This window comes from Camelus bactrianus, chromosome 13 (assembly GCF_048773025.1).
Source record: "Camelus bactrianus isolate YW-2024 breed Bactrian camel chromosome 13, ASM4877302v1, whole genome shotgun sequence".
Lineage (NCBI taxonomy): Eukaryota > Metazoa > Chordata > Mammalia > Artiodactyla > Camelidae > Camelus > Camelus bactrianus.
The window spans coordinates 28,384,334-28,528,512 of record NC_133551.1 but is presented as its reverse complement, the minus strand read 5'-3'; the positions used below and the strand labels follow the sequence as shown (position 1 = coordinate 28,528,512).

Here is a 144,179-nt window from a genome sequence, read left to right as displayed (position 1 = left end):
AAGTTTTTGCCACATGTGGTGCCCTCTGAAGGAGTCATTTTCATTCTGTCTGTTATGACCTGTATCACCATGTGTACATTATCTAGCAGGTCTGTGGTTGACTGAACTACTCTGCTACCTCATCTCACCACAGGTATATTTTTGCATTGGGCCACTGAGACTCACTGTGTTATATTTCCCAGTCCTTTAAACTATCACTATGCCCAAATGCTACATACAGCACATTGTCCCTCAATTATCATAACAGTGTGAGTTTAAAAATGAGTGATCATTAAAATATTATTATAGAACTGTTCCATTTATTGAATGCTGCCAGTATTTGTATTTCTTGATAAGTAATCTTTTACATCAGGGGTTAACAAACTAGAGCCGGCCACCTGCTTTTGTAAGGAAAGTTTTATTGGTACGCAGCCATGCTTGTTTGTTTATGCAGTGTCTGTGGCTGCTTTTGTACTATAGTGGCAGAGTTTAGCAGTCATGATGCCACAAAATGGCCCTCAAGTCTCAAATATTTCCTTTCCAGTTCTTTACAGAAAAAGCTTGTCCACTTCTGTTCTTCAGTGTGATTACTTCTGTATAAGAATATCCAGGCTGAGGGTACACCAGGTGACTTCTCAGACCTTCTCTTAGGGACAGATCTTTGACTAATTTTGAAGAGGAGGGAGGGGAGATTAATTATTTTCCAGATTACTCTCATTGTGTTATACAAGCAGAGAGAATGACTGACAATCAATGGATAATCTACTATCCCCTGTCCCGTGGTCCCATTATAAGTTCATTCTTAGGCATGTGGCCCTTAAGACCCAGCTCCTTCCTGCTTCTGGGATTATATTAATGTGTCACTATCAATTTGAATGGGAAGGGAGAGAGGGTGGTCAGATTTTCCCTTTCATCTATCTATATTTTGCCCCAAGTTTGCAGTCTTTCCTCTTAGCTTTGGGACTCAGAAATTATCCATGCTCTTTTAATATTAATAATCCACATAGCAGGGGGCAACTTTTGAAGTCTACCAGAATTTTGCAGTTGCTGCTGCTCATATCCTCTTCAGAGTTTCGTTACCAGTTGATTGAGTAGGGTAGACTTTCTCACCGTCTCCTTCATGTGTTTTATTCCCTACTTCATATTTTCCTTTTGTCTCTCTTGGGTGGTCTTTTGTAAAAACAATTTTTTTAATCTTTATTTTCCAGTTTATTAAATCTCTCCACTGCTGAGTCTAATCTGTGGCTTTTTACTCTTAATTTTTTTCCATTTCTAGAATTTTTATATGGTCCTGTTTTATATCTGGTTGGCCAATTCTAGTAGTCTCTTGTGCCTTTTTGATACTTGCAATACTTAAAAAAATCTTGACAGACAAAACATACTTATTTAATATTTGGGGTCTGATTATTTCAATATTTGTTCTTTATTGTCTTAATCTGCTGTTTGTTTTGTCTGCCGGCTTTCACTCATCATGGTTTGCTTCCTTCTCAGTTTGGTAAGTTTTGATGGTGAACTTGCATATCTTAGAACATCTCTGAGAATTTTCTGAGTCTGTGCCCAAAATTAATTTCTCTAGAGCAGAGCTGATTTTTCTGCTGGGTTTCTGGGAACACTGTCAGCTAAGGTTCACTCAAATATATCTTTGTTGAAGGTTTTAAATACATGGGCAGTGTGGCTTTTGGCCCTCAAACCATGAGAATGCAGATTTGTTGTGAGGAATTTCATTGGAAACATTTATTTTCTGTTTTTTCTTTATATTTTTTCTTTTCACACAAAGTTAAGGCTGAGAAAGGTGGTATCTCCCTTAGGAAGAGGCTGTTTCTAGTTTACTCATTGACAGTATCGCCCTTGGTGGTCTTGACTTAATGAAAGAGGTCTTGAGTCAGCCTCCCACTTTGCTTAGGCTTCTTGCTGTGTCTCCTGTTCACTGCCAGGGGTCCATTAAAATTCAGATTTTAGGCTATCAGAAATCAGTGTGTGCCTCCAAGGAAAAGTTGGGCTGTGGCATTAACTTAATTTTTTGCGCATCATTCGACTCTAAATAATTCTGTTCCTTCCCACCAGCTCAGTTATACATTCAAAATTTTATTTCATGAAGAAAAATCTTTCCTAGCATTTTCTGGTGTGCTATATTCTAGAAGGACTTTCACTTAACGTTTAGATGGCCATATTTTCAGAAATGTCCATTCACTTAGAAAGATTTTTGGATAAAGAAGATTTATATATATATATATATATATATATATATATATATATATATATATATATATATGATAAAGAAGATATGGTATATATGTATATATATAATGGAACATTACTCAGCCATAAAAAGAATGAAATAATGCCATTTGTAGCAACATAGATGGACTTAGAGATTATGATACTAAGTGAAGTAAGTCAAACTGAGAAAGACAAATATATGATATCTGTTATATGTGGAATCTAAAAAATGATATAAATGAACTTATTTACAAAACAGAAACAGACTCACAGACATAGAAAACAAGCCTATGTTTACCAAAGGGGAAAGGAGCAGGGGAAGGGTAAGTTAGGAGTTTGAGATTAGCAGATACAAACTACCATATATAATATATAAAATAGACCACAAGATCCTACTGTATCAAACAGGGAACTATATTCAATCTCATAATAAACTATAATGAAAACGAATCTGAAAAAGAATATATATATAAAACTTAACCACTTTGTTGTACACCAGAAACTAATGCAACATTGTAAGTCAACTATACTTCAACAAAAAATACTTTTTTTTTATCTACTGTCATATGTTTACATCTCTCACCCTTCTTTCTTCACAACATCTCTTGCATTTTACCTTTAATCTTCATGTTGTCCATTCTCAGCCTCTACACCTTACACTTGGACTACTGCAGGGATGTCCAATATGGACCTCCCCTGCCCCACTCCCCATCTCACTTTACAGTTTATCCAGCATGTGCTAGCCAGAAATCTACTTAGACAAATGAAATACAAAACGGTCAGTGACAGCATTTTGTATCAGCATCTTGGAGAGAGCTCAGAAAAAAATATGAGCAATCCAAAGACAGAAGGTTATATTGTAGGAAACCCGTAAGTAAATAAATAATCAGATAAGCACTGTTACAAAGCAGGTCCAAGAGGCTGTCTCTGGGAGCAGAGAGAAAAAATACATCAAAGCTGACTGGATAGAGGCATGGGATGCTGAATGGCTTTACAGAAAAGATGGAGTCTCACTCAAGTCTTGAAGTAATTGTTTTTCAGGTGAAAAGAGGCTGAGTGAAGGTATTTTGGGAGTAGAAACAGTATGTGCTTTTGCTTTATTTGGAGACTAGAAAGTTGAGTAAGGTATAAAATGAAAGACATCCCAATGGTAGAACATGTAGTTACAATTTAGATTTCTGTTCTGCAGAAATATATAATAAAAACAATACTTCTCCTCTTCTTTCCTACATTTCATTGTAGTTCACCAACCCAACAGTTTGTCAGAGAGGTAGTATTATGTTCTAGAGATTTGAAATTGCTTTATTAGTCACCTAGCTCATGCTATTGCTAAGATTTAAATTTTCTCCACCACATCATTCCTAATGGGTTTTGAGTCCCTTCTTGAATGCCTTTATATGCAACATAGTGTGGGGCAGGTGTTAAGACCAAACTCAGGAGTCAGACTGCCTGGGTTCAAATCCTAGCTCACAACTATAGCAGGCCATGACCAGACCTACAACATTGAAGAATCAACAATACATTGGCCAAGCAAGAGCAAATACATGGAGATAATTAGATTACATGACAATGGCTCAATCAGAAACTATGAATCCGGAGACTCAGCACTAGGGGCTAAATGATGTGGTTCTCTCCTGGGCTAAAAACAAGTAAAGGGCAAGTACAGTGTTGCAGATTCTTCCAACCTGGAGGATCTCCACACCACATGAGCTACTGAAAGTACTCTACTTTAGGTATGCTTCCTTAAAAATAAAGTTGTCACCTTCCCATCTTGCTCTTAAGTGGATATTTTGCATTGCTTACTAGTTGAAGCAATAGTAAAATAGCAGGAAGTTTAACTTAGCTCACACAGAGTTATCAGTTTTGTCAATGTGGACCTAGAGCAGCCTCTGCATAGCTTAATCACTTACAAACTATGATTTGCTCATCTCTAAAATAGGACTGATTTGAGGATTAAATGAGATAATGATTGCAAAGCCCGTGACAAGTGTCTGGTTCATACGGAGTATGAGCTAAGGTTGGTATTATTGTCACTATTTCACATGGCTACTCACTTCATTTGTGCCAGTTCTTTCTTATCCAGAATCAGATGTAAACTCTGTATGTTGGTTTTTGTTCAAAAAATTGTGACGTTTTGTAGCAGTATAAAAATTTTAATTTGCTTTGACTTTTCCTAAGTACGTATTTACCAATGTCTTAAATGTTCCTTCTGCTTCTTTATTCTTCCTTCCATTCCTACTTTTTGTCCCATCAAAATAACAGAAATGGTTGGTGTAATTCACTTGTGTACATAAATTATTGTTCTAAGGGCAATTAATCATAATCATTTCTTGCTCTTAAGGAATTTTATAGTCATTTTTATATGAAATGTTTTCCAAGTCATTAGTTAATAATAATAATTATCAAATTTGAAAAAAAAATTGTAGAATGAGCCAAATTTTCCCTTCACAGCTATTCTCGTTTCATGTTACATATTATTCAACTTGCCTATCTAAAATCTGCTCCTTTGGCCTTTCCCATCTTAGTTCATGGTCCTTCACCTTTCCATTTCATTAGACCAAAAGGCTTAAAGGTGGTATTCAACTCTCTCTTTTTCCAATATCCCAAATCTAATCTGTTACACCTTCCTGCTACACCTCTCGAAGCCACTGCAATGTCTCTCCTGTCTCACCGCAGTAGCCTCCTAATTGGTCTCTCCGTTTCGTTTCTGTCCTTATCCCCATTTAATTTATACTCAATGCAGCAGCAAAGTAATCTGATAAAGTAAAAATTTGATCCAATCTGTTATTCCTTTGTTCAAATCCCCAAATGACTTTCCATCTCACTCAAAGTAAATGACAAAGTGCTCTTAGTATGAGATACGAGGTCCTATATAATTTGAGCTCTTCTGTGTCTTATCTCATCTTCTACAACCCTCCTTCTTGCTCACCTGCATACACACTGACTTCCCCAATCTGGTATTTGTGGTGTGGTGTGAATTTCTGGATCCAAATGCATGACTTTACATTATCTGTAAGCAAATATCTTTTGCTTAGATGTAGCTTTTCAATATCATCTTCAGTTCTGGTGCTCTCATCCAGCTAATGACCATTCAAAGTGCACGTTGTGTTTACATTTAATCAACATGTCAATTATGTCCTCATTCATGTAAGCCATTAATAAAAATGTTGAACAGATCAGATGGGAGAACAAGGAACTTGTATTCATCCAGTTGCAAATACATATATATTTCTTCACCCTACATTTCTCAAACTTGTTCCTTAGCAAGATGAGGAAACTCAGAAAGGATAAATGAATTGCTCAAGGACATACGGCTAGTAATCCAGCAGATGTGGATCTAGACTGCTGGTCCAAGGACTTTCCCAGTATTACATAATACTTAAGCATTTTTGTGTTTTCTATAACACTAAGCACAGTGTTTTTCAAGTCCTCAATGAACACATGTTTATTACTAATATACCTTGCTTTGACTTTCCTGCAAGGTAAGTCCTTCATTTAGACCTGTGGTTCTCCACCCAGGGCAACTTTGCCTGCAGGGGACATTTGCAAATGCCTGGAGATATTTTTGATTGTCACAAATGGGAGATGATACTAACTTCTAGTGGGGAGAGACCAGGGATACTGCTAAGCATCTTACTATACACAAAATAGCCTCCTACAATGAAGAATTATCTGGTCCAAAATGTGCTGAGATTGAGAAACTCTGATTTAGAATTCAGCTTATTGATTTATAAGCAGTTAAGAGAAGGTCTAAGAGGGCACCAAAGCAAGCTGATTGTTTTTTTCTCTCTGATTTCCTTGTTAATGGACCCAGCTTTTAAATAAAACAAAAGAACACTTGAGCTGGGAAAAAAAAAAAAATCAGACGTGCAAATAAAACCTTGCAGCCCAGCTCCTTTTAGTACCTGAGGTCCTTGTACTTGTACCGAGAGGTGATAGCCAAGTAACAGCCACCCTCCTCAGCTGGGATAAAGAAAGTTGCACTCACTGCATATTCATGTTTTCAATGGCATTCTTCACTTAAGAGATTCAGGGCATATCATTAATTAAAGCAATGAATTCCCCAGAAACAACACTAATTAAACCTCAAAATCAAAACAGCATAAAAAAAGCAGACCTCATTTTCCCATCCTATCTGAAGCACTGAGAAAAATCATACAGCTTCATCAGGCCAAGTGGGGGATGGAATTTATCAAGAAGGCAGACCAGCCACCTTCCCTTACATTTTCTTCCTCTTGTTCCTTGCTGCTAGTTCCAAACATGAGCCATAGGAAAAGCCGCCAAGAGGCAAATCTCTAGTTGATAGTGTCAGTGTCATCATTTTATACGGTATGTGTTTTATCTTCCATGAAGAAGCAATGGAATTCTGGAACAGTGGGAGGGTTAGAAATCCACCCTCTTAACCAAGGAACCCTGGCCCTCTGCTTTTCCATTCCATACTTGATACTTGGGCAACCTCATCGTTTAACATCGTTGAACATGGTTTAATATTTGCTGATTACTGCCACGTCTGTATTTTTCATTCCAGGTACTGTGCTGGATGCTTTGCATGCCTTATCTTTTAAAAATCTTCCAACCACCCTATGTACTCTTATTCACATTTTCTAGTTTATGAAATTAAGATTTAGAGAAATAAGTGATTTGTCCAAGATCACATGTAGAGTAAGTGAGAATGTTGGGACTCAAACCCAAGTCTTGTATCCCCTGCTTCATCCTTATCACATTGTTGGGTTCAAGTTCCCACTGTTTCTCATCTGGATTATTGTCCCAGTTTCCTAACTAGACTTTTTTTTTAACACCATCCTACACTCTGCAATCAGGATAATCTTCATTATATTATATTTATTACTCCCCTACTTAGCTTAAGTAAATGATTTATAGTTCCTGGAATTCATCAGGTTCCATGTCCTCACCATATTGTTTCCCTAACTGACATCTGTTCTCCTTAAAAATTTTAGCCATATGGAGGAGAAAGGTATGCCTTTTAAAAAACATAGACTATGTTACTTGCTTTATTAATATGTTAAAAAAAGAGAGAAAAGAAGGAAACCTTTTTGAGTAATCCTCCCACATTTGTCAAATAACTTTTCATCCACAGAATTGGAATAGTGTCTTTACTTTAGTTGATTATGTCACTTAAATGGATTTCATTAGGCCTGACTGGCTTATCATCAGACAATAATGAAGTTCACCATGTTCTCCTTTCCTTCATCTCTAAAATGTCAAAAGTTTAATTTTTTTTGAGTATTCTGAAGGCCCCTCAAATCATATTTCACTCATCTCCTTTAGCCTGAGAATTAAAACCATATTCAGAGTACATGTAGTTGTGGGTGTATTAGTTGGTACCTCTCTCTGTCTTCTCATGGACTGATATAAATCCACTGACCCTTCACCCATTTCGTCCAATCCTTCAGGAGGTGCTACTTTCAGGGAAGCATAGTCCTTCTGACTCTGTTTTACTTGTTTTTCTTGAAGGACATAGACAAGAATGGGGATTCTATTTTATGGAAACTCATGAAAATCCTCCACTACCTCCCACGGTGCCCAGTACCTCTCATCTATGCCATTCCATCCTTGTACCCTCTCCCAGCCTCCTCCTTCAACTCGTCTTTCTCCCTCACCCTTCCTCTCCACCCACCTGTTCTGGAAGTTTGCAGCTCTCTCTGCTCTCCTCCAGATCACCACCCAGTTAGCTTTTGTTTTTTCCTCTGCCTTCCACATTCTGGAGATTCCACTACATGAAATCTACCTATTAGTCTGGCAGTACCGTGAGACAGGGACAGGAGAGGGGACAAAATGGGCAAACTCAGGTCACTTACACTTTAATAGTTTAGTCCCATCACAGTTACAACTTTTTTATAGGGTAGGGGCCATGCTTCCATTTGTAATTATGCTTTTGGTAAAGTAAGGAACCTTAGAGATCAGATCGTCCACTTTTCTAATCATGTAGATGAGGAAGTACCAGATCCCAGTATAAGTATGACTTGCCCTTGATCACAATGCTGATAAATGCCATGGTGAAGCCAGACCTTCTATTTGGAGGTCAGGATATCTCCACTATTCTATGTTGTTTAAATTCCTCACTCAGTGCTAAGTGCAGTGCCTCTCGAAAGGTCTGTATTGGGTGAATGTGGGAGCAAACAAAAAAGAATGTGATTTAATGATTACAATGAAAGTAGGGGATCCTTCTCCCCAGCACACCATGACAGAGGAACTGAACAGAGTAGCAAAATAAAATCGCTTTGCCAGTCTGCTTACGCTATTTCAGTCATGATGTCTCATTATGGATTACCTGGGGGTCTTGTATTCCATTTTAATGATATAATGAATTTTTAAAATGGAGGTAAATACACTCCACTCTACCCCAAATGGCCTTTTAAGTTTTTATTGGCTGTGCTTTAATAATAATAAAAATAGTAACAAGAATACTAACAGCTACCATTACTGACTGCATACTATGTGCCAGGCCTCCCATTAAACACTTAATTTCTCTAATTTAATCTTCAAAATAACTCCGCAAAAAAACAAATGAATGTACACACCTACTTTACAGATTAGGAAACTGAGGCTCAGAGGAATAAGTTAATTGATTACCACTCAGTAAGTAGCAGAGTCAAAGTGTAAATCCAAGCCTCTGGTCTCCAAGAACCTATGCTTTTACTCACTGCCATATAAGGCAGAAGGTGATCCCCTACCTCATTCTGCCTTATCCTATGTGTAGCTCCTTCTTTCACTCAAGGGGCTTTTATTGCTATGGAGCAGGACAGGTGAAAAGAACACAAAATCCAAGGAAACATTTTTCTGCTTTCAAGGAGACTGTATTCTAGTGGGGAAACAGGCAAGCAAATCAACAACTGTTGTGCAGGGTAAGAAAGCGTTTTCCGTGAGGTGTAAATGTGACACTCAGAGTGCCATGGGGGACATCAAAACCAGTGGGAGTGTGGATGGTCAGGGGACGCGTGCAGGTCTGGAGGGCCTTTGAGCTGAATGTTTAAGGAAGAGTAGATGTCAGCTAGGGAAACAATGTACCTGAGGACGTGGAACAGATGAACTCAAAAAGCGGTGATTAATTCATTTAGACTGGAGGGAGGGGACGCTGTGAGGCTCTAAGGAAGGAGCTGGAGAGGCGGTCTGGGGCCAGGTCTTGCAGGATGTCATGTTGAGCGGTTTGGAACTGATCCTGAGCCCATGAGAAACCACTGCAGAATTTTTATAAGAGAAATGACTTAGTCAGAGATCGTTGAAGGAGGATACTTGTACATGGGTGGGATTGTGGAGGATAGAAATGCAGGGAGGGGCATTGGGTAAGTGGATGGGGGATTGCGGACAGGGGCCCTGGAGGGGAAGCTGCTGTAACCCAGCTACAAAGGGAGGAGAGTGGTCAGAGGCACCGGGAAGGGAAGATGGAAAGGAGTAAATAGGTTCCCCAGATTTGAAGCAGGTAGGTCCTTTAACTGCCACGTGGACCAACTAGATGGCAGGCTTGTTTGCTCCACTGACATCTGAGCTTCCCCTTAAGCCTTGCATCCTTCTTCTCTCTCCAGTCTTTCTCATGCCTTCTCACTTATTCTTCCTGTGCCTCCTGACTTCAGCACACAGTGCAGTGTGGCTAAAGGCCTCAGGAGAGCCCAGAGCTAAACATTAAACATTGCTGAAACTACAGCATAGTTTAACTCTAGAATGTGGTCAGAGTTAAGCTGGAGCTTTTGGAAAAGAACTGCTTCTTGATTCAAATACACTGCATGGGGAGGGGTGGATTCAGGGGAGTTCAGCTTTTGCTTCCACAGTGTTGCCTGAAAAAGCCTAAGTTACTGCTTATGAACACTATTTATGTTTTTCCATTGATATGTCGCTATTAGTTTGAACCCAGGCCGATGAAGTTGCTGTGATGCTAACGACCTTTTGTTTATAAAAGATCTCAAGATTCTCAAATCATGCAATCTCCATTGCCAAAAAGCTTTCAGGTGGCCTTTTGAGCAAAATGAAGAAAAATGGCAAATATATTCACATCCATTTTCTAACGTAAATCATCATTTTATTAAAAATGGGGTCTATAACAGGACAATCATAATTTAAATTAATGTGTTCTCAAATAATACTTGTTATTGCCAATTTTTTTCATATAATGTACAATCTCTGGGTTCATAAATAACATTCTTTCCCTATTCAGGAAAAGCCATGCTCAGCAATGTGTTATTCATGACTTAATTATTCTATAGATGCTTCATTCATATGCATGCAGATATATCTGGCAGCACTGCATTTTAATGAAGATGCTGAAAGGCAGCAGGCTATAATTTCTAACAGAGAATTCTGTCAGGATTGAACAATAGCAGCTCCTGGAGAAGACTAGGAAATAGCATAGCCCAGAAAGAAAATTAAAAACCCATTTAAATATTTTAATTATAATCTTCATTAGTGAAATCTTGAAATCCTTTGGAACATCCAGTACTTCTATAGTTTAGGAGCTATTTTTGCTGGAGGAGAATAATTTTGAGGAAAGGGAATATTTTCAAGATTCCACAAGTTGAGATACAACCAGTCCCTAGGGAGGACAGGTCTGGGCCTCTGCCCTTGTCCCCTGCACCCTGTTACCCCGATATTTTTAATTCAATGAGGGGGGTCAAAATGACCAATTCAAGTCAACCTTCCTTGCAAAGGACATTGAGAAGAAGAGGGAGAGATTAATTTCAGAATTTATATGTGTATGTATATATATATATACACGGTGAAAAATTTAGCACTGCAAAATGCACCTCAAACTTCCATCCCTTGATCCTCCAGAAAGTCTGACTTGACTAGAAACAACTAAGACCTATTTTGACTGTAGGAATTGCTACAATTTTGTTATGGTTTCTCTTTTTCTCATTTCCTAGACAGGGAGAAATGTCAGAAAAACGATAGAATTGTCAAAAGCCCATGAAATCAACTAAGTAAATTGTGAAACAGGTCATAATTCTACTTGTTGTGTTACGGAATAAAAGCCAAACAGAAACCGGTCATTGCCATGTTCAGTTATTTTAGGAGAGCTGTAAATATGCAAGTAATAAGGCATTTTAGGCATCTGGGAAGGTGCAGCATTTTCTGAAAGGGTGATGAACAAGAGACACAGCTGTCTGTGTCCTACGCTGGGTTTCCTCCTACTCCATTGAGACCTCTCTTGTTCTGGTCATCAGTGTTCTTTATGTCTTCAAATCCAGTGCACACTTTTCTGTCTTCCTCAAAATCCCCCTCTCAGAATTCAACACAGATGGCAACTTCCTTTCTTCACACGTTTCTCTTGGGATGCTTTAAGACTCCATACACTCCTGCTTTTCAGATTTTTTATCCTTTCCTTCCATTTTCTTTGTTTAACGTTGATATTCGATAAATAGAATTTAAATTTTTTGACATACTTGAATTTTCAATCCTTTTCTGTATTTTACATCTTTCACTAAGGGATTTCTTACCTCAGGTTTATGATGTTCTTCAAAAATTTCTTGCAAAACATTGAAAAGTTTCTACTAGCTTGTCATAATTTGAGGTAGAGATCCAACCCTTTTTTATTCTATGTGTCTGTCCCAGCATTACTCATTGAATAGACCCTCCTTTCACCAAGGGTCTACAAAGCTAGCTGTCATATATCAAATACTTACATAAATTTAGGACTGGGTATTAGTTGTCTATTGTCGCGTAACAAATTATTACAAGATTTTCAGGATAAAACAACACCCATTTATTATCTCACAGTTCTGTAGATCAGAAATCTAGGCAGGCTCAGCTGGGTTCTCATAAGTGTCAAAGCTGAAATCAAGGTGTTGGCTGGGCCGGGCTCTTATCTGGAGCTTTTGGAGAATAATGTGCTTTCAGACTCATTCAGGTTGTTGGCAGAATTCAGTTTTTGGAGGCGTGTACGAGTGACATCCCATCTCCTCAGCTGTCAGCCCAGGGCCACTTTCAGCAACTCAGCACCTTCCTTGGCGTGTGCCCTTCCATCTTCAAAGCCAGCAGGCAATGCCACGTCAAATTCTCCTCAGGCTTCCAATCTCTAAGTTTCTCCTCTTCCCCAAAACCAGAGAAAATTCTTTACTTTTAAAGGGATCATTTGATTAGACCAGGCCTGCCTAGATAATCTTCATGTTTTTCATAAAATGTAACATAATCATGGGAAGGACATTTCACCATATATACCTCAATCAAAGGGGAGGTTATTACAGAGGGGCAAAGGTCATTGGGAGCCTTTCTTAGAATTCTGCCTACATAATTCATTTGTGGCCTCTCTAACATCTATCATTAGCTTATTCCTATGTCAATCTCTACACTATCTAAACACGTCCCATCAAGAACCCCACTGATATTTTAATTAGAATTTCATTGGATCTATAGTTTAATGTTTTTAACATTGAAGTTTTTTGTTAAAAAATATGGTGTATCTCTTCATTCACAAATTTGTTTATAAGTCTTGCATATCTTTTCTTTTTTTCACATATCATAATGAAACATTACATGACCTCTGGCCCAAAGCAAAAATTTTGACTGTGAGGTGGGACTTCTGGAAAGGTTGAGTGAGGAGGTAGGCAAATCCTTTCCCTATAAAGCAGATGTAAAACCAGACAAAGCTGTTAAAAACAGCCACTTCAGGGTTTTGGAAACTGACCAAAGGCATCCATGAGAAGCATTTATTTAAGAAAAACTAAGCATCAGTAAGAATAGTGGGAATCTGTGGCATTTTATCCTGGGGCTTCTGCCATTCCCTACCCCAGCTCTGCAGTTCAGTAACTTTACTAGGGCAGGGAAATCTGTGAGGACTGGCAGCCTCCTTACTAGAGGGGGCTGATTTGCTTCAGAGTGAAGCACAGATCTCAAGGGCATTGTTGAAATGATAGCAGGAAAATCCAGGAAACAATCCAGGATAGCAAACAATTTAAGAAGGCTGCCTGAGGTCACAATACTGCTTGGGCAAGCAAGAGACTGACAGGTAAGTTAGAAAAGTATGAGGGAAATCCAGGGATCTAGATTGATCGTGGGCTTCACAGGCGTCCACTTAGCCCTGGTGATGTGGAAGCAGGTGTAAGCACGCTCAAGGATGTGCACGTGCAGAGGAAAGATGAGATAGGACTCTGGCTGTCTACTTGTCCCCAGTGAATCTGAAGCCTCAAGCAAGCAGAAAGAATAAGCTAGAACAGACTGTAAACTACCCAAAATTTGATTACACTCCTTAAACACACACAGCTCTGTTGGCAAAAGATGGAAACCTTACTGGTTCAAGATGTTTATGTACAACTCCTAATCAATCGTTGGCTGACCATTAAGGTATGCTGACCCCAAAGGAGTCAGGCTTTAAAATAAAACACAAATACATTAAGAGAAAAAAAAACCCAACAAAAACCTGAGCAGAGACATCAGTGTCTACACTCTGCCAGGAAGACAGACTCTACAGAGTTAATCCAGGCAAGTCATTAAAGAAACAAAAAAATCAGCAACAACAACAATTCTTACCCCTGGAGGGATAAGAATTCAGAGTTGCTACAATATATTATCTAAAATTTTCCAATTAAAAAAATTACATGCAAAAGAGAGAGAGAGAAAAAAAAAAGGATGCTTAGGAAAGTATGACTGCACTTACACAGGAAGAAAAATGAAGGGATTTCAGGACATACCACCTTGGCATATTGATTATTTTCAGTTAAAGGCACTTTAAAAAACGGCAGGTGGAAGAAAAGTACTTGATTCCTCTTTTTATTCCTGAAAGCAGAAGTTTAAACTCCCATGTGAGCACTGCCCTCCCTGTGACAAGAGAGAAAAGTTCTTATCACCAGAAATAAGAGTCAAGGTCAGGAGACTTCTACACTAACAGACCTTGTTAAAAAAACTCATCTTCTCTTGGTCTCTTCATCTGAATTATGTTTCCACAATTAGCATTCTTTGTTCAACCCAGTATATAAGCATTTAGATTTTGCCACTTCTTTGGATCTTCATTCTTTTTCTTATGAAAGCTCCCATGTCATGTAAAACTAATATTAAACACATTTGTATACTTTTCTCCTGTTAACATGTCTTATGTCAATTTAATTCTCAGGCCCAGCCAGAGACCCTGAGAGTGGAGTTAAAGCTTCTGCCTCCCCTTCAATTTCTGGTGATGAGGATGAGTTAATACTACCTGGGACACTGCTTACTCTGAGGGCTACAGGTTTTTGCTACCTCTGGGAGTGGACTTTTTGGATCATGGTGGCTGCATCTTCTAAATCTATTTTGGGGATGCCTCTTGTGTCATACTTGGAAAGTTACCTCTGGGTCTTTCCATAAAAAGTCTTTCCATAAAAAGACCCACAGGTTTATTGGATTGAGTTCCTATTGAAATAAATATACCCTTGAAGATCCTACTTTTCAATAACAAGATCATGGATCCTTTGAATTGGAAACACTTCTTTATTTGAAAAAAATTTAGAGAGCTCTCATCCTAAATAAATGCTCACTGGTACCTATGAGAAGATCAAATTAAAAAGAAGACAAAGGATTGTAATGGCTAGACTTACAGACTCCCTTAAAAAGGCTAAAAAACAGAAATCACCCTTAAAAGTTAAAATCTACACCCACTATAAATCTTCCTTCTCTACATTCCCTTTATCCCCGTCTTCCTATCCCTGACCCTTCAGAAGATCTATACGATCTGTGGACCCCTGCCTAAAACACCCCTCCTCAAAATTTGGCCCTGTATCCTTAGCAAATTTCTTCAACTCCCAAAACTCCTCCAACTTCTCCCCAAATCCCGTAAATATCCAGCTGTCTGCTTTAACTTGCTTTTCCCTGCAAGATTTACAGAGAGCACTCTGGCCTGATCTACAGGCCTGGAATATACAGGTTACTTTTATAAATGCTGACAGCCAGGAAATAAATCTGGCACAGGCTCTGGGAACTCAGAGCCAGGATCACTTTGCTGTCCTTTACAACGACTGCTTCCTTGGGCTCTGTAAGCAAACGCGGTCAGCTCTAGGCCTTCCTACACAGCATCCCCGGCAGATGCATGCTGGACCCCCAGAGCAAGAATTAATGTTCTCTGGACAGCAGCAGATCTTTAAGATTCCAAAGCCTTTTTGCCACCACTTTCAGAAGATTCTACCACATTTAGAGAGCAGTTGGAAAGATTTAGTGGTCTTTCACAACCCCACTTGTAGGGACCTGGACTTGCTATTAAAGGATATTCTTCCCACCCATGATTTGACTGTAGTCGTCAGTATAATGGTCTCGGTGGGGGAAAAATACCACTTCCCAAGCCCCTCACTGGATCAGAGGAAACAGGTGGCCAGAATCTCCCAGACCCTCCTGCAAACAACCAGAAATGGATGACCCAGGCCTGATGTGGGGATAACAGAGGTCTTTCCCCCTAAGGTAGATTGGTCTAAGGTTGAATTATGTGCTTAGCAGGAAGGGGAACATCCTAAGACCCTTATGGAATGCTTTATATAGACTTTGCAAAGGCACACAGAAGTAAACCCTGAAGCCTAGAACATAGAAATCTTTTCATTTCTGTCTTGGTTGGAAATCTTCTTTATGATATAAAGAGAGAAATCCAAAATAGTACCATTGGCATGGAAACAACCTAAATGTCCATTGACAGATGAATGGATAAAGAACATGTGGTATATATATATATATATATATATATATATATATATATATATATTTATTTATACATATGTATGTAATAGAATATTACTCAGCTATAAAAGAATAAAATAATGCCATGGATGGACCTAGAGATTATCTTATTAAGTGATGTAAGTCAGACAGAGAAAGACAAATATCATATGATATCACTTATATGTGGAATCTAAAAGAAGATATATTTTTTATTTGCAAACCAGAAATAGACTCATGGACACAGAAAGCAAACTATGATTACCAAAGGGGAAAGGGGTAGAAGGGATAAATTAGGAATTTGGGATCAACAGACACACGCTGCTATATATAAAATAGATAAACAACAAGGACCTACTGTATAGCACAAGGAACTATATTCAATTTCTTGTAATAAGCTATAATGGAAAAGAATCTGAAAAAGATATGTGTGTGTACATGTATAACTGAATCACTCTGCTGTACACCTGAAACTAACATTGCACATCAGCTACACATCAACAAAAATTTTTAAAAAATAGTGTCATTGTCTGGGCAGGTCAGTCTCTTAGCATTATTATAGAAGCAACTACACAGTTCTTTGAAAATAGCTTGCAGGAAAACAAGAATAAAAGAAATTAAAATCAACAGACCTTGATGTGCATACTGAATCTTTAAAAAAACAAAAATGATGACTCTAAGAGTAGCTCAAAGTCCATTAATTTTTCTTACCAACCACATAGCTTTCCCTGTTTGCCTCCAGACATTTGCAGATATTGTGAAAAACTAGGACATTGGAATAATGATTATCCTGAACGTAGCAGGAAAAAAAGCTCAAATAACCCCATCACCCTCAGAAGGTTCATTTCCCCCATCCTCTGGAACAATACGCCATCAACTGACAAGGTCAGCCAATCCTCAGTTGCAGTCCAGACTCCACTATCAAATTTAAAATAGAGGATTGGAAACCGGACTTAACTGACACTGGTGTGAGTCTCTCTACCACCTGCTCAGAGGATTTAATACTACCTGTCACCTCTGATTCTATTCCACTTGTCGTAGTTTCTGGACAGTCTATCCAACTACCCACATTTCAGGCCAAGCCAGTATCCTCTGGCTCTCAACTCCCATCATGCTTTTCTAATTTCTGACTCTTCATTAGTGAATCTTTTAGATAGAGATTTGTTATGCAAATTTAATGCCATCATACAATGTAATAAGAAAAGCATGTTTTTTACACCCTGCCCTCAGACTAAACCTCAAATCTACTTTCCCTAGTGAAATTCCATGTCAATTTAAAATCCCCTGAAGATGATGCAACCTTAATAGTTGTCCCAACCAGTCTCTGAGGTTGGATTGCTAGTAAGTGCACAGCCTGCACACAGCTAGGAAAAGGGCCAAACCTCTTCCATCAGTAGCCCAGTCGCCCCTCCCAGGGGGTGCGGAGTGAGAAATTGAACCTGTAATAGGCTCTTTTTTATAGGAAGGTGTTCTAATCTTTACTCCCTTATCCTGTAACACCTCAATCTTGCCAGGAAAGAAAGAAGGGAAATTTGATTCAGACAGAAATTAAATCTATCGATTTGTATCCAAGATCTTAAGAGCCACAGAGTCCTTTTTAATTCCTTGCTACCCTGTACTTCCTGATTCAGCTACCATTCTCACCTCAGCCTGGTGTACAGTACCTGATGTCTGCTCAGCTTTCTTTTTAGTTCCATTGCCTTCTGACCCATGATTTCTTTTTGCATTTGCATTTAGAGGAAGACAACTGACACGGACTCCCATACCGCAGGGATGGTGTGAGTCAGCCTCAATATTTTCCCAAGTCCTTAAAGCCAACTTAGATTCTATAGCGTTTACCCAACACTCCACTCATGATCAGTATGTTGATGACTTTTCACTCTGTAACCCAACTGACCAGGGTGCTCTTATAAACCCCCTCATTCTCCTAAAAGCACTCACTGAATGAGGCCATAAAGCTTCCCAGTCTGAACTTCAGTAGGTGCAAACAACTGTTACCTACTTAGGACATGAGATATTTCAGGGCACTCAAAAACTCACTCCAAAATGCTTTGAGTCAATTTTGTCCACTCCTCTCCCCAAAACAAAAAACGCAGTTGCATAAATTTCTAGGGGCAGCTGGCTATTGCCGCCAATGGCTTTATCACCTTGCTGCTCTTGCCAAATCTCTATATGCCCTCCTCCAGATACTACCCCAGAGCCCATTTCCTGGCCCCCAGAGGCATTAACTTCTCTTGAAGCCTTAAAGTTAACATTGTTCACACCCCCAGCTCTTGGCTTACCCAATTTTGACAAACCTTCTCACCCACGTTGCCATGGAAAAATAAGGAGATTGCTGTAGGACAAATTTTTACCTCTCATACGTCCTGTGGCATGTTTCTCATGTCAGTTGGACCCTGTGGCAGCGGGCACGCCCCACACCTGTGTGCTGTAGCCTCAGCTGCTGCCCTACGTGCCTCATGTAAGAATAAGTATTCCCTGTGCTCTCTTACAAGTTCGTAAGACAAAGCATCTCTCTTGAGGCAGCAGACTACCCATGAACAATTTCTCTGTCATCTGACATCATGGTAACACTTTAAATCTGGCTATTTTATCACCCTTCCCAGCTGACGGAGAGCCTCAGTCCATTCCACGCGATTGCCTTGCAACTACAAACAGAAATGGTCTCAAAGCCATGAAAAGACCTCTTGGATCCCACCCCCTCCAGACAACCCAGACTTAACTTCTATTTTGTGATGGCTCTTGTAGATGACATGTCTGGGGAAACATAACTGTTACTCCACATGAAATGCTTGGGGCATACTTTTTGCCCAGTGTAACATCAGCCTGGGCTGCTTACCAATTTTATCAGAGCCTGAACACTAACAAAAGGGAAAAACGCTCCAATTTACTCTGGCTCCAGATAGGCTTTTCAAGTCTGCCATGCTGTAGGCACAATCTAGAAATCCCATGGATTCTCACCCTCTGCTGGTACTCTTACTGCCAGTGGGCCTATGATGACTGTCCTACTAGACGCTATACACTTCTGCTGTCTGGCCTGTATTAAGGAAACTGATACTATATCTTCAGGGAATGACAGGGCCAACAAAGCTGCTAAATACACAGCCAGAACAGATCCCCATCCTTTTTCCACTGAGTTTATAAATTTGCCTTTATCCCTGACGGATATTATTGATTATCAGACAAGTGCTCCTCAGTCTGAAAAAAGACCAATGAATACAAAAGGGTGCCAAACAATTATCAGACAATTTTTACACTGGGCTAAACAGATTTCATGCGGCCCCCTTTCTGCTGACCTTTTGGGTTGCAGGGATCTCCCATCAGATGGGACACACTTGCAGATGGGGATCATCAAGGAACTAAAAGATAACTGCTTCTGCTCTGGCATTCACAGTTTCAGACCAAATTATTTCCCAGTGCACTGCTTGCAATGTCACCAAATTTTTCGAAGAAGCCAACACACGTTAAGAGGTCTTCCAAGGCCCATATACCCTCTGCATTACTCCAAATGGATTTTGAAGATTTGTCCCCAGCTTTAGGCTGTTCCCACTGTGTGGTAATTGTCTGATGTTTAGTGCGTGGACTGAATGCTATCCACTAGATGTGTTGATGCCACGTTTCCACTTTACAATAGCAATAAAGAAATTAATTACAGATTATTTCTCATTTTGGCATTCCTTTAGAGATTGAATCACATTAAGGAACTCATTTTACAGCAGAAATAAACCACTTGCAAAAACTTTGGGGTACTCATTAGAATGTCACATCTGTACCACCCTCATTCATCAAAGCAAACGGAACATGAAGACATAAAAAGGACTCTAGGAAAAGTCTGTCAAGAAACTGTATTTAACATTACCCACTGTCCTTATTAAAATCTGGAATACTCTAAACAGGAAACATGGATTAACCCTTTTTGAAATAATGTTTGATTGCCCGTTGCCTCCTGGCATCTCTAACCTTCCATTCCCAGATTAAGTGAACGTTTTGGGGACTTAAGAGAACAATTTGACGTTAAGACTAGCTACATATAAGAATTACCTGGTGTACTTGGAACACATCATCAACAGATGAAAAAGCATGATCTCCACCAACTGACAAGACTTGCAATCATTCCTCCATGAGATCGGGGGTGTATCAAGGCTTCTAGGAGAAAGTACACACTGTTAACCTTGTTGGGAAGGACTTCTGAAGTATTGCTAACCATCTACACTGCTATCAGAATAAAAGAAAAATACTCTTGAATTCACATGAGCCACACCAAATTCGATGTAGATCTGCACTCCCAGAACAAGTGGAGATGATTCTTACAAATGATCTTAAAGCAAGGATTTCTAGCATCAATTCCAAGCCCTGGAAGCAGATGACATCATAAATAAGAAGCTTTTCCCAAGAATATGGATTAAGAAACTTCATTTCCATCTATTTTCTTCTCCTACCAAGCTTCCTACTCCACAAAAACCAAAAACAAACAAAAACAATGCTCTTCCTTTTAATGAAGCGTCCTCTTTCTTTGGCCATTTATATTAAAGCTGACCGAGATTACCTGTCTCAATCTGTCTTATTCTCTTTCATATTGAGGGTCAGAGCTTCAACATATGAACTCTGAGGGGAGACAAACATTCAGTTCATAAAAGCATCCTACAGATGCATTTAAATGGTGCACTAGAAAATATTTAATGCAATAAAGGCAGTAAAGGAAGAACAGGAAAAACAAACCAAAAAGTACATGAGATATGTATATAAGTAAATCCAAAAAAACCTTCATGCTTTAAGTTGAAAGCAAAAGCATGGAAAAGACATACATTAGAATCCAAAATCCAAAAACTGAGAATAACAGCTGTGGATAAGGATGCAACAGGAACTCTCATTCATTACTGGGGGGAATGTAAAATGATGCAGATACTATGGAAGACAGTTGGGCAGCTTCCTACAAAACTAAACATAGTCTTACCATATGATCCAGATATTGTGCTCCTAGATATTTACCCAACTGATTTGAAGATTATGTCTACATAAAATCTGCATATGAATGTTTATGATAGCTTTATGTATAATAACAGAAATCTGGAGCAATCAAAGTGTCCTTCAGTAAGTGAAGAGATAAACTATGGTACACCCATAGGACAGAATGTTATATTCAATGATAAGAAGATATAAAGTCATAAAAAGGCATGATGAATTTCATATGCATATTGGTAAGTGAAATAAGCCAGTTAGGAAGGCTACATACTCTGTGTTTCTAAGTGTATTGCAATCTAGGAAAGGCAAAACTACAGAGACAGTAAAAATATCAGTAATTTCTAGGGTTTGGCAGGAGGTTGTGGTGGGGTGGGAAGAAGGTTCAATAGGTGAAGCACAGGCATTTAAGGACGTTAAAAGGATTCTGTATGATAATATAAATGTGATTACATGATATGCATTTGTCAGAACTTTAGAGCAGAAAGAGTGAATTTTAACTACGTAATGCAAAAAAATCATTTTAGGAGGCTGGAGGAATCTCAGGATGGAATCTAGTATTTGAAAAAACAGCCAAACTGTATTTATTACAAATATATGAAACAACCTTACTGGAGGGAGTTGGGGTAAGAGGCACTAACCTAAGTAACTCTGGAAATGAGTGGAGTTTGTAAAACTAATGATAAAAGAAACTGTCCATAAGCACTGTCATTAGTTGATAAAGTTATTACTCATGGACTTAACAATTCTGATACTGCTATTCTGGAATTGAAGTTAATTAGATAAATTGATGTCAGATTACAGAAGTAAGATGTTAGATGATGTCAGATGATGTCTCATTGTTGCACTGAAAATGTATAGATATGCAAAGGGAGGGGGCTAGAATTATTCAAGTGGTAATGCATTAGAGTCTGAGATGTCAGTATGAACTCATTTTTAGCTTAAATCAATACAGATGTTTATCAGAAACAGACTCACAGACAAAGAAAACAAACATGGTTACCAGGGGGGAAGGGGATAGGAAGGGATAAATTGGAAGTTCGCGATTTGTAGATACTAACTAATATATATAAAACAGACAAACAACAAGTTTATACTGTACAGCACAGGGAACCATGTTCAATATCTCACAGTAATCTATGGTGAAGAAGAATATGAGAATGAATGTATGTATGTTCCTATGTGACTGAAGTACTGTGCTATACATCAGAAATTGACACATTGTAAACTGACTGTACTTCAATAAAAACATATTTTTAAAAAAGCAGATTAGTGGTTGCCTGTAGATTGGTAGAGGGAAAGGAGGGTTATGGAGAGGCAGGAGTCAGGCATTGCTAAGGGGCATAAGGAAACTTGGTGGGGATGATGGCCATGTTCATTATCTTGATTATGGTAATGATTTCACGGTACATATCTATGTCAAATTTATCAGATTTATACTTAAAATATGTGCAGCTCATTATATATCAATTATACTTCAAAAAAGCTTTTTAAAAAATATTTTAAAAACAGATGTTTACATATAGAGATGTGTATACACACAGTTTAGTATAGACACATATATTTCCTTGCTCTGTCAGCTGAGCGGGCTCAGAAGCAGTAACACTCCAGTAGCACCGAGCACACCTAGAGCCCAGATTTTGGTTTCTAATACTATTCTTCAAAGGAACCAGGGTTTGGCTGATTCTAGGACTGGGACCGGAAATATACAAAAGGAGCCTGGAGCATCTTGCAGTGCCAAAAGTAAGAAAGTGTTCAAAAAAACCAACCAGCCAACACCCACAATGTTGGAGATCTGTCTGGGTCACAGGAAGCAAACGAAAGACCTCCCAGTGGCTAAACTTGGAACAATTTGAGGAACAAAATGATTAAATTACTATTGGATTATCACCCAAATTAGAAAATAAGTATCCATGAGTCCATAATGATATAAATAAATGAATGAATAATTAATAAATGGTGGAGAAGAGACAAATACCCCACGTAGAAAAATTTCAAATAATTTATGGAAAGACTCCTCCTTCAAAAGGTGGAGCAGAATTCCTCACTCCTTAGGTTTGGGCTGTGTATAGTGACTTCTTTCCAAAGAATGCAGTATGGAGAGGAGGGGAAACAAAGACTACCTTCACAGTGGAAAAACCTGACAAACATTCCCTCAGTCAGCTGATCAAGGTCAACATCAACCGTGACAAGTCGTGTTGATAGTATAGGTATCCTTGACAAAATGTGGTGAAAATGGCACTTTACCTTTGTGGTCTTCCTCCTTGAAACCCATCACCCCAGTCTAATCATGAGAAAAACATAAGTCAAACCCCAATTAGAAGGATATTACACAAAATACCTGACCAGCATTCTTCAAATATTGTCAAGCTCATCACAAACAAGGCAAGTCTGAGAAACTGTCATAGTCAAGAGAAGCCTAAGTGACGCGATGAGTAAACATAATGCGGCGTCCTAGGTGGGATCCTGCATCAGGAAAAGGGCACTGGAGAGAGACTGAGGAATCCTGATTAGAGAATGGACTTTAATTAATAATAGTGTATCCGTGTTGGTTCGTTAATTTTAACAAATGTATCATACATGTATAATGTATGATGTTAATCATCGGGGAAAATGGATGTAAGCTACATGGAAATTCTGTACTATCTTGGTAATTTTTCTGTAAATCTAAAACTTTAAAAAATAGTTTATTTTAAAAATGTATGTATATATTTCTATGTATCTGTGTGTGTGTGTTATGCCAATAGCAAACTTAAAAAAGACATGGTGGCTATAATAATATCAGGTAAAATATTATTCAAAGCAAGAATATTTGTAATACACAAATAAAATGTGGTATATCCAGAAAGTCCATATGATAGAATATTATTCAACAATAAAAAGGTATGAACTACTGATGCCTACTACAATGTGGATGAGTCCCCAAAACATTATGCTAAGTGAAAAAAGCAAGATGCAAAAGAACTCTTGTTATATGATTCTATTTATAGGAAACATCCAGAAAAGGCAAATCTGTAGAGACAGCAAATAGATTAGTGGTTGCCTAGGACTGGAAATAAGAAAGTGGTTTGGCTGCAAATAGGCATGAAGGATCTATTGGGAGTGATGGGAATGTTCTAAAATAGGAGTGGGGTGATGGCTCTGTGCGTTTAAATTTACGGAAAATCATTGAATTGTGCATTTAATATGGGCAAATTTTAGGAGAAGTGAATTTTCTGATGTGTGAATTGTATGTCAATAAAGCTGTTTAATTCATTAAAACATTATTTTTACTCCCTAGAAAAGTTAATGATTAATAACATATCCAGTAAACAAATTTCCTAGTTAATGATTTTTAAAAATATATCTCTCCAATGACCAAACAGCCTAATATGAACATTTCATAGAAAAGGTAACTATTTCCAGAAAAAAATTGAAAAGGGTGCTCAACTTAAGTAAAAAAAATATCATTTTATTTCCTGACCTCCCATTCAGATTGTCTGTTCTTAAAGGACAAGACTATTCCTCTCAGAGAATAAGCTTATGTATACAATAGCCCTTCAATTAATTACTGTTTTTTTGATTTCAAAGATTTATCCAAGACTTGACTAAGGCCAAATGCTGTAATTTATTGGGACTAAATCACTGTAGATGAGGCACAGTTTCAGATGCCCTCTAAAAGGAAGTGTTGCAAATTTTATTACTGTTCAAAATATTTACTCCCTTTCCATAACCTCATGGGAGGAGTGCTCTTCCCCGACTCAGCTGATGTTGGGCTTGACATTCTATGACTTGCTTTGGCCTCAGCTGGGCAGAATGTACTTCTAAACTCCTACCCTTGGGCTTGACTATGTGATTTGCTGTGGCCAATGGGAAATAACAGATGTGGTAAAAGCGGAGGCTTAAAGCGTGATTACAAGGTTGAACTTGTCATCTTGTGCTTCTGCTATTGCCATAAGAATTTCTCCAGGCAAGGCCCAGGTTCTAGGTTCTTCCTTACCAGCCACAGGGAGCCCCCTGATCTTTGCTGGGAATCTGGGAGGGGGACACAGTAGCTAGACAACCTCCAGGATACCTGGAACTCTGTCCCTTTTAGCTTTCCAAAGGGCAACCTCAGGGTCAGTGGGTCCTTCCCAGTGTTGGATCTATCAACCAGCTTACACAGCCATCATAGATGCAAATCTCAAGTACAGAGAAGCCTGTATAATTTCACACATGAGGTGATTCTATGGTGGCTGGCAGATCTCCCAGTGGGACCTGTGAGTTCACACCAGCCTGAATTGAGTTTTGAGAAAGTTAAAATCATCACCATCATCATTAGTGATGTGAGGATGGTGGGAAAGAAGAGAATGATTCCAAGTTATTCTTTTTTCCCAGTGCTTTGTGAGGTGTCCTGTCTCCAGACCTTTGCATACACTTTTCCTTTCCATACTGTCTCTCTTTCACCTGGGGAAGTCCTTTAGCACCTTTAAGATTCAATTCAGATGTCCCCTCTTCTGAGAAGCCTTCCTTGACCCCCTTAGCCTTAATGTAACACTTCGCTTTCTACTCTGTGGAGCCTGGCACCCATCTTGGTCTCTGTCTTCTTCATGCTGTATTATGATTATATACCTCACTGTCTTCAGTCTTAGATGAGGAATATCTTGAGCAGCTATGCTGAATTGTTGATTCATCTCTACACCCCTAGAACCATGTACAGTGGCTGGCATGGACAAAGCTCTTAATGAATATTTCATTAATGAACAAGGAATGACTGAAAGAAGAAGAAGAGAGGCCACCCTCCAAAGGAACCTGAAGTTTCCTCTTACCCTATCTCTGCATCCCCCAGTCGGCTGGGTTGCCAAACCCTTTGTGGGATATGTGCTGTTTCCAGCCCACTTTTTAGAAATGTTTTTTATTATAGGTTGAAACTTGCAAAGTTGAAAGTGATCTTTCAAGCTCATGGCCTTCAAGCCTAGAATTAAGTTGCAAATATGTGTCTTTGGTTGTTAGTAATGAAAAAAGATTGAATAGGGAGATCTTTCCATGGAAAGAACATATGATATTGTTAAAAAGGGTAGTCTTTACAACACTGCAAGGGAAAATCAGGTTTTTTCAGATGTTTTACAAGGAGATTGGGGATGGCAGTGAGTGACCTTTAAGTCTTGCCAATTCTGTCTCTATGGTTCTACTTATTGATTTGCAAAGAGGCCACAGTACATTGTTCTTAGCCAAAACAAGCGCTTAAAAAAAATGCCTTGATGTGTATTTTTGAACTTAAGTTCATTTCATACTTCCTTTTCTCAACAAAAAATTTACCAAGATAAACACTTATATAGGGTATCCTGAATCCTCCTGCAATGCTCCTCTTTTACAAATTTGACCTCCCTATCTCCTGGCATACAAACCTTTGTCTAGAAATATCCTTATTTCACCTATGACTATTCCCTGGAAAGTAATTCTGTCCCAAATTCAATCCAGTACCCATGTATCCTTGGAAAATTCTTAATGTCTTGCACCTGATTGAGTTTGACTGGTTTGTTTGTTTGTTTGTCTTAGTGTATAGGATTTTACTGGGGAAAGGGGTGTTACAATTCAGCTCCCCTTAGTGCACCAATTTAAGATGAGGCCACTCTTCCTCCATGTTCTTGCATAAAAACTTAATGCCATGTATTATAGACCCTTGTGTGCATGACTGTCCCCTCCATCTCCTTGAAGGTGGAGACCAGGTCTAGTTCCCCTCCTTATTCCTAGCATCTAGCCCTGGGCCTGACACCTAGAAGGCACTTGGAAAATGTCTTTTGTATGAATGGATGAACAGATAAATAGCAAGCTAATTAAAGGCTGTGATTTTTAACTTTTACCCTTGGAAGCACAGCACAGCTATTTTGAACATCTGTAGGACCACTGTTAGTAGAAGGATGAGAAGCTGGGGATGTTTGGGTAGTGTTTGAGAATTAGTGTGTCAGGGAAGATCTCTCAGATGAAGAAAAGGAAGGAAGACAGTGGAAGACAATTAAATGGAGCAGAATAGAAAAGAGGAATAGAGAAAGAACTCCTATCTGTCAGACTGGGTTCTTTCTTCTTCCCTCTCCTCGGCTCCAGGACCCACTGAACTCTTTTGGGTTTCTCTTTGTAGTCCTCTCTACCTGCTTCAATTCTGGTCAGAAGAATTACAGATCAGGATGAGGAATTGTAAGAACAGCAACTGAATATAATGGTTAGGAATTCATTTAGCCAAGTAGTTTGAAGTTCTGTTAAAATGCCAGGCTGTATTAAAATGTTTCTCTCCTGAAGGGGTAGACCTTCTAAATGACTAATAATTTTTTACCTATAAAATGTAGTATGCTCTAGTGGAAACAGGCCATAAAAAGCCTAGTGTTCCATTTTTTCAAGGTCTGCCAGGGTTGCTGCTGGGTTGATTTGGAGCTTTGGCTGTGTTAGGTTAAAGTTAAGCCGAGAAGATCTTTTCAAAGAAAGTGGAATTTGGGGCCAACTACTATATATTTCCAAAGAACAAACAATGTTGACAAAGAGATGTGACCTTAAAGGTACAAGACCTCAAAGGCACTTGATCAAAGATAGGTGACCTCAGCCTTTTGCCTCATTCTTCTTTGTCAATATAGTCAAGGTCTGAACAAGGGTCATGTCTGAAGAAAAATTAGACTCGGCCAAATTCTTTTTTTTTTAACATTATTTTTTAAGAAGCAAGGAATAAACATTAATTGGAATGCAGATGTATTTTTGTTTAATTATGGAAACACTTTTAGGATCTCTCAAATGCCCTCCAAAATTTGGCAACTAATATTTAAGGTATACATGTTTAAGTGAAATAACTGAAAACTTGCCTGCTGAGAAAAATGAGAGATTTTGAGCTCTTCACTTGGGCTCATGGTGATACCATCTGTATCTCTGTACCCAAGTTCTTGGCATATAGTGGGAGGGAGTTCATAAACATTTGGTGCATGAGTAGAGAAGCTGAAAGCCAATTGCATTATGCAAACCTACTCTGCTGCTTCCAGCTAGTTGAAAGCAGCTGGTTGGTTATAGCTAATGGGACCTCAGTATTTTTATTTCATTTACTATAAAAGTAGGTAAAGTAAGAAATTAGGCACACCTTTATTTTAAACTACTTATTCTCAAAGTTTGTCATTAACAATTAATCCACAGAAATTTGCAGAAAAACCTTGCGGTATTAACAAAACTGTTTTTTTAAAAAATTGACCATTCCATCTCTTTAAATCAGTGATTCATGCAGTTGTAGTCATTCCAAATGAGCATGAGCAAGCAATTAGCTCCAAGATTCTGTAAGGTCACAGTGATTTGAACTAACTTAATAATGGTATCATTCTGTATTTTACCTTATTGCAAAGTCATACTTTTTTTATTACACAAAGTGAAAAAGCAGAAAGAAATGAAAACTCAGAGTTGCCACTACGAATATGTTTCTAGGTTATTTTCAGCGTAAGGATGTGTAAAAGGCAGGATTCTAAGATGACCCCTACAATCTCCACCCTCTGGGGTTATGCCTATGATTGTTATGTTACATGGCAAAAGAGATTTTACAGAGGTAATTAAGTTACTAATCAGCTGACCTTAAAATAAGGAGATTATTCAGGTAGGTCTAACCTAATCATCTGAATCCTTTAAAAGCAAAGTTTTCTCTGGCTAGTTGGAAAAGCAGAAGCCAGAGATTCAAAGTAGGAGAAGAATTCGACATAGCACTGCTGGCTTAAAGATGGAGGGAAACACAAGTTGAAGACTGTGAGTGACATCTAGGAGTTGAGAGTGATTCTCAGCCAACAGCCAGGAAGTGAATGGAGACTTCAGTCTTACAGCCAGAAAGAACTGGATTCTCCCAGTAACACGAATGAACTTGAAAGCAAACTCCTATACAGAACCTCCAACTTGGCCACTGCCTTGATTTCAGCCTTTGGGTCCCAAACAGAGGATCTAGTTGGCTAAAATATGCCAGACTCCTGACCCACAGAAACTATCAGATACAGACATACTTTGGAGATATTACAGGTTTAGCTCCAGACCACTGCAATAAAATGAATATTGCAATAAAGTAAGTCACACATTTTTTTTGGTTTCCCAATGCCTATAAAAGTTATGTTTATACTACATTGTAGTCCATTAAGAGTCCAATAACATGTGTCTAAAAGCAATGTGTACACTTTAATTTTAAAATAATGCTGTTAGAAAAATGGTGCCAATAGATTCTCTCAATGCATGATTGTCACAAATCTTCAATTTGTAAAAAACACACTATCCATGAACTGCAGTAAAGCAAAGCACAATAAAACAAGATATGTCTATAATAATTCTGGCTAAACAGCTGCTAAGTTTGTGGTAATTCGTTGTGCAGCAATAGAAGACTGACACGAATTTTGGTACTTAGTAGTAGGGTACAGCCCCACAGTAATAAATACCTAAAGTTTGGAAGTGGTTTTGAAATCAGGCAGTGACTGAAGTCTAGAAGAATTCTGAGGAACATGATAAAAGAAACCCAAATTGCCTTGAATAGACTATTTGCAGAAATATGGACATTAAAGATTTAGCTGGCGAAAGCTCAGAAAGATGGGAACATTAGAGAGGAAACTTAAATTATCATAGAGAAAGCCTAAATCACCATGAACAAACTGTTATTAGAAATGTGGGCTTTAAGAACAATGCTGGTGAGGTACTCAGAAGGAATTGCAAAACATGTTATTGGAACTGGAGGAAGTAGAATCTTTGTTGTGTGTTGGCAGAAACCTTAGAAAAGCTGTGACCTGCAGTTACATCAAAAGCATAATTTGTAAATGAAAAACTTAGATATGCATCTCAGGAGTTTTCCAAGAAAGTGTTAAAGCTGCTGGTTTATTTCTCTTTGCTGCTTATACTAAAACATGAGAAATAAGAAATAATTTTAGGGAAAAACTGGTAAACATAAAGAGATTAGGAATAAATGATTTTGAAAAGTTTTAGCTTTTTCAGATGGTAAAGGATGCTAAATATTAGAAATGGCTTCTGAAAGTATGACAGAGAGGAAAGAAAGACTCTGTGACTGTCCAGCTCTTTCCTGAAACAGAAAGACCAATAGGTCAAAGTATTCAATCATACAAAAGGCTCTTCCAGGAGATTAACAGTGTGATGCACAGATCCCATTACTCAGACCAAAGGATCCCTCAGAAGCTTAGGGGTGTATCCCTCATCCATCTCTGTGGAAGCCAAAGATAGAGAAGAAATCATTTCAGAAAGATAGGTGGGTGTTACTTTAGTCTAATGGAGCAAAACCCTACGAAATTCATGCAAGGACAATATAATGGGCTGACTAGTTTTCCCCTCAAATTCATATCTACCTGGAACCTATGAATGTAACCTTATTTGGAAATAGGGTAAATAGCACATATAAGCACGTTAAGATGAGGTCATATTGGATTAAAGGGAGCCCTAAACTAATGACTGATGCCCTTAAAAGAAGATGGAAATTTGGACAGCATTCTGGTGGAATTTTAACATGGCCCCTTCATCTCTGCTCTTTGGTGTTACTCTCTGATTATATTATATTACATAATAAAAGGGATTTTACAGACGTAATTAAGGATACTACTCAGCTGTCCGTAAGAAAGCGAGGATATCCAGGTAGACCTGTTCTAATCACGTGAACTCTTTAACACAGGAGAGTTTTCTCTGGTTGGAAAAGCAGAAATCAGAGATTGAAGGCATGAAGGAAATTCAACATGTCATTTCTGGCTTGGAGATGGAGGAAGCCACAAGTTGAGGAATGTGAGCAACCTCTGGAGCTGAGGATGACCCTTGGTCAGCAGCCCCCAGTAAGAGAATGGAGATATCAGTCTTAGAACCACAAGAACTGCATTCTGCCAACAATCTGAATGAGCTTGGAAGCAGAATCTTCCCCAGAACTTCCTGATCACAGCTCAGCTGACATTTTGATTTCATTCAACTTTTCAGATTCTCAACAGAGGGCCCAGCTAAAGTGTATTGGACACCTGACACCTGGAAACTGTGAGATAATAAATTTGTGTTATATGCAATCGCAAGTTGTGGTAATTTGTTATACAGCATAGAAAACTAATGTAGGTGTGTGTATTTAATTCTATGTGTGTGTGTATCTTCTTAAGTGAAAGAGATCACATTTTTACTATACTGTATAAAATCAGTCTGGCCAGAGGTTTATAGAACAATCTTGTAAGTCAGTGATGAAATGAGTTTTATAGTATACATAGTATTCTAATGATTTTTTAAATGCCCTTAATAAAAAATGGTAGCTCTAGGTTTAAGCTTCTTACTGCTTTATGCTTCTGGGAGATTCTGTGAGGGGTATCCCCGAGTAGAATGTACTCTTAGAGAGTTGAGATCTTAGTCAAACCAAATTGTTTCAACAAATGATTACTGAGAACTAGTTTAGCCCTGGGGATTGAGTAAGTATTTCTTGCCCTATAGGGGTTTTATGTTGGATGTGGGTAACAGTCAAGTAACTGTATGATGCCAATATAGTGTGTTAACTACTATAACTGGGTACTACAGGAGCTCATACAAAGATTACCTAATTCAAACTTGAGAGGGGGATGGTGATAGGGAGGACTCCACATCTGAGGAGCACGGAGTAACATCCAAGCTGGAGGTGTGTTGTGCATGCATATGCAGGTGTGCAGGAGTAAAGTGTGGGGGTCAGGGAGAAGAGTATTTTGAACACAGGAAATACATATAAAACACGTCCAAAGATGTGAGAGCATTCGATAGATCTACAAGTACTTGAGTGTATCTGGAACTAGAATGCAAGGGTCAAGTGGCCAGGGGGAGACAAAGATGTAAATATGGTAAATATGGGCCAATTATGAAGGATCTTATGTGCTAATTTGAACTTCATCCAGAGGACAATGGGAAAATCATTAAACGTATTATGCATAGCAGGGATATTATCAAACTTTCCCTTCAGAAAAATCTGTTTGTAGTGTGAAGATGAATTGTAGGGAACAAGCTCAAACTGCAGGGACAGCAGACCAAATTCTTCCAGGTTAGAGATATCTGAACTGAGTGACGGTAGGAATGGAGAGGACTGTATCGACTGGAGTGATAAAAGGGATAAGATCAACACATGCTTGTTAGGAAAGGGAAGAACAAAAGGTAATGTCCAGGTTTCAGGCTTGTGAGGCTGTGTAACTGGTTGCATCAATCAAAAAGATGGGAACCCAGAGGAGGAGCAGCTTGGGGGAGGAGATGAGCTCAGTTTTGGATATGCTGAGTGGGAGGTATGTGTGGGATACTAAGGGGAAACGTCAAGTAGGAAGTTGTTTATATTGTTCTACAAGTCTGGAGAAAAAGCTGGCCTAGATAGAAGTCTGGACAGGTAGGTACAATTAAATTACTATTAGGAAAGGGACTTGAAACTATTGACAAGAGAATGGTTGAAGTGATAATATCTAGGCTATTTATCTGTAAAATGGGGATAATAATGTATCTGTAGTAATCCTGCAGACATTCAGGCTGGAGGTTTGGCAAAGTCTAACACATAAATGTATTGACGTTACAAGAGCAAAAGATAATTCTAAGCAAAGGATGCTCAGATACCTCACCTAAGATAGGTGAGGTGAGTGTAACTTCTCTAGTTTCGTTAGTTCTCCACAGCTGCCTACACTGGTGGTGATGGTGTTTCACCTGTGTAGAATGAGGTCCTGCCAGGCTGCAGGAAGCTTTAAAGTCTCATATCTCATAATATGTCACACCCAAATCCCAGTACAGTTACTTTATAAGGTTGAAGAAACCTCCTTTGGCAAGCTGTATTACCTGTATCTAAAGAGCATGGGTCCCAGGTATAATTCCTTACTAAGCCACCTTACTGCTACATTGTCCTAGGTTTTAGAATGATGGCTGTGCATCTTTTGTGTGCAGTTACATTGTAATGATTAGCAGTGTATAGATGTGTATTCAGTTCCAGACCTAAAAAGGGCTTAGAATAGAAGACTTCACTAAGGCATTCAACATCTAGTCCACAGAGTATTCCTGAGAATTAAATGATGTGAGGCATGAATATGCTTTATACAGTTCCTGGGATAAACTAAGACCTCAACAAATGTTGGTTACTGTTGTTAATTGCAATTACTTACTATTACTATAATTACTGCTGAAGCAATTATTATTGAAAAAGAAGTAAAGACAATAGCAGTTGATACTGGGAGGAATTAATGAGTCATAATGAGGTTGAAGAAATACTAGCACAGCAGTAATTGAGTGAGAGAGATGGAAGGAAGGAAGGTTGCGGTGGGTGGAGTGTTTGAATTTAAGCCTTAAGAGCTGGAATAGGAGCGTGCACAGCAACCCAGGATGGATGTGGGAGTGAGTGATGTGAGATGAGAGATGGGAAGGGGAGGCATGGGATGAAGGTCATTAGCACTAAGGAGGTCAAAGAAGTCAGAGGATGAGGAACCCAGTGGGCTATGGAATTCCTGTGATTCATGTGCTTGTCCATGTAATCAGGGAACTCCCGTGATTATGGAACTCCTAGGATGATAGCATGACTCGGATTAGAGGAGACGAGTGTGAGTAGGTGCTAACATCTTTAATAAAAGAAGGAAGCACCTGAACTTTGTTGGTAGGATTCCCATGCTTTAGATTGTCTCTGGATCCTGTGATTTTAGCAGAGCTATTACATGTGCCACCTACACCCTTGGCAGACTTCTTCCTTTCCTCTAACTTCAGGAGGTGACTCCTTTGAGCCCCTTACCAGAGACCTGCTGGGATAGTGTATTTAGGTCTGCACTGGCTGTTTGGAATACGTAAGATGTACTGCACCCATTCCTCCAGTCCAGGCAAACTGCCCTGGTTCCAGGAAGAAAGACCCCTTAAGAGCTACTTGACTGAACATCACGAAATCTGTTCTCATTCTAATTTAGAATGCAGAGACTTGTGTGGTGACTCATACATTTGAAAAGCTCAAATTAAGTAGTGGTGATCTCAACCATGATTCACTGATGAAAACTGGAAAGTGATTCATCTCCTTTGTGTGCTTGTCCTTGGGAGTCACGAGGCTTAGAGGTCTTTCTTCCGAAGAACACACTGCACTCAAGGAACGACACTGGGCCCTCCAGTGGTGGTGGTACTTTAGTAATTACACAAGAGTCATTCACTACATTTTCTTACAAGGCCATTTTCTTTAGTTCAGTTTATTCCCATCTGTAATCTGTAAGCTACTCTTGTGCTGTAATGACTCATTGCTGATAAATTAGAGAAGACAATGATGCTTTCAGGCCAAAGGTGGGGGTACATTTAGATAACCATTGGTGCAGGTTCTAACTCTGTAATCTGTAGGGCCATTGTGTATTTCTCAATATCTATTTGTTATCAAGGAGTAACTTTTTTCTTAGAAGAATAACTAGACTTAAATGAATTAATAAGATCCTAAGAGGAAATACTAATTGAAAATACTTAAAAGTTAAGATGACTTCTGTAACAAATAAACAGAGATTAATGACTCTGTGCACCAGTAACAGCATTGTATGGAATTAAAATGGATACCCAAAAGACCTATCTGAAAATGAAAGACCATATAATTTGACAATACATATTTATTTGTGCAGCTGCTATGTGCCCAATCACTGTGCTGACTATCCAAGATTAGGTGGGAACTCTTCCTATGAGCTTCCCTAGCCCCTTGCACTAACACTCATTGCAGCTTTTATAAGTGGTCAGTTCCAGTGCCATCTGGCTTTTGTACTGGGTGCTGGGTCGAAGCACTAAACATGTATTAACTTATTTACTCTTTACAGTAACCCTGAGATATGTACTTATTACTATCATTATCCCTATTTTTATATATGCAAAGAAACTGAAGCACAGAGACATTAAATAAATTGCCCAAGGTCACACAGCATGAGATGGAGGAGCCAAGGTCCAAACCCACGTGGAACTGCTGGGGTCTCTGTTCTTGTGCACTCTCCTGTGTGCGTTTTTGTAAGTCTCTTTCTTGCCCATCATTGCATCCCTAGTACTAGGTGTCACATCTAGTCACTCAGCTTTTTTGTTTGCTCCCCTTTTGTCTGTTCTCTACACGGCTACCAGAATAATATTTTAAAAACATTAAATCAAATTACTATCCTTGGCAAAACCTCCAGTGAGTCTCCATCTTGATGAGAATAAAATACAAACTCCTACGAAGTCCAACACAGTCTGGCTACTGCCTGTGCAGGCTCATCTTTACCACTTCCTGCCTTGCTCACCCCTGTTCACCTACATCGTTCTTCTTGCTGCCTTTACAAAACAGCAATTGCTTCCTGCCTCAGGAACTGGAAAGTGCTCTTCTCTCTGCCAGTAAGATTTCTTCCCTGACATTTCTTTTGCTTCACTGATATCTCTTCTCAAGCGCCATCTTCTCAAAAGGACCTTTTCTGACCACCCTACCTGTTACAGCCCACCCACTCCCATTATTGACCTGCCCTTACTCCACTTCACAGCACTTAATCATTATCTGAATGTTACACAACAATACCACCCTCATGATGGCAGGCCATTTATCGTCCACTATTGTACTTTGAACACTGAGAACAAGTGCCTGGTTCCTAGTAGGCAATTTATACATATTTGTTGAACAAATGGCCGTCCAGTACTAGATACAAAATTTTTTCAATGAGTGAATGAATGCATGCAGTCTTGCAGATGAAACACATACAATTTTAATACAATGTGAAAATGTTTATGAGTGCACAGAAGAAGGATTCCTAAGTATTTCTGGAGAGAATGGTGCTGAACTAAGTCTTGCCAAAACAGCAGGGATTACTTAGGCTTAGAATGGGTGGAAATGGCCGTCCAATCAAAGGAAACAAGATACACAAAGCTTTGGAGGTTTGAAAGAAACATTATGCACTGTATAGGGAATTACAAGTCGTTGGGGGTATTCTAGAGCCTTGAAGTGTGAGGTACAAAGAAAAATAATCCTGGAAATATAAGCACTCCACCATTAAAATGAAAAATGTGAAAAACCACAGTCAACCAAAAAAATCATCTGTACCTACAAATTAATGGAATGAATTAATGTATAATATATTAATGTATAATGTATCAATGGAATTTAAAAACTTATTACTAGTTCTCATGCATCCTTTTTTTTAAAGCTCAGAATTACTGACAGCATCCAGACAAAGAGAGAAAAAGGACATCTGAGACACAAGGGCACTAATTATAAGCTGTTAGTGTATGAGCAACTCAGGTTACCCCTGGATGTTGAAAACTTTCTAGAGCTATCACCCTTGGCAAGCCATGACTTACCCTATGACACTGCCTAGAAGGCGAGCATCTTCACTGGTGAGATGACTCTCACCCCAATTCTTATTTCACTGGGAAGAGAAGCAAGCCTTTATTTTCTTGTTGGTTGGTGGTTTCTCCCACTAGAACATAAGCTTCTCGAGGGCAGGGACTTTACATATGTTGTTTATCACTGCACCGCCCCCAGCATCTAGAGCTAAATGAATACTTGTTGAATGAACATATGGACATCCAAGTGGAGGTGTCCAGTGGCATTTGCATACATGAGTGAAGAGATGGTTCACTTGACTAGAGGGTCAGTTAAGATTATTTGTGTTGAGACGGTCCCCAACATTGCCATTTGGCTTTGTGGATTAATTTTATAAGTGAACCTTGAAATTATACATAAAGGAGACAGAAGTTAAATAAAAGGGAACCTGGACTAACAGTCAAAGAGCTCAGTGAAGGAAGGAGAGTAGCTAGGATGTCTGTAGACGACAGCAATAATTTGGGATAGAGACTGGTATAGATATCAAAACAAATATCAAAAATATCAAAGATCAAATGGTAAGTGATTTAGCCTGAGTATGGGAAAGTAACAATGCACAACAGAATATGGAAGAACCTGGACTCTGTGGTACTTGGAGTTTCAGAAAATAGGCAGCCTTGAGACTACTTAGCAGAAGACGAGTTCCCATGGGGGATTCAGGTTTCTGGTAAGACTAAGAAAGTGAAGAACCAGTCTATGATTAGGTTGGGGATTAAAAAAAAGATAGTTTCAATGAACAACAGGAGCTTTGTAGAGCACTGAGAAGTAGGACAGGTATGGAAAGAAGAATCAGAGGTAAGGAAGAAGCAGAGGATAGCATAGAAAGGATAGCAATATAAAGGAATGGTGGATTACAGAGCCTTGCATTTTGGCCAGTTACCAAAGACGGCAGAGATCAGGGGGGTAGTTTCTTGATGGAGGGACCATACTTAGCCTGCAACTGTCTCCCAAAGTGTTAATTCATTCTACAGATATTTATAGAGGATCTGCCAGCTGTGTTCTAGTCAATATTAATGCAGAGAAGAGTAAAATGTCTCTGGCCCTTTTTCTAGTGGATGCTACAGTGTAGCGGAATAGTTGGATTTAAACATTTATATTTATGTAATGGCAAACATAAAAGATTCAAAGAAGGGAATGTGTAGAATGCAAAGATAATTTATAATAAGGGCATCTACCTTAACCTTCAGGGAAACTTAATCCTAAAATATGAGTAGTGATACATCAGATTATAAGAGTGGACAAGGGCTATGTCTCTGAGGCAAGAAGAAACTGCCTAGTTCAGTAACACATACATGGTGTTCTGTGAAATTCAGTTCTCAGTAAGCCTTTAGTACTCTGTTCTGTTTTAGAACACGGAAAGGTGTTTCATGTCAAATGTGGCATTAGGCAAAGTTCTTAGTTCAAGCACTTAAAAGTGCTTGGAGGTACTGTTGTCATATACACATTCTCAATAGGTTGGCTTTGACATCCCCTTCAACACCATAGGTTTAATCTTTAATTGAATGTAATCAGAAGTCTACTGACTGCAAAATTTTGTAGGAGATACAAAGATGGTCAACAGGCTCAATGAATTTATAGTGTTATTGAGAATGCAATACACAAAGTAACGAGAGAAGAATGATCTTCCCATATAACAGTATAGTAGAGGTTACAAAACAATGTACAACAAACAAAGGGCATAAACAAGAGACACTCTCGAGTCACTGGGTAAAGATAATACTCTCTCCTGAAGTTGTTCGAGGACACTTTATGAAGGAGTGAAGCTTGAGATACTCGAAATATCTCAGAAGAGAGGCTATAGCCAAATATTTTGATTTTGAAGAGTTTGTATTCATAGGATCATTTTGGTTGCAACAAACAGAAAATATACCCTAATGTGGCTTTAATGATAAAGGGAATATTTAGCTAACAAAACTAAAATTTCCACTAGTAATAATAGATACCAAACACAGTTTGATCAAGGACCTGGTTATATTTCTCTGCCAATTGTCTTGGCCCTCATCTTCTTCTTTATTCTCAGACTATTTATCTTCATGGTTGCTAGATGGCCGCCCTCAGCAAGAAAGGCTACATGCCTCTTTGTTCACACCAGGGAGAGAGGGTGAGTCTTTTCCAAAAGGGTCTTGAACTTGGCTCTGATAAGGTCATCTGTGTCCTATCACTCTGGCCATGGGGATACTCTGTGCTGGTTTCTTGGGTTTGGGGTCGCAGACTCATTCTTGGACTAAGCAGCAAGGCAAGGAGGATTAAAAACTATGTCTTAAAAATAACTGAAGCTAGTTGACCATGTGACATTGAGTTCGTTGCAAAATGACCGTAATTCCAAGCAATAGCAATCTGCAAATCAGTAATTTGAAACACGGGCTGTTTGTCTGGGCCTTTGCTGTTTTGTTATTCTCAGATTCATTTCTATTCAACAAATACGTATTGTATGCCTATTACAGCATTGTGCTAAGTGCTGAGGAATCTGATATCAAGAATAAATCGGCTTTTATCCCTATCCACAGCAGTGTCTTGTACGGGTGGGGCAGGGCAATGAAGTGTTGTCGTAAGAGTAAAGACCATGGGAAGCAGAGTGCTATGAGGGCAGGGAGGAGCGTCACCTAGATCAGGTGCTGGAGGGAACCATTCTCAGAAAGAGTACTGGGACAGGGAACAAAAATTGAAAGCATGTATAATAAATATTCCTACTTAATATTAGTGTGGATTTTTCCTCCTTAAAACAGAAGCAAAAAGTATGCTGCTGAATATCTAACAAAATGTATTTTGCCTTCCAATAATTTCTGATTTAGAGATAGCCTTATTTTTCTAGTCAATATAAGCCAATCAGAAGAATATTTTAATTGAATGCTGCCAAATGTTGTTCCTTTAGTCAGAGTAGGGGATGAAGTATAATTTTCCCTCTAACTTTCTGAATTATTGTCTTAGACTCCTATGGTAAAAGACAAATTAACAAGAAAAAAAAGCAAACAAATTTATTAGCATGTTTACCTCATGTATACATGGGAGACACCCAGGAGTAGCTCCTTGAGGAGGCTTAGAATTCAAACTTAAGTGTCGTCTTAATAGGGAAAGGGGCAGGGAGATATAGGCCTCCTAGGGGAGAATAAACAATCCTGAGGAAAGATGAAAGGATCCTCAGAAGAATAACTAGGAGGTATGATAGTTTGTGACAAAGTTTGTCTGGGTGTGGTGTCAACTTCTGGGCTCCCTCCTGTGATCAGAGTCCATCTTCCTTGGTTGATGAGATCCCCTGGGAGGAGTGTTTGAACAAGGACCTTGTTCCCTTTGGAGGATCTATCTTTAGGTAGATAGGAGGAGTTCAAAGAAAGCCTCTTCCTGTATTTGTTATTTTGCAAGTAACTACAGCTCAAAATAATAAGCCACAGTGGCACATTTTGGGGTGGCATATTCTGTTACTCTTCATTGGTTAATGAAAAATAGTCCTTCCCCCACCTTCTGATATAAGATCACTGGAGAGATGGTTATCACCAAAGAAATGTCTTTGCCTTGGCGTTAATGCTTGTGAACCAACCCTGCTTTTCTTGCTCCTGCTGCGCTTGGAAAGATGCACACAACTAAGCCATTGTGCTTTCGGCTTCTAAGAACACTGTATCACTCTGAGGGGAGTAATACCCTCAGACCTATGGATCATTCCACCCCAGGGCCAGGACTGGGAAAATAGGGTTACATGCAGCTGAGTCTGTTTGTTTCTTCTTATTTCATAATCCTTATCAGTTAGCTTTTGTTGTGCAGCAAACCATCCCAAGTTTGGTTGTCTTAAAACAACAATTATTTATTTGCTTACTCCTCTGTATGCTGGCAATTTGGTCTGAGTAGTCTTACTCGAGAGAGAGCAAGCCCCCAAACACAAGCACTTTTCAGGCCTCTGGTTGCATTGTGTTTAATAAAAACCTATTGGTCACAGGAAGTCACAAGACTAAGCCAAGGTTAAGAGGGTCAAGAAATACTCCACCTCAACAGGGGAAACTGCGCAGTTGCTTTGCAAAAAGGGCGTGGATAATGGGCTAGAAGAATTTCTTGCTAATTTTTACCACACATCTACCACACACCCAACAAATTGTCTGTCTTTTTTTAAGAGTATAATGTAAAGGTATGCTTAACTTAAAGCCTGAGAGTGGGCTAGAAAGAACTGAATTCAGGCTGCCTAAAAAATCACTGTTAGCCCAGAAGCCTTCCTGCAACAGGTGTTAATGCCCAAGCCAACTTTACATTATTTTGAGTGTGAATGTAGAGGGAGAGAATAGATGACAGCGTTCGTGCATAAACACCGACATTTTTCTTGTTTCAAGATCCAATTAATTATATATTATCCTAAAGGAATTGGAAAGATATGTGGGTCTGGTGTATGTTAATAGCAAATGATGTAACAGTGAAAGATGTATCACTATACCTAACTATGATGAAGGAACAACTCTGAGCACAAGACACTGCAATCAAGAACCACCTTGCAATTATGTATCAAGAATGGAGGAGCATTCTTGCCACTATAGGTGACAATCAAAATCACGAATTAAGTCATTGGATTTCTTTGTAAATTTGTATCAGTTATTATCATTGGACAACATTGATGGTCTTCACTCATGACGGGAGGTTTTTAATCTCTGATCTCTGGAACATTGATGATATTCTCTCTCAGCTATGCTAATTCCTAGCTATGAAATTAATTAAAGGGATTAATTTCTCTAACTCTGGGATCTTTTTTCTTCAGTAATATCATTGAGCTCATGTGTGGTAACTAATGATAATGTAGTAATATTTCACCTATTTGGAATTCTTACAATCAGTTCAATTTAGTTCAACAAATATTCTCTGAGTACCTGATTTAGGGTAGGCATTATTCTGGGGCCTGGGGATATAATGAGGAATAAAGTTGGCATATGGAGCCCATATTTTGGTAGGGAAGACATAAATTAATTAACTAATTATAAATATGTTAAGTATTTCAATTAAGTCAGCTGTGGGATCATGTACTAGGATATCTAGCTTAGTCTAGAAATCAGAGACATCCTTCCTGAAGAAGTGATACTTAAGCTAAAATTGAAAGGTGGATAGGAATTAGCTGGGTGGAGATGAGGACATGGTATAGGGAGCAGAAATGAGTTTAACAGGTAGATGAAAATGTAGGTGGAAAGACCTGTAGGTACAAAAGAATTATGTTTGACAATCTGAGAGTAGTCCACTGTAGCTGGATCAGAGAGAGCAAGGGGAAGTGATGGACAATGAAGGTGGAGGGTCTAGCAGTGGCCAGATTGTTAAAAAATCAGTGAGATTGATAGGAAAGGTATTATTGTCTTCTTTTGAGCTTGTCATATACATGTATAAGAAAGTGTAGACCTCAACAAAGTATGAAAAGTCTCTGGCTGTGCTCTGTGTATCCCCTAGGGAAAGAGAAGTGTTCAACCTGCTTTTCATGGATTTGCTTCATTATACAGATAGCTGCCTAGTTTCTCATATCTCCTAAACAAAACATGTGGGTTGTTTTCAGTGTTTTGTTATTATAAGCAATGCTCCAACATACGTATTTCTTGCAGAAATAGGTTGAATATTTTTGTAGAATAATTCCTAGAAGTGGAATTGTTAGGTTAAGGTGTATTTACATTTCAGATTGTATAAGAAAAAAGTGCTTCACAAAAGGAGATATTCAAATGACCAACATGCATGTGAAAAGGTGCTTAATATTATTATCCATCTGGGAAATGAAAAGTAAAGCCACAAGAAGATACTTGAAGATACAAGAAGATACACCCCCATGACAATGGCTAAAATCAAAAAGACTAAGAATAACCAAAGTTAGGAAGCGTATGATGCAACTGGAACCATACTTTGTTCATGGGAGTATGAGTTGATACAGCACTTTGGAAAACTGTTTGGAAATATCTATTAAAGCTAAAGATATTCTATGGCTCATTAATCCCAAGAGAGATGAGTATATATGCCCACCAAAAGACACATGTAAGAATGTTTTCATGGCTTTATTCCTAACAGGGCTCAACTAGAAATAATCTAAATATTTATCAATAGGAAATTGACAAAGAATTTGAAGCACTGATATACTCATCTACGTGGATGAATGTCACACATGCTATTGAAAGAAACCAGACACAAAAGAATACTAGCTGTATGATTGCCTTTACATGAAATTCAAGATTAGGCCAAACTAATCTTCAATGACAGGAGTTACCATGGCTTAATCTTTGTGGTGGTTACACGAGATTTCCCATGTATAGAAAGTCAATAATCAAAAAGAAAAGATAAATTTTACTAGATAGTGAAAGATTGTCCTTCAAAACATTGTACAAATATACACCCCTATCTAAAGAAGAGTCCAACTTCTTCCTATCTTTACCAACACTGGACATTATTAGTTCTTTTATTTTCTAAACTGTTAAGTAAAACTTTAAAGTAAATTAAGTATATTTATTATAATTTAAAAATTATTACTGATATTGAAAATTTTCTCCATATGTTTATTAGACACATTCCTTTTTTAATACTATGATATGTTTATATTTTTGCCCATTTATCTATTAGCTCATTTTGTTTGCTATTCATCAATTCATAGGTGATTTTTTAATGTATGTATTTGGGCTATTAACTGCTGATTTGTTATATTCTAATAATATTTTCTACCGCATTATTGTTTGTATTTTAACTCTTATATAGTGTTTTTCTCCTATGGAAGTGTATTTTATTTTTATTTACTCAAATCTTTGTCTTTTTTTTTTGGTTGTTGTTTGACTTACAGAGTTTGTCAAATGTAGGAAAACTCCCATTCCAATATTGTACAAATAAGTTTTCCTTTTCTTTGTGATCTTTAATCCATCTGGAATTCATTTTTGTGTATTATGGCTGGTAGAAATCTGACATCCTTTTTCTTCTCAAAAAAACAGGAAAATGTCCCACTGATTCGAAATCACTTTTATCTTATATTAGCCTATCTTATATGCACGTGTCTATTTCTGGACCATCCATTCAGCTTCTCTGATTCATCTATCAATAATTTAATACTACCCTGTTTTAATTACTGTGGATTTGTTGTGTTTTGATACCTGATTGGACAGGTTCTCTTCTTCTTCACCTTCCTCCGCCCTGAAATTTTCCCCTTCTTCCTGTTCCATCTCCTCTTCCTCTCCACCTCCTCTCCTCTCCCCTGCCTTGCTCTCCCTTCTCTTACTCCCTTCACTCCTTCTTTTCTTCCTTTCCTTTCCTTCCTTCCTTCTTCTCCTCCTTCTTCCTTTTACTCTCTTCTGCAATTTTAGGCTATTCTTTGACATCTCTTCTCCCAGGTGAACTTGGGCATCTCTTTCTCAAGACTTCCTACCCAGGATGTAGTATACTTCTCTCGTTACTCAGTTCTTATTTTATGTCTTTCATAAAATTCTAGAGTTGACTTAAGAGAGGTGTTGGATTTTTCCTTTTAACTTTATTCTGAGCTATTTTATAAAATTTGCTTTAATGGGATAATTTTTCATTGGATTTTAAAAATGAACTTTGCATGTGTGCAAGAAAAAGATGTTTTTCTCAATATGTACCACAAATTGTTGTATTTGTTCTAAAATTTTCAGTTGATTTTCTTGAATATTCTAGGTAGACCATCATGTTACCTGTATATAGAGATTAAGATTCGTTTACTTTGTAATATTTGATGCTGTTTATTTCTTTTTTCTATTTTATTGTATTTCCCAACACAGCTAGACAATATTACCTACTAAAGGCAATAGTATTTCTGTCTTGATTTTAATAAAATGCTTCTGTAGTTTAAGAGTTAAATAAATATGTGCTTTTAGTTTGGAATAGATGATTTTTATTAAGGATGCTTCCATTGATTCTTAATTTACTAGGAATTTCCATCGCAGTTGTTTAAAAATGCATATCTGTACACTTTAATTCTAAAATTATTTTTTGGTGATTTTTAAAATTGAAGTATGGTTGTTCCGTACAATATAAATTACAGGTGTGTAATATAGTGATTCACAATTTTTGAAGGTTATACTCCATTTATAGTTTTTATAAAATACTGGCTGTATTCCCTGTGTTGTACAATATATCTTTGTAGCTTATTTTATACCTGATAGTTTGTACCTGTTACCCTCCTACCCCTATATTGCGCCTCCCCTTTCCCTCTGCCCCACTGATAATTACCAGTTTGCTTTCTATATCTGTGAGTCTGCTTTTTTTGGTTATATTCATTAGTTTGTTGTATTTGTGATATCACACAGTCTTTGTCTTTTTCTGTCTGACTTACTTCACTTAGCATAATGCCCTTCAAGTCCATCCACATTGCTGCAAATAGCAAAATTTCACTCTTTTTATGGTTGAGTAGTATTCCAGTGTGTGTGTGTGTGTGTGTGTGTGTGTGTGTGTGTGTGTGTGTGTGTGACCACTTCCTTATCCATTCATCTGTTGATGGAAATTTAGTTTGCTTCCATATTTTGGTTATTGTAAATAATGACGCTATGAACATTGGAGTGAATGTATCTTTTCAAATTAGTGTTTTTGAAACACAATGGGGTTTAAATATCCAGAAGTGAAATTGCTAGGTCATATGGCAGCTCCATTTTTAGTTCTTTGACAGCCTCCATACTATTTTCCACAGTGACTGCACCAATTTACATTCCCACTAACAGCGTACAAGGGTTCCCTTTTCTCTACATCCTAACCAACATTTGTTATTTGTGTTCTTTTTGCCTTCCTGAGAATTGTGAGGTGATACCTCATGGTGGTTTTGATTTGCATTTCCTTAATAATTAGTGATGTTGAGCATCTTTTCATGTACCTGTTGACCATTTGTTTTTCCTTTTTGGGAAAATGTCTATTCAATTCTTCTGCCCATTTTTTAAATCGGGTAGGTTTTTTTTTTTTTTTTTTTTTTTTGATGTGGAGTTGTATGAGATATTTATATATGTTGGATATTAACCTCTCATTGGTCATATCATCTACAAATCTCCCATTCCATAGGTTGTCATTTTTTTTTGGCGATAATTTTCTTTCTTGTGCCAAAAGGTTTCAACTTTAATTAGGTTCCATTTGTTTATTTTGGCTTTTATTTCTTTTGTTTTAGGAGACATATTTTTAAAAATATTTTTAAACAAAGGAAAAAGTTCAAGTACTTAGTCAATTTTCCTTACACTTATAGGGCTGTTTCTATTTTCTGAAAACTGTTAATAATATTTTGAAAGTATTTTAATATTTTAAAATTTAGAGTAAATTTTTATAGCTTACAGTTTTAGAATGCTGAGCAGAAAATATAAAGATGTATAATGTATGGTTAATAGTTTATTTCAACTTATAAATGTTTTAATAGAAACTGATTCTTATTTTTAAAGTCTTAATTGAAGCCTTCTATGGAACTTGTTAATTTATATCTGTTTGATTCTCATCCCAGGCAGGAATCTTTTCAAATGAAAAGCAGGAAGTAGAATGATACATAGAACATAGCATAATGCCTTCAGTGAAAATCCCACAGGTAACTGCACAATTTTTAATTATGTAGGATTTTTAAAAATACATATTTAATAAATTATTTACATAACATATTAGGGTTTATTTATAAAACTGCTACTTATAAATCATTTTAAATATTTGAATTTGTCTTTCCTTTGAAAACATATGTATGTTTTCACTATAAAATTATTATAGTGATTTCGAAAAAAATCAAAATTCAAAGAAAAGGAAAATCACCCTATAATACTGATAAAAATTATTATTTTTCTGATATATTCTTTTCTAGAATTCTCTTCATATATATGTTTATATAATTATAATTAGGATATGCATGTGATCTTTGTAACTTGTAGGTTTAACTTTACTTCAGTTACCTCAGTATCATCTGCACTTTCCTAAGTAGCTGTTGTCTCCATAGTCATTAACACTGGCTACATGATATTAAATTTCATAGGTGTATTGTTATTTGCTCAATCATTTTTCCTTTATCAGAAATTTAGGTGATTCCTAATATCTCACTATAATAAAGTAATTTGATACATTTTGTAAAGACTAGACTACTTAGCAGTGAAATTATTGAATAAAAGGGTTATCAATTTTAAAATTTTTGATACATTTTTACAAATTGTTTCTAGAAGGTTTATACCAATTTATACTCTCACCTGATACATGGTATCAATTTATTTTACTGAAAGTATACTTATTTACAATTCTACCAGAAATGCATGAGGGGACCAATTACACTACATCCTCACCAGCATAGGGTATTATCATGTTCTTAAAAGCTTTATTTTATTGATTCATAAGATGAATTTTTCAGACATTGGCATAGAAGATAAATATAACAATATAATCTTAAGGCCTGAAAAATAACATCCTTTGTTTGCTTCTCTCGTTCAGTTTTGGTAGCAGTGATGTGTGGTCCTTGTGTAGCAGGAGCTGCCTACATTTCCAACCTAATCTGATGAGTGTATAATTGTAAACAAAACTGGGTCTATGTTCCTAGCTGGGCCAGCTTTAATAAAAGCTGCTACAAAAGAAGATATCTCTGTTGAAGAGCTAGAGGAGCCATTTTGCATTCTAGGTAGGAAAAGAGATGAAAAACAGATTAGATGTTCTCAAAAGATACTATTCAAAACACAGGTAAACTGCAGGCTATTTTCATGGAGACAGTAATTATAATTTGAGCATTATAAACAAGGATCAGTTCTTCTGACCAATTCATGCTGAGCATTATGCAGTGACCCTAACTAGGGGCTCACCCTAGTTTAGGCATGTGACCCTAAGTTTCTCAAACAAAATCCAAAAGACTGAAATGACGCAAAGAACAGACCAATGATCTAAGCGGTCATTCCGGCATCCCAAGATGTTAAAAAAAAAAAAAAAAAAAAAAAAACCCAACAAATTAAAAACATAATAAGCAGGAGAAAGAAAATAAATAATAAAAGCAGAAACCATTGAAATAGAAAACAAGTATTTAATAAAAAAAAATGAGAAATTGTCTCTTTGAAAAGACTAATAAAACTGTTAAGTATCAGATGAACATTATGAAGATAAAAGTGAGAAATTATAAAAAGTGAGAAGGAATGAAAAAGGGGACAGTACAAAGAACCGTAAAAGTGCATTATGAACAAATTTATATCAGGATATTTGAAAATTTAAATGAAATGGACAAATTTCTAGGAAAATAAAACCTACCAAAAGTGACAGAAGAAGAAATACAAAATTGAGGAATCATATAACTGCTAAAGAAATTTAATGTATAGTTAAGCAGCTTTCCATAGAGAAAACATCAAGTTCAAACAGCATTACCAATGAGTTTTTCAAAATATATAAAGAAAGAAATCATGCATCTTACACAAGCTTTTCCAGAAAATAGGGGCAAAAAGAACACTTATCAACTTTTTTGTGATGCCTCTGTAACCTTGATAATTAAACCTGATGAGAACTTAAAAAAAGAAATCTCAGGCCAATCTTTTTTCATAAACCTAGATACAAAAACGCTAAATAAAACACTGGGACACCAAATCCAGGAATTTATAAAAAGAATAATAACATAAAACTAACTTTGGTCTATTTCTAATAATGCAAATTTAGAACATCAATTTTATTTATCACATTAACACAACATATGTTGATAGACAAAGAATCATTTTAATAGTTGATATCCATTCATAATAATCTGAAATAGAAGGAAACATCCTTAATCTGTTAAGAGGTATTTACAAAACAGACAAAACAAAACAAAACAAAACAAAAAAAACCTGTTGAAAGCCACCCCTCTGAGACTGTGAATAAGACAATGCTCCTTATCACTTCAGCCTTATAGTGCTGGTTGTGGCCAGTGTATTAGGCAAGAAAAAACACAAGGATTGGAAAGGAAGAAATAAATTAATACTTTTAAGTATTTTAAGGCAATTTACTAAGTTATTTGAAGTACTAAGAGTAATTAAAATTAAAAGTAAATGAAAATTAAGATGGCAGAGGTAGGGTAGGGACATAAAAGAGAACTAGTGATGAGGCTATAAAAAAATCACGTACCACATCTTAAATAGTTCTAGTCACTGGGACATAAACTGATTCTAATCTTTCTAGCAACCAGCAGCAAAAGGAATTCCAATCAATTTTACAAGTCACACAGGTGAAAACAGTCCAATTGTTCAAGAGGAATATCATTGTTTCAAACGCCAAGACCAGGTAGGATTTTTTCTTGATGGAAACTGTGTACAAAATATACACTGGATATGTAACAATATAATTGTTTACTAATGTATAGGCTTAAATTTTTATCTATAATTTTATGCTTTGAATTTTTCTTGTTTATATCCTAATTTGTTTCCATTTAGAGTCAGTGGTAGTGTTGACTATTTTGCATCTACTGAAGAGGAAGTCTACAACCAGGTTAAAAATATTTTTCTCATGTTAAATTATGACTGTCTACCTGAAGAGCCTGTGGAATATGACGATTCTTTATATAACCCAGAAGACCTCAGTGGACTAGCCCTTCAAGATTTTGAGTCTCATCTGGATGTTAAATTGGGAAGGGAAAAAAAGTAAATTTGTTTCTAAATGGACTGCTTGTACAAGAGATTAATCATTTCTACTAAAAATTATGGTGCATTTATGTTATGTATTTAGATGAATTAATAAAATATAGCAAGAGATGTTAAAGCTTAGTGATAGGGAATGAATATCCTTTTTATAAAGACATGATATAAACAAATTTTTGTACTTGATTAATAAACTAGAGACTACTTTGAATTATAAGTCTGATGCATTTTCAAGTTTATGCCAACTTCATGGGATTTGATGACCCCTGTGGAAATGTGATTTTTATCATCAAATACATATATTTGTTAGTATATTTTAAATACCCATGCAAAATACAATGTTAGAAAGATCTGAGAATCTGTGACTGTCTAGTCCCAGGAGCCTACGGAGGCTTAGGAGTAATTGCAGGAAAGAGATATTTGAATTAAGAAGTTCTGAAAGGATTGTCAAATGGGGGCAACTTCTTAGGAAACAGAAAAACCTCTGGAATTCAATGATCCTAATCTTGAATCCTTTTTCACCACTCATAGCCACTTGACCTTTAGTAAGTTATTTACTCTCTGGGTTGGTTTTTTTAATCTATAAAATGAGTACATTGATAAAATTTATTTCATAGGGTTATTGTAAGAATTTAAACAAGTATTCATGTAAATTGTCTGCCGTATGACAAAAAATGATAGCTATTATTATTGTTGTTGATTATGTAGGTGCCAAAAGTTCTAGCAGGCAGAGAATTGCTACTATTTGATAAAGCAAGAAAACGAAGGGTCTGGTCATTAGCTTAATGCTGTACCAAGGCTTGTATCCTTTGGAGTGACTAACACATACTTGTTGAATGAACATGAATGAATGCATACAGTCATTTTTTTAAACTATTCATTCATTCATTCACTAATTTATTCAGAAAATAATCATTGAGTACCTACTATATGCCAGATGAACTCAGAAGTGGAAGAGAGAAGCATTAATTAAAGTCTCATGTAAATTTAAAACTATAGCAGTGGCAACTACTGAATATAGTTATCTTATAATAATATCTTGTAGTAACTTATGGTGAAAAAGAATGTGAAAACAAATACATGTATGTTCATGTTTGACTTAAGTATTATGCTGTACACTAGATATTGACACATTGTAAACTGAGTATACATCAATAAAATATATACATATACACAGAAAACCCAAAGTAATGGGGGAACAACACTTGCATTGGACTTTGCTCCTCTGGTAGGGTAAGGCTTACTTTGCAGAAACAGATTTTTCTTGTAGAGCTAAGCTACAAGAGGACAAAGCATTCTTCCTTCTTGCCAAGGCTAATCTTTTCAATTGCAACCTAGATTTAGTTCTTCTAGATCCTATTTCTATCAACAACATGAGGGAACTAAGCAGCTTTATGGATGAAGCAGAACTTTAAGTTCCATTAGAAGGAGTGATATAGTGTGAATTATTAGTCCCATTCCCAGTGGCTGAGAGGATTCTGAAGTAAAAAACTTGTTTCAGTACCCAAATCTTCAACAGCTCAAAGAAAAAAAATAGGCTGTACTGAAGGCTGTGCCAGTTGCTTTAAAATACTTTGCTTATATCAGGCAAATTCATTTTCTCCAGGGGAAGCTCATTGTTTAGTGCTTGAGTTAAAAAATTTCATGGTAATTAAGAGACAAATTATACTGGTCATGTATCATCATTACAGACATTTAATGAATATCTACTGGGTATGTTTAAGTGCACTGGGCACACCATGAATTTTGAGTTTCTAGAGAGGTGTGAGAACAACTGGTTTAATAAATCCAGTTTATTATCTAAATGTTTCATTAGTTTAGTTATTCTGAAGTGACACCAGAGACTGTTCGAACAAGAATTAATAGTTCTTCCTGAGCGGGTTTTCTAAGAAATAATTGAAACAAATGTCCTTAAAATTAACTGCAAACAAACTTTCAGATGACTGTATGAATTGCCCCAACTAAGCTGAGATGTTAACATTACCGTATACTGTGCTTTTATTATGTACCAGGACCTGTTCTAAATGTTTATATATACATATATACATTCCTTTATTTAAAATTCAGAATAATGTCATGAAGTAGGTACCATATCACCCTCATTTTATGGATGAGATCAAGGTGCAGAATAGTTAAGTAACCTGCAAAGTCAGTACTAGTGAGTGTTGAAGCTGGACTTTAACCCTGGACAACCTGGCCTCAGATACTGTGTTAACTAGAAAAATACAGTAGTAGTTGTGGTTGTAGTAGTAGTAATAGCAGTAGTAGTAGTAGTAGTGGTAGTAGAAATAGGGGTAGGGGTAGAATTAGTAGAGTGGCAGGAGTAGATCAATACTGAGGAGCAACACAGCTGATGGTTGAGAGTGAAGACTCTGAAGCCAGACTGTCTGGGACCAAGTCAGCTTTGCTCCTAAACAAGAAGTGAGACCTTAGGCAAGTCACATAACCTCTTTGTGCCCCAGCGTTCTCATGTGTGAAATAGGTATTGGGGAAGGATTAAATGATATAGTAAGGCACTTAGAATAGAGCCTGGCAGACGATAAATGCTCAATGTATTTATATTGTGTATCTGTTCTGTACCCTTAAAAGAATTAGGAAAGACCTGAATAAGAAATCCTTCTTTTTTCTTTTTTCTTCACTCATCTTTAAAATCCTATAACATACTTAAAAATCCTGTAACATACTTTCTTAGTTCAGCGTACTTCTCTTTCTCTCATCCTAGGATACTTTTTTTCAGGGAAATCTGATTTGCTGGCTCCAGGAGATTCGGGCCTCACCTGTCCAGGTTTATTATAAATTTCTCCACAGTATGGTCAGCAGCACATTGTAAATACTGAGCTTGGCAGGTGATGAGATGAGCCAGTCAAGGTGTAACCAGAATACGGAAACTAGACATGTACCGGGGGCAGGCAGACTCACCTTGTGAGTGTGAAGGGGGAGTTCTCTCAGCTGGTGAGAATAAGCTGGCCACCCACGTGGGCACTTCCGAAAGTCAGGGCAAGGCTCAGGCAAAGAGACTGACATCAGGGCTTTGCTTTGATCCTGGAGAAGAAAGGGTAGAGAAGAAAGGGAAGAGGAGATACTGGTGAAAGCAGCTAATTCACTTTCGAGACTGGGTTTCTTTACTTAAAAAAAGACAAACATTCAGCTCTTCAGTCACGCTGTCACCCGCAAAGCCCATTAACAACTCCCAGGAATTAAAAACAGAATCGGGGTAATAAAGTCTGACCTTTTTCTTCTCCTTTGTGCTTAGTCTGGTCTCACTTGCTCATAGACGGCCGCGTGCAGAGAGGCCTTGCCCCTCGCCCTTCAGACGGGCGTTCCCGGTACCAAAGGGCTGCGCCTGAAGCCTCGCTCCAGTGGGCTGCATAGGCCACTGCAAGTCAAAATGGCGGCGGCGGCCGCGTGTGGGGAAGCCCCGCCTCCTGGCGCTGCGGCCTGGAGGCCCGCCCAGCGAGAACTCCGCCCACTCCCGGCTTAGGAGATCCCTGTAAAGCAGCCTCGCCCACCGTGTGACGCAGAGAGCAGGTACTCTAGAACGTGAGCTCCCGCCTCTCCATTCTCTGATCAAAGAATAAAACCTTTTGCTTCTGAACTGAACTTGGGCTCAAATGACATGCGGTAGGAGGACTCTGGTTGGGGCCTGACTCGGGAGGGTCGGTAACAATGCTGGCCACATTTAAAGTGCTCAACAGCCATTTGTGATTATAGCATCGGACAATACAGCATAGAACATTTCCACCATCACTGGTCTAGACAGTACTGGGAACACAGTGGTTGCTCAGTAAATGTTAGCTGAGTGAAAGTACTGAATAAACAAAGAATATATGCCTTGCCGACTTCACAGAGTTTTTTGAGAATAAAAAACTCTTGTCAAACGGTGAGTGATCCGGGCATGTTGAAGAGCTTTTATTTCCAATGACGGCTTCCAAACAACTACTTTAGTTGAGGACCTTTTGTTCTGTGGATGCACAATGAATTTTTTCTGTTGGTCATGTTTTAGGAATGGTGTTTCCTCGTGACCACTGTTCCTGCAGCTAAACAGCCTTCCCTTTTGATTACAGAAAAAAGGGTGAACTTGAAATAACTGTATGGCCTGGTTCGTCTTCCTTTTTCCAGCAGGATCCCTCAAACTTTTGATTCTCTGTTCAAAACCCCTTTGGGATCACTCCTAGGCACATTTTGTGAAATGAGTCTGTTAGGGAAAAAATGTGAAGTGTAGTGTGTGTGTGTTAGTTGTGAGCAGAGCTGGCATTCAAGGGATTTGTAATCCACTTACAGGGGTTTCCCAAGCAACCTGTGTGGACGACAGAAAGCTGCTTTCAATAACAAGGGTGAAAGTGACTTGACTTCTTCTTTGTGATTTGGCTTTGCTTATTTTTTTTAAACTTCACTGCTAATTGATCTCAAAACTGAGTTACATTATGTGAATCAGTGCCTTACTCTTGAATCCATCTCCTAGATTTACCAAAGATGTTTATACACACACACACATATATATTTCATCTCACACGTTTTATAACAATCTTGCAGGGCTGATCAGGGAGATCTAATTCTTGCAACTTTGGGGACAAATCAGTTCAGAGCATTTTGTGTGAGTGATTTGCTTCAGATTACACAGCTTATGAAAAGCAGAACAGGGCTAGAACTCAGGGCTTCTGATACTTACTCCTTTACACTCTGCTGCCTAATTTACTCTGAAGAGCAGTGAATACGTAGCAGTTCATATAGATGTTAACATAAGCCTATTTCAGTTTCCTCAAATACCCTTTTAACTGGGTTGTGTTTTTGTCTTTTATCTTGCTTAATTTAGATGCAATGAAGAATAGTAGGAAGTGATGGATTTTGAAGTCAGGTTTGATTTCTGATGTTTCTTCCTCTACTTACTGGATGAATATATTTGGGCAAGTTACTAATATTTTCTGAACTTTGATTTACTCATTAAAAAAACAAAGAAGCAAATTATCAAATCAAGAACATTAGCTACCTTGCCATATACCATGTATAATACACCATGCATATTATGACAATTAATTACATCTTAAAACTTAGCAAGCTCTTTACTAAGCATCTACTATGTGTCCCAAACTGTGCCATGCAAGGCTCCTTGAATGCAGATCCTGCGCTCGCATCCTTTGAGGCTCTGAGTAAGTATATCAATTAGTGAGTAAATACTGTTTATTGAGAACTTAGGTCCAGCATTATGTCAAGAATGACATGAAAAATTAGAAGACGTGGCCTTTTGCTTTAAGGTACTTACTTTCTAGAGAAGGAAACAAGGTATTTACTATTGTTATTCCCATTTTATAGAAGAAAGTAATTATTAAACTATCAAAGTTCACAAAGATAATATAGGGAAGAATGTGGATTCTGGCCCAGATCCATCTGACTTTAAAACCCTTTCTGCTGCTTGAAAGAAAATCTGATATAACCCCCCCCCCAAAACTACACCTCCGTAAACACTCATTATGACAAACAACATTTATCTGGTATTCCTCTACTTCCAGATACTGCTCCTAACACTTTACATGCTTTCTCTCATTTCACCCTCACAGTAAACATGTGAAACAGGTACTTTCATTGGCCCCTTTCTACCAATGGGACATCAGAATTAGATCAGAAATGGCAGAGTCAGGATTCAAACCCAAGTCTGTCTCCAAAACTAACTCTTCATCACCTGCTAGAGGAGAGCCTGCCCTAGTCTTCCTACCACCATCCACATATGGAGAAACAGTTCCTCCACATTCTAGCGCACTGACACTTTGTGTGAGTAAAGACTTCTCTCGCTCATATTTCAGAGTATCATTCCTTCAGATAACCAACAAGGCTATTTGTAGCTACTATCTAGGTTTAAATTATTTAGCTGGTCAAAGTATGCAACACAAAGTCAATTTTTAAAAAAAATATGTATAGTCTTGTATCTTGCAACTTTGCTAAACTTGTTTATTAGTTCTACTAGGTTTTCTTTTTTTAGTGGATTCCTTAGAATTTTCTACATGCAAATCATGTCCTCTGTAAATAGTTTTACTCTTCTTTTCGAATCATATATGCATTTTCTTTCTTTTCCTTGCCTTATTACTGTGGCTACAACCTCTGGTACAATGTTAAATAGTAGTAGGAAGAGCAGACATTCTATTCCTGATCTTGGGGGAGAAAATTCAGTCTTTCATCATAAAGTATGTTAACTGTGGGTTTTTCATAAATATGTTTTGTCAGGGGAAAAAAATTCCCTTTTATTTGAAATTATTTTATTTTTTTAAGTGAATGATTATTTAATGTTTTCAAATGCTTTGTCTGCATCTACTGAGATGATCATGTGGCTTTGTCTGCTATTCTATTAACATGGTGATTGATTTTTGGATATTAAGCCAATCTCGAATTCCTAGGAGAAATCCCACTTGGTCATGGTGTAAAGTCCTCTTTACGTATTGTTGAATTTAGTTTGTTAGTATTTTATTGAGGATTTTTCATGTACATTCGTAAGTGACATTTCTTGTGATGTTTTTGTCTGATATTGTTATCAGGATAATATTGGCTTCATAGAATAAGTTGGGAAATAGTCCCCCCATGTCCACATTTGAAAGAAGTCTTCAAAGAATTAGTATAAATTATTCTTTAAATATTTGATACAATTTACCAGTAAAGACATCTGGGCCTGGATATTTCTTTCAGAAAGTTTTGAAATTACTAATTCACCCCTTTACTTCTTATTGGTATATTTGATTTTCTATTTGTTTTGAGTCAGTTTTTGTTGTTATTATCTTTTTAAGAATTTGTACATTCCATCCAGCTTATCTAATTTGTTGGCATAGAACTGTTTACCTAGAGTATTCCCTTATGTGTTATGAATTTATCCTTTTGTCATTATAAAATGTCTTTGTCGCTAATAAAAATTTTTATCTTAAAGGTATTTCATCCAATATTAGTAAGGCCATTCCAGTTCTCTTTTGGTTACTTTTTGCATAGTATACTTTTTTTTTAAAAAACATATTTGTAACTTTGAATCCAAAGAATGTTGTTTGTAGACACAATGTAATTAGATTGTTAAAAAATAATACACCCTACTATTCTCTGCCTTATGATTGGAGTGTTTAATCTATTTATATTTAAAGTAGTTGCTGATTAGAGATGACTTTTGTGTGACATTTTGTTATTTTTTCTATATAACTTTTGCCTTTTTTGTTCTTTTTCCACTATTGTGCTCTTTTTTGTTAAAAATTTTCTAGTGTATATTTTAATATTTAATATATTTTTAAGTTATTTTCTTAGTGGTTGCCCTGGTGATTACAATTAACATCTCAATTTAAAAAGCACTGAACGCTTATCAGAATTCTAGTTTGCTTTTGGAATACATCTCATGATATGCTTCTCTAAAAAAAGGTTCTATCCTTTTATAAGGTTGAGATTTGTTTTATACTCTCTCCCATATCATAAAACACCTTAATGTTAAAGACAAATCGTGTAGCAAAGAAAGCTCTTGAGTTTGTTGAAATCCAAAATTAAAAATATTTGATACCATTTGTTGGATAGGTACTATGTGCCAGGCACTATGTTGGGTACTTAACATCTCCCTTGAACCATTCAAAATCAAGCCTAGTACTATTTCCTATTACATCATTGAAATAATAACTCACAACCAGCCACAATTATAAAGAATGTTTAGGTCTCTTCTACATTTCACATCACCTTAGCCATCACATCTAGGCTTTTAAAAATATATTCAATTCTCTTTCAGCCATAATGTATATTTTTTGCTTATTGGATTACTTGATCAGTAATAATTCCATTAAAAATGCACTATTCATGTAATTCCCTAACAGTTAACAATGTTTCTTCTTTTAGTCTGATAGATCCTTTGATCCTGAATTCTTAATCCTATGGCCCAATGCAAAGGTTGCTCTTGTAGATGGGAGATACCCCTTTGTTCACCTTCTGGAAGGAGATGAATATATGTATATGGATGAATCCAAGTTAAAGAAAGCTGAGAAATAGTGAGTTCTGAGATTTTTGCTGCTAGCTTCTTAAACAAATTTAATCATACATCTAGTATAATATTATGAATATATTAGAACAAGAAATGTCCACAGACTAATCACAGAAATACTGGATATGATTCTTTCATCTTTCTTCTTTTTTCTTGTTCTTAAATAAGTAAAGCTGTTTAATGTAACTTTAATATAAAAACTGATATAAAATTATTTGTTTTGAAGATGAATTTATGAAATTATTTGAATCACAGGCTTCCAGATTAGGTCTTATGACATTAGAGCTTTGACCTACTAAGTTCAAAATGAGAGTCTTGAACAGAGGTTCCCTAACTTCCTTGGTTCACAAAGCCTTTAGTGTCTGAGTAATTTTTTATGACACTTCAAAAGAAATACATAGCACTTCTGTTTATTACATAGTTAAGTCCAAGTGACAAAATATATATCTTTGTTCTAATAGTCTAGTACATTTTGGACACTGCAGGACTTCTCAAACTTTGGAATTAGATTGGACACAGCCATTATCATTTTGCATTCCACATTAATTTTTTGTATAGTACTTTTATTTTCACAGCAACCAATGAAAAATTAGTCTTTTAGGATGCTATCAAAAAGAATGTAATGATCTAATGTTGAAATTGTGAACTACCTCAAGGTAGTAGTTCACAATGCCCAACAGATATAGATGGTATTTGGAATCAGATCCCCATTCTGTGCGGAAAGTTGGCCAAGTTTTTTTAACTTTATCAAGATTTACTTTCCTCAACTGCAAAACAGGGTCATTGAATCTAATCATTGTAGAGTTCTTTAGAGGCCAATTAGTGGAATCCCTTGAATAATATATATTTGGTCACCATTATTCAAGGAGCATTTAGTCCACCAATCAATAGTAAGAGTTACTGAACAGTCAAAGATTTTATTTGCATCCAGACTTGATGACTAAGTAGTATGATAATGGTTGTATTTGAAATAAGTTTTAAATCAGTAGAAATATTTCAGAAAGTATCAGAAATCAAATTTTTAGTGGAGGAACTGATGGGTTTAGATTTCAGTTTTGCTCCTCATTAGAAAAGTAACTTTGACTTCTCTTTCTTTACCTCTGAAATGGTGGAGATGGTATCATGACGGGTATAGTATTATGAGTAACTTCTACTCTTCTGTAAAAGTAAAAGGCACTCAATGAGTGTAAGTTTTCTTTCTTCCTGTCTTTCAGGGCTTGTTTTGCCATTGAGACTGAACTGTACCAGATTTGGTGTTCCTTGGGGAATTCCTTAGGTGATCTTTTCTCTGTAAACCTAAACACTGATCATTCTTATCAGGTTTACAGAAGAAAGCACTGAATTTTATTCTTCAGGCAGACTGTGAAATGATGGAATAATATTGCCACAGAATTCTCATAAAGTAGCTGCCTTTGCTGTCTGTTGATCTTTTCTGGTTTATACCATAGTACAGAGACTCTGTCTGGATTGCCTGCATGAGGCAGTTATTAGTTATTAATTATTTTTTGACATTGTCAAAGGTTTTATTATCCTTTCTCCTTAGATATGACGAATATGTTTTCCCCAAATGGAAAAAAAAGTTGACTCCAAACAACTTATTTTAAAAATAACTACTTATTAATGGGTTTATTTGTCTTTATTCAGTAGAAAATTTCTCTTAAAGTAGATTTATTTGTTTATAGATGGGACATGATTTTCTAGATCCCCCAAATGATAACTCTGTTTCTTAGAAACCAAGTTCTTTAATTTTTTCAATCTGAATTTCCAAGTTAATCCTTCTTGCTTGACTTAAATCCCTCTTATTCTAATTTAAATTTTTAAAGCTCATATTCCATCTTTGCTCTTGAAAAGCAGCTCCTAAGCCTTCTTGGTATAATAATAGCAATGATTATACAGACAGTTCCAATTTTGGTGGAATGGTGTTGACAGAATGCTATTTTAGTCAGATCTGCCTCTCTCCCTTCTTAACATTGTGGTGGTCTTCACAGAGCACAGGGCTCAAAATGGGATCCTGCAACAGCAGGAGAACCAGGCACACTGAATTGCCAGACTTGCTTATGAAAAATTAATGGGAAGAAGGCAGGGAGTGATTGGCAAGTGTAGGAAGTAAAAGTTTTAGGAATTCTCTTAAATTTCAAGACTTAAATAAGTATAAAATTTAGTAATTATTCAGTAATTTATTTTCCATTTTAAAAAGACATGTATAAATAGCCTTCTTTGTGAAATTATGTTCATGTGCCATGTCTAGAGACAAAAAACAACAGACTGATGTTTATCTATAGTCACATGTTCCATGTTATTTTCTGGCATTTTTCTTTTTTCTTTTCAGAATATCTAGTTCTATCTAGAAATTAGCCACAAAGAAACAACAATAATGTTAAAAATCCACGGGGGAGAACATGATGGAAAAGAACAGTAGCTAAGCTTAGATGAGCTCTGTATGATTTTACTTTATAATTTCCACTTTTCTATAATTTTATATTTTCCTTGAAAAGTATGTCTTAATGAGTATTTATAATTTTAAAAAATGAGTTTACATTTTATCTAAAGAAATCAAATGTATCAACTACCCTAGTCAGTCTGTTCTTTCAAGCTATTTTTACTTAGTCAAACACAGTGCCAATCATCTTAAATACAATGATATGTAATACTTTTGAGCATAAAATAGATACCAGGAGTAAGATATAGAGTAAAAACTTTTGTCAATCTCCAGTTTTTGGCAATATCAAAATGTAGCTTGAAGAGAAAAATTTTAAAAACAAAAGTGCTTAAAATATATTAATATCTGAATATTAATGACAATGTTTTCTCTTTTTTCACTTTCTCTTTCTCTTCAGTCAGGTGATTACACAGTTCTTAAATATAATTAAACAGAAGAAACAGCAAAGCATAACCCCCCTACATTATTATCCAATAATCTGATTTTCAGTAGAAACTGTATTTGTAAGTATTTTATGCTCAATTTTTCAAAAAATTACAGTCACTACTATATGTAATTGCTTTGATATTATGTAAGCTTTTAATAGGTAACTTAATTTCTGAGATGTTAGTTGGTTGAGAGCTCTCAGTGGATTAGAGATAGGTTTCCTCATTGTAAAATCAAAAATAGTAGCAATTGCTTAGATTAAATGGAAATGTTAAAGTTCATAAAACTTTAGAATCTTGGAACAATTATATATATATATGCACAGAACTACAAGATTACTCTTAGGTGATAGTCCCTGGCTTGAGAAAAAAATTTGGTTTGACATTTAGTAATTAAGCCTTTTCGTAAGATACTGCATTGACTCAGCAAAGCCACATAAATATCAGGTGTAGAGGACTTTGGCTTTTAAATGTTAAAAAATAACTGGAGCAGATAGGTATCTAAAATACAGTTTTATAATAGGAATAAAAAAGTTTAATAAATCCACATCATTTTCTATTTGATTGTAAATATATAGAGTTTTTTTTTTGTTATGATATGCCTGTCTCACAAAGAAAGTAAGATTATCTAAATATGTACTTTTTTTTTTTAAGGAATTGCTTACTCAACTCTGTGCTTTCTGTAAAACACTATGAAATTGTGTGCATCTGCAAGTTAAAACCCTTACATATTAGTGGGCTAAAACTGAACAGAATTTGATTGCAGACCTGACTTGTTTTTCTGGGCTTTGTCACCAGAAACATATAGAATGTAGAAACACTAGAATGTGCTCAGGATTTTTTGAATAGTCCATGAAAGGTGACAGGGATGTTAATCTCCACTTCAGCCCTGGCAACTTCACTCAGGTCCTTGGCATTCAGAATCAGGAGATAAGCGGGCTTTTGTCCTGCCCCAGGGCTCACCACCACACTCAGAACTACACCTGTTAAGCAGAAGTTAATAAATAAAGAAAAAAAAGAAAGAAAGAAAGAAAGAAAGAAAAGTCCAGAGAAATAGATTGTCATTGAAATAATACAAGAAGTGTTACATTGACAAATAAAGAGAACCATATGACTTGATATCTTGTTCTGACTCTTCCACCACCTGGCTATGTGACCACCCTGAAACGGTCTTTTAAACTCTTCATGTCCCCTAGACTGCAAGCTCTAAGAAGGAAGTGACCATATCTGTCTTGCCCACTGTTGTATCCCAATAGCCTACTATAATGATTAGAACATAGTAAGTATTCATTAAATTCTTACTGAATGACTGGATCTTTTTAGCTATATTATAAGATTTAATGTCTACTCTACCTACTGCAAAAAAATTTTGTGACAATCAAGTGAAAATATATATTAAAATACTTTGGAAACAGTAAGGTATACTATTTCTATAATTGCCAAGACCTAGCTTACTTCCTTCAAACAAAATAACAACTCTTGCAGTTTTGACTGGATGGGCTGTATGTGTAAAATCACTGGCATAAAATGGGTCTGCCATTCTTTATTTTACTCATTTCTCTGTGGTTTTGCATATTTCACTCCCAGAGAGTATGACCCACCTCCTTGTCCCAGCTAATCAATAATTCACTAAGACTGATGCTTTATAACCGAGTTGCTGTTGCTCTGGATCCTTTTCTAGCCCCAGCTTACTGAAAGAGAAAACCAAAGCCAGAACCACAAAGCCTCCTTCTCATTCTCTTGGATCTGTTAGAATACTCAATTTCCCTCCTTAGAACTCTATCCCCTTGCAGAACTGTATCCAGGGCAGGAAAGGCAAAACCTTAGAATTCATGCTGCTCCTTCTTCCTCCCCTTCTCCCTCATCTATAGCAGACATCGATGTTTCATCATGGCACCAGATGGTGCTTCAGCATTTTTTCAATATTAATCAATGAAAGTTGGCCACAAGGTAAAACTTATTTTCAAATAAGTTTAAATTCTTTAGTGCTGTCCCACTGAATAGTATAAAGCATTATTTCTAAACTTTAGGGATTAATCAACATAACTCTTTAGTGAACTAACTATATGAACTCCAATAGAAAGAGAGTGTTCAGACACATCTATTACTTTCATTACCATCATCTTCTTCCAGGGCATCTGGGTGAGAAACAAAGATAGGTTCTGAGGGGTATGAATCAGGCTCTTGCCACACCCAAGTTTCTTTAGTTTTGACATTCAGCTTACAGAGCTGCTTGTAAGAAAGAAAAATCAATCAATCAGTCAGTCAGTCAATATCCTTTACTTGACTAGCATATGACTTAAAGTACTATTTGAATATTAGGAAGATGGATTAATTACCCTGTCTGGAACAAAGTGATTCAAGCCAAGTCCATATGCATATGTGTAAGGTTTCCCACCATACTTCTGGTAATTTATTTGAGGAAATTCAAATGCTACAAAATAGAGCACATGCTTAGGAAAACTTAGTTAATCTCTCTGAATGGAACATTTTGTTCTCTCTCATGTGAGGTTTTTCCTAAAGCATCTCACCTTGGCGAGGCCCTGAAAAGAGAACCTCAGGTTCCAGCCAGATGGTCTCGTCACTGCACAGAATTGCAGTGGCAGTTGTGTTGGGGAGTGTGACTAAATTCTTGCCTGTGTCAGCCTAAGAAAGAGGGTAACAGAAACCTCAGTGAGCAGGGAAGAAAAATCAAGCAGCCATAAATTCTGTCTTCCCAAGTTTTGTCTCCTGAGTTCTTCACTTCCTAAGTCAACACGTAGGGATAAGTAGTGCAGAAAACTCTAGAAGGATGAGCCCAGGAACATGACTGGGAAAGCCGTCCGTGTCCACGTCAGTTGCTGGCTGTGTATCACCAGGAAATCATATCACTGGGCCCTCAGTCTTCTCACATGTGAAATGAGACTGTCCTCAAAGAAAACTTCGGGTTCTGAGGATGGGGCTCTGGAGAAAAACAGTATTTTTCTGCAGAACAACAAGGACTTCAGCCTCTAGGGATCCATACAGTGTTGATCTCCTTTATAGCTAGGATATATTTTGATGTTATTTGAAAAAAAATCATAAATTTACATTGTCAAAAAAAAAGAAAAAAGAAAAAACTACTGGACCAGACATTTTATAAGACCTCTTGTCATCCGTACTGTCCCCATGTGACTTTTCAGATTATTTTATGAAAGGAATGGATATCATGAGCTCTTTCAAAGAACATATTCATTTAGTAATACCTGCATCAAATATTTGAGTACTGTTTTGTGCTAGACTCTATTCTAGGCATTTGGGATATTTCAGAGAACAGAGTTCCTGTCCTCATGAAGTTTACATTCTAGTTTGGGGACAAAAACAATACATAAAATTAATAGACAAAGTGTTTGGTGCATCATGAATGTGGAGAGAAAAAATAAAGCAGAGTAGGGGGGTTAAGAAGTATGAAGGGTAGGTGAGTAATCATTTTAGTAGGTGGTCAGGGTGGGCCTCATTGAAAAGGTGACATATGGGATAAAACTTGTAGGAGATGAGGAAGCTAGCAATGCAGATATCTGGGGAAGAGCACTTGAGCAGAGAGAACAAACTGTAATGGCCTGAGGTAGGAGTATGCCAAAGGTGCCCGAAGAGCATTAAAGAGACCAGTGGGCTGCACTGACTGAGCACCGGGGAGAAGAGCAAGAGAGGAGGACAGATTGCAGAGACCCTTACAGGTCATGGTGAAGGCTTGTTTTTTTTTTCTGTGGGTGAGAGATGGGAAGCCATTGGAGGGTTCTGAGCAGAGGAGTGGAATGTTATGATCTATTTTTAAAAGAATCACTGACTGCTTTGTTGAGATCATCTTTGGGAGTAGGGGAGATGCAAGAATGAAATCAGGGAAACCAGTTGGTCTTGTTGTAGTCCAGTCAAAAGAAAACAATGGTTCAGACTAGGCTAGAAGCATTGAAGTCAGAGAGAAGTGGAAGGTAAAGCCAAGAGGATTTCTGGATAGACAGGATATGGGATGCGGAAGAGGCAAGAAATTAGGAGAGGAGTCTTAGGTGTTTGGGCTGAACAATTAAAAGTTGGAGTTGTCACAACAAAGACAGGGGTTACTGAAGGTGGGGTACATTTTTTTTGGTAGAGGAACAGGAAAAGTTTAGGTTTTGTTTTAATAAGCTTGAGATGTCTATTGAACATCAAAATAGAGACATGGCATTGACAGTGGCATATAAGAACCTTGAGTTGGGAGGAAAGTTGGAAATGTAAGTGAAGGCTGCTTTAAAGCAAGAGTTTTTACAAAGGGAGTGAATGAACAAGTAGAAGCTAGAACGAAGGGCTGAGTTCTGGTGCCCTCCAACATTAAGGGGTCTCCAAGAGAGGACTGAGGGAATAATAGCTGGTGGGGCAAGAGGAGTCAAGAGAAGGATTTTATAAGAGGGTAAACCAATAGCGTGATATGAGTGATCTAATGAAAATGGGAGGAGAGTGACAATATATGAGGCAGTGGGAGAGAACTGCATATGAGAGAGGGGGAGAACTGTCCCTTGAGTGGGTGAGGGACAACAGGAAAGACTAGTTATGAATAGGATGATGGGTCATTCAGTTTGAGTACAGACGCTGGTGGGTGGGTAGATGTGGTGACAGGAGTCTACATTCTTTTCTGATTTCTTTCATTTGTTTCAGTGAAATAGGAAGCAGAGCCATCAGCTGAGTATAAATGTGTAGGTGGGAGGTGTTAGAAGTTTAAAGAGAGGAGGGTGTGAAATATTTAATTAGGAAAATGAAGCTGGGAAATGCAGCAAGGGGGTTGGTGGTCATGAATTTAAAAGTGGGCCAATTAACACAATTGTGTGTTTTTAGCACTTAATTTCAGCCTTAGAGGTACAAGCATGTAGTGGGTGGAGAGTTGAACTTAATTAGGATTGTGATTTTGACCAATGAGTTCTACAAAGAAAGAAAGACAAAAGAGAAATGAGGACCTATTCAAGGGGGTGATTACAATTATTGATCATGAAACTTTAATTGAATCAGGAGGGATGGTAAATCCTCAAGAGAGTGAGGGGTGGTGAGAAGGCAGTAGGTTCAATAGATTGGAGGTTCCTGGGGGGAACTGCAATAGGGTAGGTGATCTGGAAAGGTAAGCAGTAGTAGTCAGAACATGTCATGTATGAAACTAAGGTTATAGTAGAAGCACAGCCAAGGGTACTAGCAAGGTCAGTTGTGTGACTGGGTGGGGGAGTGAGTGGCTGAGATAGAATGGAAGACAGAATCAGTGGAAAAGGTCAAGGAACTGAGAGACCAGGCTGTTGGAATAATCACCTAGGATGTACACACTGAAATCGCTAAGAGTCAGGAGCAGATCAGGGGAGTGTGGTGTTGAGTCAGAAGGGAGACGGAGGGTGATTAGTAGGTGACAACGATAATGAGGGGTGTGTATATGTATACATACCACTTGGCTATATAATTAGCTGAAATGAGACTTAAAATTGGAAGATTTTAAGGGTGGGTGGAAGAAACAATGGTCTGGAAGCAACAAAGTGGAATAAAGAGGATACCTGCCCCACCCCGAGGCCCAGCAGTACAAGGGCTGTAGGAGGAGAAACTGCCTGGAAATTGTTGCCAAAGAGACCAGTGTCCTTGAGAGAGTGTCAGATTTTGGTAAAAGAAAGAAGGTGCAGGGAACATTCTGAGCAGAGGGTAGAGGGAATTTTTCTGGTGATGTACTATGAAGTTAGAGGAAATCATGAACGATTTGCAGGATTGGGAAAGGATGGGAGGAGGCGAGGAGCAAAGAAAGGAATGGCTTTTTGTGAGATGCTGTGTGTATGGATACATATGTGTTGTATATGCATGCAATACGTTCAAATGTCGATGTCGAACATGTTACCAATGTGACTGTAACTGTAATGATTTTACCCTGTTCTGTCTTATATTTTATCTATTATTAAATTAGGTTTTTTATGTAAGAAATCTGTAACGTTATCTTCGCTTTCCTTCACAAACTAGTTCCCCCTTTTCACTCTCACTCCTCACTATTTTTTTAAACAGACCCATTTCTCCCCTGACCCAGCAATCTCACTTCTGAGAGTCTATCCTATTGATATATCTGCATATGTATAAAATAACATACAAGATCTGTTTATTCCACCTGTAGGAACTTTTGTCTTTCTTTTCCTACTACCACTACATTTTTCTCTCACCTGAGTGATTTTAATCGTTACCTACCCAGGTCCCTAGCTCCCTCCTTTCCTCGCTTCCAATACTACTTACATACAACACAGCCTTATTTTAGAAAATCAAAGCTGAAAATGGCCTTAGTTATTATTTAGTTCAATTTATTCAGGTTTCAGAGCAGGCAACTGGATTTTAGAGTAACCTGCTCACTGAGTGACTTGCTCGGAGAAGACAGACATTTAGTAGTAGAGACAACTGTAAGAGTCAGTACACTTGATACCCATTCCACTAGCTCTGAATATGGTTTTCTTCTGTTCAGAAACCTTAACTGTCTTCCCATCACCTGCCAAATAGAGTACAAACCTCTTAGCTTGGTCTGAAAGCCTTAAAAGTTTACCTACCTACTTTCTTTTAAAGCCTTTCCCCCCATTTATTCCTCTGCTTTTGCTTAGTCTAATCGGTTGGATTGTAATCAGTTCCCTCTGTTTTTCTGGCCTTCCCCACTTCTCTATCTTTCCTTAAACTATTCCTATTGTCTTCCATTGATCTGCTTCAATTCCATCCCTTCTGCCAAAATATGGCAAATGACTGTGTTACATAAATCTCTCCAAACAAGTATGACTGTCCCATTCTCTTAATAGCCAAAGCAATTTATATCCCTCTCACAGTACTCATGCTGACATGCGTTATCATCACTGAATCTCCTTCCTTCTCCCTACCACACTAGGTAATGACTTTCATTCTACTGATGTACCCACTGAAGCAACTAGTATGATGCCATGTTATAGTGGTTAATTAATAACTATTGGAAGAAACAGAAGACACAGTCTAGGGTAACATTCGACATTCTCCATCATCACTGAAGTTCTGCATTCTATAACTGGGTAGTCTTTCTTCAGGCAGTGATGACTATACTTTAAAAGAAACCTTCCTTTTTCTCCTTTCTGGAATGTGGAGAGAGGGAGGCAAGGGACATGTGAATTAAATGATCTTATTTTATTTCTGTAATTTAAAGATGACTGTGATTTAACCATTACTAGTAAAACAAGAGTTTACTAAAATCAACTGACTCATCCATTTGGTATTTTATGGGCATTCAACTACACACCAGAGATGTGCTCCCTAAGGGGAAAGCAAGGGGGTTTAAGATATCCAGACCACCGATCGCTCACCACAATTTCCCTTTAGAGCTCCAGATCCATGTATACTAGCTGCCTATTGAACATTTCTGCTGAAATGACCAGTGGGTACCTTAAACTCAACATGTATACAATAAATCTTACTCCTTTTCCTGAAAACTAACGCCTTCTACTCCTGTTTCAAACGCAATTAATTGTACCATCACCCACTCAACCACTCAAAGCAGAAATCTGGAGGTAGTTCAGAAATCCTTCCTCTCCATTACCCCTTCACATGCAGTTAGACACCAGCTCCTGCTGATTCTACCTCCTGAATATTTCTCAACTTCATACCTTCCTTTATTCCTCTGTTTCCACTTTCTTAATTCAGATTAATCTTCTTTTACTTGCCCTATTGCATTAGTCCTCTGGTACAGCGTCTAACTTCTAGACTCCTCACTTTTCAAATTATCCTCCGTGATCCCAGAGTGAACTTTCTGAAATTCAGATCCAATCATATCACACATACTCCACCCCCTATACACACACTTAAAATACTTCAGTGGTGCCCTATTATTTACATAACCTCCAAAGGCTTATAAAGCTCCATACAATATCATTCTAACCTATGTTTCCAGTCCCTCTGTCCAATGCCCATCCCCCATATGCTCCTAATGTACTAGCCTCAGCAATTACTTTACATTTCCATAGTAAGTTTTGCTTTTTTTAACTCCTCCCTGCCTTTGTAGAAGCGCATTTACCTAATTATAATGCCCCACGTCAATCTTCTCCTTTCTCATTCTAGAGTTTACAAGCTTGCTTAAGAGCAGTAGTGTCTAGTTCTAAATTGGGTTTATTTTCCACTGTATCTAATCTAAGCCTTGGGTACAATGTTTTACATTCCATGTAGTTGCCTCAACTACTTTTGTGTGTGTATATATATATATATCTCATATATACATAAATAAGAATGTATGTTCATGTATCTACTATAAAAATTATTATTTTTAAAATTTTGACTGGCATTTTTATCACACTAAAAACTCCTGATATTACTCTGGTATTTTAAAAAGACACTCACTGAATGGAGGGAAGAAAAAGTAGAAATAAAGAGATGACTGTAGAAGACTGTTGATAATGTTTATCCTCTAGTGATATTTTCAGAGTTAGTAGAAACCAGAATAACAGACTGATTTCCCTACAAGGGCACTTTCTGATTCTCCAGTTCTCTATACTTTCAAGCTATTTAAATTAAATTATTTATATTATTGATAAGGATCCCAAGAATCAGTAGTCTGTGTTATCTGAGAAAGCATATTTTAGAAAGATTTTGTAAATAAAAGAACAGCAGATTTAGAGACAAAACCTGGCTTTCATTCTGGCTCTGCACAGTTGGATATTGCTAAGTCATGTCACTCTTCTGAGCTGCAGTTTCTTCATTTGTAAAATGAGGGGAGTTGAATTAGTTAATTTTTAAAGTTCCTTCCAGCTGTGAAATTTCAAGACTTTATGTATAAACATACAGCAGGAGAAAAACTCCTGAGAGAGATTAAACTTTCCGATTATATCTGAAATCTCTGTAGAGGGCAGTTACCTTGTCAATATTCAACGGAAGTACGTATCTCCTAACTTCAGGTTGGGGAGCTTTTCTGGCATTTTTTTTCACCTCTTCCCAGTTCTCACGTAAATTGGCTAAATATAAGTAATTATAAACAAATTCAAATCTGCAAAAATAAGAAGTCAAACATGAGGACAATTACAAATACTCTTAGAGACATGATTCATGCCTTTTAAAAGCACAAGTGCTTGCCTGTTCTTTAGTCGCTAACCCAGAAAACTAATGACGGAGGTATATTGGAGCCACTTCTCCTGCCTACGCTGGGTAGAGAAAAGAATCCTGCCTCATGGATATGTTTATACAACAGCTGCCTTTGATACTTTCTGTTCTGATTCCCCACCACTATTCTGTCTGTGTCTTTAGGGGATACTGTCTTCTTAGTGACTTGCTGTTCTGAAGAAAGCATGCCTCTTTTTCCCAAACCCAGAGTGGGTGGACTTCAAGTCCCTCCAAGGGATCTTGTCAAGTTTGAGTTGAAGTTAAGTTTCAATTCATTCATCAAGTCACAGACCTTTTATTTTCAGGTCTGGTTCATGGACTTGATCAGTTTTCTATCATTAGCCGTGGTTTTGATGTTCAGTTTGTGAGTGTTTCTGATTATCTAAACTCCCTACTGCTTTTTCAGTTATATTTTGTGACTTAAGCATCCTTCTTGCTTTTTTAGATGTAATTCATATTAAGTATTGAGGGCAGCATCTCTTGACAAACCCCTATTTTCCAGGAGCAACTTGAGATGTAACATTTATCCCATGTTCTTTCTTACCCTTTCCAGCAACAGAGATCCACAATCAGGAACTCATTATCTTCATAGGTATTGATGTGATGGAAGAGGTTGAAAGGAGAGGTCCTGTACTTATTATTGAGATATTTTTTTCTTTTTTTGTCAGCAATATGAAGCCAAACCTTGAAAAATGAGGAGAATATTTGGATGCATTTAAAAGGGAAAAGAGTGTGCATGATGAAACACATCTTCAGAACCAGAAACCTGACAAAAAAAAATGTATGGCTTACCCCCATGGTTTCATTGGACTCAAAACAATCCATGTAGTTGGCTCCCCAAAGACTCCATGAAGAGAGGAATTTGAACAGGTTAATTTTGACTGGTGTCTCCACAAAAACAATGTAGTTGGGAGTCAAACCAAAACTGTTCAGAAACAGAAATAAACTTGTGAATAAGAAGGGCTGATTCTCAAACCACAGAGAAATATGTACACATGAGGTATGCTCAGTTATATGAATCAACAGTGCCTACATGAAATTAATTACATTTAAATTTAGGTTTCTGCAAGAAAGTGTCATGATCAGGATTGGTATCAAGGTAGGCAAAGCAGATCTTTAAACTTGAGTTTTCCTGAAGATTCATAGCAGGCCTTCAAGTTACCTATGGACGTAAGATGGCTTGAATCGGTCACTGCAGGGGAATTGTACAACGATCTCTGACTTGCTTATTGGATCTTCCTTGTCTGAAATAAAGTGGTTTTAAAAGGCTGTGGAACAGCCTCTTTTTTTTAATACAAAGCATTTAGAACAGCTTATGCAAGCAAAGAAATACATTTTCAGATCTTGATTTTTTTTTTAAAGAGTTTATTTCCATTTTCTCAGTCACTGGCATTTCTTAGAGAAATTTCACGTGGAGCTGCAATCACCCAGGAAAATCCAAATAGCAGCAGATTTGGAAAAGTGTACTCAAATAGTGTGTGGCGGGCAGAGTACAGTGAAGTCATGTCTTAGAACTGGAGGTGGGTTCTAAGTCAGGGGAATAAGGCAAAATTTTAGAATGGTCAGAATGCCTTTTACAACCTCTTAAGTTCCCTATAAAGTATAGTGTTTGTGGGTTTATGTCAATAGCCCTGTACAATATTTCTTAAGCACATTAGAGTTTATTTACTACTAAGACAGTGTCTTTAAACTTTAGTGTGCATCAAACAACCTCAAGAGCTTCTGAAAATGCTGATGGTGGGCCCACCCCCAAAATGATTCATTCAGTCGACCTCAGGTGGGGCTCAAGATTTGTATTTCTAACAGGTTCCCAGGTGATGCTGCTGGTCCAGAGACTATACTTTGAGAATTATACTAAGCAATACTAAACAAAAATCCACATATATTCAAATACTGCTATTATCAAGATCATTATCAAATTTCTGGCAATCAATGGAGGATGAATGGAGAATTCTAGAGTACTCGCTTCTGTTTTAATATTCTTTAATAGATTTTGTTTGTAGTTTTGGGAATTAGATATACACAAAATATAGTACACTCATATATGTGTATATATGCTATTATACATACGCATATATTTGTTGAAAATCTGAATTTTGCCTGGCATATGGATAAATGCTCAATAAATATTTGCTGGATTTGAATCTAAATCTTATATGATCAAAGCCACATATACACTACATCTTTGAAACATTGCAGACTAGAACATGGCCAATTGCTTTCTGTATTTTCAAGTTGTCATTTCCTTCTAAGTTGCCCTTGGGCATTGGTTCCCTGGTAGGCTAAAGGTGAGGGCAGTTGTCCTAAAATCTGAGAGTAATTTAACTGTCCATATAGTGCTATCTGGATATTTCTGATCTGACATCCTGTATTTCTAGTAACTTTCTCACAATATAGATACTTGTTTTAAGAAGAGTCAAAGTGGTAAACTGACCTGCTTGTAGTGGAGGAATCTTTACAATATTGTAGGCAATTGAAAAATTTTTCCCAAAGCAATTACCAATGTTATAAACAGTTCCATCATTTTCAATGTGGGGGTGAGCAGTGGCTCCATTGACCGACACATAGTTGCAAAGATCAACCTATGGAAAGAGAGCAGATGTCATCCATGTTAAGAAAAAGACTGTTATTACACCCTTGGTCCCTAGGTCTGACCTCATCGTTCCATGTACACCCTCACCCTAAGGGCACTTCCTTTTTCTTTCTATCTCTCTGGGTCCTACCCACTTTCAAGTTTGTTGAGATCCCATCTTTGGTGAAGAGCTCGCCTCTGACCCCCATGCTGACCCTTATGCCTCTGAAATCTTCAAGTTCTCCCTGACTGTACTCTTCAATGGATGTATACCATACACTGCTCTGGTTGGTTACTTTCCTTTTGTACATGCAGGTTGTCTTCAAAAAGTGATGAATCTGAATCTTGAGACTTCTTTACATTCCCCTTACTGAATTACGTTGAATGTATACTGATAGTCAATAATTTTCATTTTATAAAGATGGCAATTTTATATGGGACAAGATAAATATCAAATTCAGTGTCTTACATATAGTATGAATTTAGAACTGAAAGGAACTTCAGCATTCATCTAGTATAGAAAGTCTTATCTTAAATAGACTTCACGGTAACCATAAACTTCCTGGAATTAAAGGAAACTTTTGAAGAGAAGATTCAGTACTTTAATTCAATCTGGTTCTCATAAAAATTCAAATGCACAAATCTAGTGCAAACCCCTCAGATTACATAAGGAGAACTTGAAGTATCAGAGAGGTCAAGTGACTCATCTAAGGATGCAGAGCACTAGAATTTCTACCTGGAACCTGTTCAATAAAGATTTATTGAATGAATAATTGGTGGAGTATATATCTGTCTAACCAAAATTCTTTCTATTTGATTAGGAGAATTTGTTTTAAAGCACAGGGAATTTTTAGCACCCTCATTTAAATAATAGGCAAGACATTGATTAATTCAATCATTCATCAAGTACTCATTGAGCTTCTATCTGCCAGGCGCTGTGCCAGGGTCTGGGAAAACAGAGATGGTCCTCGCTTTCAAGAACTTTAGTCCAGATTTGTGCTGTCCAATATGGTAATCACATGGAGCAATTTAAATATAAGTTAATTATAATTAGAGAGAACTTCAAGTTCAGTTCCTCAGTCATGTTAGCTACATCTCAAGTGCTGAACAGCACTTGGACAAAGCAGATACAGAATATTTCCATCATCATAGAAAGATTGATTTGATAGCACTGCATTAGACCAATAAGCTGGTATACAATGCAGTCAGTGCAAAGCAGTATCTGTAAAAAAAGGCCATCTAGCCCAGATTAGATTAGGCAGGCCTTCCCAAAGGTGATAACTCCAACTTATGCTTGAAAGACAAGTAAAAGCTAGCCAGATGGAGAAGGATGGCAGTGTGTTCCAGGGGGTGGAGACCCTAATGCAAAGGCATAGAATTGTGAAACAGTGAATACCGCTTGGGGATCACCAGTCATTCAGAGTAGCTGCAGTGAAAGGCACACACAGTGGAAGGAAATAAAAATAGTCCAGCCACAGAGGTCTGTGCTTTAACTTTATCTTGGAAACTATAGGTGCACTAGATGGAGTAACATATTTATACCTGTACTTTAGGAAAAAAAATTGTTTTTACTGAATTAAGGAAGCTGTATTTAAGGGAACCAGGCTGGAAGCAAAGGCACTTGTTAGGAGGCTATTTCAGTAATAGTAAACAAATGAAATCTCAAAATTTTAAAATAACATTTTTACACAAAGTCAGGGTATAATGGTGCTCACAATGGAAACCGACCCCTAATAAAGTCTATTCTGGCACCATACCATGAACTTCACACTTCCAGTTAAACTACCATGGCAATCTGATTCACTATCAAAGTGAAATGGATGGTTTAGAAACTCATCTTCAATACTTCTCTAAATGATCTACACACACAGTCATGTGTGATTACAAACATGCATCAAAACCAAGAAAGAGCCACTGAAGGTATGTTAAGCTAGTAAATAGTCTGCTGGGAATTATAAATCAGCTTGTGATGCTGAGACTCGATGTTGGCTCTGCTTTTCCTTTCTATTTCTACTACACTGAATTTCTAGTTCTGGTCTTCAATTCCACCTGGTCTCCTAGCTACCCCTTGTCTCTTTTGCCCTCTAATATAGTTTAAATATGTCTTCCAGATTAAATATCCTAAAGTACAGTTCTACTTACACTCCTACTCAGAACAAAAACTTTCAGTGGCTTCCCACCAGATAAACAACTTATTCCAAATTTTTGCCAATTATGCAAACTTTTAGTTTCGCCCTACCCCATGTCCCACTATTCCCCTTGACTTGGCATGCACCTTCATTGAGGAATACTACAAACCTAGCCAAATAAATTATTCATTATCATCCATTTTTCCACCTCTATACATTTGATCCTGGTACTCCTTCTGTCTGAAATGTTCTTTCTCTAAATTCAATGAAGTTGTGTTTTCCCTTTAACTTCTAACTCAAATTCAAGCCTTTTAGACCTTCCTTGATCTGTCCCACTTCACATCTCCCAATACTGCCAGAAGTAATCTTTCTTTGTACTTTTGTAGATTTTCATTACATTGTGTCCTATGAGTTTGCCTGTATTTGTATTTGTTAAGTAATGTATTTGTTTGATTTCTCCATCTAGATATTAAGCTTCCTGAAGATAAGAATAATACCTTGCAAATAGTTCTATTTAATAATATAATATAGATCTATTTTACTGAATGCTGCATTGAGACTAAAGTTCTCAGCAAAATTTGTCACTTTCTGAATTTGCTTATATTTTTCTCTACATCTTTTCCTTTAAAATATAGCTTTGATTTTAATAAGAAGTGTCTATAAGTAGGGGCAAATTGGTGCAATATACTTGCCTGGAACCATGAGTAGTAGGGTTTTCAATATTAACAGCTACAACTTTTTGAGCGCTCAGTCCTTGCCAGTTCCGTGCTAGCCAATGAAAACCATGAAGGCAGGGACCGTGTTGACTTACTCATTGATGTATCTCTTGCATCTAGCATAAGTTCTGGTACGTGAAAAAGACTCAATAAATATTTGTGTCACAAATAAATATGTTAGGCATTTTATATAGTTTTCCTCCACTCCATACAATAAACGTTTAAAATTTCACAGATGGAGAAACAAAGTTTGCCCTATGTCACACAGCTAGGAGCTGATGACAAAGCAGGGATTTGCAACCTAATCTACCTGGCTCTCATATTCTTCTAACCAAATCGCACAGTTGACTTAATTCTAAATTCTAAATTCCTAAGCGATATCCTCTGAGCACTGTGTCCTACCTGCTTAATTGTCTCCAAGGTCTCAGGATTAATCTTTGTAATGAAGTTGGTCTCTGTGCAGGCATAGTAATCTTCCCCCACTGGGTAGATATTAACAAGGGCATTGTCAGTAACCTCCACTCCTCGAAAGTAAGAAAAAAACCTGCAGAAGCAAATGGATTTTTCAGTCCAGTAACTTTCAAGCCATGAGAGGAAAAGGGCTAATGTAAAATGTCTTTAATAACATGCAGTTGGGTTTCAGTAACCTGGAAAATATATTCTTGCAGGGGTCTGGAAAAGCACAGGTGCCAAACTCTGTTATGACGATCCTTTTCTCAGTCATTGCTCGTACATAAGCATCAGTGCGGATGAACCTGAAGGACATTAGACATGGGACAGAGTCATAGACAGGGACAATGAATGCAGTACATGTGGAGTTTAGAACGGTCATTCCATGTGCCCTTATCAAGTTGGAATCATAAATCCATAACATGAAGAATGAAGAATCAGGTCACTTTCTTGGGATGACCAAGGGAGAAAGAGATAATGTGCCATGACCTTAAATTTATGTCTTATAAACTTCACAGTAACAGATGAGGAAATCAAGGCTCAGAGAAATTAAGTGATTGGCTTTTGTGGCTGAGCTGGGTTAGGACTCAAGTTTGCCAGAGCTGGAAAACATGCATGTTCCATATCACACCATGCAGCCCCATGGGTAGTCCAGATTGGACCTCAGATTTCCTATAGCCAAAACTCATCAACCTACACTGAGCAGGGAAATACGGAACATGGTGTGCTGAGTTATATTTCTTTCAATCTCCCTTGTGTCCCTGCTGAGTTTTCTTACATTTAAAATTTTATTTTGCTACTTTTAAAGAAAGGTATTTTTGAATCCAGTCTCTTGCACAGGCAGACCTCCTGAACCATATCCCAGACTAGATGGCGTATGTTGCCTAGGATTTCTCACGTGGAGAGCCAATTAAAATCTGATTTTGCACTTTCATGAAGAGGAAAAAGTACCAAAGTCTTTAGAAGGCATATAAAGGCTTTGTCTGACCTCCAAAATATGCTTTCATAGTGAAATTTTTGCTTGACTTGAACTGTTTCTCTTTTATTACAGTCCAACTTATCCTGACTACTTCAAGTCTCCATTTAGTTTTCCTTTTGATGTTTCTTCAGAATGCCTGAAATCTGTGGTGATCAACAAAGCCAGTAACAGGCTCTAATATTAAGGCATAAGACAAACTGCAGTGTTTATTGCAGTGTTAATGAAGCTTTCTAATGAAGTTGGAGTTCAAGCCTTTTAGCAACAATCCCCTGGTTTTAGAAAACAACTCTTTCTTGTATTATGATGACATATTTGGTCTTGCCCTCTTTGTGACACCTTTCCCTCCTTTCCATTGGCCTTTCTGATTATAAAAAAGGAAAGGAATCAAGACAGCCATAGTCTAATAATAATAAAAATAACTATTATTATTACTAAATGCTTCCTATGTGCTAGGCACTGTGTTCTCATATTCTCTTTTAATCCTTATAATGAACCCTGAAGGAAATTCTATTATTTATCTCATTTTATAGATGACAAAACCAAGAATTAGAGATTAACATCTTGCCAAAGTTCACTCACCTTGGCAAATGGTGTCTAGAGGATATAGGATTTGAAACCAGGCATGTCAGACCTCAAAGTCCTAGTTATTAGCTTTTTTATCACATAATTCAGCTCCAAGTCGTCCATGCAGGCTCACTGGCCCAGGATTCTGAGAGGAGGGGAGTGTAGAGTCTCCTCTTGGTTCAGGAGGTTGAAAAGCACATGGAGGGAGGAGCTAGGCTAGGCCCCACCCCTAGGAGGGGGAGTGGGACCTAGTGTTCTTTACCTTCTGTGGTATGTGACGTGTCCTTCTTTAAAGTCAAACTTGTGCAGGAGGGCTTGCCCATCAAACAGGTGGTAAAATGGCTCAGATCCAACTTCAAAGAGTCCTGGCCCACATCGAAGGAGACTGCCGGTGAGCCAGAGGGGGATCCTGCCTGTGATGAAGGCAAGACACAGAACCTTGCTTCTTACCCCTGCTCTTGGCTGGCTCACCCCTGGTAAAGAGCTGTGATTATATTAGCCGCCCAATTGGGCAGCCTATTCTTTATAAAGCTGGCAGTGATTTCCATTCCCAGCTCTCATGCAGGGTAGCTCTTAGGAAATGCCTGCTGACTGACTCTCCTTTCATTAGGAAACCAAATGGTGGGAAATGTGACAACACCTCAGAGTCTGGATAAAGGGTTGTAAGAGGACAGGGAAAAGCCTCCCGAGGGGAATGGGATTTTCCATCTAGCAGATTTCTCCAGATACCAATACATCTGCCTTTTTACCATCTAACTTTTAAGAGAAAATTGAAATTTCTTAATATATTTTGATGGAGTGAAGGGTAGGAGGGATGAATTAGAAGCAGGGATCAAGATACTAAAAATATGTATCTACAGAACAAACCATTTAAATGGAACAAGAAGAACACTGTTGGTTTTTGTTTGTTTGTTTCTTCGTTTATTTTTAAATCTCAAGCTATATTCCTTTCAGAGTATGGGCTATTGTCCAGATGAAGGTCAACCTACTGGAGCAGAGTGCAAAGGGCTGGGTATCAGAGGCCTGAATTCTGGTACAGAATTTTCCATGTGCCATCTCTGGGCCTCAGTGTCCTCATCCGCAAAATGAGGGTATACAAGAAAGCCTTAAGGCCTTTCAGTCTGAGCAGTTAGGTTTGTACCTTTTTATCCTTCAAAAAATGCAGTGTTTGGCAGTGTTTGCTTAATCCTTGGCATCCTTTTAAACAAATGTATTATTTCATACAGCTCATTTCAGTAGCCTACTTGATAAGGATTTATATTTCTGATAAAAACTTGAAAAGGAGGCATGGCTTAACTAAAAGGCACACCATTAATTTGATTGCTAGAACCTAGATTGTTAGCATCAGAATACAGTTGAGAAAGAGCATTTGGCTCACCCCTCCTATTCTGCACAAGAGGCAACTGGGAGGAAGGAGACCTGCCCGGCCTTTTGGTCCTTCCCATAACACCATGTCCAAACGAGGATGCTGTATGAATTATATGGTGACTTTGGATAATGATAATGGTAGCAACTATAACAACCATCACTTTGTGTCAAATACTGGGTAAATCTTTCTATTTACATTATCTCATTTCATCTTCACAACATCCCTATGAGGTATAATTTGGCTTATGGTAGGTAAACAAATTGAAGCTCAGAACGTTTAAGTAATTTGTTGAAAGAGTCAACAGATACTAAAATAATAGAGCTGCAATTAGCACCTACATCTGCCTAACTCCAGAACCAAAACTTCTAATATAATAAGCATGAAACCTACCGCTCTTTACTGTCATATTCCCAGATGCTTGTTACCATGCCCTCATTTATGCTGAAACTGATGGAATAGACATTTATAGGACATTTTTTACTATGTGCCAGGCACTAAGCTAGGACTGACAGTCTAAAAATGACAAAGGTATAGTTCGAGCTGTCCAGGAATTCCAGTTAGGTAGCATTTTCCTATATTTGAGAAATAAAGAAAAGAGGAAATGGGATCTTGATATAAAAAGCCCAAATCTCCAGATTCTTCTACTTGTAGCCCTCAGGTGGAGGCTGTGCTGAGAGATGCCAATGAATAAAGAGACAGAGAAGAGAGATTGCAACAAAAAAGAGGATGGCTTCAAGGTAGGTGAGACCAACCTGTAACATGAGCTGTGAGCGGCGAGGACAGTTCCTCCACAGTTTCGAACAGTTTCTTATAACCACCAGCAGGATGCTCGACTCTAAAATGGTGGAATAATGAGGAAGAAGGCCACGTGGAATCTCGGGAACTCCACAGAGACAGAGGCAGAGCTCCAGGAGAAAAGGTGCTCTCTGCTTAATGCATGAACACACTGCCAGTCTAGTCCAGGCTGGGAGCACGCAGTGTTTGGGGGAGGGGGTGGAAATTTATCAGGTTGGCAAGGGGGCCCAGGTCAGTGCTCCTCCTTTGATTACAGGGAAAATAACCTCCCCTTTTAATGTCACAGTGGACTTGCCCTCTACAATTTTCCCATATTTCTGAAGACAAGTCAATGAATCCCACTGTTACCATTTCTCTTCCTGTCTCCTTCCCACAGATAATTCTGCCCTGTCCCTACTCTCAGCTTACTGCATAGTTCATTTGCTCACCTCCAAAACAGTCTCATTCCTCTCCCTCCTATGAGTTGGGAGACCACAGCGTTTTGGGTCAGTACCTCATCCTTTGTTATTCAACCACATTGTACCATCATCTCTTCCCATCATCTCATTTCATCACCAATTTCCAAGAGCTATAATACTTTTTAAAAATAATCAGACCAGGAGATTCAGTTTTCATATTTTTGCTTATTTCCTGCCTCCTAATTTTGGCTCCATTTTATAACTTCTTAGAATGAGAGCTCTGACCAGACTGCCTAATTATGATAGTTATCTTTTATTAAGCACTTACTATCTGCCACATACCATAAAAAGAACTTCGCATGCTATTCATTCACTTAAATATCTCAACACCACCATGGGGTAAGTACTACTCATTCTATATATGGAAAAGCCTAGACTTCAAAAAGTTAAGTAATTTACCCAAAATCACACAGCTAAGAAATGGATGGGCAAGGAGTGGAACCCAGGTCTGCCTCATTGACACCCATATGCTCACTACTGCTTCCAAGTCCCATTCTAACCCACCCAAATCCCAGTGTAATTCAGACCTGAATTTTGGATATTTGCTTCAATATATAAATAGAAAGAAACTCCCCCCACCAAGACCATAAACAGGTCACCAATCCTCTTCAGGAGCTCTTGAAATAGCCCACTTACCATTAACCCACTAAAGCATTAAAAAAAATCTCCCAGAGATACTTACTGGATGGACATTTTCTCTCAGTGGAGGATTGAGAATTCTGGCACCAACTGCAGAATGAGGAAGCGAGTCCTCAGCCAGGGGCCTTTATATGCCTTCTAAATCCCCCTAAAAGGAGTTACGGCTTTGGGAACCCTTTCCCACCCTCCTCAGCTGAGAGAGGGGAACAGAAGTGGCTTTCAGCGCTCAGATCCTCCTGATGCTTGAGCATTAATTCAGGCTGGCCGTTCCCTTAATTGCTTTTTGGCTGTTTTCCAGAGACCTCAATCCTTCCCAAAGAGAATGAGAAGTGGATTAGAAAGAAAGGAGCTGTGTGGGAGTGGCTAGAATCAGGCCTGAGCTGATCCGGGTCACCCCACCGGAACCTGGCACCATTCTCTGGTGCCCACTTCGCTCTGCCACCTCTGTGTCTTCATCTTCTCCCTCATTCACTTACTCATTTAAAAAAAATCTATTTCACATCTCTTGCAACTGTGCAAGAGTACCAAGAAACAGGCTACTCAATGGAATTTTGTAAGTGCTATGGCTGGAGATGTATGGAGTGTTACGGAAGCAAACTGCAGTACCTCTAACCCTCTCTGGTCACCTTATTGACTCCATTCAGGGCCCAATTCCAACCAGGCAGAGGACTTCAGCAATGTCTTTTTGATTTGCTGCAATGAAGCCCTATTCATATCTCTGCTTGTGACTATGCTCTCCACCTCACCTTCCTTGTTCATTGGTATGCTTTTGCACTCAGAGAGCAAACAACACTTTTTCACTCATATTTCCATACTCCTTTACTAAGCTTCAGCTGTTTGTCAGCACAGACATGGTACCATCCAGAGGAATCCCTGGACACAGACAAGATACATACTATACCAGCTGACAGCTTAAACACTTTTTGAGAAACTCATTAAACCATTTAAAATTTAATAAGTGATAACCACTAAGGGAGGAGGGGCAAGACAGGGGTAGGAGATGAACTATTATTTATAAAATAAATAAGCTATAAGCATATATTGCACAGCACAGAGAAATGGTCAATATTTTATAATAACTATAAATGGAGTACAACCTTCAAAAACAATGAATCTCTATTTGTATACCTGAAACTTAAATAATATTTTAAACCAACATCTCAATTAAAAAATAATTGGTATCAAAAATTAAATAAAATTTAGTAAGTGGTTGTAACTACTCACTCTCAACATCTTCAACATTAATCTGATAATATAACTGTTATAACTGTTAATCTGAATACTCCCCGAGAGAGAGATGACAGCAGCCTAGTTTCCCAGCCTGCCTTGCAGTGAGGATGCAGGTATGTGACCTGGGCTCCACCTGGGCTCCAAAGGCAGGGGCAGAGGTCATCGTGGTAGCATCCAGTGCCCAGCCTCAGTTGTATCTCCATTCATCCAAAGCAATCATAGTGTCTCCAGTGGAGCCATTCTATAGTAGTGCCTGGAGCATTATCACTGGCCTGGTGGTCTCCAAACCTCATTCTTAAGTCATCCCAGAGATTCTGTTAACTACTTAATATTCAGAATATTTGTGCGCTGCTTTGATTAACTAGAGTTGTTTTCACTCTTTGCAAAGAAGAGCTCTATCTCTAGAAAATGATGGTAATATAGGATAGTGTGGTATCACATAAAATGAACATCTACATTGGTATATAGAGGATATGTCTGAGCTGAGATAGAAAGAATATGTAAATGTTAGTCAGTCAAAGGGCAGGGAGAACAGTGTTCAGACACAGCCTGGAGGAATTTACAAAATTCAGGAAGTGAGCATGATTTGGAGAAATGGCAAGAGATGAAGCTAGGGATAATAATAGACCAGATTTTGCAGAGCCTTGTGGACTATGTAAAGAAACAAAAACCCATGAGAACTGAGGGAATCACTGAAATATTTTACCCAGATGAGTGACACTATCTGACTTGCCTTTTACTAAGATCACTTTGATTACATCGTGGATAATATGTTAGAATGGGAGATTTGGGCAAGATAAATTAGAAAGAGACCAAACAAGTGAAGATAGTTGATACAAGAGGATGGGTTGGGGTTGGATATAAACGATCAGATTCAAGAGATATTTCAGAGGAGGACTGATCAAACTTTGTGATTGATTGAACGTGTGGGGACATAAAAGGCAGAAAAAAGATGACAGTAGGTTTATGGCTTGAACAATTCATTGAGATAGTGAACACTGTATGTGTGTGTATAAGTGTGTGTGTGATATTTCAGCAATACAGAGAGAATGAATTCTGATTTTGATTTATTTATTAAAGAAAGAGATCACAGGGGGTTGTAATAGTTTGAAGGCTTCATAGGGTAGTGGAATGAGCTGGAATCCAGGGGATAGGCAGGGTGTGGAGAAAGATAAAGAATGAAGGGAAGAGTGCTCCCTCCCTGCTGAAGGGAGCAGAATGAGAGTAGGCAGTTTGGGAGGCATTTAGATTAGATAGACCTTCTGTCTGCTGTACCATTTCTGCTGGACTTCATTTTCTCAGAAGAGTCTCTTCTCCTTGAGTAGAGCCATGATCCACATTGTGATAGTTGTACACTGGCAGTCCACTGAACAGAAATTCCAGGAGTACCAGGACCCCACCGTTCTTCACATTCACCTCCCATTACAAGGAGTCAAAACAGAAGGCTTTGTGGCAGCCAGGTGCCAGAACACCACACTACACTATACTACCACACTACATTAGCTGAGTAATGGAACATTGATGAACAGTGTTTTATATTGAAGATCACTTCCTGGAAGATGAAAACCAATCTTACTGGTTCCCCTGACTGTACTAAATGCCTTTCTTAGGTATCTCTGTGCTGTCTTTGGTATTCTGGGACTGTAGCCACATTATTAAAAACAGGAATTGATTTTATTTTTCACATTTTGTTTTGCATCTTTGACAGCCTTTACTTTTCAGCCAATTTCAATCCTAAAAGCCAATTGCTTGAGGGCTATTTGTTTTAAAAATACAAATAATGGCAATTCATTCAGGGAAGGCTTACAGATTCATGGATCGTGTGAGTCGTCAAATTAGCAAGTGTGATTAAAGTCAGGATGAAAATCAATTACTATGCACTGAATTTCAGTGGGCCACAAGTTCTTCAGCTGTAAAACAGTGAAAATAGGTAAAAGTATTTTTTAGCTAAAAGTACTCTGTGAAAATATTAAGTAATACCAATGCTCACTCTCAGGGAGTTGGATTTCATGTCTAATTTTCCAGCTAATAACCTCCTACCTCAGGGGTCATTCATTTCCCCTGTTTTCTGGTCAGTGTGAAATTAGAAAACAGCTGGGTTATATCCTTTTCAAAGCATCATTTTGACCTCTTGGCTCCTAAACCCCAAACATAGATTTCTTTTTTAGGTCTAATTCTATCCTTCTGTCATTTCAATGTGAAACATTGGACCTCCAATGTACTGTTACTTTTTCTTTCATATTCTCCACCTTAGTTTTCTGTTATTTGGTAAAATCAGATCTTCATGTTCAGTTTCAGTGTCTGCCAAAGAAACTGTTTCATTTTGATATATTTACTAAAACAATATTCCATGAATTGAAAGGGTAAAAATAACTTTCTTCAAGCAGAGATTTCTAAATAGGAATTGATTATATATTTCTTTGAAGAAACGATTTTTGAGAGTATAATAAAAGTTACTTTTTCATTCTGGTATTAGACAGACCACACAGGGCTTGGAGGTCATGGTGAGGACTCTGGATTGTATTCTGAGAGCAATGAGAAGATATTAAAGGGTTTTAAGCAGGGGGATGACTATGGTGATCTGATTTATGTTTTTGGGGAAAAAGATCACTCTGATAGTTGAAGAATGGATTGTAAGTGTCTGGAGTGGAAGCAGATATAGTAGTAGTTCAGATGAGGTGATGATGGATCTTAAACTAGAGTGGAACAATGCAGATGGAAAAAAGTGGATGGATTTGAGATCTGTATTATAGGTAGAAGTACAGGACTTACGTGATATAATTGATACATCTGGGATATAAAAAAAATGGGGTAATAGGGCATATCATTTATTTATTGCTAATATTGCAGGATAAAAATAGAACATCAAACTTCAGTGTCAACATTAAGAGTCTGGGGTGGTTGGCCTGGTAGATCTGCTGATATTGGCTGGACTTGATCTCATAACTGGACTTTGCCTGGCTGTCAGCTGATCTAGGTCTTAGCTGGGATGAGTAGGATAACCTAGTTTTACTACGTTTGTCTCCTCTCCTGTAGGGTCACATGGACATATTCTTCTGTTAATAGCAGAGATGAAAGAGAGTGAGTAGAAACATGAAATTCTGCTTAAGGCCTAGGCTCAGAACAAGCACACTGTCACTTCCACCATCTTCCATTAGATCCATCCAAGTCATGAGTCCAGTCCATACTTCAAGGTGTGTGAAATAACCTCTGCCTTTTTGGTCATTAGTGAAAACCACAGTGTCACATGGCAAAAGTCTTACGTATTAAAAAAGATGAAGAATTGGGGCCATTTTGGCAGACTGGCACGTGGGAGAACCAAGCAGGATTTCTAGGTTTTAGGTTAAGAAACAGAATGGTATTACACTACTCCTTAAGACTAAAGGAGGAATAGCTGAGTGGGAATGGGTATATCAAGAATTCCCAATGAAATCTGAGGTGCTGTAAGATGTCCCTCCATGGGGCTTACTGGTCCATCCTTCTTCTCCCCTCCTGCAGCACCCCTGATCCCCCTCACTCCAAAGGAACTTTCTCAGTAGAAACAGGATTTGAACCAAAGCAGTCTGATTCCAAGGTCTGTGTTCTCATTAAGTATTACTTATCCACGTATGGAAGTTTTGGTAAATATTTTCTTGATTTCACTATATGCTTAATGGTATTGTAGTGATCCTTGTTGAAAGATGCTCCTGGAAGCTTCTCAGCTGACTTGCCCCTAATCTGTCTTCAACCATTCCCTAATCATACTGTCAGAATAATTACTCTTAAAGGAAAATCAGACCATGTCCCTTCTATACTCAAGAGGTCTGCATTACTACTGGATAAAGTCCAAGCACATTAGCACAGTTATAAGATCCTCCACACCTGACCCCTGCCTGCTTTGCAGTGTCAGTATCTGCCACTCTCCCCTTCCATTTGTGCTTGAGCAGCACTGAACTGTTCATTGCTTCTCATCAACTGCATATTGTTTCATGCTTCCTTTACTTCACACAATCTAGGGCCTTTGCTTGGAACATCCATTTGGTAAATTCCCAGTTTCCATCACAACCCTGATACAGCATTGCTTTCCTGTGATGCCTCAGACAGGATGCTCTCTTGTATTTTTCTGAAACTCACATATAAGTCTATTTTTGTATATATCACATTATGTTGTTTCCTTTGTTAGCATGTCTGTCTTCCACTTTAGATGGTGCACTTCTCACTTATTGTAGAGATAGAATCAAATCACTCTGGCACAATGGTATTTGGCTAAATCATTCAACTCCTGTCAGAATGGAAACTGGCAGCCACCCAGCTGCTCCCCGAGGGTGAGAACCAACAGACTAGTTAAAGCTCTGCTCTCACTTCTGCTGCACCCCCATAAATCACATGCAAGGCAACCCACCCTGCCCCTCTTTCCTCCCCACTCCCACCAGAACTTAGTCTGTCCTGGAGTCACTCAAAAAGGTCATAGGAAAGGAGGGATATACATATATCCTCCTGACCATGCATACTCTGCCTCGCTCTGTCCTTCAGCCATCATGCCCTCTTGCTAGAGGGTCCTGCAGCTCACTCAGGGAATACCCCTTGCTTTGCATATGCCTGTGTGAGTAGTAATTTAAATTGTTTGTGGTCTCTGGTTGAGTGTGGTGTATTTTGATATCTGATATCTTAAAAAGTCAGAGTGTGGCAGCAGCCTACTTATGCATCATTAGCTCAGGGCATCAATATAAGAGCTCAATAAGACTTGCTTGTTCAATCAAGCTAACAGAGGCCACTGGAAGAATTGCCTTAGTGAACTGAACACAAAGATAATTTTTAAATTATATTTATAAAATAGTGCTTAAGGATTTGGATTTGTTTCTTCTAAAGAATTTGAAATATTTTACTTAAAATCTTGATTATACTCATTTTAATTAATCAGCTCTTGATTCACAGGGGGAAAAAAAGGCACACAAAAGAGGATTCTGGGCCAGCTGCATTGGATTATGGTGCCTCAGCTTTTGAAGGCCTCAGTACGCTTTTAAGTTCTCAGGTTCTGCCAGTTGGTACAAATGTGAGAAAAAAAAAAAAAAAGGGCAACTGAAATCTTTTAAAATAGACATTTTCCCCCACCTCTGGGCCAGAGTACTGGTTTAACAGACAAACGAACCTCAAATGTGGAGTAGGGAGACTTATCCTCTTAACTTCAGGCACATGAATATAAGAAAAAGAGCTGTTCTAATAGCATTAGGAATTCTGGTTATGCTGATCCAGTTTATGGAATTACTAGATTGCTTATGGGTCATTCTCAGAAAATGGGAGAACAAGTTTCCTAACAAGAGAAAGTTGTTAGTGATAATTGACTGAATTTCCACACTTTATTCCTTTACTTATTAGTGTGTTACTTGTTTTTATGTTTGTTTCCCCACTTAGTTTCTTGAGAACAGTCCCTGTTTACTTGTCACTGTGTTGTAAAGTCCAGCACTTACTAAGTGATTATTAAGTATTTTATGCTATTGTAAATGGTATTGTTTTATTAACATGAACTTCTGCTTGTTGGATTGGGTACAATTCCCTGTGCTATACAGTAAATCCTTGTTGCTTATCTATTTTACATACAGTAGTTTGTATCTATAATTGCACATACTCCTAATTTGTCCCTCCTTCTCTCCCTCTCCTCTTTGGTCACCATAAATTTGTTTTCTATGTCTGTAACTGTGTTTCTGTTTTGTATATAGGTTCATTTATACCATTTTTTAGATCCACATATAAGTGATATCACATAGTAGTTGGTAGAACATTTACACTTTTTTTCCACCTTGTCTCACCACCAATTGAAGCAAAACAACAAAACATGCTGCCACTTCACCTCAAAGCAGTGTTTTCACTCTGCCCTTTCTTGATGGCTCAGCGGGTCATTAGCAAAAGGCCCATTGAGTGCTTTTAAAAGGGGGAGTTTGGCAGGGTGTAGCTGAAGGTCTCACCTGTATTGCCAGCAAGGCTGATCATGGCTCCAATTGGAAGACCAAGGGCTATCCGGAATTTCACACTGGAGGACCCACCATGTCCTCACTTTGACCATCTTGAACACTGGAAAGGGACAAAAAAAAAAAAAGGCCAATTTACATTTAATTTAAATATCGATGTGGTTATATTTGAGTCTATCATTTTGTTGTCTTTTGTTCATTTCTTCTTTGTTCCCCCTTTTCTTTTTCTGCCTTCTTTTGAATTAAATCACTTTGTTAATCCCATCTAGTGTATTTTTCACATCAGACATTGTAATTTTCATCTCCAGTATTTCTATTTGGGTCCTTTTCACATCTCCCATATCTCTGCTTAATTTTCTGTATGTTCTAATATATCTATCTGTTAATTTTAATATATTATCTCAGTTCTGGGTCAGTGCTGATGAATTTTTCTCATAATTTTGGGTTATATTTAGCTGCATCTTTGCATGCCTGGTAGTTTTTGGTTGAATGACAGACATTTTAAATTTTACTTCATTGGTTGCTAGGTTTATTTGTATTCCTTTAAATATTACTGAGCTTTATTCTGGGACTCAGTGTTTCTGGAAACAGTTTCATCTTCTGAGTTTTGTATTTTAAGATTTGATATAGGTTGGATTGAAGCTGTGCTCAGTGTAAGACCAGTTTTCCCCAAAACTGTATTATACAGTTTTTCTGTCCAATACTGTGTTAAGATTCTTCTGAGTAATCTACCAAATTCTCCGCGAATCATGAGATTTCCTAGTCTAGGTGGTGGGAATAGGTATTGTTCTCAGCTCTGCATGGGTGACCAGCACTATGACCTCTAATCCATTTAGGTTATTCTCTTGGCCTTGGGTAATCTCCTCACACAGAAGCACTAATAAGTCTTTCAGCTGAACACTTAAGGGGGATACTCTGCAGAGCTTCAGAATTCTCTCTGTAGATTTCCCCCTCTATAGGATTCCTTCCTATGAACTCTAGTCACCTTATTTTCTTCAATTCTCAACTCCATCTCCTCAACTTGGAGTCTTCCAGGCTCTATCTAGATTCACTTTCTGGGCATCACAACCTAGAATTCTTTCATAGCATTAAGTTGGTGCATCTGGATGGCTCACCTTGTCTAGTGATCATTGCTTTTATTATTTTTATTTTATTATTATTATTTTATTATTTTATTATTATTATTATTATTATTATTATTATTATTATTATTATTATTATTATTATTATTATTCAGACAAGAGGGCTAATCTGGTCCTTATGATTAATTTTGGTTGGAAACTAAAACTCATCAACTGATAAATATTTTTTATTGAAGTAAATTTCAGAGAACTGCCTGAACTTCATAAAAAACAAGGTAGGGGAGCTTCTTGTGCATCTTTGGAAATGGGAAAATGAAATTGTGGCGTTTCATGCCTGAAGTTAGTAGGGAGAACATGTTGATATTGGAAGTTGGGTAATGCAGGAGGCATGAGAATTAAGAAAGACTACTGTTAAGACTTATAAGATATAGAGTCTTACACTATGCATATACATGCATAAATACATGAATAAAAAGACAAAGTCCTTTTTTTCATCAAACTTCATCCCAGTTTGTGTGAGATCAAGTTTTTGAGTACTTAATATATTATTTTTGCATTCATTGAGATGTTTTATTTAATTAGGATAGACAATGTAATCCCCAAAATATACAATATATGATATGTGTTACCTCATAGCTTTATACATCCTCTGTTATAGCACTTGTTCCATTATAATTGGCAATTTATTAACCTCTTTCACTAACCAATCTGTGAGCTTTTCTATATTAGGAGTGGGGTGCCTTATTCAGTCTTTTATCCCCATCCTCTAGTACAATGCAGAGTACATAGCATTAGTATTAGTATTAATGAGTGACTAAATGAATAGTGCAAATTTTCTGTGCTAGGGTTGATTGTCAAGGGAGTTATTTTGGATAAATGGGCCACCTACCCACTGCTCTGACACCTATCACTCAAAATGGCCAATGCATTTATTCTCAAGTCCAACTGAGGTTGGTTTGTAATAACAACAATAGGTTAAGTGCTCAGTTTATGTTTTCTAAAGTTTTAATACTAATCTATGACAACTTCAAGGTTTTTTGTCTTCAAATTTAAACAAATGAGCAACAGTATTCCACAAATTCAAAGAAATAAGAAGCTAATTATGTATTCACTTGAGTACTACTCACTACTCCCTACTTACTTCACAATATGACAAAGGCAGCTCTGTGATCTTCAATGTAAAGCAAAAAAAAAAAAAAAAAAAAAAAAAAGCAGCAGTTAGTTGTGGCCCACGTCCATGGCAGCAGGATTTTTGTATGTGTCTCTAGGATCTAGAAGAATGCCTAGAAATGAATGAAAGGATGAATGACCAACATCTCATCCTTCTCAAGGCTAATTCACTAACAGCAAAATGACTCTGGGAACGTAGCTGGAAAAAAGGAATAGATGACCCCACTTTTGAAGATAATATCTATATCTGATGAGGATACTATTATTATGGTTTATGAAGAGAATTTTCATTTCTCAAAGGATTTCTTCTAAAGCTGCTTCAACAAAGCAGATATTTTCTAAGCAAATGGCCACTGTAGAAAATGGGCAAGCAGATTAGTTTTCACAATATCTGTCGAACATAAGGCTTTAGCTCAGGCCAAGCTATTCAAGCCTATTTCAATACTCTGAATTCCAATCAAGTTTGTAAAATGAGATATCAGATTGAAAACCTCTGTCAAACTTAACTTGCTTCTCAGAAAATCCTTCCATGTAATTAGAACACGGGGAAAAGAAGAAAAAAAGCCAATGCACAAAGAGAACATGATAAAATTGTGTGTAAGTTATAGGGTTTTAATGATATTTTATAATTAAAAATTCAGCCAAACATTTGATAAGACATCAAATATAATTATGAAAAGGTGAAATATCAGAAAAGAATCCACTGAAGATGCCCAAATCAGATTTGTTGAATTATTTATTTCCAGACTGCTTATCTTGCATATATATATAAAAAAAAGGCTGAGTGGGAAAAAAAGCAGATTAGTAGATTCTAGTAGCTTACCATGCAAGCTTTGTCAATTAGTTTGCAACTGCTGATAATGGCACAAAAATGTGCACTAGAGCTGTGAGATATTCCATGAAATTGCTACAGTGTCTTTTCCTGGCATTAATTGTAAATGCAGAAATTCACATCCAATCAGATTTGCTAGTAATTTTTTTCCACTTAAATCTCTCATAATATTTCTTTAGCTAAGTTAATCATATCTGCCCAGGTTATGTGCAGTTGAGGCAATCAGAAGATCTTGGTCTTAAAAATCACTTTGATCTATAATGTTCATACTTCTGAATGAACACTTTCAATTTTTTCTGAACTATCTACTGTTGAGTCAAATTCCTGTTTCATTTATCTTTTTGCATAAGGACACATTTTTGAGTGCCTAATGTATTACTTTTTGCTTTCATTAATTAGAGATGTCTTATTTAATTACGAATTTCTCTTAACAACTGGATTTAGAGAGTCCAACTGCACTGAAACGACATTTTAACTGTTACATTCAAAAGATCTGTCTTAGATTATTATGGCTGTGATACTTGTAACTAGCAGATCATAGATTTGAAAAAATCAGTAAAGCTAACATTTGAAATAGAGTAGAAGAAGAAACAGAGGCACCATTTCTTCTCTGAAGGGCATTAAATGAATTTCTCTACTCTGGAATGGGTGAAAACTACTTCAACCAACCACTGTACCCTTTCAGAGGTTCTTGGAAGAGAAGAGGTGAAAAGGAAAGGAAGTGACATGGAGTTCCCTCTTTCTCCCTCCCCCAAATCCAAACTTGGATTAACTGGAAAACATTAGCTGGACCTTGGTCTTACTGGTTAGAGTGTGCTTAAAAGTTGAGGTCGAGTGACATTAGCAGCTCTGAGGCAAGGTCTGATGCTCTAGAATTACCTCGTTGATGATTCTTCTAGACTTATCTAATTAGTTGGAGTTTAGTTGATGATGTTAAATTAAAAGTTCCTGTGGTTCTTGAAATCCCCCGTGTCTGGCATCACTGACACTTGATACAGATTGCTGGGATTAAAACAAAATAGATTCCATAGGGATATGAAGAAAACTTATACAGAAGAATTCTTCCCATTAGAGATGATTTTAAAATTTACCTTTTTAAAATCATTGTCTGAGACTATATGTACATAGTATCTCTTTGACAATGGTGGGACAACTTCATTCTCTTGAGTGCTTTAGCCTTTGAATCTTGTGGAAAAGGAATAATTTTTGACGTGACAGGAGGCTATGGGAGGGGTTTATCCCTCAGATGACCTGGAGAGCTGTTCAGTTCTAGCTTAATTCTCGTCAACAGCACACGGCTCATCCTCTGAGAACTTTTTTTTTCCTGGTGGGTGGAAAGGATCCGGTAAATTAGCCTACCTCCTTGTGCCTGTGTTTTTTCATTGTAATATATCAATAATAATTATAACTACCCCAACAAGTTCTTGTGAGAAGAAAATGAATTATTTATGTGAAGTGCTCAGAATAGTGCCTGGCAACAAGTGCTTAATAAATGTGAATTATTATTATTATTATTGTCACTTCAGAAGAAGCAGTTATGATGCTGGGGTGAGAAAGAAAAGAATCATTGAACTAGGTGGAAGACTGAGGACAATGGTGGCCCCAAATTATGTTCTCCCTTTTCTATGCCCTCTGCAATGTGTCTCTGCAACTTCTCCTATCAAGAGATGGGGGTCTATTTTCCAACTCCTTGAATCTGGGCTAGTCTGTTCCTTAGACCAACAGGACACAGTAAAGGGAAGGTGTATCAGTTCCAGGCCTCATCCTCTAGAGTCATTGTGCAATTCTACTCTGTGTCTTGGGACTTCGACTCTGCCATGGGAAAAAGCCCAGGCTAGCCTGCTGGAAGGTGAGAGGCTGAATAAAATGGAGACAAGTCATCTCAGCTGAGGTCATTCTAGAGCAGGAAAGACCAGAAAAATTATCCTTCTGAGCCCTGCTAAAATTGTTGAACTACAGAACTGTGAGCTAAATAAATGGTTGTCATTTGAAGTTTTTAGATTTTGAAGGTGGTTATTTAATGCAAAAACAGCTACTTGATATCTTGTAATTAAAGATGAGGGACAGATATCAAGTGATAAATATTTGTTTATTTGCTACTCTAAGCTTACTAGCAGCTGGCTAATACTATATAACCTATTGTCATAGAGTTTTTAACTTGGTATAGACTTTAAAGATTTCTTGGTAGAAACTCCTTAGTTTACAGATCAAGAAACTGAGACTCAAAGAAGTTTAGTTATTTGTAAAAGGTCATATAAGTAACTGTGAAGCTAGATTTGCAAAGTGATAGAGTAATAAAAAAGAATGAGGGCAAATGCACATGGATTTTGGAAGCAAAGTAAAGGAAAGTGCTCAGAAACTTTTTATGAGAGAGAAGAGAACGCAACCATGGATAGCTTAGGAGAGTAGCTCTGCATGACTGGGGTGTTTTGCATCATTACCAGTAGACATGTACCTCCTAAATCTCTCCACTCAAATAGTCTCAATGTTGGATGAGAGCGAACTCACCCTGTTGGGGTTTTAGGTATAACCAGAGGTTACTGACCTGGAGGACCAGATTTCCTTGAAGTTTCTAAAATATTCATGTACCCTATCACATAGTATAACTTGTTTATATAAACATATATTTTTCTCTTCCAAAATCTCATGACAAACTGATTCTGCAGAAAGATGAGTCCTGTTTGTCCCATGTCTTCAGTTATGTCTTGGCATATGATCTTGAGTCTCGTTGGAAAAGTACATTAGATCAAGGTAAGGTGGTCAAGCAAAAAAGCATATTTTATATACTAATGATACAGCCAAGGGTGAAAATTCACAAAGCCTCAGTTCTCTCTGTGGGGTACCTAATTGTGAGTCCTCTTTATTTCACCCCCTCTGTAAATATTTACTGAGCACCTTCCATGTTCCAGATATTGTTCTAGGTCTTGGAGATTATTTTTTTAAACAAGGATATACTATTTCAATTGTGATTCAAAACCAAAAACAATAGCTTCTGTTTTTTTTTTTTTTTCCTTCTTCCCCAAAGAAGGTGCAAAAGAAGCAGCTCTCATGATCCAGATTCACTTTCAAAGGTAGCCAAAAGCAAGAAAGACTTAGACAAATAAACAGCTCTCAGGCTGGCAAAGTTCGGCAAGACACTGGCTGCAAATGGGGTGTAACCTACATTTCTGTCTTGTCATCCACATGTTCTTGGCCCCTACCCCACCTCCCTGACTGTTGCCTGACAACCTGCATGCGCTGATGGGAGAAAAGTGAAACTCTCAGGATACAGGATTAGACAAACAAGAAAGCAATCGCTGTTCCTGGGAGGGAAAAGATCAATGATCAATGAGTCCTCAGAACCAAGTTCGCAAGAGTTACAATCCAAACAACAAATGTCTACGAATGTTTTTCTCCTGTTAATCTAAATTTGGAAAAGATAAGACGAAGGGACTTTTACCACCCTCATATGATTGAACCCTGCAGACAGGAATCTGAGAGGCTGCCTTTGGTAAGAACTTTTACCTCAGCCAGTTTTGTCAGAGGTCCTGCATTTCAGCTTAAGTCTCCAGAGCAAGTAGGGTATCTCAGCTAGTTCATTCTCACTGCTACAAGTCCAGGGGAGGAAAAAACTCTCTTCCTCTAGCCATTTTAAGTTCCTGAGCTGGGGCCCTGATAATTAGACTGGCCAAAGACAGATTAACAAACGAAAAACAAAGAGAAGCTTATCAACATGTGCACTGTGCATGTACACGAGAGCACTCAAAGATGTGCAACCCAAAACGTGGTTAGAACTTGAGTTTTTATATCATCTTAGGTAAGGTAAAGGGGTAAAGGGCTTCTGAGGAGAGTAGTTAGTTATGGGAAGGTGGCCAGAAAAAGTATGATAAACAAGGGTTGCTTAATAAGGTTTGTTAACCAGTTTCTTTTCTTTTCTTTTTTTTTTTTTTTGGGTGCCTTCTCCATTGATGTGTTGTTAAGAGTTCTCTTCCTGGTACAGGAAAAGGAGACATCTTTATAAATGGAAATTTTCCTCATAAGTGTAAATTTCCTTTACAAAAGGGAACTTTGTGCTCTAAAATTTTGAAGCTTTTGCTAGGTGTTCTAGTTCTACTGGCCTTTAGCTGAAAATAACCCATATCCCAAAGAAGCATATTTTTTGGTGGTGTACTCTGGTACCATACAAGACAGAGCAGCAATAAACCCCAAACTCCTTGCTCTCAAGGAGTATATTAATTTCCTGCTGTTCATTATCACAGTTAGTGACTAAGACAACACACATTTATCATCTCATGTTTCTGAAGGTCGGAAGTCTAAACTGGTTTCATAGAGTCACTTTCCCTCTTAAGTTTCTAGGAGAGAATCTGTTTCTTTGATTTTTCCAGCATTTAGAGGCCATTAATATTCATTGGCTTGTGGCTTTTTCCTGTATCTTGAAGACAGCAGCACAGCATCTTCTCTGTCTTCTGCTTCCATCTTCACATCTCTGTTTTTGATCTTCTTATCTTTTTTTTACAAGGGTTCTTGTGATTATATTGGGACTACACAGATAATCCAGGATAATCTCTCTATCTCAAGATTATTTCAATCACATTTGCAAAGTATTTTTTTTTATCATATGAGGTATTATAATCACAGATTTTGGCATTAGGACTTTTATCTGGGGGCCTGTTATTCAATTTAACACAAGGAAGTTACATTTTAGTAAAGTTAAATCTTTTTAAGATAAAGTCCAACTTCTTGAATACATGTCGGATAAATTTTTACGATGTTCTTCCCAGCAGTATCTCCAGTAACTCCCTGCCTCAAATACAAAGCTCAGCAATTCTGATCTGCTTCTATTACCCCTCCCTCAAGAACACATCGGCTATTTCGCACCCTTGTGATCTGTTCCTGTCTACACTACCCTAACCCTCCCATACCCTGTCCCTACAACCCTGAACCTTCTGTCTGACAAAATACTCATCCATGGCATCACTTTACCTAAGAAATGGTGCCCTTTCCATTTATTCTCCAAAGACCCTTTACCTGTCTCTACTATGGGCTTGATCACACTATATTAGAACTGTTTGTGTTGGTTATGTTGCTCCATTAGTTGAAAGCTCCTTGAGAGTAGGGAGTATATAATTCATTTCTCTAGCTTCATCACTCAGCATGGTACGTGGCACACAATGGGGGCTTAAGAAATGTCAGATGAATAATTTCACCACTGAAATTAAGTATAGTAATTATAAGAGAAAGGAAGGAGGGAAAAATTGAAGGAGTTTTTATCATGAGTTAAGAAAGTTTGTTAAAAAGCAGCTTTCTCTGCTGTGCCTAGAAAAGGAATAGCAGACAGGGCAGAGATGAGATGAGATATACATGACTCACAGGCAGTGATGATAACAAGAGGCAGAGGCACTGCGGCTTCAGGGCTGCTCCTCTCGGTTGGGGTGCTTTTGATGTGTGCCTGCTTTGATCCCTGCTGTGTAGCTATGTCCCAGGATGTTCTGGAATGAAGAAAAACTACTTACTGTTTCCTGTTCTCAAGGTCCAGAGTGTGTTAGACAAGAAGCGCTTGGGGAGGGGGTTGGTTTTTCTGGTGGCAAAATAAAATTATTTCCCAAAGGTAAACAGTCTCTCCAACATGGCTGAGAGCTGAAGCAGAAGGAAAGATGCACAGAGAGGACATCACAGCAGGCAGGAGAGAAAAGCTGAATGCAACATAAAAGCAAAGACAAGATAAAATAGAAAAATGCAGAAGAGCAGCAGCACATGGGTGAGGTCAGCTAAGCTGTACTAGTAATGGACACAGTGGGACACTGGGCCACACACAGAGGGATTTTGTCAGCTTCTTGGACAACACATGGGAACACAGGTAATGATATTTCAAGCACCTTATACTAAGGAAAAGGACAACACAGCTAACAGATCATGACTGGGGAAAAGAGACACAGAAATACACTGCCACCCCTCTGTGTATGGGAAGCCAATTAGAACTCTCATTTGTGTAGTTTATTTTTAGAAGCATAACTTTTTTTTATGAATTATTCCCAAGTTAAATCATCCTTATTAAATTTAACTGAGATGTGGATTCAGTTATTCTCAAAACTGCTTTTTAAAATAGAGCTTCCATTTTAGAACTTTTCTAAATTTGTGTAATAGTCAGATCCTACTGACCATCTCAACTAACCTAGTGTAAATGCTCTGCTTTAATCTCCCCAGACTGGTAGAGAGAGAAAGGAGATATATTATGAACTCTCATAAGAAGGGAGCAGGTGGGAAGAAGGGAACAAGCTTTGGAGAGTAATTGTTAGAAGGAAAATCAAGCACTGTGACGCTGCACATATTCAACAGTTTAGGAGTAAAAATCTGGGGCTGTACCTAAGCAAATATCTGATGGACTTGATTCATAAAGGAAGCACTTTCCAAAATATGCTGTATTTTAGGGTTAATTATCCAGCCCCGACATATGGGTATTCAATGGGATATATAAGTGGGGGTCAGTCACTACAGTTCTTCTACAAAAGCCTAAATCACAAGATTTAACACATCAGAAGGCAGAGACCTTGTCTGTTGTATCTACCACTAGAAGAGTTCCTGTACATTGTGGATACTCAAAAAATAGTTGAAAATAAGTACAGAGAAGCTGAGGCACTGAATCTATGAAATTTGTGCTTGTGAATGGTGATAACAACTAGGGTGAAAATCATGATTTTCTAAAGACTTGCAGCCTTTAAGGCTTGCTTCTGTGATTTAGTCCTAGGAGAGTTAGTATTAATAGTTACTTTTTTTGAGTTCTATTGTGTACCAGATGTTGAGCTAGACAATTTAGATGCATTGTTTCTAATCCTTAGAGTAACTTCCCAAGTTAATAATATTATATTTGTTTTATAGATGGGGAAATATGCTGTGAAAAATTAAAACAACTTTCCCAAAATTACTCAACTATTAAATGGCAGAGTAGTAACTCAAATCTACTTTTGACCACTAAATCAATGTGTTTTACTCATACCACACTATCTCTAATAATGTTATATTTTGAAAAATTTTATTCCTTGTAATAAAATTAGTGTATGTTCATGAGTATAAATTTGGAAAATGCATAAATGTATAGGGAACAAAAATCAGTCATGATACCTCCTTCACTGTTTTGTAAACATATGGCAATACAATTGATTCTCATTATTTGCAGTGATGTTTCTATAAACCATGAACACTGAAATAGTAAATCCTGAACCTTTGCTCCTAGGGGGATTACAAGGTTAGGTTCCTTTGAGCCTTTGGTCACGTTTTTATCAACTGATCAATCTATAACCTTGTCTTATGTATGTTTCTGTTTAAAGACACATTATTTAATGTGTATTGTTGATTCATTAGCGTTTAACTCACAGCCAACAGCACTATAACTTATGCCTGAAAGAAGCTTACCTAACACATGAATTTGCTCCATCACCACCCTGTTGTATTTAGGAACAAAAGGCAGCACTTCAAAACTATGCTTGGGGTTGATTTTAAAGAGTGAAGTCACCCACAAAAAACAAAAAAATGAGAAAAACATGGCACTATATAGACTGTGAAAAGGATAACTGTTTACAGCATGAGAGCTGAAAGAAGGCAGAGCCTCACCTTGTTCAACCTCAGCTGGAAACGTGCATGTCACATGATCAGATATTGTGTCACTCTGGGCAAGCCCATGAATGGCCATGACAATCATAGTTGACTACATAATCATAGAGCCAGCAGCTGAATATCAGCCTCTGCTTCCTGAGAGCATAGATCTTAGGCAATGTATTCTATTCTTAGCAATTTTGAAGAAAATTATATACAAATTCCTTTGAAAGTATATACTGTGATTTCAGAGAAAATTTATCCCAAATCTAAACTATTCAGTGAAGGCTTCTCCTTTCTGTCTCGTTTCATCTAGAAGCAAAGATTTTTGAGGGTTGAGGTGAAGAGAGGACATTATCATTCACTTTTTATATAAGGATAATCTCATATATTTTCCTTTTCCAAATGTTTAGATTTATTAGTGTTTCATTTTGAAAAAAGTAATGTTGTACATGACAGAAATTAAAACAGTTCCAAGGATATCAACATGAAGAAAATAAGACTCCTCCATATCCCCCAAATTCAGCAATCACTATTTACCAGTTTCTTATAAATACCTTGCAGAAATATTCTATGCAATTAATTACACACACACACACACACACACACACACACATATATATATATTTACATTTTAAAAGACATGCAAATGGAAAGGCATACAGGATAAATGGATAATAAGTATCCTAGGAAGACAGTTCTTCAAATTCCATTTTGTCCAAAAAAGGTAATATATTTTATAACTCTTAAATGCACTGGGCACAAAGACAACAAATGGTCCTGAGATTTTTGTTTTAATTTTAAGGAAAAGAAAAAGGGAACTATCATCAATTGGAGGCATAATGTATGCACAGTCTATGCTAGGTACTTCATCTATTTTATGTTTTGAGCTCTCAAAGATAATATGAAGGAAGTATTATCCCCATTTTATAAATACAAAAACTGCATCTCAGAGAAGTTAAATTTTTTTAATGTCACACAACTGATAAGAATACAGACACAATTGGAATCCAGTTCTGCATGATTCTAATATCTACATACATTCCATATGTATTCTAGATCCTACACATTATGTTTAATATTTGAACTAGAAATATGGATATGAGAATTGGTATTACCTGAGTGGTTTAAAGATCCCTAATGAGGATCTGTACCTATAAGTTCACCCTTCCACCCTTCTTAAATCTGTGATTAATACCATTTTGTACTTGACATCATAAACCATATTCAGAAGGGTCAAGTCTGTTTTAAGAAAATACCAGACTAAAAAGAGCTGCATCAGAGGAGACCTGCAGATGGCACTGCTGACCACAAATCATTGAAACCTAACTTACTAATAGGTTTCTTAAAAAATATGTAAGCAATTATATTTACTTACTCCCAAAGTTAAATTTCAACCAACAGCTGAGTGATTTTTAATTTGTGGAATTCCTTCGAATTTATGATTTGATGTTGAAACTTAATTTTCTGCCTAATGAACAAGGGGTGCAATGTTTAACAGCACTCCAGCCTAACAACACGTGGAATATAAATCTGAGTGGAGGGGACATGTGAATATTAAGCTGAAGGAGAGAAAGAAATTTGGACTCTTTGCTTGAACATAAAGTGCTCACCTAAGATCACTTAAGTGTAAGGAGACAGGTCAAAACCTCTAAAATCTAAATATGGATGCTGTCTTTAGAATTTCCAAGTTATAAATCAGAAAATCCACAAAAACTAAAGTCTAAGACATTGTACATACTGAGCAAGAATGCAGGTTTTTTCACTATACTTTTAGCGTCATGAACTTTTAAGAAAAATTGTTCCTAATCTTTCATCCTAACCAATCACATAAGCTTTAGAAGATAAAAAGAGAGCTATTTTCTTCTGAGTTGTTAAGAGACATAGTTTTGGAGACAGAAAACTCCACGATTTCATAGGGTTGTATGTGGTTGATGTATGTGGTTATAGGTGACAAACTTTTTCATTTCCAAATCATCTCTAATAAAGACATTACTTTTTAATAAATCAGTAAATAATAAAGTAAAATTTAACCCAAAACATCGGTTCTCATAGCCTCTCTCATATTAACACAAACCCTTTTTTAGTTTGTCCGCTTTAATGCTAGGGTTCCCTTGCAGTGAGTATAAGGTGTTCTCCACAATCTCCACTCAGAGCTGAGTCATTCATTCCCCAGCTGTCAGACATATTGGCTGCACTCCTCTTTAGGAACGGTGCTTTGCTGAAGGGAATTGCCTCACTCAAGGTTCCACTTCCTCCTGAATCAACCCATATTCAATGACTGGTTTATCTGAAGGTTACAAAGGCCCAGCCCCTTCCAATTTGGGATAATTCTGAAGCCCCATCCCAGGTCCAGAGCCCTGATCTGGATCAGCTGAGGCCTGTGTGTGATTACATTGCAGTTCAACTTTTTCTTTTGCCTCATTTCAATTCCATTTTCTTACAAGTTGTTCCCAAGTGTACGACTCAGTAACACACAAACATTTGTCACAGTTTTATGGCAAACATAACTTAAGACAGAACTAAGACTAGTCCTAGGAAGCTCACTAGAATAGAATTTTGGATCTGCATCACCAATGGCTGGCTTGTAATGTGAGGACTATCACTGGTGGTTGGTAGAGTACTGATAGTTCCTGCCAAAATCTAAAATAATCTCTCTTGTCTTCTGGTTGGAAGTTTTTAAAAAGTCTATCATTCTTACTTTTCCTCTGTACAAATTTTGTTTTCTCTGAATGCTTTTAAGATTTCCCTCTTTATAATTAGTTTTCAGCAGCTTGATTGTATGTGCCTTGGTGTAAGTTCATGTTTCTTTTGGTGGGAGTTAGAGTTTGAGTTCCTGGTCTTTGTCACATGTACGAAACATTCAGCCATTATTTTGGGCCAATAGCTTTTATGCCTCCCTTTTTCTTCTTTCGTTGCTAGGCTCATATTGCATATGTTACTCAGTTTCATACTTTCACACAGCTCACTGAGACTCTGTTCTTTTTGGTTTTTTTTTCAGTTTTGTTTCCTTTGTACTTTATTTCGGGTAGTTAATGTTGCTGTTTTCATGATTTTTTTTTCTGCTGTCTAATTTGCTCTTAATTTCATTCCATGTATTTTTCATTTTGAGTATTGTATTTTTAATCTCTAGAATTTCTCTTTTAATCTTTTTTTGTATTTTCCATTTCTATCACCATATTCCTCATTTTATTTATAACCTAGAATGCATTTATGTTTAACATAACTCTGTTAAAGTGTCTGTTAATTTCATCATCTCTGCCATTTCTGGGTGTATTTCTATTGATTGCTTTCCCCCCGGTGATGAATTTTCTTTTCTTTCTTTGCATGTCCGGTTATTTTTGCTTGAATGTTGGACATTGTGATTTTTACACTGTGGAATACTGGATTTTGTTGTATTTCTTCAAAATTCTGAAATTTTTTTTGTTGTTGTTGTTCTGGCACACAGGACGTTACCTGAAGAGCAATGTGAACATTTTGAGGCTTGTTTTTAAGATTTATTAGGGTTAATCTATAGCAGATTTTTTCTGGGGCTAATTTGGCCCACTACTGAAGCACAGCTCTTCAGAAGACACTACCCATGCCACGGGTATTAGTTCTCACTATATTTTAGCCGATGAGAACATTAACTATTCCCAGATCTGTGAGGTGTAAGGATTGTTTGGTATACTGCTTTCCAGTCTATTCTTTCCTTGGTCTTGTTTTTCAGTACTCAGCCGACTTCCTTCACCACTCTCCATGCCAATTAGTACTCAACAGAACCTCTAGACCACTCTGCAGATCTCAGAAGGCTTTTTTCATCTCTTGTTTTGTTTTTGCAGCTCCCTCAGTCATCCTGAACTCTGATCTCTAGCTCCTTAATGCAATGAGACACTAAGTTTTATTTTGGTTCCCTCTCCCTGCACTGTGGCCTGGCAACTGCCTGCAGGCAGTAACCCAAGGAAAATCATAAGGCTTACCTCTTTTGTCTTCCTTTTCTCAGGAATAAGTCTTATATTACCTGTAGTCCAATGTCTAAAAACAGTCATTTCATATACTTTGGTCTTCTAGTTGCTTATGGAAGGGTAATTCAGAGACCAACTAAGGTATGTGAGGCTAGGCTTTGAAACAAAAATTGTTTTTATAATGAGTAAAAGTAAATACTATTTTCAAATATCTTATACATTGTGTATACATTCTGAGAAATTTTCAGGAGAGATAAAAAGAGCTATTCTGTATATTTTTTCCCAGTTCTTAGAAAATAAGATTCTTAGTTAACACAAAGCTAATTCTGAGTTAATAAAGGATTCTTAGTTGCTGTACTTTATTGTATTTAGAGCTGTTAAGTTTATTCCAGTGAACTGACTTTTAGAGTTCAATATTAAAACCAGCCATCCTTCATTTCTGTCCTACAAATGTTTCATTTCAATAATACCACCATACGCATACACATATACATACGTGCTCTTTATCTTCAAAGTCAAAGGGTGGTATATCTGTTGGAGAGGTACACAGACTGCCAGGATATAAAATTCTGGAACTAACTTTAATTCCACCAAACACGAGGTAAAAAAAGACATAACCACTCACAGAATAGAAAATATATTGTGAGATTTGAGGAGAGACATTTGGAAGGGAAGTTTTAACCAGCAGAGATCTTGTCAAACTCAATATAAGAAAGAACTTAGAAACTGAACTTGGGTTTGCTAAGGTAAAGATTTAAATATACTGCTTTTCTTGATTATAATAACCACTCCGTTAGGTAGATATTGTTATTCACATTTTATAGATGAGGGAAATCATTAAGTTTTCCAAGGACAAAAAGCTAGTCAATAGGAAATTCCTTGTGCTTTCCACTACTTAGTGCTAGATAAATAGACAGTATATGAGGAGAGTGGACCATTAAATGACAATAGTTAACAGAAGCTTTTGGGGATAGTTGGTGGCAATAACTTCTGAGACCAGAATTACAATTTCCTATGCATTTCCATTGGTTTGCTAGATTATTTCACACCCTCTCTCTTCAAATGTGCAACATCTTCCCCACCACACTTTACTCTCAGGGTTGACTTTGATTTCCTGAGAAAGTAAAAGCAATTAGAAGAGCCTTTATAAGCCCTCAACATCAAATTAACCCAACAATACTTGAAATTAAAGACTGCCTTTTTTTCTGATAGAATGGAATCTGTCCATGATCTACGCAAAGGCTAAGCCCTCTATTTGTGTAATGAGTCCCATATACTTTCACATACTCAAGGATACTGCCTCTGAAGATATTCATGCTTTCTTTCCTCATCAAATTTTCCTTTTATACTAAACCAAGTATTTTCAACCAGTAGGTACAATCAAAACTTTTGTTTCATGACTAAAAAAATAGTTTAATAAGACTCACCAATTGTTCACAATTTTGTTTTGGTACCTTTCTGCCCAACGCAATTGAGGGGACTATATTTTTGATAAGATCTCTTTTAATGCTGTAATTTTAGGTGTTTCTAGTAATAATTGCCAATATTTAGAGTACTCATTTTATGCTAGATACTGTGCTAAACTCACAACAATCTTAAGACAGGTAATATTAAAATCTTTATCATACAGATAAGAAAACTAAGACTTAGTGAAGTCAAATAACCTGTCTGAGGTTACAGAGTAAATAGCACAGTAGGATTCAAATCTGGCTTCAGAATCCACATTATTAAAGTGGTAAACCATGTATTTTGTAATCTCAATTGCATGCACATTAACGAAGATGAAAGTTTACTATGTCTATATAATATCTATTGCAATCAATAAATACAAAACCAAAATTAAATTGTTATAAAACCCACAACAATTTTTATCTCAATATGCAATAAAATTCACTTTATTACATACCTTTAAACAGGAAAAGTTTAGGTATACAAACACCTTGGAAATAATTCTAATTCAGTTCAAGATATTTATAGTTAAGGTTTCTGGGCAAAAGGTATAGTTATCATTTTCTGTCCAAATTTTTTAATAAAAATATTAATTTCAAATGGAATCTTTTCATTTTATAGTATGACATTACACTGAGAAATCAAAACAGTCATTGAACAATAAGTATCTATTACATCTCATGTGTTATGTATATCTTTACATGTAGAAACAGGTATTTAACAATTTTCAGTAAAATTGGGAAGAAAAACTGCTTCAAGTTTGTACCAAGTTGGTCATGCAGAAGCTCGGAGAACCTTGTATTAAGATGAAAGGCATTTATATTTTCATTTTCTTCCAATGAAATAAAAAGTCATTATGCCACTAGCTTGACATTTTATTTACAGACGGTATTTAGGGCACTCCTTCTTAAAGTCAGCTAAATATTGGAATCACCTAGAAAGTTTAAAAAAATACTGATGCCTATATGCCAGCCCTTAAAGTTTTGATTTAATTGGTATAAGGTAGGGCCTGAGTATGTATTATTTTGAAGCTCTTCAGGTGATTCTAACATGCAACAATTTGAAAAACACTAGTTTAGAGAACTGTTCCATAATCAAAAAAGGCTAGTCTTCATCTGAAGGAATCCTCATAACTTGATTTCAGGGTGTGTACTGTTATTGTAGGTATCTGACAGGTATACCTCCCTTGATTAAAAAATAAATACTTTAGGGAAGAGATTTTCTGTTTTATTCATCATTGTTTCTCCATATCTTGAAGAATGAAAGGCACATAGTAGTTGCTAAATAAACCTTTTGAATGAATACATGATTGCATTATATTTCTTTCATAACTCCATCTTTTAGTAGATTCATGAGCATGAGAATGCATAACATATTCATTGAAAAGAATGAAAGACTGAAGCAGCTGGGATAAATGTTTAAGGCAAACCAAAACCTAATAATATATATATATATATATATTTAAAAAACACATACATATATAAATAGACCAAAAGCAGGAAAAGAATATACAAAAGAGTGCAACATTTAGCAGGTGAGAATTTTTTCAAATATTGTTCACAGTCTTAAACTTAGAAACAAAAGTAATCCTAAACAACTAGTTCTTTAGGTTAATACCCATAAGCACATGTGCCAATAAGTTATTTTCTTTTAAAAACAGAATTGCAGCTTAATCTTGATAAGCACACGTCAATTTTCAAAATTCAAGTAAATAAAATTTTAGCAAACAAAATGATAGCTTTTCCAGACAGTCGTATAGAAAACAAAACTTATTTCTGGTTAAGATATCTGCTTAAAAACTATTGCTATTTGCTTTCAGTTGAGATTCACAAGTTTAGCAGTTTCACATTGATAAAAACTATTTTGGCACCTCCTTACAATAATGTGTTTTATTTAGAAAAACCTTGTTAATAAATAGACTTCCTTTTTAGTAGCTGGATTCTTAGATATGGCTTCATTTACCAGAGTTTCACAAGTATTACATAATTTTCAATTCAATTAGTATCTTAAACTACAAAACTTTGGTTTTCTTAAAATTAGCATTGGTTGCTTGATTGTAGGTTTGTCACCAAAAAGTGCTGCTTCACTCTCAGAGGTTGGAAATCTTTTCTGATATATCAAGGGATATTCCTTCTGAAACTTAAAAACGAGGTGAGGAATTAGAGGGTATTTAACATTATTTTCTTAGCTGAAGCCAGTGGTCAACATTTTATAAGGATTCAGTGCCTTTCTCAAAGATGTATCACAGAGAGGAGTATCCTTTCACTTTATCCTTGCTTCTTCCTCTGCCTTCTCACATATGAAAGGTACACTGTAATATTTCTTAGATCCCAGATGTTCTTCATTTTCACTGACAAAGCCTATGAAGGTCACCAGGATCGAGTATATTTCATATTTCTTTGTCTCAGACATGGAATTGGATTTGCCAGAATCATGTGGCTACAGGGTTTTGCTGTAGAGCTAAAAATTCTAAATGGTAATAATGAGTCACTAAAAGTTATGTATTATAATCCAAATTTTGTAACTGTTTCTCCAGGTTAATGCATGCTATAATCATACAAAGTATCTGTTATTATTAAAATTTCAAGAGAGTAAAACCAGGCAGGTAGTCATACACAGCCTACATATATGATTTTCAAAATCCAAAATCTTAAAATGAGAAATTAGATTTGAAATGGTATTAAATAACAATTAGCAACAGCATATTAGAAAATATTTACAATTGAGAACTTGCTCATTCTCTTACCTGTTTTAGTTTTCTCCTTTTATCCTTTAGAGGCAAACTCTTGTTTTTAACAATATTCTCCAAAAGTTCTGCAATTGCAGCTTGAGAGGTAGAAACTTTTTGTTCATCAAACTCCTGAGTACTAATTTGCTTACAGTATGAGTATGTTGGCAAAGGAGCAATCAGTCCATCTCCAGGACTTCTAATCTGTAGTGAACAAAATTATAATAGTCAAATCTATTAATTCTGATCATGTTCCTGTTTGGTAAAGTGTTCTTTGATAGGACTTAGTACCTATTATTTTGCCACCAACCATTCAACACTTTAAGAAAACTGTATTATGCAGCAAAGTAGCAGTAAGTCAGTAGGGTCTAAATCCCAGCTCTACAACCTACCAGATTTATAACCATCAGCAAGTTATTTAAACTTGTCTTGGTCAGTCTCTTCAACTATAAAATGGGGATGTACATGAGATAATGTATATAAAGTGTTTAGCATACAAAAGTAAATAGTTATCATCATTACCATTAACCATAACTTTTATTCTTTTAACTATAAAACAATAACAATGAAAGTGATATTTTAATTCATCTTAAAACATCGATGTTCTGAGACAGAAAAGTTAAAGTGTTCACCTTGCTTTTGAGATGTAAGAGCAAGAGCAGAGCCCATAACGTCTGTTGATAAAAGAAATTGTGGGGATAATTATAATTACGGTAAGTCATGGCAATATGAGAATGGTATGTATGGGAAGAAACATGAATACATGTGCTGAACAGTCAAAGACTGAATATAGTAGACATCTATTGTTTTTTGGCTGCTTAGATTCCTTCTCTTCTTCTTCTAACAGTTCCTTCCCATTCACTTCCAGTATCCTTACCTTTTTTGAAGAACAGATTCTCCTCTAATCGATGTAGCCCACTCAGTATGGCCTCTCTCTTCAACTCACTCCCCATCAACCAACCAAAGGATGTGCATTTAACTTAAGATTGGGCCAACCTGAGTCCATATCAAGAACTTTTCAAATTGGAGGTGGAAGAATGGCTTTTCTCTCCTTTGCATTATAAATGTAAGCCTAGGACTCAAGAGCTTTAATCAGCCATATTCCCCATCACGTGAAGGAGCCATTTGTCAAATATAGGATCCAAATGGAGATAAGAGATGGAGGGATGAAAACAGAGTCCTATTACTATTTGAGTCTCCATATTCAGTCTACATTCCTGACTTTTAGAGGTTATTTATGTGAGCTGATAAAATCTCCCTTTTTGATTAGGCTACTTTGAGATGAGTTTGCCACTTGCAACCAATTAATGCAGAGTAAGATATACAATACATACATGGCCCTTCCTTAAGTAGTCAAGATGTTTCTCCACTGCAGTCTGTAAGTAAGAGGGTACTTGAAGAATTTCCTGATGATGATCCATTAAGAAAGAAACTAATCTTGAAGCAAGAAGCTCATCAAGATCTACTTCTTCTGAACAGCATAACACACACCGAGAAAAAGTGTGTATCATCTAGAAACATTTAAAGATGTGAATTAAAAAATTTGAAGTTTTATATAAATTAGAATATCAGTCATTCCTAGGTAGTATCATGCTGAAGTATTGAGATAAAGTGATAAGCAGACTTCAGCTTAAAAATGAGGTCACTTATATGCAGAAATTGATTGGAAATGAAGTTTAATAACAATTAGATATATGTATTTTTCAATTCCATCACAAAGATCTTCAAATCCTGTGACAGATTGTTTCAAAACTAATTTACTTTCATTCATATCCATAAGATACACGCATGCATGCTTGCACATACAAGCACACACACCCAACTACACACCTCATTCTAAAATAATTAGAATATCAAAATTTTATTTTAAATATTTTGCACATAATAGATGATGAACATATTTACTAAATTGAAAGATTTTTGGTTTTATTCCTACATGCAGGTTTTCCTATCTTCTTAACATGTTCAGGCTTCAGTTTTTTTAACTCCTTTTTTCCTCAGTTTTGTAGAGCTCATTTATTCTAATAGCTTCAACTACCACCTCTCCAAAAAATACACCTTATGCCCTTTTTTCTACGAGGTTCATGTTTCCAATATTCTGTTGGATAAATTTCACTTGGCTGTTATATCCTCAAACTCAAAAAGTGTAAAACCAAAATATTTCCTAGCTTTCTAGCTAGGAGCTTTCTCACTATCTTCTCTTACAAACTTCCCTATGCTTTTTAATGGCGCCACAATTACTCAGGAATAAGTCTTCCTCTTTACATTAGGTCTGCCATGATAAAACTGTTCATAAAGAGTGGAAGAATGGAACTTAGCTCCAGATTCCTTGCTATAAGAACATCTTGTAAACTGAAGCTGTGCTCTGAGAAAGTGGCAGCTCTTTACAGGAAGAGGGAGACCCACAGATAGAGAAACAGGGAAGGAGATATTAGAGATTAGAAGTATTGTTTCAAGAGTTCATTTCCAATCAATGTCTGCATATCAGTGTTTATACCCTCATCTTCATATAGAGCCTATGACTGCTTCACAGTAGTTTCTCCCAAGTTCTTGCCCACAATGACAACCTATCTTAATTCACATAACTCATCAAATACAACTTTCCCACTCCCACAATCGCTGAAACACTTTTATTTACTATACATGAATTTCCCATTAATCCTGTTTCACAGAATTATAGTGCCCTTAAGCTTTTAACAGTGACTCCATCTCTTCCTTCCCCTATCAAACAATATAATATAACTCAGGCAATATAATATGGCCTGAGTCAATCAGTATGAAGTGATATAGGATGAGTGAAGAGGCACAGTCCTCAAACAAAATGAAGACTAAAATATGAACTATAATAGACTGGGCACAAAGGATTAATGCACCAAAATTCTGCTACTAGGAAAGGTTAAAAGTATTAAGAGATTTTTAAACTCAAGAATCCAGCATTTCATGATCGTGATATCACTCAAGTAGTACTTAGAAGGTTTGGATTTCTTTCTTTTTTTTTTTGGTTTATGAACCAGGGCTTATTCTTTCCTCAAGAACTCAACTTACCAGTGATCTTGTACCCATTGCATCATGAAGTTGGGGCATATCAACATTTTGACTCATTCGGGAAATCATGCGCATTAAAAGTTGAAGCTTTCTACGATTTGGTGGGGGAAGTAACAAACAACATAACTGTAGTGCATCGATGGCAACCCTCTCTAAATGAGGTTGCAGCAAACCTAGAAGGCAAAGTTACCCCCCCAAAAATCATCAATGACACTAGTTGCTTTCATACTACCAGCATATACAATTATATAAAGAAGGCAAAATATTTTAATATTTCATTTAACTATTCCTAGAAATTACCACATTCCTCAAAAACATGGTAAGATTCTCATTATTTTCTTCATAACCCATTTGAGCATTAAAATCCTTCACTTATTAAATAAAGTGACTCAGAATAAGTGCAATTGAAGGCAAAGAAAATAAGTGCTTTAGGTAAGTAGAATAAATCTTGGTTATGCTATGACAAGCTTTTTATAATAAGAAACTTTCCTTTTGGAGGAAAAAAATTAAGCAATTTCAGAGAAGAAAAGCCAGGTAAGCAAAACAGGGTTAGTAAACACTAAAAGTTAATATCACATGCATTGAAAGCATCAACCTTACTTTGTGTGCCAGTCAACACAGAAGAAGTTGGAGGTAAAGAATTTTCTGAAAGTTCTATTGTACTTCTGCAGAGTCTTTTATTGACTGTGGCACTAGACTCTCCGAGTTCACCTTCCATAGCTGTTTGTACACTTGTGCTGCCTTGTCCAAGATTTGGTTTCATGATAATTTCGGCCACTGGCATATTAATATAACTATTCCTTCTTGTACTACTTCTTAAAAGCAAACTCTGAGATCTACAAAGCTGTTTTGACTTGCATGTCCCATTATATAATTCCTCTTGGTCTTGAACGGTCAAAGTAGATGTTCTCTTAAAACCAACACAGAGTGGCTTTTGAATACTTTCCTCTGAATGAAGATTCATTAGAGATTCCTGTTTGGTCTTAGACTCTAAAAATTGTTTATTATTTTGTCCTTCTATGTTCAGAACAGATTGATGGAAGACACTGGAGACCTCTTTACTTGAACTCCCTGGTAAATCTACAATTCCTTCTATCGAATAGCACCTTGGTTTGATGTTAGAGGATAGAACACGCATACTACTTAAGCCCATTAAATTATGACAGCTTCCTCCCATTATGTCATTAGCACTGGCTCTTCTGTTTTTTAAATTAACTAGCTGCATTTTCTTAGCATATTTTTCTTGAAATCCTTGATCACTTATCTGCAGTCTCTCAGTAGTATCTGATTCTTCTTTGTTTTTGTCTTTATGAAGCAGACTGAGAAGAAGACACTCAGTTGATTTGAAGGAATTCAGACTGTTTAAGTGAAGGATTTTTGAAGACTGTGGATCATCTTGGATTTTATATATCCCACTGGGTCTATCTGAAACTGTGACGTAGCCACAAACAACTACCAGAAAATGAAACAAAAATTAAGATGCAACTGTATGACAGTGGACAAAAATAAAACAAAAACAACAGTAAAGTTAAAAAAAAAGCATCACTATAGTATATATTGTTAGTACAGTACAAACAGCAGCTGCTTAATTCAGAAATCACTTAAATAGGACACATGCAACATTCAGTTACAAAGTGCAAGACTGACTAGAGGTTTTTCAAGTTATGATATAAATAACTTTAAAATTTATGTCAACAATCTAATTAAATGGATTGAGTCAAATACATTAAAAAAAATCTGCCCTCAGTCTAAAAATATTAGAAAGCTTTTAATTATAAGGCAACAGTAGTATAACAAAATATATATATGCTCTTTGTCTCCGGTACCTGGTATAGAGCTCCTCAAGCCCTTAGAATTTCCAGAGTGATAGAAGTCTTTTGTTATTCATAATGAGCCTACTTGAGCATGTCTGAGTTGATGCTAATGAAGCAATTTAGGGAAGGTCTTGATTAGAAGGCTGGAACTTTTTGCCCTACCTAAGACCTCTCTGGAAGGGGTAACCGGGTGGTTAGTGGTGGTGGCAGTGGAGATGAACTTAATCAACAACGACTAATGAGTTAATCAACCATGTCTGTGTAATAAAGCTTCAATTAAAACTCTGAAACAACACAGCTATGTGAGCTTACCGGTTGGTGAATATATGGACAGGGTGACATTCCTGGGGAGAACACAGAAGCTCTGTACAACCCTTACCCCTATTCCGTGCCCTATATATCTCTTCCGTTTGGCTGTTTCTGACTTGCATCCTTTATAATAAACCGGTAATCATTAAGTAAGGCACTTTCTAGAGTTCTGGGAGTCACTTTAGTGAATTACTAAACCTGAGGGGGGTTGTGGGAATCTCTGATTTAGAAGTCAGACAGGCAGAAATGTGAGTAAACCTGAGGACTCCACTGGCAACTGGTTTCTGAAGTGAGGGCAGTCTTGTGGAACTGAGCCCTTAATCTGTGGGATCTAAGTTAGCACTGGGTAGTTAGTATCCGAGTTGAAAGACGTGGTCCTTAAATTGTGGGGTCTGGGTTAATTTTGGGTAGTTAGCATCAGAAATGAACTGAATTGTAAGACACCCGATTTGAGTGGAGAACCAATGTCAGGATGATATATTTGCATTATTATTATTATTATTTTTTGGAATGGCATAATTACTGGAAAACAACATAACAGCAACCACAGTATTCCTGAATTTTAAAATAATTTATAGCCTGCCACTTTCGTATTTAACTATACTTTTAGATCTTTTAAATTACGGGGGACTTGGAAACTAATAAAATTAATTTAAACAAGTAAAAATCTATACATACCCAAAATGTTCACAAACAATTCATAATATTCAAAGGTAAGCAGAGGTTCAGGGAGATCCAGGAAATAATCTGCAATTGTTCTGAATACATCTCGTTCAAAACCAACATATGTTGGATTATTCATATCATTACTTCTTGGCCCTAAGTAGAAGGTAAAAAATAAAAGGCAAAATTATCTTACATACAATTTTTAAAGATACTTATAGAAAGCACAAAACCTGTATTAGAAGGTATTTCTTCACAAAACCTGTATTTCTTTCATGAAGGAGCTATGTTTAACAAATTCTATCACAATTCAAAAATTTAAAGGGTTGTGTACATCTCATTCCTTCTCATTATCTTTTCACTAGAAATCACTGCAAGCAATTAACATTTTGTTTCACTTTAATATTTATATGCCTGAGAAGTTGTATATAAAGTAAAATTCAAAATACATTTTAAAAGCATCAGGAAGTTTTAATGGGATTTTACCACAATTCATTTTATAAAGCAAAGAATATCTGGACAGTGCAAATAATTCTTCCAAATTGTCCTTTGTAAATTTACATTTTCATGATTAAATTTTTCCTGACATGAAGCATACTATGAATAAGTTTAAGTAATATCTTTACACTGCTATTCTATTAGCTTAACATCATTGAAATAATCATGCCAAATCACTAGTATTTTCCTCAGAAATAAGTTTTGATCTCATGTTACAGATGAGGAAACTGAAGCTCAGAGTAACTTGCTCAAGATGAAAGAGCTGTTGGAGGTAAAGCTAGAATTAGGACTTAGAGCAGTGTGAATTAAGAGCAAGGCCCAGGACCTTGAAGCCCAACAGCATTTAAAGTGTGGTCCACGGATTACATAATCAGAATCATTCAGTTAACCTATTAAACATATAATCTCCTCTATATAGACCAGAATGTATGGAGGTGGAGCTAGGAATTACTGATCTAAATATGTTTGCTTCTTGTTCACTAATGTAGTAGTTACCAAATATTGATCTGGGCATTTTTACTACAAGAATCTCCTGAGTTACGACTGAAAAAAAAGATTCCTGACATATTGAATCAACTGAATAAGAATCTTTGGTGAGTCTAAGTGATTGTGATATGCACTCAGATTAGAGTCATTATGCGATCTTCCAAATTCACACACACACACACACACACACACACACACACACACACACACACACACTTGATAGCTTAAAGGCTAATAAGGGTTTTATGTGGAAGAAAATAAAAAGACTTTATTTCTGAGGATATAAGAAATATTCATAATATGCACAAAATAACATTTGATAATCATTAAAAGTTTTCTAAGACAATACTTTACTGGAATTAATATAGAATTTGCAGTTAGAGACTCTCAGTTTGAATACATAGCTCCTTACGTATTAGAAAACAGTCTAAGTTAGTTTTCTTTTCTAGAAAAAAAATTGGTAATAGTATACTGATCACTGAGTCCTACACATCAGGATTACTGTGGGGGATTAAATAAAATATGAGTTAAAGAAAAGTCTTAACAATGCCTATGGTTAGACGTATCTGCTAAATTGGAATCTGTAAGTTAGATCTTCAGGATCATTTATGTATAACATGGACTGGGAAGAAAAAAAACAAATCCCTAAACATAGGGCAGCAGAGAAATTCCTGGAAGCACACTATCTGAGTTGCTAATCATGAGCCAAGTTTTGAGAGAGAAGAGCAGTTAGGTAGAGGGAAGGTAAGAAAGAAAAACTCAAAAATCGTACACTTCTAATCAGGATTTTTACTTCAATTTGATATAAATTTTCTATAACTAACATTATAGTAAATATTGCTATTCTGTTATTTTGTCATATTGACACCCAGTGGACAACAAGGGAATATATACTTATCCTAAACATTAATAAAATACTAATTTTATAAGAACTAGAAAAATACTTTTGTAACAATTATTAAAATACAATTTAACTTTTGATTATTTACAAGCACATACCTTTGCACATTTAAAAAACTGATTTTGAGAGCTATCAGGGTTTGTATTGGAATTGGGGTCCTAAATTACAAAAATTATTACTGATTATTATGGAAAAAGCTTGAAGAATGAAATGCTAAAAAATTATCTGATTAGTGACAGATCATTTGTTTTCATAAACATAAAAAATCCCATTAATATATCCTATGAAGTAGAAGCACGTCATGAAGCACCTGAATGTTGAAGTTGTGTACAATGGCAAGGGGCCTCAAGTAGGTTTTAAGAGACTTCATTTCTGTTTGAAACTTTCCACTTACAAGGCGCTCTACTTACAAGGTGCTATTTGATCTCTCTGGGCCTCATTGAGGCAACTGATGTTGATTATACCTAAAAATCCTTTGAGATCCTCTAGCCTAGGATTTTTACGATTTATGAGAACTGAGCCATAAATGATGGGCTTGGATTATAAAATCACTATCTATATAGAAAAAGTTAAGGGCTCTGTAACACACTCCACATACAAAGAAATGTAATCCGTTCTACTAGGTCTTCATTTAAACATCAAGAGAAGTAATAAAATTTAATTTTATCAGTTTTTTATAAATTATTAAAAAATTTCCTTGGTACTTGTTAAATACTATCAATATAAAACACACATATACAGTTCATTTAACTTACAATTTGCTAGGCACTTCATGGCAGATAATACCCAGTGAGGAAGGTCATCTACACAAAAAAATTAATATTGTTTGGTAAATCATAAAATTTTTATGACTGTATATTTAAAACTTCACACTTATGATATAATTATACACACATGTGTATATATATATATATGTATGTGTACTACCAGGATTAAAAATTATTACGTTTAACAAGACATAGGGCCAAAACAGTATCTTAAAATACAAGTTTAAAAAGTTAGTTATAAAGATACTCAGTTTGATTCTTGCCATGATACATAAAATAATTAGCTACACCAAATCAAGGATTAATTATTTGTAGGGGGGGATTCAAAAATAAATGAACACTCATATTTATTCACTACCACCATCTTTTCCGTATCCTCATTTCTGGTGTGACTATAGGTATGCTATTTGAATAATACTGATGTGAGTGAGCCCTATGCTTAAAACAAGCTGTATTTGAATACCAGGGTGCTTTCACAGTGAGGCTTGCTTAAAATCCTTCAATTGCCACTAAGGAACATATGTTAAATAAATGCAGCAGTTTTCGACACAAACACAAAACCACACATATATTTGATTTGAAAAGTTAATGGTTATAAAGAATAGAAAATTTGGGTGAGAGCATATACTTAAATTATTTTAGGTAATAAAAGATGGTGTGGTCCAAAGCTACATACATGAACAACATAGCTCTTAAGTTTTGACATTTACTTTTTTGTTCCAATGATTAAAACCTCAAAGTTCCTGCCCACAAAAAGAAACTCAAATAGTGCACGTCAGTTAATTTTATAGATATTAATTGATTGTATAAAAAAAAAAGCCAACATTGAGTAAATTTTTTGATACATTTCCTGTAATATAAGCTTCCTAATACATCTAGCTTGAATTATTTCCCTGATTTTCCTATCTTATATGTGAAATCAATGCATTATATAAACATATACACAATAGCCAGTGCTCCTTAGAGTTCTGTTCTTGAGAGTTTGGCCTTATTTTATTGCATGTTACTTTGATTTTGTATATATGTCTTGACATCTTTAAATCTGAATATAACTTCTCATGTAAGCTCCAGGAAGGCATGGATCATTTCTCTCTTGCTCATCACTAAATCTTTAGCACAACGCCTGGCACATTGTAGGCCCTCAATAAACTGTGGGTAATCAATAGTTTTAATTATATTTGTATACCCTTTGGTATGCAAACCCTGCCAAAACAAAAATCATGCATGAATCCACCTTACGAGCTAAAATAATGAGTAATATTCATTTAAAAATTATTCCACCATGATTACTAAAGCACCTCTGATAAAACAAGTCTCCCTGATAATCTTTCAATTAAAGGATTTCATTTTCTACATTTTGGTCTCTCTTTATCCTCATAATAGCTGCAACCTTTGTAAGCAAGTTTAAAATGATTACAACTTCTTTTACTGATACCAACCTGATTTGTCTTGCAGTATAACTACTCCATGTTTACTTGTATTGGTCATGTTGTACATTATATATTGAGGAATTACTTGTTGGGGATTTATGACTTCTTCGAGGGATGGAACACTTAAAATGGTTTGCAGGCTAAATAGAAGAAAGAATATAAACTTTTTTCCTCCATAAAATAAGTGGAATAGAATATAAACATGAAAAAATACAACTGGAAAACAAAGCTTTCAGAATATTTTGTTTTTTTCTTAAATCAAATTTCTAAGGCTTATACTTATTATTCACTTTAAACTATATTTATCTTAATAGCCTTAGAAGGATTCCAATATAGACCCCAAATAATAGCTATAATTCTGATTCAAATTAAAATCAAATCATACTGAAAACATTCTACTTCTGTTGTACTAGAACTATAGCAATAGTATTTAAGAAACACATCTACAGGTTAAATTCTAAGCTTTGAGAATTAATCTGTTTGTTTTCACTTACATATCTTAATGAAAATATTAACATTTTAAACCTCAGTAAATTGGTTATAATTTAGTTTTAGCTTACTAGATCAAGATAACATATCTCCAAACTTCTTCAACATCTTTCTGGCTTATTTCTCTATTATCAACTGAATTTTCTTGATCTTCATTGATTATTTCACAGTCAGTTTTCTCTGTATTTTCCTGAAAAAAGAATTATTTTGGTTTAATACGCTATGCTCAAATTAAGGAAATACTGAACTGATACCACTTCCTGTATTTAGTAATTGAATTAGTATCTGTCCCTTGTGAAGGTATGTGTCACTTGAAAAAATAATGTAATTTATAGTAATAGTTTTGTTTTTCAGCTGCCCCCACCACCCTCAAATTAACTTAAAACAAAACATGCTTAAATTACACAAATGCTATTTCAAGTATGTCTCACTACCGTTTTTATTATTGTTTCTATGAGTTCCAAACAAATCTACACGTACATTTTTAGAACATAATGTAGATTAAGAGATTTCCAGTATTGGCTTCAAATATTAAGAATCATTTATTGATTCTATTATTAACAACATGGTAATTAAACAAGTGATTAGTAGAAATGGAAATGATGTTTTACCTGAGAGAAATGTAATCCATGCTTTTTAGGAGTTCTACGAGATAAGTTTCGTAATTTAAAAATACTATCTTTATCTTTGGAAAAGTTCTCTATGCTGTTTTTTCTCAATTCTGGATGTCTTCGTGGAAGAGTTTTAAGTGGAGAATTTGCAGGAAATCTGGTTTAAGAATAATATGCAATAAATAATATGAGATCATAAACTTATACTGCTCATTTATCTCAAAAATCACCTAAAAAACTGTATTTATATAATCAAGAAATGAAAGATTCTACATAAATTGATTTTCCTATTAAGCCTTTAAAAAACATTTTAATAGTTTCCCGCTTCTTTTTCAGTGTACTGTATATATTTTAACTTTATTTCTGGATAATTTAGGGTTATTATTAGGATCAATTCTGTTGGAGAGGTATCACTTACAAATTGGTTCTAGAGTGTTTCATTTTCTAAATTTCTTTCATGTGCTAGCTAAATTGTATATATTTTCTGCCCTTGTGATTGCTCAGTTTCCAGAACTTGGTCTCTGTTGCTGCTTTTGGTTTTCCACCCTTCAATTTAATATAAAATATTACAAAGATAAAAAAAAGTACAGAAAACAATATAAAACATTCACGTATATAACCATCAACAAAATTTCAGTATCTTTTTTTAAATGAAGGAAATTGTTTGCTAATTCTAGTTTCTTTCTCTCTTCCTAATTGAAATCATTAACCGATAGTTAATTTCCTTATTGTTCATATTTTTGTACTTTTACTAAATATACATAAACAATATCTCTATAGTCCTTTTAACAGACTTTAAATTTATGCATAACAACAAGGATTTACTGTATAGCACAAAGAACTATATTCAATATCTTGTAATAACCTATAATGGAAAATAATTTTAAATTAATATGTATATAAATAAAACCAAATCACTCTGTTGTATACCAGAACTAACGCAATATTGTAAATAAACTATATGTCAATAAAAAAAATTATGCATAAGTTTCAAGTGTCCTCAGAAGTTTCTTTTTATTCCACTGTCCTTAAAATATCTTCCTATGGTCACTCATAAGTTCTATTTTTATATTTAGGTATTTAATCTATATATAACTTATACTAAGTTCCCATATATAAATATTGTCTTAATTTAAATTAAATTAAGCCCATTGACTTGGACCTTTACTTTTCCAAATGAACTTCAGAATCTGCTGTTAAAGTCTATAAAAAATTATTTAGGGTTTTGAATGAAAATGCACTGAATTTATACACCAATTTGGGAAGTGATTTATTTATGACACTAAGTCTTCTCATTCATTAACAGAATATCCTTCTCCACTTATTAGTCTCAATACAATTTTATAATTTTCTCCAGTAACGTCTTACATATTTTTGGTAAACTTTATTTTTAAGCACTTCATAGTTTTGTTACAACTGTAAAACACTAGAAGTGGAGAGTTATACAGAATTCCAGGTAAGGGAGAGTAATGGTCTAACAAAAAGAATATTCATAGTGGAGAGATAAGTAGATAGATCAGAGAATACTGAGCCTGTAAATAGACATGGGTTTGATAACTATATCATATTTAAAGGAAAGAAGGGGAAAAATGAAAACAACTACAGGGAAGACAGTGCCATTCATTCAGATATGGATATAAAATGTCAAAATTCAGGTTAAGAGACGATAGAGACTTTCCATATGCTATATTTGAAGTGCCTGTCTAACAGGCAAAAAGTGGGCCTAAACACTCAGAAGAGATATTTGAGTTAGAGGTTTGAAAGTCATAAGTAAGTGAAGACATGATGTGATACAAGATTGCCCAGGGACAGAGGTGAAGTGTAGACAAACCTAGGGCCTTGAAGACAGTAAGAGCTAAAGGATGAGCAGCAGCAAAGGAACTCAAAAGGTGACTGATGACTAGATGAGAGATGAAAGATCTGTAGAGTGTTACACAAAATAAGCTATTCACATATTTGTTATTGCAGTTTACTTGTATGACATAAATCATCTTTGATATACAGGCAGGAATCAATTTCTATGACATTTCATTTGAAAAGTATTAATTTTGTAGAGTAAAAAAGCTTGGGTATTAGAACCTAAAGACCTAATTTAAGGGATATATAACCAAGAACTTTGGGTACATAAGCGAAAAAGCAATTTGCTGGCCTAAGGGAGTCAGAAAGGCCCCAGAGCAGCTTCAACAGAGCTGACATAAACTATATTTACTAGACTGATAAATGTGTAGTGTTTCAAGTTACAACATATTTCAGACTGAGGGAACAAGATTTGTTGAAGCCTGGTCTCAGCTTCCTCACCTGTAAAAAGGAATTAACATCTACCATGCTTAGCTATTCTAGGGATTAAATAAATAAAACATGTAAAACATAAAGCAGGGCTTCTGGCACATGATAAATGCTTAATAAATATTCTTTTTAACATGAGGTATATTTCTTTTGTTAGTTACTATATAAAGTCTGCTATTACTTACCTCATCACATGTATTCTTAGATTATATAGATTATATGTTACCTTAAGGTAAGAAACTTTGAGAACTTGTAATTCTTAAATCTATGACACTAAAGATTAATAATGATTTGTCTTTGACATGTTATAGAGCTTTCACAATATGCAGAAGTAATAATATCTCATTCTTTCCTCCCAACTCCCTATTTTATTATATATACAATTTAACATTTAAAAAGTTTGAATTGTGCAGCGATTACCTCTAACTAACTTCTAAATAGTTTTCATTAGACTAAGAGCAATTAAGTTTCCTATAGAAAATATTATTTTTCCTGAAGAAGCTGCTGTTTTAATAAAGGTATAATAGAAGTGAAGTTAAACTTCATCGTTAAGTAATTCAGTTTTATAGTTATTTCTTTGTTTAGTACCTGAATAGCTGGCTGTTGTCATCAAGATTTTCTGATCCCCATTTGCCTTTGATATCTTCAATTACATGATTCTTAAGGAATTTTCTCAGTAGCTGGATAGTCTGTTGCCTTGTAACTTCAGGACCAAAATTGCTATTATTTCTTAATAGGTCATAAAGCCAGTCCACTGCTTCTCCTGCTGTAAAACAATTGCCATATTTTTTGAAGTGTTGCCTGTGTTTTCTTAGAGGCATTCCTGCTCTGAAAGATGTGGTAACTTCATTCCACTGCAAAAGAAAAGAAAATTATACATAAAAAAAGGAAATCTTACTGATTTGAAACAAATCAGACAAAGAAAATTCTCTCATTCACATCTTATTAAATAATTAAAATTCATGAAAAAAATCACTTATTTTATTTGTGCTAGAGAAAATTTTATATTTCATACTGATTTCTTTTTATAAATTCCAGTGCTGTAATATTTTTATCTAATAGTTTTGTACTAAAAGCACTTCAGTGGCTGGTTGGCTTATTTAGGAAACCTAGGAATATTGGCGAATGGCAATGAAATTGCCTTTAGTCCTCAATAAAGAAGGCATTTATTCTTGCTTTTTAAAAAAATCTCAATATTAATAATATGCTAGTTGCACTTGTGTCAGACACTATGCTTTACATTATTTCAATTTAATCCTCACAATTCTGTGAATAGGTAACATTACTATCCCATTTTCAGATAAGGAATATGAAGCACAGAGAAATTTAATAATCTGACCAAAGACACACAGCTAAGTGATAAATCCAGGCATTCAAACTCAAGTTGGACTGACTTTAGAACCTGCACTAGTTAACTAGGCAGGCTGAACAACTCACGGCAGGCGTAGTTTTATTGGTAAATTATCTTTAGTATTATAAAAGCTTACATGTTTACTATAGTATCTCTTAAGGGAATAAATCACTAGTGAATATAGAACAGATGGGGTAAATTAAGTTCTAAGTCTATTGTTTGTTTTATGACACCGTGACATATCTACATTTTTAAGAGATACATTTTCCATTTACTGTCTTCAAATTACCCAAACTTTTAGTTTCATGGCAGGTCAAAGAGTGGAACATGAAGATGGTGTTGGTGCAGAATAAACATATCACTTTTTAATGGAAAAATCCTACATGAGAAGTCAGGGAATCTGATTTGTAATCCCAGTCATGCTACTACTAGCTATGCTACCACTTACCCAACCTATGTGGCCCCAATATTACAACGCAAAATTTAAGGGCTGAAAATTGTATTCTTTTCTTCCCACACTTCCACATTTGATATATTTATTCAAGAAATTTATGTTGAGCTGCAATTTAGAGAATAAATTGATTCCTATTCTACAGACTACTATGCACTTTCACAGTGTATATATCCTGGGAAATCTCTTAGACTGGGCATGTTTTATGAGCCCTGTTTTACTAGTGTGTAAACTGAGGCTCACTGAATGATGCTCCTAATATCATATAACCAGTGGCATAGTATCCTCTTAAATTGAAAATCCAAATACACAAGACACCATATACAAGTACAACCCCAGTGACCACCAAGTGGCTCCTGATGGGTACTTAGGACATTCTGGGTTTAGTTATGAAATAGTCAGCTGTTACCTGGTGGTATTCAGTCCGAACATCCTGTATTACATTCTACAGGACCGGCAAAGCGACCCTGTCACAGTCGGGCTTGCCCCCAGTCTGACCCTAAAGCCCAAGAACTCATTCAAAATTCTTCTCGACTCCTGATGGGGGCAGGCGTAGGGAGAGCCTAAACTCGGAATATTATACAAAGTTTCAGGAGTGGCCTATGAAGCGGGCCCCCGGAGCAAAACAGGGGGACAGATTCTCAAAGGAGGGGGGCAGGCGAGTTCCTCAAAGATCGGCGATACGGGTTAAATCCCCTCACCCTCCTTTTCCGCGAACCGAGCGGCTCTGGGAACCGTCCCTCCACCCGAGGGAGAACTGCGAACGTTCTCACGTAAAAGTCGTGGCGGCCATCACCCCGGCTGCCCAGTCTCGGCGTTCCGCGCTGTCTTACCAGCCTGGTGGCCCGATAAGGCCCGGGAGGCACACCCCGATTCTCCATTCCTCCCACCCGGCCAGAAGACCCGTCAGCGCCGGGTGCCGGGCATGTCGGCGAAAGGCGACAGTCAGTCCGAGGCCGCGGCGGCGTAGCTCAACACAACCGTCGGCCCCGCGGCGGATTTGAATACCGCAGAGGCCTGCGCTGATTGGCTGCGACGTCTGGTCACGTGACGGGCCGCCAGGCCCTGGCCGCGGCGGGCGCGAGCGCGGCGCAGACGCTCCCGGCAGTGGCACGGCCCGCGGTGGCTGGCACCGTCCCCTCCGCGCCGGGGCCCGGGCTAGTGAGACGGCCTCCCGGCTCCACCTGGCTTCCCTGAAGCTGCTTCTCCCTCTTGCGGTCGCTGGCGAGGCGGAGTCATGTTCCCACACACAGAACGGGTGAGGCGGTTCAGTCCTACTGGATTGTTTGGAGCCCAAACTTTGGCTTACAAGAATTTGAAATTTGAAAAGAAAAAACAAACAAACCCAAGCCTCTTCTCCAGCAGTGGCTAGCATGTAAAACAGCCCCTGGGGCGGAGGTTTCACCTGGCAAACCTCTGGTTTTGCTTCTAAAAAGCTTCCTGAGTATATGTTGCAGTCTTGTTTACCTTAGTATATTTTAGCAGGGGCCATAATTCCATTCTCCCCAATGCTAAAATGTGGGTTAAACCCCACACTCCCAGATTCGGCAGTAAAATGGAGCATAAGTAGATTTCACTAAGTACAGCAAGGGGCTTGGGCCAGGTGATGAAAAAGTTTTCAAATTGCTTCCCTTAAGAAAATCTGCTACCCTGTTAAGCTAGAATCTTTGTTATCCCAACTGTTCATTTGAGGGATTTTAGAAATCTGCATTAAAGAAAAATCTAAGTTCCCAGCGCTGAAGGACTTACCCCAAATCTCAGATCCTTTTGGCAGAGCTCAGTCTTCATACTTTACTTATTTGTTATTTATTTATTAAAACACTCTATCATCAGTCTGAAATAATTTGATGCTTAGGAGTCCTTTAGTTTAGAGACTGAAAGGTTACCTGAGAGATTTGAAGCTGTGGAAGAATTAATTTGGAGATTAAACAGTAATTTGAAAGGATAGGCCTTAGTAAAAACGAGAGATTTAAGAGAAAATTTTCTGGGGATGAGAGGTAAAATGGTGTGCAGAGTTTACCTTACCTATTGAATTTAGGATAATTTCGTTTGAGGTACATATATTTTCTGAACAGGACCAGTGGATAGGAATTTTTAGAAAGTGCTTGGTAGACAGGAATAATCAGCTCAGTGCTGCACTTGTGTTAAGGAAAAGAAGTACAGTGATAGACGTTACGAAATAGTGTTAACCATTTTTTATCTGGTTTTATGACACATTGTTCTAGGATTTTCTTTTCTCTTTTGGTTCCTATTTCCCTTCAGAATGAAATAGAGATGAGAATGTGGAAGCCAAATTTTATTTTGCATTTTTGCGCAGCTCCGTTGTTGAAAATTATCTCCTATACAGCCTTTGGTATGAGTAGTCACAGCCTAATGTTACCTGTGTTTCTAAGACAACTTGACAGGGGATACTATTAATGGCACGAAATTAATTTAAATTATAAAGCGTCATTTGAAACATTTTAAAGGGTAATAAAAACAAGTAGATCTAGACTTTTCATTAGAGAATGGTTGGAGGAGTTCTGAAAAGGCCTGCAACAAGATGTAGGTGTTACATCTTGCGAAGACCTTCAAGACTCCATCTTCACGACGACCATTTCTTTAGATAAGAAAATATCTAAAAGTCAGGGTTTTGTCCAATGTGTGTGGTTTGGCTTTCTTTAAGGTAACTTTGCATATTCCTGCTCTTAGCAACCATACATTGATTTCATAGTTTGATTCTTGGAAGTAATTTTATTTTTCTCCTTATCAAGTTTTTAGCAGTAACTTAATCATCTTTTTCTTCATTCTCCTACATCAGGATTTCTCAGGTGGGTTATAAACCACCTGCATTAGGATTACCTGGGATACCTGTTAAAATGCAGATTCCTTGAATTCCCCGGTTTTGGGGTAGGGTATTTGTGTGTGTGGAGGGGAGCAGGGGCATGGCAGGGTGGTACAGGGTACATTCTTAGGGATGGAGGAGCCTGAATCTCTAAAGATTTCATAAAGCTGAGCTGCTAGAATGCCCAGACTGTCTACCTGTGGACTTACATGTGAAAGAACTAAGGGCCCCTGTTAAGTTACTCTTAGAGCTGAACCTAATTCTGATTGACAGAATGACTATCATAAAGTGAGATGAATGTAACACCTCTTAAACATGATGAAACATAAAATATGATGAAACTTTTTTTTTTGTAAAATATGATGAAAAATTTTTTTCCTACCTAGATAGAGATTATCTGTCTTGGCAAGCTTTCTCCACCCTGCCCATGCAGTTTAATTTTTTTCCCACTAGAATGTAGGTTCCCTGTCAGAGACTATGTCTAGTTTGTTCACTGCTCTATCTCCAGCTGCTAAACAGCACATGGTAGGAATTTAATAAATATTTGGTGAAAGGATGAGTTTTTTCTTTGTCACTAAAAAGAAAGCTTGTGTAAGGGTGATAAAATCCTATTATCTTTCCTTCCTGGGAAACTTTTCATAAAATCTTTCTGCATGTTTGTAAGATTGATTTATTCTTGAAGTTTAGCCCTTCCACCATGTTGTGTTTACTATGAGTCTGATTTCATGAATCTTGACAAATATTTGGTCTGGTCTGAGAAAATTTTCTCTGTTTCTTTTACATTGTTCCAGCCTGTTTTCCTCCCTGCTTCTGAAACTAGTATTATTGATTGTTTTATTTCCTGGAGTGCTCTTATTTTTTCTAATGTCCTTCCTTCTATAATTTTCACTTTATTATTTTTTCTTTTAAGTTCTGAGAGAATTCTTCCAACTGAGCTTCAAATTCACTGGTCCAATTTCATTTATTCTCCTATCATAACTCACTATAAAGTGCTCAAAATGACCCTCTTCTTTGGACTGCTGATTTTTTCATTGTGTGCATCAATTTTCCTTAATTAATATATTCTTATAAGAGACTTCTAAAAAATTTACCATCAGTCACTGAGATGAGGTTCAATAAAGACTGGATAACTCCATGCAAATATTTTAAAATTACTTTTTACTTTCAGTGATTTGTTTCCCAGTCCCTCAGGTATGCAGACAGATGTTATAGTTTATTGTTGGAAGTATAGTTGACATTTATTCATTGTTTTGTCTGGTAGTTGACTCTCATTTCTTTTGGGAATATTATACTTTGTCATGTGGAGCACTACTTCTCCCACTATAGCATGCATTCTGAATGGACTCTTCCATCTTCCTTGCTCTCAGGAATAAGCCCTATGTCCACCTGGGTCGTAGCATTCTGCTTCCCTGATTCAGTGAGGTGGTACATGACCAAGCTGAGTTAAGCAGAGTCCTCTGAGATTTTTTTCAAACTGAGTCAAGAGGGAAGAGCCTTCTCTTTCTGGTGACTAAACTGAGAAGATATGAGGCAGGAGCCAATGGTGGCTTTAATTACAACTGAATGGAGACTTCTGGTCTGGTAAGATGCACTGACGCCAAAAAATAAACAGAAATGAGAGCTAGAGAGTGCAATTTTAGTCTTTCTGAGACTAGCTTACATCTTTAGAATTTGATCACATGATTCTATATGTGTGTGTGTGTGTGTGTGTGTATACATTTTTTTTTAGTTTGTTTAGGTCTTTGTCACCATGTAAATGTCACCAAGCCAAACTTGCCTGCCCATAGCAACATCAATCTACTTGACACTGGATTGTGGTGAAGGAGAGTGCAGCATTTATTGTAGGCACCAAACAAGGAGTGTGGGCAGGTAATGCTCAAAAATCCCAAACCCTCTGATGGTTTCAGGGAAACATGTTTAAAGGTAAGGTGGTGTGGGGAGTATAGCTCAGCGGTAGAGTGCATGCTTAGCATGTAGAAGGTCCTGTGTTCAATCACCAGTACCTCCATTAAAAACAAACAAACAAACAAACAAACCTAATGACCTTCCCCACCAAAAATAAATAAATTAAAACAATTGGAAATAATTAAAAAATAAAGGCAAAGTGAGGGAGGGGAGTTCAGGGTGCATAATCAGCTTGTGTTCAGTTCTCTAGTTGATGATGAAGTAACAGGGTGGTGTCAGAGGGGTTAACATCATCAGTCCTCAGGCTCCAGCTGTCCTGGGAGCCATGTACTTGTGGTCAACAAGTAGTTAACTTCTTCTGTTTGGTTGGGGTTTAAGTATCTGTAAAACAACTCAGGAATGTGCTTCAGATACTGTTATCTGTGTCCTTCAGGGAGGAACTAAAGATTCTGTGACTGACATATGGTTGATTTACTATTTAAATTAATACGAGTTCCCCTGGCCCAACTGATGTTTTTGTCACTACATATTCCATTCTTTCAATCATTAATTCTTGAGCCAGGCTTATGTGACTCAGGGAATTCCTGGGAGACTACAGCTATTTTATAAACAGGAGACAGGCAGAGGACATGGGTGTTGGGGGTGGGGAGAGGTGTGTCTGGGGAAGGCCTCATAAAGATCTCCAATAAAATAGAATTTTTCAAGAGTATAATGATGTTTGTATTTCTTAGGGAGGATGCCATTTAACTCCTTAGTAAGATTTTATATCATTCCAGTATGTTACGGAGCTCTATCTAGGTAGCACAGAAGCCATATAACTACGCTGGGGAGATGATCAGGATTGCTCACGATTAGGTGCTGGTCTTCCTCATGTTTGACAACTCAACTATTTCTGTGACCTGTAATGTTTTGTCTTTCTTGGGGAGTTTTACTTCCTGAGACCTTTAATTTCCTACCTAGTACACAGTAGATGGAAATCCCTAACTTATTTGTCCAAAGTTTCTAGTAAAGCTCACGGTCTCAAGCACACTATCCAAATCTACTGATGCTTGGGAGGAGGAGGAGGATGATGGGACCTGTAGTTAGGTTGCTGTAGCCCATATTTTTCTGTGTCGTGTCTGTGTGTGATAGAATAATTTACAGGAAAGAAACATTAGGAGTTGAAAAGACTTTGAAGAATTCAATTATGTGATTTTCTTTTCCTATGCAAGATTGCATTAGCCAGCTTCCAAGACAGCCCCTACTGATTCATGCTTCCTGGTATTTATGTCCTTGTGTTACCCCATCACAAACCAAGCAGGACTGTGCAACCAATAGGATACTGCAGAAATGACAATGTGAATCTTGACAGTAGCTCATAAAAGAAATTCCTGCTCCTGTCTTGCTATCTCTTGGATCTTTTGCTCTGGGGGAAGTCGGCTGCTATATCCTGGGGCCATTCAGGCAAGCATTTGGAGAGGTCCCTGTGGAGGGGAACCAAAGTCTTTGAAGGTTTAACAACCAGCACTGACTGACTGAGCTACCATAGAGTGGATCTTCCAGCCCTAGTCAAGGCTTAGGATGCCCAGCCTTGAGCAGCATCTTAACTGCGGTTTTATGAGAGTTACTTGGCAAAATGATAGAATGTCTTTCTTGAGGAGATAAAAACCTACTTCTGAAATGATCATGCAAATAAGCAATTAAAATACAAGAATTGAATGGTGATAATGGAGATGTATTCACAGAGCTTCAGAGCATAGGAGAAAGGACACAAGCCTGTTCAGGGGAGACAGGGAAGGCTTTTTAGCTGAGAATTAATGGAAACTGTAAAGAAAAGCAGGAATTTGCAAATTGTTAACAATAGCCATAATAATAAAAATAGGAACGATGATTCTGAGACACCACATTCATGTAGAGGAGAACACAATAAAAAGGTGGTGTGAATCCTTTTCCACCTTTCTTCCCGAGGTTTATGTGAATGCTTTCACATAATTGCATATTAGCTCTTCAGTGGGCTGTCCTTGGAGTTTTCTGTTTAGCAGCACTAAGTGTACTGATTTAGGCTTGATTTCTTCTAAACCATAACAGATTTTAGAAGTCTTCAGAGATTAGGAATTGAACATTTTCTTAAAAACTAGTACTAATAGCTTTCAAATGGAAATGCTGCATTTTAGAATTTAAACTAATCTCTGTGATACCTGTATCTTAAGTGTCATATTTGTGTGTATAAAATTGAAATTGAGATTAAAAAATATATAAGTGTATTTAAGGTATACTACCTAATCAGAATTTTGTTTAATCAGATTACTGTCTTCCAGATCACTTTCTTGTTCTTCTGTATTATTTAGTTTGCTATTTATTGCCTTTAGTTCACCTCTCATCTCGGCAAATGAGTTTTCTAATTTTAATTGGCTCCTCTTTATACTTTCTCATTCTTTTTTACAGTGATCTGCATTTCTGTTGATAGCCTTTAAAAAAATTCCTTCAGTATTTTTATTAACTCCTTTTTAAACTTGGGATCTGGTAGACTGGAGAGGTCTGTTTCATTGTTCGTTTGTTCAGGGGATGTCTCTTGTTCTTTTAATTGGGAGTGGTTCCTCTGCTTCATTTTACTTATATTTCTCTGACTCTGTATATTTAGAAGAAATAGTTATCTACTATGGTCTTGAAGGGCTGTTTTTATGTGGGAGCATCCTTGTGTTGCCTACATGAGTGAAATATTTTTCGTGCAAGGGCTGTTTGTAGTATGAATGCCTGCCATGTCTTTTCTCCTTGTGTGTTTGTGTTATCCCCTTGACAGGGGGTGAGATTTGCATTGTAACCAGAGCCTGCATTGGATTTTGAGTGGGGCCTCCTTTTTTGCTCTATGGTTGTCACAGCCCTGTTGGGGCAGGATTTGCTCCCCAGTTGTTTGAGTAGAAGTCCCCAGATCCGATTCTTAGCTGTAGTGTAAGGTAAGTGGGACTGGAGTGCTCCTGCTGGGAGAGGGGCCACTGAGTATTCTTCTGCAGGAGTTGTCCACGGGGAAGTACACGCTGAGGACTTGCCTATCACCCATGTGCGTGCTCACTGAGTACACCATTGTTGGCATTTCCCTCAGCCATGCATCAGCCACGGGAATTGCATGCAGTCAGCCTGGATGTTCCTCAGGTGCTGTGCTCACAAATCCACCACCGCAGATTCACTGAAGTCAGGTACCGGGACCTGCAGTAGTTGTATACCTGGACCTACGATGGGAGCTGAGGAATCAACCCAGACCCGAGCCTCACCTGCAAAGCTTTCAGCAGCAAACTTTGCAGAGCCTGCTTCAAAAATTCATCCCAGCCATGGTAACACCAGTAATCTGCTTGGATGTCTCTCAGGTGCTGAGTTTACAAAGCTGGTGGCAGTGCAAATCCACTTAAGTTACACAGCCACCAGGACATACTCATATTTCAGCCCTATTTCTGAAGTTGTGTGGTCCCTGGGTATTGGCTCATATTTCAGCCCTGCCTCCACGTGTGGTCAACCTGCTGGAGCTTGCTAGCTCTCAGAGCTCTTAGAGGCATAACCGTGGCTGCTGTGAGCCTGTGGAGAATGAGGCTGCTGTGGCAGGGCTCTGTCCCTCCCTTTGCACATGTTCTAACAACGGGGCTTCTATGTTGGACCTGTCCTGAGCACACCCAGGTTGCAGCCCTGATCACACTCCAGTACCTACAGTGCCTCCATGCAGCCAACCCCAATCCTCTCCCCGAGTCTTGCTGAAGTCTGAGTTTCAGCACCCAGCCTCCTACCCACCTAACCACACCAGCAGATGCTTGCCTTGGTTGGCAGTGCAGCAAGGTGGCCAGGACCGCCTGTGCTGGTCTCTCTCTGTTCTGCTTGCTGCAAGCTGACTGCTGCCCTCTGAGCCTTTGACGTCCCTATCTGTCCTGGCTAATCTCCCAGCCAGTCAAGAGGGTTCCCAGGGTGAGGGAGCCTTTCCTCTTTCATAGCTCCCCTAGGGGCACAGGTCCCATCTGGATTCCTTTTCTCTTCTTTCATCCTACCCCATCATGTGTTGATCTTTCTTGCAACTTTGATTGTATGAGACCTGCCAGCATTCAGTAGGTATTCTGTGAGAATTGTTTCACATGCAGATATATTTTTGCTGTATTTGTGGGAGGAAGTAAGCTCCACATCCTTCTATTCCATCATCTTGATCTATATCCTTGTTCATTTATTTTCCAGTTATTCTTGTTATGTATTTACAAGGACTCGTTATTTTCCAAAGTATTTTTACTGCTTTGTAATTTTGTTATATTACTAATTTAATAACATTTGTTAGCAATTTTAAACCAAATATTAAGATCAATGTGTGTATAATTGACAATAAACATATATATATAGGCATTTAATGACATATGATTAACATTATATACATTTCAAATATGTTTATATACAAATTACTGCTTACATTTTCATTCATTAAGCTGACTTTATGCCAGGTTCTAGACTAGGATCCAGGGGTAAAAAATAAAGTTATTGGTTGCAAGGAGCTTATGATCTCTTGAGTGAAATAATCAGGTAAAATTTCAGTTGCATTGTCTGTTAACATATGAAAGATATGCATTCACTAATAATGAGAGAATTGATAATTAAGTGTATTTTAGCTTTTGCACATTAGATGATTGATAATATTGCATGTGAGGCAGAGCATGGTAAAAGGATGCTATTTTGGAATGATCATAAATCCTACCCCTCTTTGTCCCCTTATCCTGGTTTATTTTTCTTACATCTCATCAGCAGCAACATACTATGTGTTTATTTGTATATCATATGCTTTAATCCACTAGAATGTGAACTCCATGAGAGAAGGGATTTCAAATGTTTTTGTCTGCTGCTAAATTCTTAGTGCCTTTTGTGATAGTGCCTGGCTTACAGTAGGTGTTCAATAAATATTTGTTGAGTAAATTACTGGCATGAATTTTTGGGACGAAGTGTAGCAGAATTCAAGCAAAATTGAAACTGCATGCATTATGACTTAGAAATTTGACTTTAAAAATGTAGCTTCACAAGTGTACATGATTTTTTATGCACAAAGATGTTCACTTGAGCATTCTTTAAACAGTGTAAAAATTCAAAGTAAATTAAATTTTTATCAGAAGGGCAATAGGTTATATGAATGTGCCATATTCATGCTGTGGAGTAGATATGTGTGTCCTGACAGGGCTAGGTCTCCAGGGCATATTAGTGAAAAGGAAGTTGCGAAACAATTCATATAGTGTTACTCAGTTTGTCTCTGGAATTATAAATACATACATATGCATATATGTCAAAAAAACTAGAAGAACATAAATCAGTCTGGGAGAAGTGAAGGAGTATATAAATGTTTACTCCATGTAAAATTTTTATTTTGTATCTGTAAGAGGTTTTTTTCCTATTGTTTGACATTCTTGTATTGGGCATTAAATGCCTAACTTAATAATCAGATAATATACTTTCCCTAAGTACCATGACTACTATAATAAACTATGTGGAATGCATAGGAACGTCATGAAACCTATCTTTGGGAAGGCCTGTGTAAGAAGGAAACACTTGAGCTAATGTTAGCAAATAAATTGGTGTTAGTCAGTTGAAGAAAGGAAAGAAGAAAGTCTCATGAGAAGGAGTAGCTTATACAGAGTCATAAAGGTATGTAAGTATGCAATATTTGGGGAATTACAAGTAATTTTTATATGACTAGGGCATATAGAGCAAGGAAATGAAGAGTGAGATGAAGCTAGAGAGGTCAGCATGGGTCCAGATCATGAGGATGCTATATGCTGTGTGAGGTTTTCATATTACATCATCCCCCAATCTATTCCTGATTAATCTTGCTTTTTGAAATTACTGTCCTGTAGACAGTCACAAGCAATTGGAATCTTTACCTTTAATTTTGTCTTTCTATAGTTTATTCTTCATAAGTACCCAGTTACTTTTCCACTGTATACTTTTTATTATCTCCCCTTATATTGTAATTATCTTATTGTTTTATCTATATACATTTGAAACTCATTGAGTGTTGTAATTCTTGCTTTCAAATATCAAACATATTTTAAAGGAACTGTAGAGAATAAGAAGAGTCTATTATATTTACCCAGATATTTACCATTTCTGTTTCCTGTTTTTCATTCTCAATAGGGCAGACATCTTTTGGGTATTATTTCTCTCCTGTCTGAAGAAGTTCCTTTAACAATTCTTTTGAAACAAATATGCTAGCAAGAAATTCTCTTGGTTTATTTGCCTTTATCTGAGAAAATCTCTGTTTTACTTACATCTCTAAAATATATTTTTTTTTCTGGATATGGAATTCTGGGTTAAAAATTATTTTCTTTCAGCATTTTATAAATCTTGTTCCATTTCCTTCTGGCTTCCAAGAGACAGCTGTTCATTTGAATGAATATTTCCCTATAGGTATTGCATTATTATTTCTCTGGTAGCTTTCATGGTATTTTTTTGTCTATTATTTTCAGCAGTTTGATTGTGATGAGTCTAGGTATGAATTTGTTTGTGTTTATGCTGTTTGGGTTCACTGAATTTCTTGAACTTTAGGTTTATGCATTTCTCTCCACATTTGGGTAGTTTTCAATCATTATTTCTTCAAATATATATATTCACATATACATGTATATGCTTTATTACATACTCTTTCTCAACTCTGTCTGGGACTCAGATGATACAAATATTAGACCTTTTGTAATTTGTATCACAGGCTCCTGAGTTTCTATTTAATTTTTCTTTTCTTTTCTTTTTTTTAACATTTTTTTTTATTGATTTATAATCATTTTACAATGTTGTATCAAATTCCAGTGTAGACCACAGTTTTTCAGTTATACATGAACATATATATATTCATTGTCACCTTTTTTTCTCCGTGAGCTACCATAAGATCTTGTATATATTTTCCTGTGCTATATAGTATAATCTTGTTTATCTATTTTACAGTTTTGAAATCCTAGTCTATCCCTTCCCACCCTCCCCACCCTTGACAACCACAACTTTGTATTCTATGTCTGTGAGTCTATTTCTGTTTTGTATTTATGCTTTGTGTGTGTGTGGTTTTTTTTTTTTTTTTTTTTTTTTTTTAGATTCCACGTATGAGCGATCTCATATGGTATTTTTCTTTCTCTTTCTGGCTTACTTCACTTAGAATGACATTCTCCAGGAACATCCATGTTGCTGCAAATGGCATTATGTTGTCGATTTTTATGGCTGAGTAGTATTCCATTGTATAAATATACCACTTCTTTATCCAGTAATCCGTTGATGGACATTTAGGCTGTCTCCATGTCTTGGCTATTATAAATGGTGCTGCTATGAACATTGGGGTGCAGGTGTCATCCTGAAGTAGGGTTCCTTCTGGATATATGCCCAGAGCGGGATTCCTGGGTCATATGGTAAGTCTATTCCTAGTCTTTTGAGGAATCTCCATACTGTTTTCCACAGTGGCTGCACCAAACTACACTCCCACCAGCAGTGTAGGAGGGTTCCCCTTTCTCCACAACCTCTCCAGCATTTGTCATTTGTGGATTTTTGAATGATGGCCATTCTGACTGGTGTGAGGTGATACCTCATTGTAGTTTTGATTTGCATTTCTCTGATAATTAGTGATATTGAGCATTTTTTCATGTGCCTATTAATCATTTGTATGTCTTCCTTGGAGAATTGCTTATTTAGGTCTTTTGCCCATTTTTGGTTTGGGTTGTTTGGTTGTTTCTTACTAAGTCGTATGAGCTGCTTATATATTCTGGATATCAAGCCTTTGTCAGTTTCATTTACAAAAATTTTCTCCCATTCTTTAGGTTGTCTTTTTGTTTTACTTATGGTTTCCTTTGCTGTGCAGAAGCTTGTAAGTTTCATTAGGTCCCATTTGTTTATTCTTGCTTTTATTTCTATTGCTTGAGTAGACTGTTCTAGGAGAACATTTCTGAGATGTATGTCAGATAGTTTTGCCTGTATTTTCTTCTAGGAGGTTTATTGTATCTTGCTTATGTTTAAGTCTTTGATCCATTTTGAGTTGATTTTTGTGTATGGTGTAAGGGAGTGCTCTAGCTTCATTGCTTTACATGCTGCTGTCCAGCTTTCCCAACACCATTTGCTGAAGAGACTGTCTTTATTCCATTGTGTATTCTTGCCTCCTTTGTCAAAGATTAGTTGACCAAATGTTTGTGGGTTCATTTCTGGGCTCTCTATTCTGTTCCATTGGTCTATATGTCTGTTTTTGTACCAATACCATGCTGTCTTGATGACTGTAGCTCTATAGTATTGTCTGAAGTCTGGGAGAGTTTCTATTTAATTTTTCAAACTGATAAGAACGCTTGATCTTAGCCAAAGGGCTGAGAAGCAATCCATTTAATTTTTTAAATTATTTTCCTGCCTGTTTTTCAGATTATATAATCTCTATTTTTCTATCTTCAAATTCACTAATCTTCCCTTTGTCATTTCCTTTCTGCTATGGAGCCCATTCAGTAAGTTTTTAAGTTTGTTATTTTAGTTTTAGTTCTAAAATTTCCATTTGGTAGTTCTTTATAAATCCTGTTTTATTTCCAGATTTTCTACTATTCCATTTATTTCAAGATTATTTGACCTTACTTTTTGGAATATTTTTTATAATTGCTGCTTTAAGCATTTGTCAGATAATTATAAAATCTGCCATTTCAGCATGGGCATTTATTGTTTTTTTTTTCACTGTATGAGTTGAGAGTCTTCTGGTTAATCATATACCAAGTAATTTTGCATTATATCCTGGACATTTTGAATATTATGTTATGAGACTCTGAGTCTTGTTTAAATCTTATGAAAAATATTGGTATTTTGTTTTAGCTGGTAATTGGCCAAGTTGGATGCAGACTCCAAATTAGAACCAGCTTTCTGCATGTTGTGGTTTCAATGTCGTGCTGTTTTCAAAACTTCTATAGTGCAAAGGATCCTTTTTGTGTGTGCACCACTATCTGGGCAGTGGTGTAAATCCTAATTCATTTCTCAGAGTTGTTGGTATGACGTTTAAGGTCAAATACACACATATGCAGCTGGGATTAAGCATCAGAGTTCATAAAAATTTATGGTGTCACTTTCGCACAATCCCTAATCTACAATATTTCCTGTGCTTACCTGTTTCCTGGGGTTCCCCTTTTTGGTCCTCTGGCCAGAAATGTGTCTGTCTTTACTTCTCCAGCTCTATCCACATTTGGTGCAAAGCAGCAGGAAGACAGAGGTGAGTGGGGAGGAGTTGCCTTACCCTCTTTGGACCACAGCTCATCTACAGAAGATGAAAGTTCCCCTCACTTAGAGTTTTAGGTTTCCATACCTCCCATTGCCACCTGTGTGGTCACTGTGCCACCACTGGATTGCTTGGGGCTGGGGCATGAAAGATGGAGAAGAAGGAAGGAAATGAAGCTCTTGCTCCCTCTCTGGTACTAGGGGATCCCTTTCTTGCTCTGTGAGCTAGAACTACAGGAATTCTCTTGGCACTCTCTGTTCTTGACCAAATTCTATTTCTGAATTTCAGGCTAAATTGAGTCCAGGTCAGGGGATGCCAAAGTAAAATAAAAATTAAAACTCACTGCCAGTTTAGTGGTACTTTCAGTTCTGTTTTTTCTTTCCCAATCTCCTTGCTACAGTTTAAGTCTAGAATTCTCAAATAGCTGCCCTATTCTGTGCAGGTTTTATAGCTGCATTTGGTGCAGTTGTGAATCATTAATAAATAATTGGTTGGTTAATTATGGATGAGAGGTTATCATAGCTTCTCAATTTAGGAATTTTCAATGAAATATTTTTTGGAAATAATCTGTTTTCTTTTATTAGGGGAAATTTAATTCCTCTCTTGTAAAAGTCTTCTAGATATTAAACTAATTGACCTTTGTTATTTTGAAGGAAATAATATTCTTCACATTATTGTTTACTCCACAGAGTATTTGTTACAGGTTTAATATATTATTGATTTTTTAAAAAATTATGTTTTATGTGTCTCTTCTGTCTGAATACTGTTAAAGTGCACATTGTTGTTTGTAGATCTTAATGTGTTCTAATAATTTAAAATGAAACAAAGACTTCAGCATTTCTGAAGAAACAGTAAAATGTTAAACTGTGTAAAACCAACCTCCATAGTACAAAATATCCTATCAATCAGATAGTCCCAACCATTTCAATAGCATCTGTTCTTTAAAAATTTAAGACACAATAAATGACATTTTGTTTGTTACTATACTTGCTTCCCTTTTCCTTAAAATAATAGATTCATCCTTATAACTTGAAAAATAAAAGAAATTCTTGTATAAGTGAGCATAGGAGTAAGGATTATTCTTTAATGTTATAGCGAATGAATGTATCTGTAACTAGAAAACCAGTACTCAGAACACATGTTAACTATAAAGGATGGGAGGAGGATAAAGTGTTTATATGTATCAAAACTCTAATGTATTTCTGGGTTGTTCCTTTACAAAAAATATAACTTACAGTTACAAGCAATTGTAAGGGAATTGTGCTGTAGTTGGTACTTTAAAGCTCATGAACATTTAATATTGTTCCATCTTAACTGTACATCAGAGACTTTTGTCTTATTGGACTTTAGTCATTACAAGGAATTCTAAATATAGGAAACATGGTGTCATGAACACTGTAAGATGAACTACTGGACTCTAAGAATCAGACTAGGGCAGGAATGTGTCTAGTTTATCTGCCTTCTCCTGTCACCATTGTGAGAATATAATCAGGTTGGATGCCTACTTCCTAGAAGCTTAAGCTTCTAATAGGCGTTCATTTCCTAGGACCATAATACTTTTAATCATAGCCTTAATGTTAACATTAACCCTTTCTTAAGATTCTCCAGGAGTACCTGTCAGGAAATGACAAAATTGTTTTTTAGACTACATATTCTTGACTCTCTGGTAAGTAATCATTCCTATCAAAGCTTTCATACATTGCTTCGGTAAATATTTATTGACTGCCTACTGTGTTCTGGGACTTTGCTAGATATTGCTATATTAGTTAATAAAACATAGTTTCGCTCAGAGTTACTTAAAATCTAGCAGGAAATACAAGCCAATAATATAAAGTTTAATAGGTATTGTAATAGGAGAAGTATAAGACTTTATAGGGCTGCATAAGAGGAACATCTACCTCAAAGAAGGCCTAGGATAACACTCAAGCCCAAGAATAAATCAGCCAAGTTAAGATATGATTGAAGCTCTGACTTGTGAGTAACTCTGCACAAGATCTCCTGACACCTGCAGCCTGTATATAGTGATGCTTTATTATTCCAATTCAATGTTCTTTTGTATCTTCTAAAGAATGAGTGCACAGAAAAGTTTACATACTTTTTCTCTACTCCATATGATTCCATGAACCTAATTAATGTACAATCCTGATCAGATACGAATGAGTAAAAACAATGATTGATATAAACAAATGTTATTATGAATAATTACCAATTACTAATAAATAATTTTATATGTATACATCCTCATAAACCAAACTTATTATAATGCTTCTTTTTGGAATCTGTCAGCAGCTTTTCTTTACTGTTTTCTCATCTGACAGTGGATTCATGTATCTATTTGCTTGTCTTCCAGTTTTATTTCTGGAGCTCTTCTATTTTTTCTTATCCCTTATGATAATAGGTAAGAAATTTCAATTGTGAAATGTCCATGTGGAATGTCCATTCTGTTTTTGTTAGATTCACTTTATCCTCAGTTTTCTAGAAAAATCACCATGACTTTCGAGTATAGGATATGCTAATTTAATGTTTCTAGTAGTTTGTTCTCAGATATCTTTTGCTTTCTTTTCTCCTGTTATCACTGGAAGTTTCATTTCTGAGTTTATTCCTTCAAGTTGGTTTCTCAATATTTTCCTACAGCATGTAAGAGAAAAACAAATAATCTTGTTTGGCCGGACACGATGGATGACTGAATAAAATGAAAGGCAAATAGATTGTAGAGTCTAGAGCTTTCAGGAGAAAAAGAGCATGACTTGAAGATAATGGTGGCAATGAATGTTTCTGTCCTCATGGACAAGAAGGTCTTGAGAGGTCAAGATGATTTATTCCTAGGGCATTTGCAGGTGAACTCCAGACCTCTGGGAGAGTGAGAGCACATGGGGACCTAAATACTCCAGTAGAGAACCTGGTTATTATAAAATGTGTAAGTCGATGGGCTTATACTAAGTGGAGTGCTTAGAGGAGAGTAACCGATGTTACTTAGGTCGTGCTTGAATGGCCACAGTCTTAAGGATGTGATGAGCTTGAGTGTTGGGATATGCTTTTTGGACTTCAGACTCAATGAAGGAGTTGGCTGACATTTTATGGCTATTCAGTAAATGTTGTGGGCTGAGTCAGGGAACATGGCATGCTGCAATACTGAGCTTTGTCTCTTCAGAGAGAGCTAGGTTTACTCTTACGTGAAATAAAATAGAAGTTGTACCTCTAGAGATTCTTTATGTGTATTTGTGGTTGGGTGGGTGGTTTGCAGCAGTGTTGGAGGGAGAAATACACTTGGATAGCACTTGGTCCCTATAAGCATGGCCAGTTTTTAGACCATATAATCTGAGGAGGTCTGTCTACTCTGAAATCAAGGGGCTGTCGGGAATCACTACACAGAGCTGAATTTATGTTGTTTTTATTGCTGCGATACCTTCTATTAATATAAAGCAATAAGTAAGAGTACTCTATGATTAATAGACTAAAAAAAACGAGATGACTAGCTTTTCACTTAAAGCAATTTCTAGTCTGTTATACAATTACTCAGTTACTTAGTCTCAAAACTTTATTATCTCTTTAAATCATAATTAATATAGAAAATGATACATTTCTGCTTCCTAATCACTGCTTATCCAAGTGCTCACAATCTTTTATAATTCAATTTTGTACTACTATCATACTTGTTTTATAAATGGGAAATATTAGATTTTTCTATTTTGGTGAGAGAATCTTGTTATGGTAGTTGCAAGCAACATTGAGTTAAGCCAAAGAATTAGAATCTAAATATACACTGATACTAAGAAAATTACACATTTTTGAAAATCTTAATGATGACAAAACTAAAGAATAAGAAATGATTTTTACATGTATAAATTTAGTATCCTAGGACATGTTTTCTGTTTGAAAATTGCTTAAAATTTTCATTACAAAGCTTTTAGGAGCATTTTCTATCTTGATCATATGAAATATAGCAAGGATAACCCAGAGATTTACAACTTCCCAGGACATTGGTCTCACTTAGTTCAATTCAAAAGACAGATGTATAGCCCTAAAAAAGAATGCTAAGATCTGGTACTTGTCTTCAAGTGGGAAAACTGGAATAACTTCAATACAGTGCCATGACAGGTACTTTAATAAGGGCATGCCCGGTGTGCTGTAGGTGCACGTGAAAGAGACTTAAACTTAGTTGGAATGAGCTGTTTTCTCTAGGAATAGCTTTGTGACTTGTGAAAGACACAGTTTTTGAGAGTCTTGAATATTATACTGTGTAGAAGCTGCAATAATCGTGAGAGATGACTGGTGTACCCTGGGATAAGAGTGCCTACACTGGAAGGTTGATGACTTGGAAAGCACTGGCAGAGGCCTTCATGCCAGAGAAGTAACTCAAAGATACAGCGCTATGATTACAGTTGAAGGACTGCAATACCAACAACCTAGTGATTTAGCATCTCTGTAGTGTTTGTTGAGGTAGGGTCCTTCGTGGAGAAGTTGAGCTATATATCAACGTCTCATCTTCACCTTTCTCCCCACTACACCAGTCACCAAAAAGCAGGGAAAAGTGAATCTGGGACAATGAAGTGAGATTAAAACCATAAGAAAGAGTAGAGATGACATATCACAGTCAACTAAGTTTTACTTAAGCTGGGAAGTGCTTGTAATTCATTTTACCTGTGCCTGATATAGAGGAACTCCCCAGATACAGAGAGAAGAGTTTTGGAGAAAATGGTAGTGACAAGAGATCCTGTCACAGCAGCAGATGAAAAATACTTGTTGATGTTGGCTCTCTCACCGGCAAAGTTTACCTCACTGGGTATCTGTGGATGACATTCAGAAGTGTCCAGCATGATGTACTAACAGGCGGCCTGGAGTTCCAGGCGGGGTAGACTTGTATGTTTGGAAGGCTGTACCGTGGCCCAGCTCTAATCAGGTGTTAAGTAAAGTTGAATAGAGACCTGGGCTTCTTATGGCCAGAGTGGGGACATTTTTTTCCATTCCTCTTTCTTTCTTTCTTCCTTTCCTTTCCTTTCCTTTCCTTTCCTTTCCTTTCCTTTCCTTTCCTTTCCTTTCCTTTCCTTTCCTTTCCTTTCCTTCCTTCCTTCCTTCCTTCCTTCCTTCCTTCCTTCCTTCCTCCCTCCCTCCCTCCCTCCCTTCCTCCCTCCCTTCCTTCCTCCCTTCCTTCCTCTCTTCCTTTCTTTCTCTCTTTCTTCCTCTCTTTCTCTCTTCTCTTTCTCTCTTTCTCTCTCTCTCTCTCTTTCTTTTCTTTCTTTCTTTCTTTCTTTCTTTCTTTCTTTCTTTCTTTCTTTCTTTCTTTCTTTCTTTTTTCTTTTCTTTTCTTTTCTTTTCTTTTCTTTTCTTTTCTTTTCTTTTCTTTTCTTTCCTTCCTTCCTTCTCATGAAGCTTTGTCTCTTGCAGGGATTTTTCCTGAAACCAGGACGTTTTGGTTCCCCATAAGAAAATTCCAACTTTCTAGAAAATATGCTATTGTGCATCCTGAAAAATATGATTCTGAAAGTGTTGGCCAATTGTTTCTGGTTGTGAGGGATGGTGTTGTGGGATTTCCTAGTTGTAAAACATTTAATCAGGTTATTGGAGAGGCCAACAAATTACTTGTGGGCATGCATTTAGTTTGGTTTGGTACTAATGGGAAGGTGAAACTTCACTTTGATACATACCGTAAAACTTTTTCTACTTTTATACCTTTAACTTGAGTGAAAATTATTATAACTCTAAATAAGCACATTATAAAATAAACCACACAAGAAGGACAGAAAAACTCTAGTGGCAAGGAGATTGGTGATGAAGTTGGAATTAGAAAAAGTTTCTTAAAGAAAGTGAGTTAGTTCTTTCTTGAAGGAGGCCATAGATGCAGATTTGTTTCTGTGTTATAATCTGTACTGAAGAGTTCATTTAATCAAAGGCAAAAAAGGAGTCAGATAATGACAATACCATGTGGCAAGTTTTGTCAGGGATTTATACTACTTTTCTATTGTTATATAACAAATTATCCCAGAACTAAATGGCTTAAAACAACCTGAAAGTTTCTGTGGGTCAAGAGCTGGCTTAGTGGTCCTCTGAGTCAGGGTCCCTAACAAGGCTGGAATAAAAATTGGGCTGAAGTTGTCACGAAGCTTATCAGGGTGGGTCTGTTTCCAGGCACACTCAGGTGGTGGTTGGCAGGATTCAGTTCCTTGTGAAGTGTTAGACTGAGGACTTTAATTCTTTGCTGCAATTGTCTGGAGGCCGTCGTCAGTTTCTCACTGGGTGGGCCTCTCTGTAGGGCAGCCCACAGCATGCCAACTGGCTTCATCAGAGTAAGCGGAAGAGAGAACAAGAGAGGGGGTGCAAGCAACATAGGAGTCATAGTTTTTATAATTTAATCTCGGAAGTGACATTCGTCACTTTTGAATTGGAATCAATTTGAATTGGAATCCTACTGTGTTAGAAGCAAGTGTCTAGGTTGAGTCTATACTCAAGGGAAAGAGATTATGCAAAGGCATAAATGGCAAGGGGTGAGAATCATTGGGGACTATTTTAGAAACTGCTTACAACACCCAGAAGAAAATATCTGTCCAAAAGTCCATGAACCTTTCCTAGTAGGAGGTAAGAGTATGTTTTTCAGGCCAGCAAGTGGCATAGAATTAAATACTGAATTGACAAGTTATCTCACTTCTCTTTAGGTTCAGAGTGTACTAGATTGGATGCAGCTGAAAGAGCTAAAAGAAACTGAAGCCTGGAGAGGTGACAAGCACTTATCATTTATTGAAAAGGTATGTGCAAGAAATTATGCTGGGTGCCTTCATACTTGATTTTCAAAAAATGCTGCATGAAATAGAGTGTTAGCCTTGGTGGTAAGGCTGCTTCACATTGCTGTGCAGATTGCGCCCTGCATAACTCCTAGGTCAGCACCAGTGATGTGAACAGCATGGGTGGGTGTGTGTGCACACAGTGGCTGTTTAGTGGTTACACCCTTGCGCCTGGCACCAGCACTTCCTTACTAGTGATATGACTTTGTCAAGTCTAAAAAAGTCTCTAAATCTTAGTTTCCTCATCTCCAAAATAAGGACTTCAGTAACTCTTAGGATTGCTCTGAGGATTCAATCATCATCATCATCATCATCATCATCATCATCATCATCATCATCATCATCATCATCATCATCATCATCATCATCACCATCACTTACTCAATGTTTACTAGGATCCAGGCATTCCTCTCAGTATTTTGAATACATTAACTTTCACAATAACTCCATAAAGAAGGTATTTTTATGGTCTTATTTTTACCAATGAGGAAACTAAGGCATAGAGAGGTTAAGTAATTTGCTGAAGGTCACAGAGCTATAATCTGTGTTTTTAATGCCTGCACTATACTGCTTCTCAGTATAGAGTTAAGACCATAGCACGGTGGCCAGCGCTTAGTACAAACTCAGCATTAGCTCTTATTTTACCTCTATTGTGCTAATACAAAATCTAAGGCTCATAAGTAGTTATTAACCTACCTAAAGAATAACCCAGCTCTTAAATGGGAGACCCACGATTTTAATCCATACTGGATCCAGGGCTCATGGTGTTATTTGTTGTGCTTTGTTTTATTCAAAATAAATATGCCAACTCCAAAGTGGTCTTCGTCTAAAGGAAAACTACTTGGATAGCTCCTCAGGGCACTGCCATATTATAGTTCAGCACAGACACTGATGTGGATAAGGATGATTCTACGCCGTCAAGAAAAGGATAAATTTTATATAATATGCCTTCTGTAAGAAGGACTGGAAGTATATATTTTAGAAGGTTTCTATCAGATTCATAAAAATAGAGTCAGTTTGTACCACAGTAAGTTTCAGCTATCTGGAAGATTGATTTATGTTGTGTACCACATTCCTGAGCAATGCCAATGAAATGAGGTATGACTATATAAGACAAGAGGGATCATGAATGCAGTAGCTTTGGATGTTTACCTATGAAATGGACCTTGACAGTCTTAGTTCAGTTTCTTGCATCTTACTGGAAATACAGGATGTTCTGTAACCCATGAAATGAATTATGTTAAAAGAATGTGATCCATGAAATATACTTCTAAGAAAATGGTATACATACTCATCCACGAATTGTAGCTTTTCCATATAGGTATACATATATAACAAGTTGCTAATCATATACTTTATTCTGTGCTGCTATCAAGAAATAGATAATGGAACTGGTAGATGAAATGTTATTTCTTAAAGAAAACAAGCATTTTACCTGTGAAGACATGTCAACCACCAGCAAAATCAGTGCTGTTATAAATGCATGCTCTCTATCCAAAATTGGCTTTCAACACTGGTTGGGAGGGGGAAAAAAACTTCCATATTTCTGTAATTATCTCACTGTCCTCATTTTACAGAATATCTAAATTAACCTCTTATTTTTATTCATTTTTCTAGCTTTTTAAAGGATTTCAGAGTTCTCTTTCCTTCTTATGTCATGTGTCTCTAAATGATAACATCTACTTTCATACTGTTAAAAATGTTTAGAAGGCAGTTTAATAAATTCATTTAAGCAAGTGGACACTGGAGTCAGAATTATTTTTCTTTAGATACCTGTTCTGTTGTTACCAGTTGGGGAACTGGGGCAAGTTCCATAAATCACCTAAGTTTTCATTTTTCTTCTGTATAAAATAGGCACGAAAATGTACCTTAGATACATTAGGATATCCTAAGGATTAAATTATATAGCTCATGTAGAATTTTCAGTATGGTGCCTGGCAGGTAGTAAGAAGGCAATAAATGTTGTTATTGTTAATAACATATTTTTGTTAGTATTATTTATTGGTGCTATTGTTTTAAAGTGCTGAGAGGTTCCAACTCTGTACCTTCAGTTCAGATATCTTGTCGGGGATTCAGGCTTTCAACAAAACGTCTGCTTAAACCTGTTTTTGTTGCTGATAGCTTTGCTCAAGACTTGGGCCAAAGGCTGGGGAGAGCAAGCCCTTTCACTTTGCATAATGGAATTGTGAATAGACTTTTTAATAGTCCAGGTGCTTTTCAGTTATTAGAACAGTCCTATTTCAAAATTCAGCATTCAGTCTTGTATATTTTAAGACTTCTGTCTTAAACTCTATTCAAAGCTTTCTCTTCTCAAAGCATAGCTTAGGACCATCTGTGTCTTCAGCAGTTTGGAGCAGTTTCCCCATCTGCCTCCTTCTAGAAGCTAGCTTCTCTGTTAGGTTCTGGTGGAGAGGAAGGAGAGGAGAAAGGTAAACTTCCTCTTAAGAAACTAGGAGTAAGAGCAGTTACTTGTGAACTGATGAGAGGTATCTGGCTCACATTGGTCATTTCTGTCATGGTATGCAGGAGGTCCCTGTTCAGATTTCATGCTAATTCCCAGGTATGGGAGATCCAGCTCTGACTTGGTGTTTTCCACTCCCTGCACCCCTAGTCCCTGACTTGTCCCACAACTGCTGAGGTTCCCTTGGGAGAACTTCTTTCAAGATAGCTCAAACTCAACTACCTTCTGGAATCTTCACTTGCCTCAACCCTAACAGTAGGTGCAGTTTCACTGCATCTCTCTCTTTTAGCCTCATCTTCTTTCTCTTCCCCCAGCTCATGGTGACCCAGGGGCAGATTAGTGAGTCTGCTGATTACCCAGTGTACAACTGAGGGACAAAATGCTTTTCTCCTTTTGTGGTAGAAATCCTACTATTGGGTAAGTGATTCTCATAAAGCTCTCCATTTCCAGTGGATTTTGGAAGGAGAAACATTCCCATAGACCTGTGTTGAGAAAGGAAGAAAATAGACTTTCATCTTGGACATTGCTTCTGAAAAGGCAGTTCACTTTCCTATCATCAGTCTTCTATGCTCTTTGACTGTTGGAGATGATGAGCATTGGGTATGGAAGAGAAGATTCTTGGATTCTTGCCTCTTATTAGGCCTTGAAGATAAATGTCTCACCCTGACTGCTAGTGATCTCTGAGCTTAGAATGCAGGAACTTTGCATGTTTTGTGTATAATTTTGAGTCTTTGCTGCAATTCCTAGAAAACAGGACAAAATCTCATATGGACCACTGTTATACTTGACTAAAAATTGTCAGTAC

General features: G+C 36.9%; 2 protein-coding genes and 1 non-coding gene across 5 annotated transcripts; all 3 read right to left on the bottom strand.

Annotated features, from left to right (window-relative positions):
- Window positions 1-57,961: 57,961 nt before the first annotated feature.
- RPE65 (retinoid isomerohydrolase RPE65) lies at window positions 57,962-79,213 on the bottom strand. 2 transcript variants are annotated; one of them, XM_010963423.3, is made up of 14 exons: window positions 79,203-79,213; window positions 78,020-78,102; window positions 76,161-76,311; window positions 74,553-74,660; window positions 74,308-74,449; window positions 70,923-71,070; window positions 69,651-69,732; window positions 69,281-69,413; window positions 69,033-69,172; window positions 68,246-68,375; window positions 61,927-62,041; window positions 61,735-61,829; window positions 61,513-61,624; window positions 57,962-60,378 (listed from the first exon to the last, which is right to left on the bottom strand). In XM_010963423.3, the coding sequence occupies exons 1-14, from the start codon at window positions 79,211-79,213 to the stop codon at window positions 60,227-60,229; spliced, it is 1,602 nt and encodes a 533-aa protein (XP_010961725.1). In that variant the 3' UTR covers window positions 57,962-60,226. The 2 variants fall into 2 exon arrangements, with proteins under 2 accessions (XP_010961725.1, XP_074233906.1); XM_074377805.1 differs by lacking the exon at window positions 74,553-74,660.
- A 6,951-nt stretch (window positions 79,214-86,164) lies between these two features.
- On the bottom strand, window positions 86,165-86,300 carry LOC123619282 (small nucleolar RNA SNORA21). The gene has a single exon (XR_006727843.1). It is a non-coding gene; the product is annotated as a small nucleolar RNA SNORA21 (small nucleolar RNA).
- Window positions 86,301-103,819: 17,519 nt separating this feature from the next.
- On the bottom strand, window positions 103,820-121,221 carry DEPDC1 (DEP domain containing 1). 2 transcript variants are annotated; one of them, XM_074376258.1, is made up of 12 exons: window positions 121,043-121,221; window positions 118,996-119,261; window positions 116,122-116,278; window positions 115,582-115,700; window positions 115,031-115,161; window positions 113,580-113,627; window positions 110,955-111,095; window positions 108,754-109,605; window positions 108,154-108,326; window positions 106,443-106,619; window positions 105,127-105,312; window positions 103,820-104,519 (listed from the first exon to the last, which is right to left on the bottom strand). In XM_074376258.1, exons 1-12 carry the CDS (start codon window positions 121,088-121,090, stop codon window positions 104,379-104,381), a joined length of 2,439 nt encoding a protein of 812 aa, XP_074232359.1. In that variant the 5' UTR covers window positions 121,091-121,221; the 3' UTR covers window positions 103,820-104,378. The 2 variants fall into 2 exon arrangements, with proteins under 2 accessions (XP_074232359.1, XP_074232360.1); XM_074376259.1 differs by lacking the exon at window positions 108,754-109,605.
- Between the last annotated feature and the right edge of the window lie 22,958 nt (window positions 121,222-144,179).

Coding starts and splice junctions, on each gene's coding strand:
- RPE65 (XM_010963423.3), bottom strand. Junction 69,414..69,650: donor AAGCCATCTTACGTCCATAG/GTAACTTGAAGG, acceptor GTTTCTGAACAG/TTTTGGTTTGACTCCCAACT. Junction 62,042..68,245: donor TTCCGTTGAATATTGACAAG/GTAACTGCCCTC, acceptor CCTCTTTCTTAG/GCTGACACAGGCAAGAATTT.
- DEPDC1 (XM_074376258.1), bottom strand. CDS start 121,090: ATGGAGAATCGGGGTGTGCCTCCCGGGCCTTATCGGGCCACCAGGCTG. Junction 119,262..121,042: donor CTTATCGGGCCACCAGGCTG/GTAAGACAGCGC, acceptor TTTCTTTTGCAG/TGGAATGAAGTTACCACATC. Junction 113,628..115,030: donor TATACTGCAAGACAAATCAG/GTTGGTATCAGT, acceptor TTTTTTGTGTAG/ATGACCTTCCTCACTGGGTA.